Raw genomic sequence first — 105,501 nt, forward strand, 5'->3', positions numbered from 1 at the left:
AATGGTCAGTTTTCACAAGGGAGAGAGGTAGCTAGCAGTGTCCCCCAAGGATCTGTACTGGAACCAGTGTTGTTCAACATATTCAGAAAATATCTGGAAAAAGGGAGCAAATACTGAGGTGGCAAAATTTGCAAATGATACAAAATTACTCAAGATAGTTAAGTCCAAAGCTGACTGCAGAGAGCTACAAAGGGATCTCACAAAACTGGGTGACAGGGCAACACAATGGCAGATGAAATTCCCAGTATTGATAAATACAAAGTAAGGCACATTGGAAAACATAATCCCAACTATACATATAAAATGATGGGTCTACATTAGCTGTTATCACTCAGGAAAGAGATCATGGACAGTTCTCTGAGAACATCCACTCAATATGCAGGGGAGCTCAAAAAAGCTAACAAAGTTAGGAACCGTTAGGAAAGGGATAAAACTGGATTAAAGGATTAGAAAAGATGGTTTATAGTGATCGACTCAAAGAGCTCGATCTATTTAGCTTAACAAAGAGAAAGTTAAGGGGTGACTCAATTACAGCCTATCGGTACCTGTGTGGGGAACAAATATTTAATAATCGGTCCTTCAGTCTAGCAGAGAGAGGTCACATGATCCAAGGGCTGGATGTTGAAACTAGACAAAAGCAGACAGGAAATAAGGCACATGGAGTAATTATCCACTGGAACAATTGACCCTGGCTTGTGGTGGATTCAGTTTTGAAATCCAGATTGGATGTTTTTTCTACATGCTCTGCTCTGGGAATGATTCTGGGGCCAGTCTCTGGCCCGTGCAATTTAGGGGTCAGATGAGATGATCACAGTAGTCCCTTCTGGCTTTGGAATGGGTGAATGGAATGACTCATGCACGTACTCAGATACCACAGCTTTGGCTGCCGTATAAGAATGGAACTAGACTAGACCAGAGGTAGTTTAAAGGACCAGGACTGCGTGTCAGTGCTATATGCTGTTGTTATTGGCACCTAGGTACCAATAAGAGGTGTGAAGCAGGGCAGTCAGGAAGGGGACAGAGTATGGAGTAGGGCCAGTTTTACTCCCTGGAATGTGTAGTTTCCACGGGTATATTGTAGCAGTGTGATCACCTTCCCCCGTTTCATGGGGACTGGAAGGTGTAAATGTTTCCAAGGGCAATTTGCATTTACACAGCAATGCACTGAGTCAGGAAAGCTGTCCCTCGGCCGGTTAGCATGAGGTGAACATCGACAGAGAAATGGGCCGACTGCACGCATGGAACCAGACTCTGCAGCCTGGTTTGCACACACCTTTCCGGACACAAGCGGACTGATCCGCCACAAGCCCCGCACGTCAGCGGGTCAGTCACCCCCCTCCGCACACACTGCAAACTATCACAGCCAGGGGCACCGAGTTGCATGGGCCCGTGGTGCCCGGGCTCCAGCAATATTCAGGGCCCGGCTCCACCAATGTTTAGGGCCGGGTCTCTCCCCCAGCCCTGCCTGCGGGCCCCCCCCCCGCACCTCCCTCAAGTGTCCCCCCAGCCCCCACTTGCTGCCCCCGCACGCGGCCCCGGGCCCCAGAGTGTCCCTGCCTCTCCCCTGCAGCTCCACCCTGCAGGGTCCCAGCATCAACTGCCGCCGCTGGGTCCTAGTGCCTCCATCACAGATGGCAGGGCAGGCTGCCCTGACCCTGCCCTTCCACCGCGGAGCCTGACATTTTCCGGCAGGACCCGCCACCAGCACAGGGGCCCCCTGCCCACCGTCACCGCTCCTGCCCCGGGCCGGGCAAGGGGCAGCGCCATCCCTCGCCCCCAGGGAGGGGCGGCAGCAGCAGGGGAGGAGGGGCACATGTGATGGCAGCCCCCCAGCACCCACCAGAGGGGAGGCGAAAGGACCTGAGGGGGCCCTAGGAGCACGTGCAGGGACAGTGGTGCGGGGTGAGTGTGCTCCCGGGGGCGGAGAGGGGGGCCCCTCCCCCAGAGCTCACTGCTGCCGGCGGGGAGAGGGCTGGGGGGAGTCCGCCTCTCTCTCCGCCTCAGCCCCGGGGCAGCCTGCCTGCACCCCAAACTCCTCATCCCCAGTCCCGCCCTATCCCAGAGCCTGCACCCCCAGCCAGATCCCGCACCCCCCACACACCCCAACCCTCTGCCCTAGCCCTGAGCCCCCTCCCAAACCCCTGATCCCCAGCCACACCCCACAGCCCTCACCCCTGCACCAGCTGCGGAGCCTGCACCCGGGCCTCTCTCGCTCCGGGGGTCTTCGGCGGCACTGAAGGTCCCGCCGCCGAGGTGCCGCCGAAGACCCAGAGCGCCACTGGGTGAGTAAAAGCGCCTGCACCTGCCCTCCACACCCCCTCCCATCCCCAAACTCCCTCCCAGAGCCTGCACCCCTCACCCCCTCTTGCACCCCCACCCCCGAGCCTGCACCCAAACTCCCTCCCAGAGCCTGCACCCCCTACCCCCTTCCCCACACACCCTCTCCTGCCCCCAAACTCCCTCCCAAAGCCTGCACCCCAGCCCTCCGCACTCCCTCCCAGAGCCTGCACCCAAACTCCATCCTGGAGCCTGCACCCCTCAGCCCCTCCTGCACCTCCACTCCCTGCCCCAGCCCGGAGCCTGCACCCCTCAGCCCCTCCTGCACCTCCACTCCCTGCCCCAGCCCGGAGCCTGCACCCAGCACCCAAACTCCATCCCAGAGCCTGCACCCCAGACCCCATCCCCCACCCAAACTTCCAGAGCCCAACCTCTCACCCCTTTTGCACCCAAACTCTCTCCCAGAGCCTGCCCCCCAATCCCCTGTCCCAGCCCAGGGCCTGTACCCCAGACCTCCTCCCCCAACCCAAACTCCCTCCCAGAGCCTTAGGCAGGTGGGGGCAGAGTTTGGGGGCACGGGTTCTGGGCACCACCAAAATTTCTACAAACCTTCCACCCCTGATCACAGACCTTGTTTTGTCATGCGGGAGCCAGCCCATGCCAGCAGTGGGGAAGGTGGTGGGGGGGAAGAGTTAATGCAGGCTCTCTGCCCTGTGCTGGGGAAAGTGGGGTTCCAAAACGTGGCCGGCGAGCCCCAGGTGGGTTGCAGTTGCACACAGCGCAGCGTGGCGTTCCCTGCTCCCCTAAGCTCAGGGGGGTTTGATGGGAGGTCGCCAAGGGAAACCGGATTCCGTGGATTGTTCGTGATCTTCCCCCGGAGGCAGAACCCAGTGATGCTCCAGACTGGCGACCCAACGCCTCCTGCTGGTGCTAGAGGCCATGTTACTGCAAGAGGTCCCACCTACGGCCCTCAGCCATACATCATCATGAAAGATCCCAAGAGATTTCCCATTTCCCAGAACCCGCTGTCCTAGACAAATTCCAGCTCAGAGAACTACCCTCAGCCTAATTAAACTCCCTCGGCAGTGTCACCCGGATACAGCATTCCCTTCTCTTCCTGCCCCAACCTGTGGTGGTGTCATTCTAGCTGCCATGTTCTGCCCTGGGGGCAGCTGCATTTCGGTGGCAGGTGAAGTAAGCCCTAGATCTATGTTGTTTGGGACCCTGGCGGATGAAAGGTGCTATAGACATGCAAGTTACTGATATAGCTGGAACTGAGGAGTTGTGTAATTTTGTGACCAATACTAATAAATTGCGTAGTTATACTAAAATAATCAGGCCTCATGTTTCAGGGCACAAGCTAACTACTGACTGCAGGGGTCAAGAGGGAATCCACTCTTCCACCCTACTGCGTTCCCCAGCCTGGCCAGATCACTGTGGGGACACAGGAAGGGGGCCAGGCCCAGAGGGACCACGGATCAGATCCCACATAGTCAATCCCACTATCCAAAGGAACCCCCAGCTGGCTACGGATGGCTCTGCAACACTCTGCCTCACGTTCCCTACTTGCAGGAACGCTTAAGAACTCCACACAGCGCAAAGGCAACAAGAAAATCCCACTTCTGGATTTCTACTTCATTAAGTCCAAAAAAAAGTTGAAATAAAGTCTCTGGCCCCCAGCCTCCCCCTTCAGTTCAGGAGGGTGCACAGCCCTCCTCTCCTAGGGCCTGCATTTCTGGGCTCCTAGCTGCTTCCTTCATTTAAGCATCTCTGTGTAATTCTTTTGCTCACTTCCCTGAGTGGAGGTCTACATGTAAACATTCTTCCCCTGCTCTGTTTACCAGTCTTCTACTGGTTACTCAGGGTCTCCTTGTTTTCTACAGCATCCTCATCTCTCCAGGCTACAGAAAGTCAGTAAGCACCTTTCTCCCCTCCTGCTGCCCCAGCATAGGGCCCAGGTGTCTTCCCTTCAGGCCCAGCTGGGTAGCAGGTAATCAGTCACAGGTGCAGTGAACCCTGCTCCCTCTTAAAGGGGCCAGTCATTCTGGGACATCTATGCTCTTACAACTTGCTTTTGTAGCCAGAACATGGGATGACCCTTTAATTCTGCCCCAGATAATAATGGAGGTTTCCAGTTTAAATAATAACCAATTAATTCTCTGCTGAGGGACATGAATTACCTGAACCTGGGGTTGGAGCCCCACTGTACCCCCATCCTCTGAATTTAATCAGGCCTGAATCTCTAGCAGTAATGCAGAGAGCAGCGCTCCTGTTTCCTCGTCTCTCCGTTTGCCTTTCTCCTCCTATACTTGCAAAGACTGGTTCTCAAGGTCACAAATGGACAGGAAAGGGAAGGAGGGAGCTAGGGGGAGGCAAGGAGCAGTTGCAGTGACTGGCATGCCATCTGCACAAACAGCAATGCACCTGCTCTCAAAGCTGCCAAAATGAGCAAGGGGCTTTTAGCAAAGTGTCTAGTCAACACTTCTCTCTCTGCTGCTAGCCAGGTTCATGGCTGCGGCTTTCACAATTCCCTGCGTCTTATGGAGCCTGGCCTCCCTGCTGGGGCTCTGTGGGCCACAGGGACAATGCACTCACAAGAAACCACATGTCACTGGCCTGGGCTTTGCTGGGTGGCTGCAGGCCACCAGGGCATGGAGGCACCAGGGAGTCCCTGAGCCCACCAGAGGCAGGCAGCGTGGCAGAAGCAGCTCTGCTCCTTGGGCTGCATCCTGTCTCAGCATCTTGCTGATGCTGATTCAGCAGCTGAGAGAAAAGCTGCTCCTTGGATAATTGGTGAGGAACGTCAGAGACCAGGGAGAAAAGTGATGGCCAAGGCTAGAGGGCATGACAGATAGTCTGGCACGACATACGCTCTCCATCAGGGACTGCTTTCAGCTCAGCGTTCTGTGCTGCCTGCAGAGGCATCTGGCCGCTGTCAGGGGGAAGCTCCTGGCCAGGATGACTCCCTCGTATGACCCAGCCTGGCACTCCCTGCATGCCGAGCACATAGCCAGCCTGGTGCGTGTGTGTGCCCTGGGGTCCCACAGGCTTGCCCTGCCTGGCTTGAAGCAGGGTTTTCTGGGCCAGGCTCTGGCTCCAGCTCTGAGGGAGGCTGATTCCATTCACGTTGTTCTGAATGGAACTCACCCTCATCAAGATCATAACAACTAACCCCCGGCTACCCCCGGCCCTGCCGCACCAGGGGCCATTTCAAACCACAAGCCACGAACTGGCAGGGATCCTAAAGCCCAGCACCTTTGAGGGGTGTTGAACCATGGAGAGGGTGGCAGGGACAGGGACGGACAGTGCCGTGGGAAGCCTGACGGTGGGATCCGTACCAGGTGGGATCCGACACAGGTAACCACGGGGACAGCCTGGACCCTCACCACTCAGGGGGAGCCTAGGGCAGCCAGCAACCGCCTCGCAAAGGGGCCTAGGCTGGGCACGGGAGCAGCCTGCGTAGAACCACTCACTGGCAATGCCTGGCCCCACAGTGTGTGAGGGGAGCCAGGGAGGGTCACACCCCATGGAGCAGCCCTCACCGGGCACTGCCTGCACAAGGGAACAGGGAACTCCTTAGTGTCCGCCCAGCACACTTCACAGGCAATGGCTATCTCGGCGGGCGGGGCAGGCAGGCAGCAGCCATTCTGCAGCAAAGCCTGGCCCAGCAGCGGCGGGGGGGAGCAGGGGCAGCGCTGCTGTGTCTGAGCCGGCTGGATGCTGCACCCAGCCAGACAAGGGCCAGGGAGCGTGTTGCTGTCCTGCAGGGTAACGTGAGGGCTTTGGAGGTGAGCTCTTGAGAAACTGCTGCTGTGACGCAGGGAATCCACCCCAGGTGAGTGTGCCCTTTGGGTCCCCCAGCCCAGATGCAGGCGCCCGCACTGCTCCCCACAGCGCACCCCAGCCACCGTGCAGCGTCCCCGCCCTGCACTGGCACAACTGCAGCTGCCAGCAGGTGGGATGGCCTCCTGCATGGCAGGGGAGCGCCCAGGCCCTGTCAGCTACCACCCTGCCCTGGCTCACTCCCTGGCCGGTGGGACAGCAGGAGCTGGGAGCATCCTGGCAGTGTGGCTCTGTGGTGGAGGAAACCTGTGTCTGGCAGAGGCACAGGGGAGCATGGCATGCACACAGGCCTGGCTGGTCACAGGCCTGTGCTCTAATGCCTCTGGACTGTCAGCATATAAATCCCCTGCCCCCTCGCGGCATGAGAGGCTGAAATCAGGGCATTTGGGAAGGGTTTGTATCATGCCAACTTCAGGCATTAGCTACAAACCCCACTCCATGATATGCGCCCTATCGTGTGTGTGCACACGCCCTACCGTACCCACACACATATCATGTGCAAATGAACACACACACAAATTCATGCATGTACATACAATCATGCAACCCCACAGTGTCTCTCACACACACACACACACACTACCCCACATACGCATCGAGGTGCACGTGCACGTCTACCCAGGCCCACTCACGGGCTGCAGACACACAAGCACAGGCTTTGCCTGACACCTCCTGCCCAAGTGCTAACAAGCCCGGTGCGGCTGCACTGGCTGCCCCTGCAACTCAGCAGCCCAGCAGAAGGGCGCAGAGAGGAACAGACTGATTCCTGAGATCAGAATAGCGTGTGATATTTTTCTTCCTTCGGTGGCACTGTCCCGCCCAGTGGCTCTGCCTGTCGCTGCGCTTTTATCGATTAATGTATTTTAAGGCCCGGCAGAGGCTGCCTGTCTCCATTCCAAGGGGAGGGTCTGCCCTTCCCAGCAGCGCTGCAGCAGGTGGGCTAGCGCCCTTTTGCAAATGCCCCTTCCTGCCCCAGGCCCAGCTTGGGGGTGACCCTCCACCCAACTCACCCCCAACGGCGCTACGTGAGGGTTAAAAAACAAGTGACCCATTGTAAAACGGTAGCTCTTGCTGCGGCGGGGCGCTGAGCACCACCGCTATCAGTGGGCTGAGGGTGTGCAGCACCGCTCAGGTTTGGGCCCACTGCGAGGAGAGCGAAGCAGCAGGTGGTATCAGGGCTCTGTGTGGTCACATCCTGCCTCTCCTTATCAGTAACCCTGCTCAGCAAAGCCAAGGGGCCGTGTTTCCTTTCCAAAGGGGAGGAGGCAAGAGCAGGAGGGGGCTGGTGGGATTCTTACAAGCCCTCTGTCAGCACTGAAGCCAGACCACAGGCCCATGCGCCCTTCCGTCAGCGTGTCTCCACGCCTGGTCGATTGCAGACAAGCTTTGTTAGTGCTGACCGGAGCCAGCGGGATCCGGCACCTCCGGGACCTTCCCCCTGTCCCCCACCGGGCCAGGGACCCCCCCACCCCACAAGTAGGGCAGGACAGGAGGGGCTGGGACCCCCCCCAACTGGGATTCCCGCATCGGAGCCAGGTCCCAGAGATGTCCTGTCCCACCTGGCTTCCCCCCAAGCAGCTGAGCTCCTCGGGGTCTCCCGGCGTCTCGGTCTCGGCTCTGGCACTCGGCAAACCCCAGAAGGAATACGCCCCTGTTCCTGCACCCCCTCAGGAGCAGAACGGGGGGGGGGCACGAGCAGGACAGGCTACCAGCCAGCGGGCCCTGGCAGCCTCCCTTCCCGTCCCCTGCGTTCCAGCTTCGGCCCCCCGGCTGACTTGGAGAGTCAGCAGAGCTTGCCCTGGCCTAGCCAGGGAGGGCAATTCATCTCGTTCTGTCCCTCCGCTGCACCTGCTGGGTCTAGGCCCTGACTCAGCCAAGCACATAAGCCCATACTTACTTTAAGCACCTTCCTAATTCCCATTGATGTCGATGAGGTTCAAGGTCATGCTTAAAGACAAGCATATGAGCCCGCGCTTTGCTGAATAGTGATGGACCTAAGCACATGCTTAACGTTAGGCATGTGCTTAAGCACTTTGCTGAACTGAGGCCCTTGTGCCTCCAGGGACAAGACTTTGGGGCTTAGGATGAGGTTCACCCGTCATGCAGAGGGGCAGCCACAGGCCTAGGCACCAGTGAAATGCCATTTAAACCCCGACATGTGACTGTCAGATGGTGCAAGCAACTCCCTACATACGTCCCTCTCCATCCTGTCTCTGGGCCTTGGTCTTGTTAAGGAACTCCCAAGTGTAGACATATGAACTACCCAGTCCTCTCTCTTCCCTTGGCAACCCACATCCCACAGAAGGAGACCAGCCACACGCTGTCAGGAGACACGTGTGTATTTTGTTTTTATTCCTGTAGCCAGACAGTAATGTTGAAGGCTCAGGCTGAGCCGGTTCATCTGGGTCAAAGCATCATCAGAGACAGTGACAAACACACACCCCCACCCCCAGCCCCCAACAAACAGCAGCCAAAAATGTTCAGGGCAGAGTCTGATATTTGTGGGGTGGGGTTTATTTTGCTTTGAAATGTACAAAGAGCAATAGAAATGTTCTGCACGCAGGCCTTGGTGAGAACATCAGATCTGGCCAACTAGATCAGAAGATACAAAACCAAAATGAAGGACACACTACCTGTAACAATGCCTTCATGAGTATATATTTATACAGAGATAGACCTACACTGTGTATTCTGTACAAACTCATTGGCAAATTGCAATCCCAGGACAATGTGTGCAGGAAATAAAAGGCAGAAACAAGGTCAGTAGTGAGATGTTTTCCAAAGTCAAAGACCTTTGGCCACAAAAGAGTCACTCTCTGGCCCAGGAGGAGCCTCTCGTCCCAAATTTGGAGCAGGCGCCGGTCCTAAGAGAACCTGCCTTCCAGCTGGCTCTCCTCTCTGTGCCTTTTTAACTGGATGAGAGATTATGAGACTTGGGTGGTTGCGTGGCTGCGTGGCAGTGGAAGCCCCACAGAGATTGGGAAGCCACACAACAGTCTGGAGATAAATAGCGCATTCAGACTGTACACATAACTGATGATAATGCATAGCAAGGCAGAGCACGGGGACAGAGGGAGGAAATGCAAAATCCCCGCTGGAAAGCCATGAGGATTCAGAACCAGGAAATGGACACAGGCTTTTAGGAGGTGGCTTCCCCACTGCAAATACATCTCTGTCCCTTCATTTCCTGGGTGCGACAGCATCTCCTGCAGCACGAATACAGCACCCGCTCTGGCCAAGTCTAGGCTCCAGAGATGGGGGTGCCAGGAACGCTGGCGGAGGGCAAAGAGTCGAGGCCAAGGGCTATGTGGGTGGCACTGCAGAGCCCCCTAGAGGAGCTCTGAGCTCCCCCCAGCCCGTGCCCCAGGGAAGTGTAGTGACCATGGGTCCCAGTTCATGCAGCAGCGGCCCCAGGGGGTTCCATGCATTGCTACCACCCTGGCAGGGAGCAAGCGTGCGTGATGGGGACTGGCAGCTAGAGGGGAATAAACCTGGGTGGGCAAGGAGAAGGGGCCCCTCAAATGAAAAGACAGGTCCCCCCATGGTCTGAGCTGGCAGGGGGAGAGCTCCTGGGCCAGTTCCTCCCACCTGCGTCTAGCATCGCTAACAGCCTGGAGTTCCAATCTCCCGGTTCCGTTGTTATCCTCCGACAACTGCTCCAACGCTGCCGTTCTCTAGCCCCTCTCGTCGAGGGGCCCCAGGAGCTTCGCACACAATCAGGACACAGCTCCCAACTACCCCTGTGAGGCAGGCCTCCTAATCCCCCTTTGAGACCCACGGTACCTGGGAGAGCGGCAGAGCCAGACACAGAGCCCAGGAGTTCTGGTCCCCCCCAGCCCCTGCTCTAGCCCACATTACCTCCCGCAATCCAATGCACTGAGAATGGTGCACAGAAGGTTGGGACCCAGCCAGAGCCCCCTGTGGAAGTGAATCTGCCCATTCACAGCACCCGCGCTATCCCGGCCAGTGGGTACGTAAGGTCTTTAATAAACAAACAGCCCCCCTAGCAAACTCCCCCAGCTGGGCTGGGCTGCTGTGGAGCCACTGTGCACAGGGCAGGGAAGAGGAACAGGCTTCGTCCCAGCAAGCTGTAGAAATCCTGGGGGCTGAGACCGAGCACCCCCCACTTGCAGAAGTAGGCAGGGAAAGCAGAGCAGGGCAGGTTCCCAAGGGACCTGCAAGGATGCCGCCCCGCTGGGCTGACTGGCAGTGTATTGACTTGGCAGTGGCACGTTGTCCTTTGCTCCTAAGGAAGTTTGGAAGAGGCAGGTTTTACATCACATTGTTGCTCAAGGAAAGCAGAGGCCAGCCCCACCCTGGCCCCACTGTTGCCCTGGAAACCTTCCCAACAGCAGCCCACAGAGTCCCCCCGCCCCCACCCCACTCAGCAAGTTCAATTTTACAGGCATCAGCATGAGATTTTCCATCAGAAGTACCCCCCCCGGGAAATGTAACAAAGCCAGCAACTTTGGCTCAGCTGCCTGGGCCCAAATATGGACTCGGACGCACACGGCTACACACTTCCTCCACTATGCTGAGCAGGCCTTGCAGCAAGCCACTCCAAAGCAGCAGCGTTCAGCACCAGTGCACGGGCTGATGGGCATCATCTAGCTAGCAACGACTGGGGACAACACAGCCCCATAGCTACTGCAGCCCAGGGCCACCTCCCAGAAAGCCTCTGCTTCTCCTCGCACTGTATCTCCCTGCAGGAGAAGGCAAGGCAAAGGCACAGTCCATGGCAGTGTGTTCAGGTGACATTAACAAGAGGAGTAAATGTGTCGACAGCGTGAGCCCCGCGTTCCCCGCTTCGCAGCAGGGCGTAGTGACTGGGCCCCACAGCCCCCGGGGAGGCAGGGCTGTTACCCCATTGTAACAGACAGGAAAGCTGAGGGAGAGAGAGGGGAAGTAATGCCTGCCCCAGGTCTACAGAGGGCATCTGCCAGAGCCAGGGTTCCCATGCCGGAGTTCCAGGCTCCCTGGCCCATGCTCAGCCCATGCCAACCCCTGCACAGCCCTCTCCATGCACTGACTGCAAACAAAATGGGTCAGTATTTCCGCCTGGGAAACATAAACCCAGAGCCCGACAGCATCGTTTCCAGTCCTTGCGCAGGCAGAGAATCAGGCCCTTGGGATCCGGCCCATGGAAAATCAGTTGCAGGCTCAGGGGCCAGCCCTGGAATGCTGGATGGTCTGTGAAGGGCTGGTAACAAGCATGAACGCAGGCAAAGATATGGCTCCCCTCTTCTCCAAGGCCAAATGTTAACCCAGCCGCCCTGGGCATGGTTGCCTTTCTCCCTCTGCCAGAAACAGCCCCAGGCCAGCATGCTGCAGAGCCTCTGTGCTCAGAAGGGTCTGCGCATAAAGAGACTTCACTGGGGCTCCAGGTAGTCAGGTCTGTATCCCTGGGGTAAGCCCCCTGTGGCCAGCTCTGGCACTCACAGCCTGAGGGACCCAAGCCGGGCCCTCCCCTGCCTATCACATGAATGTTTAAAACACAAACCCCCTGCCAGTGCACAGCCTGGGGACACTAGTCTCCAATCACACCCCTAGCGCAATCCCACTCCCTCCCTGGGGGCAGCCCAGACGCTCTGTTCACCTACGAGGGAAGCCAGGAGCAGGCTTACATTTGCAATTCGGGAGGGGGGAGAGGGAGAGAGGAGGAGAAGGAAATGGACATCCCCCCCTCCCGGAGGTCCCTGTCTGTAATGCTTCCATGGCTCTGTTTAGCAGCAGAACGATCTCTCTGCAGGGGGCTTCTGCAGTTACTATATTCTTGGCAATTTGGCAGTGACTCTTCGCCCACCAGCGCATGGCACTGAAGGCAAGGCTTGCTCAGAATTCATTTCCTGGGGCACAAGAATCAGAGCTGGCATTTGCCCAGAGTTGCCCATTTGCTTCCAAGAGGGACTTGCTGGCTAAAAGGAGGCGGCAGCAAGGAGTCCCTGGGGGACAGGACTGACCCAATGCCAAGGCCTCATGGCAGTTAGCAAGAGGTGCCTGGGACCAGCCTGCAGTACCACATGCCGAACTGTCCCACGCCCACACTTCCCTGCTCTCCTTTACGTGGCTTGGCCAGGATGGAGACGAGGCAAGAAATTAGACTGTGTCAATCCCCGCCAAGGATGAGAAAATAACCAGCTAGAAAACACAGGCGCCTCCACTGAATTGTCAACGTCCCGTCCCCCTGCCCAACAGAGGGACTGCCCCCACCGCCTTCCCGCCTGACAGAGGCGCTATGCCCACCGCCCCCGATCCCCCTGCCCAACATCGGTGCTACGCCCTCTGCCCCGTGTCCCTGCCCGACAGAGGCGCTGCACCCCCTGCCTTCCCATAACGCTGGTGCCCTGTTAATGCCCATTACAAAGTTCGGATAGGAGCTGGGTGCCTTTGTGGATGGGAGCAGGTCAGAAGGGCCTGGGGAGGAGACTGGCCTGTGGTGACGGAGCTCGAGGGGTTCCAGGGAGATCGATCAGATTACTTGACATAGCAAAGCGTCCCCTGTGCTCGAGGTTCTGCCATGAATAGGAGGCACAGGAGAACCCTCTGGCCTTCACAGGAATCTCCCCCCTGGCCAGCACACTAACGTCTCAGACCAATGCCAGAGCCTAGGGCAGAAGGGCTTGCTGGCCCCCCCTTCCCAGCTCCATTGCCCATCACGCTGAGAAGCTGCAGGCCTCTCTCCCTCCCCAAAGCCACTGCTCACTTCCCACCCGCACGGTTCTCCGGGGAGGTCCTGCCTCCTTCTCCCCTAGCTCCATCTCCCTCCCTCTCAGCCACAGCCTCTGGATTGCTCCAGCCCCCACCCTGGCACTCAGGGCTCTTCCTGGCTCATAGGGAGAGGTGGGTGGGAGCAGGCGGCAGCCTGGTGCAGGAGACAGGTGCATTAGGCTCAGGTGATTCACCCACCTCCGCCCAGCCCTAGCCCAGGCCAGGTGTGCAGCAGTCTTCTCCCCGGGCCCCACTGAAGCCTGGATTCCTGGGGGTTGGGGCTGGTTACGTAGATGAGGGATGCTCAGTAATTCTGGGGAGTCTGAAATCCGTGCTCTGGAGAAGCACACGAGGGGTCACACTGTACAGGGGGAAAGGAGAGGGGGCCATTACTTGGTGCCCTCCTCAGGGTTCCCTTCACCGTCTGTCTTCCCTTCCTCCTCTGTTTTCTGGTCGTCTGTGTTCAGTTTCTGCTGCTTTTTCCTCCGCACGCACTTGACGATTACCAGCACCAGGATCACCACGGCCAGGAAGCCCCCGACCGAGGCCCCCACGATAACAGCCACCGTGGAGTCGCGCTCTGGGGGCACTGCAGAGACAGAACAGGGCAGATGAGGAGAGGGGCAAGGGAGGGACAAGGGAGTCTGAGCAGCAGGGAAACCAGACAGCTCCTGCCAGCACCAATGGGGCCACGTTGGCAAATCCAGGCCCTGCCCTACCTTATGTGGGGTCTGATGGGAGGAAACTTGTGCAGGGCCCCACACACAGACAGGCCATGGGTGGGAATCAGGGATGTGCTGAGAGGCATGGCCTGGAGATGGGAGGAGCAAGCCCCTATGTAGCCACATTAATCACACGGGCCACGGCTGGCACTGCCCCATGGCCTGTGAGGGGAGGGCACACTGGGACCAGCCCCACAGCCAGCTGATGCTAGGATGGGGGCGTTGGGTGGTTTCCTTGATTGGAGACCCTGAAGTAACTGTCTGAGGAGTGCATCAGCTGTAGCTCATGAAAGCTTATGCTCAAATAAATTTGTTAGTCTCTAAGGTGCCACAAGTCCTCCTTTTCTTTTTGCGAATACAGACTAACACGGCTGCTACTCTGAAACCTGTCTGAGGAGGGACAGCGCTCGGGTTCACTTCCTGGCCACCTTGGGGACAGTCACCAGCCAAACGAGCCCGAGTCCCCACTGAAACTTCCCATCAGCCTGGCGAGCTGGAGCCACTCTGGGATGCGGGCTGGGACGGAGGGGCAGGGCAGCGTGGGGCAGGGCAGCTGCTTACACTGTGCCAGCTCTGGCCTCTGCTGTCTCCACCATTGTTCAATATAAAACAGCAGCCCCCCCCCCGCCCCCCGCCCAGCGGCCCTCTCCTGTCGAGCCGGGCCAAGGCCAGCTGCGCACCCACCTTCGGTGATGACCTTGAGGAAGATGCGGGCATGGCCCCGGTGCCTGTCAGGCAGGTTCATCACGTAGCAGTTGTAGGTGCCCTCATCCTCCAGCTGCACCTGGTGGAGGGTGAAGGACACGTCGTTCTTGCTGGGGTTTCCGGTGAACTCCACCCTATTCCCGAAGCGATCCAGCCGCCAGTGCACAATCTTCATCCGGAACTGCAGGAACTGGGCAGAGACGGCGGCAGGGCAGTGAGAACGCAGAGGGTGCTACACCCATGCTGGTGCCCACAGAGCTCAGCTGGCCAGACCTGGGGGGCCAGTCGGAGACCACAGTACCTCTCCTCCTTTCCCTGAGGCACACGCCGCACAGAGCACGGCTCCCCTGGCGTCGCTGGGATCACCCTGCCCTGGGACAATCACACAGCTCTCCCAAGAGCTACAGGGTCCTGGGCCTGCCAGTGGGAACAGGAGGGATTCCTTTGGTATCACGGGCTGAGAGTGGCCACCCTGGGTCAGGGCACTGGGAGCTGCCAGCCGGGGCCAGGGCATTGGTCACTCATGGCTGTTTTCTGCCTGGGCTTTGCCTCAGCCATAGCAGGAAAGTTTAAGCAAACCAAGGGTCCAGCCAGCCACTCAGCACCTGGACAGAGTCCTTCATCTCTGCCCTCTTCTGCCTCGTTTCCAGCTAGTCCCACCCGCTCCCACTTACATGTGGCTGGCCTGAGCAGTGGCCACCTCCCGGGAAATGGGACATTCCCTCCAGACACAGAGGGCTTTAATATTCACACGGGAGTGGGATCTGGGTACCTGGATAGACCCAGTGCTGGGTCAGCAATCCCCATCCTCCCACACCTTTCCCCACTCAGTGTTTCCCTCCTTCCCCTTCATCCCCCGGGAACGCGCTCAGGACCAAAGCCTGGGGCCTTGCTCTCTTTCTATTCAGTCCTTACTCAGGCCTAGACTACACCAGGAACTGACATCAGCATAGCCACGTCTCTAAGCGGTGTGAAAATCTCCACCCCTCCCCCCACGAGAGACGTAGCTACATCGACCTGACCCTGGTGTAGACAGCACAAGGGCGACAGAAGAATTCTTCCATTAACCTGGCTGCTGCCTCTCAGGGAGAGCACCTCCCGTCAGCGCAGACAGTGTCTACACAGGACAGAGCTGCAGCGTTTTACCTGCAAAGTCACTGGAGCTTCCCCTGAGCACACATTGAGACACGGCCTCAGAGCGGGCCCCAGTCAGCAGTGGGACCTGCAAACAGGGTTGTGGGACTCGAATCTGTGTCGCCAGCTCTTGAAATTTTATAGCAAGCCAAGTGACATTTGGGGTTTCCCTTAAAGCCCACCTCCTGGAGTCGCCAGGGCAGGAGAATCTCAGCTTTCTTTTCCTTTTTTTAAGGCAGGAAGTTCCCAGCCCACCTGGTACAGAGAAAAGTTTGAAAACGAGACCCTGCCGGCTCCGAAAGCAGACGAGAGCCCCAAGTTAGTACTTTGGCTTAAAATCATCAGATTTACCAATGTCATGATTTTGGGGGGCCTGGCTCATGATGTTTGACGGTTCAGGGCTGGGCCCACAACCCCCTGCAGGAGGTACTTACCAGCTGCTCGCTGCACTTCTCACATCTCTGGTATGTCCAGTTCAGGGAGAACTGTTTGTTCTCCACTTTGTAGCAGGAGTTGAAGGTGCAGGGGAGACGCACGGATGTGCCATTCAAGGCACTGACGGTAGATTGTGCCATGATCTCCATGCCCAGCCCACAGGGTGCTGGGGAGAAGACAGGAACGAAACAGGAGGGAGGAGAAGAAAGGAAGAAGTGAACAAACACTGAAAATTGCAAGCACTAAAGTCTGTCCCACCCCTTGGGGGCTGTGGGCCTGGCCTGCTGGCAGAACTGCCTGGGGGGCGGAGAGACCGGCAGGTACCCAGAACACACAGTCATAGGAAAAGGGGCTTTTCCAAGGGACGCTAATCAGCCCACAGCATTGCGCTGACCTCTCAGCTCTCCCCTCGCCAGTGGCAGGGGTAATAACGGACCCGATGACTCGGACACAAAGGACAGACACAGCTTGATCCCAGACTGGCCTGTCTGCCCCATAGGGAGAGCTGACCTGAAAGGACCTGCCTGAGTCCTTGGCTAGAGAGAGGCTGTGTGTATGGGATAGTGGGATAACCCACCTACATGGGATTTGAACCCAAGCCTCTTGTCTGGTTTAGCAACCTGTCACAGCCCCATGCGCCACTGCCCTGCTGCCCCCCACTGCACTGCAGGCGTTGTGATCTCTCCTGGCCCTTCCCCACTCAGCACTGACTTCAGGTGAACTCTTTTCACGGCCCCTGAATGAGCTATGCAGAGGCCTGGATGCAGCACCAGTTATGCAGGGCTCAGCGCCGCATCCGCTGGGGAAATTTATGGCTACGCTCATCAGATTTAATTCCAGGCAGGACGCACAGGACGAGTGACCAGCCCTGCCAGCGCTGGCCTCTGGGGGCTGTGGGGAAAATGCAGATTCACTTCATTTCCCCCCTTAGCTGGTGTTTGAGCAACACTCTCAGGCTGGCAGTAAAGAGGCCGAGCTGCCAGATGTTCCTGCAGGCAAAGAGGGGACACAGCTGGTTTCTGCCGTGGAGCCCACACTGCAGTGCAGAAATGGAGAGATTAACACACACAGCTCAGGGGGCAGAAAACTAGCCCTGGGGCAGCACGGCATGGAGCTCCCTCTGCCTCCCGCTCCCTACACCCTTACACCTCCCCCTCTCCCTGCGCCCCCCACCCCAATCGCTTTGCCAAGCCCCATCCTGGCTCCCACCCACTCTGTTGGCCAAATCCAGGATTGGGGAGAGCAGAGACCACAGTGGCTCATGCTGCTCACAGCAGGGCCAGATCTGCGTGTCTCCCCTCTGCTCGCTCACTCCTCCTTTCTGACTCTCCCCGCCCGTCCTGCTCTAAGGCTCCCCCTGCCAGGCCTGTAAGGGCAGGATCCCCACTGAATTCCCCAGAACACCTGCAGGTCCAAGGCTGTGCTGGGAGCAACCAGGGGCTGATGCCATCTGATGGCTCTGGGACCAGGTGGATCCCCCTCTCTCTGCTCTCAGCTCTGGCTGGGGAGCGAGCCCGGCTGTGCTGTGGGGCAGAGCCCAGCTGGCAGCGTTCCCACCGGGACAAGCTACATGAACACTGAGAAGTTAAGCAGAGGGTAAGAGGCTGCAGGAAAGGGGCCAAGGAGCTAAAATGTGGGGGAGGGCATGGGCCTTTCCCACTGGGCAGCACAGCCCAGTGCAGTGCGCAATGGGCAGGGTTTGGTGTAATGAGCAGGTGGGTCGTGTTCAGCATCTGGGTCACAGAAACACACCCCCAACCCACTCAGCAGAGACCCAGGGCTGAACGGCCCTATGGAGACCGACACGCATGCCGGTCTCAAGCACTGCCGAGCCAGCACCAGATTCATATGCCCCCCCCCATTTGCAATGCTTGAGGCAGCCAGATCAGCACTCCATCATAGCTGGGGGGTTGGAGACCCTGTGCGAGAAGAAGCAGGGGCCCCTTCCCCCAGGACACAGCCCCAGCAGGAGGGTCTGACTCACGGCATTTCTGGCTGGTGCAGGACAGGAGCCGCTCAGCACCTGCAGCTTCAGGCTTTTGCCAGGAGTGTCTGCCAAGGCGCCTTGGCCCCCCTGGGCTGTGCTCAGCAGGGGGGTGCCCAGCTCAGCCACATGAAAAGCTGGGTCTCTGCAGCCTCCCCCATCAGCACCCCCCACGGGCTGCCACGGCCCACAGGGCTGGGGGCCCCACCTGACCTCACACGGGGCCAGGGCAGCGTCACTAAGAGTCGTCTTTGGAACCCAGAAACAGGCCAGGGTTCATGGGAGCGGGCTGCATGTGGGTAGCAGACAGCTGGCTTTCTGACAATGCGGGACCATCCCGGCTTCGGCTGCTGTTCTAAACGTTGCTGTCGCTGAACTCTCACAATGACACCTTGTGGCGGGAACTTGCTGACCGAGATATTGTTGTAGCTGAGCCAGCTAATTTGTTCCCTTCCAGTTAGTTTCTGGTGCTGGGGGGAGAGGCAGGCGCACAGCTGGGTTTGCAGCAGTGGCAGCTAGAAAACCTTTTGTTTTGTAAAATGAGCACATTTGATCACTATGAGATACCAAATCAGCAGCCCTGTAGCATCCTTCCAGGTTACTGCTCTGGGGAAGGCTGAGAAGCTCGTTCGAACAGAGTTTGGAAAAGCGAGATCCAAGCCTGAGCCCTGGCACCTCAATCTCACATGTGAAGAGAAGACCTAGAGCTGACGGATTGCAGCGAAAGGGAGATCTGAAAGAGCTGAGCGCCATGGGGCAGGCAGTCTCCTCTGAGCCAGTGCCTTTGGAAATGGTTCCTGCTTCTGCAGATGGCGCTTTTAAAGATTTAAAGGTGCCGTATGCAAAAACTGAAGCCATAGCAGTTCCGTAGCTAAATACCCTACAGCACACACCACGTACAAACCCAGCCCGGGCCAGTCCAAGTCAGGGCTGCTGCGACAAGCCGCGCTGCCAGAGGGATACTCAGAGAGCACCATGGTGAGTGCTGGGGAAAGCCAGCCCGGGCAGGAGATATGCCCTGGGGAGTGATTCCTGCTGGCTGATTGCCGGGCTGTGGGAAGAGCCTCAGCCCAGCCTCTTGGAGAGAGGGAGGGAGGAAAGAATCCCTCGCACCAGGCCCAGGGGATCCATGTGGACGGAGGGGGAAGCTGGAGATGGTAAGTACAGCACCTGAGCACAGAGCATCCTGCACTGCTCCAGTTACTACAGCAGCCACTCCAGCAGTTGTCAGACAGGCGTCTTCCCAACTCGGCTCTACGGGGCGCAGCGAGCTGACCTGCCCAGGGGCTTGGGCAGTGTTGCAACATGAGCTTAGGCCCAGTCAGAAAAAACCTTGCCAGGTGCATTCAGTGCTGCAGGCTCTGGCCAGGCCACGGCTGCAGACTCAGCACATGTGGGCCCAGCCTGACGCCCTGACCAGCCTGTGAACACCGTCACTCAGCGATGGGGACGAGAATCCTAAACTGAGGCTGCCTTTCCCTGTCCGATAACTCTGAGGGTGACCTGCCCTGCTGGGACATGGAGCCCTGCCCCATGCTTTGCTCCACAGGTCTCTGGGCACGTCAGGCCACGGGGTTCTCAGAGGCACGACCTCCAATGACCCCCCCACCCCCGGGACCGGGGGAGAGAGGACACCATACAGAGTCTCCTTTGGGGCTCTCTCGGTGAAGTCAGCAGAGGGGGTTGCGACATCCGCGCTAGTCACCTGGCTGAGGTCTGACAGTGTCACAGCTAAGGGCTCCTGGGAGAGGATACAGGGGACGACACACGTGGCACGTTCAGCTCCTCAGCGTAAACACTTGTATTCCTCTCCATGCAAACATCAGAGCATGGAACATGGGCTTCTTCCCCAGAGCTGGTGGGCACTGCCGGAAGCCCTGCTAATGCGGAGTCCATTGATTCCCTGCTGCTGATAGCTTTGGACTGCTTCCTTCCCGGATCTCCACACTGTCCCATATGCCCTGTCCCCTTACACCCCTTTCCCCCAGGCTTGGGAGGCAGCATTACACGCAGCCTCTCCAAAGCAAACGACAGGCAGGATTCCTAGTCGTTGAAGATGGGGAGTTGCTGTCATTTTTCTCCTCCATTTCCCAGTCTGTCTGAGAGCAAAGCCCCTGCTCCCCAGAACACTACTTATGTTTTAATCTGACAGTCTCCTGCTTGCAGGGAATCAATACAAACAAAAAGCTGCTGACACACATTCCTGGCTCTATGGCAGGGCAGAAAGGCAAGCAACGGAGACCAACAGCCCAGCACGCCACACACCCTGCTCCCCACCAGCATCCAACAAAATGAGGGCAGCCCCTCGAATGCATTGAAACACACACCACACACGTTAGACACTTTGCTTCTCAACCTGCCGGATCTGAGCAAAGGAGCAACAACCCCAGCCGTTCCACCTGCGCCAGGCACTACCCCACCTGCAGCAGGCGCACTTGGAGAGACTGCAGAAAGCTACGCAGGCTAGCTTAGAGATGCAGACGCAAGCCCGGAGCCGACTTTACAGACAGGTTACTGTCTTATCTGTAACATCAACAAAAACTGCACATTAGCCACTCTCTGTCCCCAGTTCCCACGTCAGCAGCAGCCAGACCCGCCGTCCCTCATGCTCCCACCGCGTCCCTTCCCCAGGATTATGCTCGGGGGGTGATGAAGCTGCATTAATGAGGATGGTGCTCCCCAGCTGTGGGCTGCTGGGTCCCTGTCGGATGCCTGCATGCAAGATGTGCAGTAGAAACTTACCCAGAGAGACAAGCAAGCTGAGCCCAGTGAGGCACAAGGTGGGCCGGAGAACCCAAGGCTCCTTGCTCATTTTCAGGCACCTTTGTGTATGGCGAAGATTTTGGTGTTTGTTGTGGCTGGTTTTTGTTGCTGCTGTTTGGCTTTGTCTTTTTCAGGTGCACTGGGTTATTTCCAAGACACACATAATTTTAGAGCTGCTTTATTTCCCAACCTCCAATATGGCCGGCTGGAGGGGTGCTGCTATCAAAAAAAAAAAAAGCAGTAAATTTTATGGTTGGTGGATTTCATCAAAGGACATGGGAGGGCCTCAAAATTTCCTCAGAAGCAAAGAAACATGCTCTCAGCTTCTCTCCTGCTCTGCACTCTGGGATGGGGTTCTGGTGCCTGATCCTGTTTAAAATTGCCACCTTATCAAAGAGCGGAGTGGGTTTCCTCTTGAGCCAGTTAGTGCCTCTGATGAGGGCAGGAAGGGCTGTATTATTGCAGACTGTTAGTCTCTCTTCACCTTCTGGACTAAGTAATACGCAGGGTTTATTTCTCCTACAGAGACTCCCGGGGTGCTCTGGGGACTATCACATTTTAGCTAAGCACATACCTGAGCGATGCAGCCTGTGTTCGGGCTCAGTTTAACCCCCAGCGGGCCTGCCCTCTATTCCTTATGTTGTGTGGGCTCTCAGTTACCTTCAGGTGTTATCTCGCAGCTTCCCAAGCCCTGCTTGGCTTCCCTACAGCTGAGAGTTACTTCCTGCCAGACCTCGTGCAGGTGTGTTGGGTTGGAGGCAGGAGAGCGGCAAGGGACTGATTGCCAATCACACTTTCCAGGGGAACCCCGGAGCTCTGGAATAACAGCTGCTTGGCAGTGGGGTGAGGAGAAGACCCTTGGTAGGGCAAACCTCTGACGGGGCTGGGTCAGGGCCAGGCTGGGGTTTCCCTTCTTTGTTTTCCCACAAAAGTTTTGGCTAAAAGCTGGAGAAGGAAACGTGCTCTTTGCTGAGCCAGCGGCTCCCCTTCCCCATTATAAGGCTGTGACATCCAGGCCCTAGGCTGCAAACCACCAAATGAGCTCCCACCGTCATTACCATTTCCACACCCAGCTGCTAACTCCCTGGGCACTGCTGTCCCAGGAGCCAATAAACCACTGGACACAGGCCCTAGCGGCCAGCAAAGGCAATGCAGCCATCTCCGGAGCAGAGCCATGCTATGGGCTCTTACTACGAGCGGGAGGCCCAGGGGAGTTTCCCTGGTGTGGGCAGAGGCAGGGGCAGGGGAAGCTTTCCTGGAAGAAAGTTCTGGGGCTAATGCAGTTCCCTTCGCTAAGGGCTGGAGAGGAACTTGAGCGCCGCGATCGCCACCCACTGGCATGAAGACCTGCCAGGAAAATCCCTCACCACCTAGTGGAGACTGAAGCACATGTGGGAACTCAGCTCTCCCGCAGCCAGGACCCAGCCTGGGCCTCAGAGCCCTGTTCTGCAGAGTGTTGGGGAAAACGCAGCCCGGCCAGAGAAACAACGCTGCCATCACCACGCAAGCTCGCCACACGCTGCTCTGCCCGTGCCCCAGTGCTGACTAGCACCCCCCTTGCTATTACAGTCCTGGGCCTCGCCTGCGTAGGGCTCCTGCTCTAACGGATCAGTTAGGTTCGTGCCACCTGCATCGCGCTTCCTGTGGCCCAAGCCCACATCTGAACTCTGTTCATCACCCACCCCGGGGACCATCAGCTACACCCGTCTGGGGCTGCCTCACTGACAGGCCACGCAGCAATGAGTCCCTCTCCTAGGCTCGGGGGGCAGAATTCTCCTCCAGCCAGCGTGGATGACGCTTGCCCACCTCTGGCCTTTCTCTCCGGCGCAGCACAGCCTGCTCTGGCTCTCCGCGTGCAGCAGACTCCGGGCAGAGCCGAGACCAGGCTCAGCCCGGACAGCGGTAATTCACAGCGCTGCGTGGCCTCTGAGAACGGCTCTGGCTGCAGCAAAGGATGTGCGCTCACCTTCCCCATCCCAGACAGCATGACACTCACTGCTGTTCTTCCCAGCCGGTGCAGAAGGGGCAGGTAGTGAGGGCTCAGGAACAGGGCAAGCATCCGACCCAAATGGCTGCAAGGTGTTCCCAGTGGCATGTCCCAGACTGACCATGCACCTCAACCTCAGCCAGGCTGACGGGCTCTCCAGGGTCTGGATGCTCCACTGAGACATTCGCTCCCTTGGCAGGGAGCAGCATAGGGACATTCACCCAGCATCTGCTCCCATCATACCTGGAACTAGCTCACCCTGCCAGCCCCTCGGTTTTTCACCAGCACTGAAGTCACTGTTGGGCGGGATGAGGGAATGGGATCTAATCTAACACCCAGGGGCAAATGAGTACAGATGGGGAGGGAATTGATGATGGGGAGCACAGGGTCCTGGTCCCCAGGATGGGGGATCCCTTATCCATGTGTTCCCTACTACACAGAGATCACCTCCTGAACCATGCTGTGTCAACAAGGGGAACAGGTTAAGGCCATCTGAGCAGAGGCCACCTTTACTGAGCAGGGTAGAGGTCAAACCACAGGAGCTCAGGAATAAAGAAGACAGGGAGCACGCGTGTCTGAGGAGCAGGCTCCTGTCAGGCTAACGAGGTGCACAGCTCCCTGTTCCCTCCTGCCAGGCAGGACTCGGTGGACTGCAGCACTCGTGCAGGATCAGGCTCCCAGCTTTGCTCAGTACCTCCTTCCTTGCCCTTATGCTGGAAACAGTCCATTGCTCAGCGCGGCAGGCAGGGAAACGGCCATGAACTGACACGCTGGCAACATCGGACAGCGGTGCCAGGCCCACGCAGTCAAAAGTCACAAATCGGGCCCCCAAAATCATGAGATTGGATTAGAAGTTGTGAGATTTGGGGTTGGGTTTTGTTTTCTTTGCCTTCGAGTGTCTGAGCCTTTAGGTTGCACTTGGGTCACATTTTCAAGCTTTTCTTTGCAACCATGAGGGCTAGAAGCTCTCTCTTGTTAAACGAGAGCTGAGAGTCTCACATAGTGACAGGACTCCCAGCGCCGGGGCTTCAAGACAAACACCAAATAGCATGAGACTCACCCTGAAATCAGGTTAGCAAAACGGTGAGACACGAACAGGGAAGTGTGCGTGCGCGCACACACACACACACACAAGGTGGGGGGCTGAACACCGTGTATAGTTTGTAAAGTGCCTCGTGACCCTGCCAGAGAGAATGCACCTGAAGTATCAGATTATTCATTAAAGTACAGGATTATTATATACTAAATCACGAAGTAGATCGATTGCTTGTGTAGCATGAAGTCTCCCAGCTACAGTGAATAACCCCAAGCATTCCTGTCTGGGGCACCGTTAGCTCTGACATAACAGGCCCTTAGTCATTACTTACAGCCTTATATTTGTTTCAACTTCAATAAAAATTTGTTGGCATATTTAAGCCCCTCGCTCCGGTTATTCTGCCTCAGCAACAGAAAACGAGTGGGGTGGCAATGTGAAACAAACGACTGCAGCATACAGCAACTTTTGCTGCATTGGCCCACGTGCCAGCGCCCAGGCTAAGCGCAGCGAGTGGTCCCCCTTTCTCTCCAGGAATGCAGCGAGCCCATCTCAGGTCACTGCACGTGGAGGCGTCAAACATCTATCGGAGGAGCCTGGAGGGAGAGCTGGCCCCAGCAGAGGCTGAGCCAGAGGCCTCTGGCAGTGCTCTGGGGGCAGGGTTCTAACCCCGCGCAAGGAAAGAGACCAGGACAGGGCAGGGAGCGGAGCTGACCCACTCAGAAATAAGGGGCTGAACCAGTCCCATTGTTTGCCAGCAACCTGGAACCTCACATGCAGATTTTGTCCAGGTAGAACAGAGTGAAGAATATTCCTAGTTATTGCAAGTGTAGAAGTGGAGACACAAACACGTGTAGGGGGTGGTGGTGCACATCTATTTACACATACAGAGCACTGGGTTTGCTACAGTTCAACTGAACTATTTCCCCCGGACGTCGGTTTGCTTGTTTCCCATGTGGCTCTGGTGGAAGGTGCCAGGCTGGCAGCCCAGAGCCCGCTAGGTGCCCAGGAAGCAGGCCAGCTCAGGCAGCTGCAGGGCACCCAACACCCGATCACCTCCTCCTCCTCGTCTGGAGGTGGGACTCTCCCTGGAGTTCTCTCTCGCTGAGTTTTGACGGCATTGACCAATATCCCAGCTGGAGAGTGGAAGCTCTGCCACAGGGCACTGTCCCGCCCGCAAAATGAGGGTGAAACCAGAGCAAAGTCCATTTATCTTCATCGCCCTCCTGTGCCCCACTCCTGGCCTGCCCCAGGTAGCAAGAAGTGCCCTCCCACTGCCCTGTGTGCAGGCCAGGCCGTGCTGGGCTCACGGCGCAGTCGCAAAAACAGCAGCAGCCCCATCAGAGCATGAAGTCACCCTTTCGAAAACATCCTCAAGGAGCAGCAAGTCTACACAGCACTGGGCACAATGGGGCCCGATCCTGGCTGGGGCTGGCAGGTGCTGTCACAGCACAAATAGATTATAACCTGGACAGCTAGAGTGATACGGCCCATACCCTGTACGGACAAACCAGCCCTGCGGCATGCTGACGGAGTGGGTAGAGTTTGTCCCTGGGAGAGGTCAATGTCCCTGGCTGTCGTGCCAGGCTGGGCTCAGAGGTGCTTTCCCCCAGTCCAGGGGGCAAGGGAATTCCTCTGCTGGACAGTTGGACTTTTCAGAGGTTTTCTTGCTTTCTTGGGCTCCTTCATTGCCCAGTCTCCCCTCATCCAGCCATTCCACTGGGATCTTCTTCCTCTGCAGCTGGATGTACACGTTGTTCTCCAGCAGTGCAGTGTCCGCCCCAGGGAAAGCGGCAGAGGGGTGCTGCAGGGGACAAAGTGCAAAGCCATCAGCGCTGTCAGAGCCAGGGGGCTGTGTTAGGCCTGAGCTATACTAAAAAGTTGGATCAACCCAACTACGTCAGTCAGGTCCCCATTTGCTTTGCCCTGCAGAGAGAACAGATCCTGCCTTACACAGTTCTATAGAGTTTGCATCCAGAAGCCACCCTTGGTATTACATCCCCAATTCCACATCACCGCCAAATAAATGGGCTAGAACCCCACAGCTCGCCTGGAGGCAAACTGCCCACCCTGTGCCCTCAGTTGATATCAGTGGGGTCATGCCAGTGCATGGCAGGCCCTGTGTTTTGGGGGGGGCCCTGGTCTCCTCTCCTGCCCCAGCTGCTTGGACCTCCTGACAGAGCTCACCATGGTCATGTAGGTCATGTCCTTTCTGCTCCACAGCTCTGCCTCCTGCCCAGCCTTGAGCGTCTCCGCACAGGATATGAGGGAGTAAATGCCTTCCTGCCAGGAAGATCAGAAAGAGACTCAGGCCCTGCGTGGCCTGTGACATGCCCGTTCCAGAGGGTATTTCCAGAGGCTCATTTCAGCTGGTGACTCTCCAGAGCAGGACCAGGCAGCCTCTGTTTTGAGAGTTCCCAGCATCTGGTGGGCAGGATGATAGACAAATGCTGAATAGCTCACCGGAGGGCCCAGCTCTGCTCCAAACTCCTTGGCCTGCTCCCCTCCCGACCCACTCAGGCATGCTGGGCGAGGGGGGGGGGGGTGTCACTTACCAACACAGCTGTATCGAAGCAACCATCAGGGTAATCTGCATTACAGTAAGTAAAGAGCATGCTGGCCAGCAGAGTCCCCAGCCTGGGCAGTCTGACGCCCACTAACTGGTGGCAGTCACCAACACCAGATGCTGCAGAGGGAGGTGTGTAAAGCCCCCTTAACACATCCAATGGGGCAGTCCTCTCCTGTGTGGGGAGACACCTTCCTGACCCTGGTGAGGAGCTCGTGCCCTGAAGCATGAGGATTGAGCGCATTGATCAGCTTATCCTAGCTAGTGTCACTGCAGAGGCGACTCTTGTGCTGGCGGGGACTCATACTAAACTCCCTGCCATCATAGTACCTTGTGTGAAAAAGACCCTTGCATCCTCTGATGAAAGCTGAACAAATAGATACAGTGTTAGACAAAGTAAAGGGCCTGTTTATTCCTAATGGGACAACAGATCCCCACAAATCCTGGGAATGCGAAGCCCCCACTTCCCACTGAAGTCTATTCACTGTGAGTGTTCAGGGCCTCTGTACCTTTAAGGCCACAACAACACTTTACCCTTCTCTTGTGCTTGTTATCTGAGGACATCAAAGCACTTTGCAGACATTCATTAATGAAGCCCCATGCATGTTAAGGCAGGATCATGATTCCCATTTTGAAGACAGGGAAACTGAGGCACAGAAGTGAAGTGACTTGCCAAGGTGGCTAACGTGGAACTAGAATCCAAGAGCCCTGGTTCCCATTGCCCCAGCCTAACCACTAGCTTACACTTCCTGCACTGCCCTTCGATTAGTTATATTGCACACCATCTGTCTGTTCTAGAACATAGCACCTCTTGTCCCACATCCCTCTGATATGACGATAAATCCTACACCAGTCCTGGGCTGCAACAGCAACAAAGTGGCTGGGACAGAACATTGTCACAGGCCCCACACCTCCTGCTTTGAACATAAAGATCTTGTCTCTGCCTGGGCATTTAGGTAGCAGCAGGAGCCCGTTAGCTCACTCTGCTCCACAGACATTATCTCACGAAAGCTTATGCTCAAATAAATTGGTTAGTCTCTAAGGTGCCACAAGTACTCCTTTTCTATCTCCTAATTAGGAGTCACGGCAGGATGGAATTATCTGGGGTTAATTCCAATCACCTCCTACACTAATGGCCAATGATACAGCAAAACAAATGCCAGGCTTTCCTTACTGGCCGTAGGCATGTGTGAACACACGCATTCAGTGCCTGGGGCAGGCTGGATAGCAGCTCGGCTGTCCCAAATCCTCCTTTTATTCCAGGAACTATCCCCTGGATTCTGGTGTTTCCCTGTTACAGGGTCTGGCAACATTAGCCCCACTCAGCTTGGTAAGCAGAGACTGAGTTCTCACCTCTGCTTCATCCCAACTGCCGCCATCCCGACTCCTCGACAGGGGCCCGTTCTCTGTACGTCTGGAAGGAACGTCAATTGCATGAAGCTGACTCCCACAGGAGCCGTCATCTCCACCCATCCCCTCCACACTTCAGTGGGTTAATTCCAGAACTAGTGCCTGGCTCTGTCTGCATTTCTCCCCGACACTCTGGCCTTCCTGTTGGTCAGGAACCCCTGGCGATGGAAAGGAGCAAGGAAAGGCCAAGTCCGCTGCTCAGCCATTCCATACCAGTGAGTCTGGGCCTCTCTGCCCATGCTCAGGTGTGGAGGGACCCTCACTCTTAGTGACTGGCCTTGCACCTACCCCATACGCCTTGGCCTCGCTGCAACCTGCTGTGCACAGGAGGGCTCCAGCCCCATATGCAATTGCTACAGCCAGGGATGCAGCTCCTCCCCATCCAGTGCAGGGGCACATGGGCCAGGATATTTTGGGACCCCAGCACTCTGCCTCCCCTCCCTACCAGACAAGAGATCTGTCTGTCGAACCAGGGCAGTGGGGGATCAGGCATGTCAAGAAGAGGACATCCCCTACCCTCCCTGCGAGGAGGAGAGCTCCCAGAACAGGCGGGTTCAGCAGGGACAGGGAAAGGAGCACATGTGGAACCCAAGGAGCAGCCCCTGCACTGACGAGAGAGGAGAGGGCAGGGCAGGGCAGACACAATTGAGCCACCAGGGGGCAGAGGAGGATAGTGTGTGCGGTCACCTCCAGCTGTCACAGGCCGGGATTCCCCAGGTGCTGAAATTCACTTGCATCCCACCAGCGTCCCCCTCTCCCGTGCTGGCCTGTGGCAGGAGGTAACCACCAGGCAGGATGATGCCACACCCACCCTGCAGCCGTGGGAGCCAGGGCCTGTTACCTCTGCCTCTGGAGAAACTTCTTCAGCCCATATCCCAACAAGAGGGCCAGGAAGGTGGTTGCACAGATGTAACCCAGGATAGCCCCCCAGCCACTGCTACTGGTGCTCTTGGAGTCCTGGGCCACTGCAAATCCGGACCCTTGGGGGTGAGAGAGACAGGCAGCAGGGTTAGCAATGTCTCTGCTCCAGCACACTAGCCATCAGGAGTCAGTCTCTGCCCAGCCCATGCTGGTGGATGCCCAAAACCTGGGGAGGGGCACATCACCCCCAAAGGCATCCAGGAGACGTGGCTGTCTCCTCCCCTTGGTAACAGATTGGTTGGTTCCCACAGGACTGGGGCAGAGATCCGTCTCCAGGGAGCACAGCACGGAGCCTGGGGGCTGCACAAACCTGGGGATTTCTGCCCCAGTTCTCACACTTGGTGGCAAACCTGCCCTGGTGAGCCAGCACCACACTCCTGCTTGCACATCCCTGTGACTGCATAGGGCTGCAGACAGCGTGACCCGGGGGCCCTTAAGCCAACACAGCCCCATCCTGAAGGGAGGCACTTGGCTCAGGGGAAGGGGAGACTGCCCTCAGCGAAAGGGTGAGCCGATGAGGCTGCTGTGAAATTGACCAGTAGCCAAGGGGAGGCATAAGCGAGCAATGGAGGGCGCGTACATCTCCGTCGGGCAGAGGCCACGTGCAGCACGGTGTAGTTTTTGAAGACGCTGCTCCGCCCAAACACCCGGATCTCGCAGGTGTACGTCCCGCTGTCGTCCGCCTGCACGTCCTGCATCCTCACAGAGCCGTCCTTGCGGGCCACATCCCCCCACCACTGCACTCGGTGCTGGAAGCGTCCCACGGGAATGCTGTGGTTACTGTAGTAGAAGAAGACCATCTCCTCCTGCAAGGGGATACGGCTCGTCACGTGAGTGGATGCCAATATACTCCCAAGTGTGAACTTAGTTCCTCTGAATATCCCCCCAGCTGCTGCTCCTCCCGGCACCCCCACGACACGCCTCTTCCTGCCCTGGCAGGCCGCTCTTCCGAGGCAAGCGGTATTGCAGCCTACGCCCCACTGGCTCTCTGTTGAAAGGCCCAACAAGGGTCAGTCAGTCCGAGTTGATATGGTGGATTCTGTGACTTGAGCACCTAGGAGCTGGGATGAGGTGCCTCCAAATCGCCTCACCCGGTGACCTCAGAACAGCTGTCGGCTAGGAACAGCCTCTCCCCCCAGGCGGAGTTGGATTTCCATCCCCCTTAGAAATTGCTGCTCTCTCTGAGCTGGGGGTGCTGAACAATATCTCTGCCCGCCCCCCCGGGGCCCTGCTATGCTCTGTGACCAGGCGTCCCGTTCTGCCTGGACCTGTGGTGCTACCCTGGGCCCTTCCTGGCAATTGGACTCACCGCCTGAGTATTGTTTTCTGGCACATGTATCCAGTCCACTTTGGTCACGTTCCAGTCCCCTGGCACCAGGCTTTGGAAGAAACATTCCAGCAGGACAGAGTCCCCTAAGCCAGCCTCCAGCTTGGGGCAAGTGATGACCAGGCCAGCCAACACCCCCCCACTCCCTGCAGGCACCAAGGAAGGAAGAGAGATGAGCCCAGAACTGCAGAATGCAGCATGGTGCAGAGAACAGCAGTGCTACCTAGATCAGCCTGGGCCTGCCAGGTGCCTGCTCACCCTCGAAACATCCCTTCCAACCCAAAGAGACCAAGACCCTCCCCGCACCCAGCCTGGCAGACCCTGCTCCCTTCACACAGGCAGAGTCCTCCCCCCCTCTCTGACTGCACAAAATGCTGCATCCCCTGAACCAGCTCCTTCACAAAACATCACCAGACATGGGGAGCCAGGGCAGCTCCTTCCCGCCAGAGGGAGGGTCCATGCAGCTGTTCGACTGCCGGAAACAGCCCTGGGGCCAAGTATCCCCAGGCTGCTGGTAGAGTCCTAGAGCCTCCTGACCGTGACACCAGAGCCAGCAGAATGGTCTTTCCTTCTCTGCCCTCCAGCAGCACCGGAGAGGGAGCCCTCTGACTGGGTCGGTGGAGGTGAGGGGCATTTGAAAGGACTGGAAGCAACGCCCCGTGCAGGCCCACTGCTTTGCACATGTCTCAGCTTGTTACGCCCAGGCTGAGGCCTTGTCCCTCCGCAGTCTGAAGCCAGGGTGATGCCGTGATGGGCTGCTGCTAACCTGGCCTCTGGGAGGTGGGCAGAGCTGAGGATGAAGTGCTAGGTCTGCTATTGCCCCCACTTATGGGCACGGCCTCCCCTAGGGCCATGCTTCCTATTCACGCCTCATACCCTCCAGGGCAGAGGCCCGTGGTGCAGCCAAGACACAAACTAAATGCTTCTGGCCCAGCCATTCCTCAGGACAGGGTCATTGCAGCGAGCCCCCAGCACTGCTGCCCTGGCACTATGTCCTGGGAAGATCCCTTTTACCAAGTCTTAGGGGTGGAGGGGTTGTCAAAAATTGCACCCCAGGATTCACACTGGGCTGGCGCAAGCTGTGACAGGACTAGGCCGCTTTGCTCTTCTCCACAGCGGCAGCCTTAGTGCTGCCAGTCCAGACATTCCGGCTAAGCCGGGCATTGCAGCCCCACGGTGCCGGTTCTCCCCGCAGGGGAATCCCGGCCTCACTTCCTGTCGGCAGAGGCACGTCTGCACGGAACAGGAAGTGGGAGAGCGCTCCACGCACAAGCCCCAGCCATGTTGCTCTTTTGAAGCAGAGGGCTGTGGCTCCTCATGAACTGTTCTCGTGTACCACTGCCTATCACCAGAGTATCGGAGCACTCACAGTCTAATGTAGATGCCCTCCCAGCACCCCTGGGAGGCAGGGCAGGGTTATAATCTCCATTGTGCAGATGGGAAACTGACACAGAGACTAAGTGACTGGCCCAAGGTCACCCAGGAAGTCTGTGGCAGAGCAGGGATTTGAACCCAGGTCCCCAAGTCTTAAACTAGTTCTCTGACCACGGGACTGGCCTTGCATCCTTGTGGCGAGGGTGATTCCAGCACCCTCAGCCTGGCATAGCACTGGTGCACGGGCTGCATTTAGTGTGTGAATGTCAGTTCTCTCAGCCCTTCCCTCTTTGCTTCCCCACCCATGGCCCTGAAGCTCTCAAACCCAGCTGGCTGTGTCCTCGGCTTGTTTGCACATGCAGTGACACAGCTATTGCTCAGGAGGCTGCTGGAGAGCCCTGGCAGAGGAAACAAACAGAGCCGCGTCAAACTGTCCTAGCCTTCGCTGGCACAAAGCGCAAGCTCTGCAGGGCAGGGGCTAGAGAATGGGGGCAAGGAAAGGACACTAGGGGGCAGAAAAGGCCCCAGAATCAGCAGCAGCCAAACTCTCAGTGTCCCAGAGACTGTGCAGTTTGAGTGATGACAGAGGGAGGTGGCTGGGTGAGCCACGCAGAGGGCAGGGGTAAGGTGGGAAGCAACAGGAAATTCCCAGGGGAGGGAAACCACAGGGAAATTACGGGCAGGGTCAAAATGAGCATTAACAGATCCCAGAAGGCAGGGGGCTGATTCTCCCATTCATGCTCCTTAAATACTGGGGATCTTCAGCTGAAGGCGTTAAATCAAAGCCGATCTGATCATGCAGCACAGACTCCTGCCTTTCCTGATGCGTTAGCCCTGTTCCCGAGTTCTGGGGGGAGCTGCGTCAGGGCAGAGCCCTTGCGAAGCACCAGGTGCACAGCTGGTGCTCTGTAAATAATAAATGCAAAGTGCTGCTCTTATAGCTGCTGTTTCGCAAACAGGCCTCCTCTGGGGCTGGCTGGGGAGTTTCAGTGAAGAACACTGGGCAAAGAAGGAGCTCAAGGCACCCAGATGCCTCTGCAGCTCCAAAAATCAATAGCTCGGAGACACTTCCCTGCAGCTGAAACTTGCTTTCCTCCCTTCTCTTCCTTCCCACCCTGCTTTATTGCTGGGGCCTGGCTGAGCAAGTGCAGATCCCAGGTCAACAGTACTGCTGCAGGCGGAGGCCGGTGCATGGGAGCCATGCTAGAAGGGTGGAGTGCCCAGCGTTCAGAGATCAGAGAAATCATGAGCGTTAATGAGGATGCTCAGCTCATGCCCCTGTATGCCTTCAAAGCACCACGCAAGCAGCTTATTAGCTTCCCTGCTGGAGACCTGAGGCACAGCAGAGGTACGTGACTCGCCCCAGGGCCAGGCCACACTGACTCAGCAGCAGGCCTAGAAGAAAGAGTTCCAGGCTCCCAGCCCCATGAGCTCCCTCACAGTGGATGGCCTGGGCTCTGAAATTCACTGTCATGAGTGAACACTTCAGTAATGTCTTGTGCGGGAGTTATGGTGGATCTCTAAGCAAAGGCAAGGGTGGGGAAAGCAGGCAGTGTTTCCAGGGGTGAAGGCAAGGGGGGCAAAAGCAGGATCTCTGCTTACCCAATGACAGCAGTATCCGCACGAGAGTGAGGGCAGGTACCATTCTCATTTCACTCTAAAAAGGGGAGAGACAAGTTAACACAGGCTGCATGGGCCCCTGCTGTCTCCAGGGGATGCACAGCACCTAAGTCACAGCCTTGGCCCAAGCTCCCTCCATTGCTTTAACAAGACGCACACCCAAACCATGGCAAAACAGGGGCCAGGTGGCAGGGGACTTTCTGGCAGTTTGAGTGATGACAGAGGGAGACCGTGCTATTGAGTTGGTACAAACTCCCTTCAGGTAACAGGCAAGGTTGGAGTCAACCCCAAAGAGCAGAGCTCCAACCTTCAGGGAGCAGTTCCCTCCATCGCTCTGTCCAGTGATTGTATCGCAACCACATCCCATTCTATTGCCAACAAGCAGGTGATTCAGAGATGGACGGGGTTGCTGGACTGACACTTCCTTTGCTTTCACTGAGATGGATTTGACCTATACTCCCCCTTCACTCATCCTCAGAGTCTCAGGGATTTAGTTTAATGAATCCACCAAGTCCCGCCATTACAACACTCTTTGAAAACCATGAGGCAACTGTCAGATATGTTTCTGGTTTGAGACAACTCTGAGCTACGTGAAGGGGAAGTTGACGAGAGCTTATGGTCTGGTTTTAAAATTTCCTTTTATGTAATGAATTTTCAGCTTGGCTTGAGGCCTAAAGTTTCTGCAGAAATGGGAGGTGGTTAGGTTGGGTTTGTTCACAGATGCTACGGCAGGTGATAGGAAGTGTTTATGCTGATACTAACAATCCAGATGCATTAATCTTCAGACAATCTCCCTGTTAGAGTGCTCTGGAAAAGTCTGAGCCCCTCTCAATGAGGTCGGATCACACAGTAACACCTTTAGTCACTAGCAACAAAGTGCTGGATTTCAAACGGTGGAAACCTCTATAAGGAGAACTTCTTTTGGGACACCTGAAATGTCCCATTTTTTACTAAATGAATAAAAAATGGTAATAACCACTGAAAGCTTGTTCCAGCAGCATTTCTGCACCAGACAGAATTAGCTCTGTGTTTACAGGAACAAATCAGTGGAAGAAGCATTCAGTGTGACACTTTGTGTTCCAAGCGAAGAGAAAAACCGAATGAATGCAGGCACACTCAGAGCTGTGCTTTTGCTCAGCATCTGATGATCAACTCTTTCAGAACAAGAAGTTCTTGGGAAACACACACGAGTGTCACGGTTGAATCCAAAGCTGGCAGTACCAAGAGTAGCAAACTATACACACACAACACATGCACAGTCTCTCGTATGAGAATTTTGTCTCTCTAAAAAGCACCACCACTAAATCAGCCTGTTTTTTATTTTGCAAATCTTCTCCCCTTCTGTCTGTCTCTCATTCCTGCAGCCCTGGACAAGCCAGTGCCCCTAAAACAAATTTCAATCCAATTTTGAGATGGGGTTTATCAATCCCCAAGAATCAGGGATGCTAACGAAAAGGAGCTAGAGTAAACCTGCCTCATGTAGTTGGTTTAAAGTAAAGTCGCATTCCGATCGTTCTCAGAGAACAAAGATCATTGCCTTCAGCACTGGCGCAGTAGGAAGCCATGAGTGACAAGTCTGGGGTATTTAGATGGCAGACTCCACGAGGCAGAGTCTCCTTTAAGCTGAACACCCAAACAACAGTAACCAGTGAAAATGAATGGCACACACCTGGGGATGTAAGACAGAGGGCGCTGGCTCTATGCATGTGCTCTGGAATGGTCTGAAATGATAAAATGCTGGGATAGTACAAAACCAATCGGGAAAGGAAAATTCTACACCAAATCTGGGGATCCTCACTACAAAGGATTTCACCTCTTCTCAGACAGACATCGCTGCAGATTTCTTTTCCTCATTCAATTGTAGTTGCACAGCCCCTTGGAAATTGGTAAAGCCCCTGCAGCTCCTGGAATGGAATCCAGAGCCATCACCAGCTGCCATGGATGCAGAACTGCTTTTGAGATTGAGAAATTAAGACTTTCCAAGTGGTTGGCTAAATACAATGGTATAAAATGGACCCTACCTTCCATTGCCCTCTGTGTGTTTGTAGAATCAAAGTCCAGCTAGCAGTATCAAGGACCTCTGTAATTCTCCTTGCTTGTGCCTATCAGTAAAGAAATGTTTGTAAAAAGAATTAAGTATTTAGAATCTGCCCATTACAGTTCTGCCCTGAGAGGTCTATCCTGCACTCAGGGCTTGCTTGAAGCATGTGTTGTTCGTAAGTACAATAAACAAAGCAAAGCTCCGTGCACACAGCTCCAAAATCCCTGGCTGCAGCATTCCCAGTGCAGGTTGGTCACACTCCTCCTAATTTTCATGTGGGGCTAGGTTGTCATAACAGCATCTCCAGTGAGGCACTTAAATAGGGGACAAGATTCCAGAAGTGCTCACTATCCAGCTGCTCCTATCGTGACGCTTATGGCCAGAGTTTCAAAACATCTCAGCACTTAACAGGCCCCTAACCATTAATCATTGGAGAATCTGACTCTTAGCATCACCAAATCCTCCATCTATTTATTACCTTATTACTCAGAATCCCATCACTGACTCAGTTTAAGTATTTCTGCACAGCAAATCTGGCAGCAGGTACTCTGTGTGTTGCAGCTGACAATGGAGTTAGCTCATTGGGGTTCTGTCAAGTACATTATGACACTAAGATATCACAATCCTTCCATGTGATAACTGTCCCTCAAGAGAACCTTAACACAATGGATTTGGAACCAACAGTGCCCTTCTGTTCTCCTGCTATTGAGCATTGGGAGCTTTCAGCTGCTAGGTAGCTGAGCTCAGAGCATTTAAACATTCCCGAGCTCTGCTCTCAGAAAGAAAATGAATAAAAATTATTCAGATACTCACCAGAGAGTTTGTAGCAGACCTCCAGCTTCTCACGCGAAGTGTTCTCCACTGACTAATTCAGAGACCTACCAGAGCCTCTACGATGGCCTAAGTGAATCAGATGCTTGAGGTTGCACGTGCGGGATTTACAACGTAGCTCAGTTTCAGATCTCTTATTTGTCCCATTTGCAGGGAGATGGTCGCTTTTAAGTTAAAAGGGGAAGGTGCTGCTAGTCAGAATGCAGAAAGGGTTTTGGTGATCAAAGGGGAAGAGGGTTGTAGACAGATGCTTGTAGATACACACAGCACTCACATTACCAGGGGAAAAGCGGCTATCCACAGACTTAGAATGTGCCTGAACCCCAAACTTTTAATCACAGCAGACAGCTCCAATCAAATCTACTATACAACATGTCCTCCTAAATGGGGCCACAGATTCTCAAAATTCAGCTCCCTGGCCTCCCCTTACTCTTAGCCTGAGCTCCTGGGACAAAGTAAGTTATAAAATAACCAGCTCAAGGAGGGACGAGGCTTAGAACCCCAATGCATACGGTTGCTGCATGGGTAGAATAGCCCAGCTTGTGTCTTTGTGTCAAGAAGCTGCTATTGAAATGCTAACTTTAGGAAGTCGTGTGTTTGATGTCATGCCACTAGCTTTACTGTTTAGATTCTGAATGGAAAGGCAGGATACTTGGCATACATGGTTATCTGCTCTGTTGACAATTACCTATTCCACCCTAACTCCCAATTTCAACAGCATTGCGATCGGGGTCCTAGTGGGGGAGCCAACGATGGTCACTCAATTAGGGTGACCTGCAAAGAATGGGGCAGACAATTCCCATAAAGCTGGTGGATATTCCGATACTTAGATTCACCACGCCAGCACAAAACAGCTTATTACCTTACTGGTTACTCAGAAGTTCAAACAACACAGTTCCCTCAGGCCTCCATCCAGGTACCCACATCAAATATGATGACCATTTCTGTAAATCTTATTTCCTCATATTAAAAAAGGGTTCTACCAATCCCAAAGGATCAGACACATTACCTCCCAGGTTAATGAATAGTCCAGATCTTACCCAAATACATGCTACAGCCTATTCTTATTAATTAAACTAAACTTTATTAAAAAACAAGAGGGTCTGGTTAAAAGTTCAATATGCATACAGACATTAGTTCAATTCATTGAGGTTCAGATTCATAGCAGAGATGGTGAGCTTTGTAGTTGCAAAGAGTTCTTTCAGAAATAGTTCACAGGTTATAGTCCAATGTCCAAATATCATATTCAGGGCACACCAGCATAACTGGGACCTCAGTCTTGTGACTCAAACTTCCCCTGATGAAGCCTAAGCAGATCTGAGATGACAGAATCAGGACCCAAAGATCTTTTATACAATTTCATGTCTTTTGACAAGTTGGAGTTCAAAAGGTAATAAGCATGAGTTTGAAGGAAGTCCATCACCAGTACTTAGCTGTAGAATTAACATAAGACCATTTGCTTGTTCCTCCACCATTCATGGATTATTTTCTATACATTTCAAAGAGAGATGAATACAGAGATATCCTGTGTTTACAATTTATTTAAATAATAGGATGTTCTTTTGACCTCTGAACCATCAGAATACAGCCTAGACAGGGACTGTTGATTACATCTTCACCCTACTCTTACATATGTAAATACACAAAAACACAAACATTATCTCCCCACATGTCTTTTGAGGGTTATTTATTTTGTGGGATGTTTAACCCTTTCTGGCCATGCGTCACAAGCATATATCCTGCTTCACTTCTTTTCTTACACAGGTGCTGTTCCACTGCTGGTGTGATCCATCCAGAGCTGGATTTCCATATAGCTGACAAAGCAAGAGCCAAATTTTGCTCTCACACACATTCTAAATTCAGAGCAAAGCCACGAACTTCAGGAAGTTAGTATCGCTTTGTACCAGCGTAATTGAGCGCAGGATCTGGCCATTGTTTGTAAATGCTTTGGCCTCCCTTGGACAGAAAAGTTCTGTAGAAACGTGAGGTTATTTCTGCAAAGCACTGAGCAGTTAGCTACTGCCCAGATCATAAAACCAGCTCCCTCTAGCCTGCCAGTGACTTTTGGTTTGGACAGTCACTGCATCACCAGTAAGTTCAAACTTATAAAAACGCTTTAGCTGTGGAAGGGGAAAATTCTTATTGTGCGTTGTGGTCAAGGCAGCTACCGGCCCTGAATACCATGTTGCTATGCTGCTTAGAGAGACAGCCTCTGGACTAGACAGTCAGATTCATATGGCATGACAGCTTACACCCCATTGATGGGATACATAGCACCACACTGACAATGAGACACCCAGGCCAGAGTTTGTGGCTAGGGATTGGAGTATGTGCTCTCTCTTCTATTTAAATCTGCTCCTAAGCGTATTTCCCATCATCACCATGACTCTTTCTTAAGCTCACAGCGATCAGTCAGGCCGGATAGCTTCACAAGCGCCTCTTCAAACTCAGCCATGTGTCGGCCTATTTCTAGCCAAATAAAGAAAAACGTGGCCTAGAATAAAACAAAATGATTTATTGGCCATGACACAGCAGTGCATCTACAGCAAAAGTGATCATCCAGCTAATGCCACATAGAGAAAGCAAGTGAGATAGCGGAGATGAAGGTCACTGCTTCCCCTGTCCTCTCTACTTCTTATTGGGCAGGGTTGGTGAAAGAAGATTCTCCACCCCTTGCACACCATGGGGCAGCAGTTACGTGCCCAGCCTTCTGGTAGCTTCATAATTCTCCATTCAACACTTGCACATGTAAAAGTTCAAACTCACTCCTGGAGTTACAGCAAGTTTTGAGCTGCAGAGGATTATGGCAACTCTGCCAGGCCACAGCCCAACAGGTCATAGCAAGTGGGACACGGCTCTTTACAATACTCTCATTTAAGGAGAGACTGGGATCTTTAAACCTGCCTGCTGTTGTGTAAATGCAGGCACCAAGTGCTTAGGCTTACAGGCAATCAGAGGCACAGGAGGCCTGCCAGAATGAGGCAAGGCACTTCCCAGTTGAACAGCAAAGAAAGGGCTAGGACAAGATACAACCCCAAGATACAACCCATCTAATTCAATGGTAACACTCCCAGACTTGCACAGAAACCCAAGAATTCCACAGGCAACATCAGAGTTGTGTTCCCCGGTGCAGTCCCTGCAGAGGGGAAGCACACAGGAAGACTTCTGCCTCTGTTGGTCAGTCTGGGAGCTGTACTGGGAATCCCATGCATCCCTCAATGGATGGAAGCTATAAAATGGACTTCCTGAGATGGCAATAAGTGGTAAGTATTGCTTAGCTTGTCCTAGAAACATAAGAATACAGAGCCTCATATGTTATCCCCACTGCTCCTTGTCTTGCAGGACTCACTACAGAGACAGATCAGCACTAAAACAGGAGACAATACTCTGAGCATAGCACCTCTGTCCTCACAATACTTATTGCTGGAGCTGGGGGTGGAAGAAAAGTCAGGAGAATTTTCTCCATTTCGTCTGTCCACCCATGAATTTCACACGGCTCACTAGACACCTCCCAGCCTGTCTATGATGAAGGCAGCTACATATGAAGGCAATTCACTTTATGGACCAGGGAAGCTCTCTGCACCATTCTCCCCCACTCTCAGCACCACAGCACTTGTAGAAGAGAAAATGAAATGTGACAGCTAACAACGTCCATCAATGTTCAGTTCATGCAAATGCTGACTGCCCTGCTCAGCACAGCAGAGTCAGCCACTGCACCATTATTAATGGTCACGTTTATTTTATTGGTCACAGCATTATTAATGGTCACTTTTGCCATTTTGAAGCCCACTCAGCAGAAGTTTGTTCAGCTGCTTTCTCATCGTCTGAGCCTATGAAAAGGGGAGGAGTATGGTGGTTTTTACAATAGAGCCCAAAGGGTTCTTCCCTTAGACATTGCCCTGAGATAATGGCCCAGACGGAAGGAGCTGGGGGCACCCTAGCCACCATTTGCCATTATTAGAGGGAAAATAGCTGCAAATTAGTCACACTTCATTTTTTACAAATAATTCTGTGCTTAGAATGAAGTTACCTGGTGCTGCAGATTGCTGGGTAATGAAGATTCAAAGCAAAGAATACCAGCGTTTCATTACAATGCAGCTGACAACTTTTTAAAACCTTAGCTGAAAGGATGGGAGGCATAAGATGGTTACCCCATCATTATAAGGCAGATGACACCAGGAAGCAATGAAAAAGCAGCAAGCTCCTTTCAGCCCACACTCAGATATGTCCTTTGCCCAATGGGCCAAATCCGGCCTTCAGTCATGCTGGTGTAACACTTCAGCAAGGATGCACCAGTGTAACACAAGACACTTTCGCTAGATGTATCTCAAGACCACCTGCTTAAGTCGCTACCTCTCACTCCTAAGTAGCCTGTGCTTTAGGCAATTTCAACTTAAGGAAACTGGAAGACAGACAGTCATGTGATATAGGGAACAATCCGACAGACACAAACTCTACACCAGAGAATGTGCTGAGTCAGATTGTTAGGAGAGAATGAGCTTGTTTAATTGGAAGCACTGTAGTTTCTTTAAATTGAAAGCTATATTTTAGGTTTATCTGCCTCTGCCTTAAGATATTGCCAAGTGGGTTTTGACTACAAAAGATTTACTTTTTTCAATAAATAACAAGATTTTAAAATCATCATTCCTATGGCTGAATAAAAGTTGGATTCTCCCATCTCAGAATTCTTCTCCCAACGTGCCAAGAGTCACTGGGTATCCAAGAGTCCTAGTGGCCTTCTGGATGGGGATTTTCAATACTGCACATTCTCCCTTCATCTGCAGCTTTGGCCTTCCATCAGTATGGTTCCTCCTCATCCGTGTCCTGGACAGAAAGTATTGAGAGCGCAAGATTAGGCACGAAGACATGAAACAATTCAGAAGTTCAGCACAGACATGAGTTGGGCCAGTTCAGACAAGAGATTAAGTGTTTCCCAGAAGCTGTTCATTTTTGAAAAAGCCAGCATTCCTGCAAAAACCTTAGGCCTAGTGTCTCTATACAAGTCTGCAGTCAAATCCTTCTGGCACGTCACTGAGGAGCCCAGTTAAACTGGCACTGCAAGAAATTCACGTGGAGCAGGTTTAAGAGGAGCAACAGCCAAACCTCAAGCACAAGGCACTGCCACACCAACCCCCAAATACTAGCTTCCTTTGAAAGCATCACCACTCCCTACGGAGAGCTGATCCAGAACAGCTCAAGCAGCCATTTCCTTCCTGCAAAATCTCCACCCAAGACTTGAGAGCCCCCAGCCTGATGCTTTAAAAGAAAAGCACATGCACTCAGAGTGTGTGCAAACAGGCTTGTGGCAGTCGCACAGCACTGTTAATGTGTCTAAATCCTACTACTAAAGTCTGCCTCTGCTCCTAGCAACCCCATGCCTTCAGATCCCCAACACTTTATGTTAGTGACCGTGATAATCTGGTGCTTTCTCGCTTCATGCTGACCTCAGGTCACTGCTCTGACACAACAGGATGCGCAATCGTACCTGCCTTATCAGAAAACACCTCCACTGTTTTCCCACCCCTTTCGTGATCCAAGTGCAAGCAGGTTCCTTGGTTTTGCTGTGTGCAACTGATTTTACCATTGAAAATATTTTTATACTGTATTAAAGATTAACAGAAAAACACGTCACAGCAGCACCCCGTGCTGCTACATCAGCATCACTGAGACAAGGAGACTCCTAGAGTGCTAAATATTCTATTGTCAGCTAAGACCAACGTCTCAAATGACTGATGAAACATTCAACATGAAATTTTTCAGGATTAAATCAAAACTAAACTAAACTTTACCGAGAGGTCAGAGGAAACTATCAGATTAATCCCTCCTTGTTTTAAAACTCCACACATTTGATCAAGCCTCTCTCATTGATTCCATCTGTCTTCATTCCTTTTTCTGCTGCCTCCAGCAAATACCACCTGTGTCAGTCCTGTCCCTAAACACAATCTCACCACTGTGTGCAAGGGAACCGTCTCTACTGCTTCACCCATCCTCTGCAATAGCCTCCATCTCCCACATCAACACCAGCTTTTTTCAAAACCAAAAACTTTCTGCTTTATCCCCATGTGCCCCTCGTCTGACCTATGGTAAATGGAGCAGATTAGGCGACTACATGAGACAGAGACATGGCAGTGAGGGTTGTAGGCTTATTCCCCGGCCCTGTAGGGAAGGACACGATGAGAATGCTCCCTCTAATCATGCACATCAGGGAGCGTGTACTGGGATATAACATGCCTTTGGCTGGGGTTGTTCAATGCAGCACGGAAAGCTTGGATATGCTTTCCAAAAAGGCAAGTGCAGAGAGTGGAAGGAGAGTTTAGAAGTTCCAGTACAATAAGTTTGACACCAAAGCAGGTGCTAGAAGAGGTTGGTGACGGGGTGATAGCGGGTGAACAGCAATAAAAGCACAGAAATCAGACAGTTTAAACAGGGTTCTGTTGTGACCAGAACAGCTTGAGTATGAAGATTTCTACTCAAAAAGACCCAAGCTAACCCAAGTCTGCATGCTACCACCTTTGGAAGAAAGTAAAATGCATGTATGCGTTTCTGCCTCCAGCCTCTCCATCTCCGCACTGCTTACCCAGTAGTCACAGCCTAATAGCCCTACTCCACCTATGGAGTAAAGAGACTCACCACGGTCTCTGCAGGAAAAGGGCAGCAGAGTGAGTTAAGAGGTTAAAGCACTGGGTTTTCACCACTGGAAACTTGCGGTTTGATCTGGATTAAATCTCACGTGAAATGAATTTGGTGGGTCTCAAGCTAATCACACGCACCCAGTAATGCAGCACTTTCTACCCAAAAAAGACCAGACATGGAAAGCACTGAGAGGCATCAGCTGAGCTGTGTGAGGAGCTCAAGCCAAGCTCTTGGGCACTATCCCTGGCTCTAGCTACTGCTCTCAGCCCTCACTCTTATGAGGGCTAACAATGATACTAACAATTACAAGAACGTTTACTTGCACTTACCACACACTGCAAACACCATGTCCCCATCCTCCCCAGGCAGGTGCCCTGCTCAGTGCGCTCAGGCCTGCAGAAAGAGCACAGTGTTAGGTCAATGTGTCTTCTGCTCACACCCCAATACAGCCCCGAGACAGATTGTTTTTTAACACATAGGTCACTTTCCCAGTCCTTTTGACTAATTCATCAGAAATGCCTGCTCTGTAATTATATTTTAACTAGCAAAGCAGAAGGCCAGAATGTTAGGCTCCTTATTTCAAAGGTTTGGCCATTCGATTTAGGTTTGCCATGCAATCACACTATTAACCACAGAAACTGCTGTTTGGCTGGAAAGTTTCAGCTGCCATTAACCAAAATATTATAGTTAAAAAGATTGTGAATTTAATTCTGACTTGACACCCCAGAAGAACAAAGTGGTGCATTTACAAGGGAGCCAGTTAGCATTACAGTAGTGGGTTTTTGTGATACAGACATTTGGACTGAGACCCTCCACACAGCTTACTGATCTGGACTGGATTAAGTCTGGTGATGAAGGTGAAAGGTTCTACATCTCAACAACAGTTTAGCTCAGCTGCCCCACAAAGAGGATGCACAGCACACATTTCACTCAGTTACATTTCCACAAGGTGTTTTCAGAGACTCTGACTACCAGCTGACTTGTGCCCATGGACAACGAAGTCTCACTGGCAGAACCCCAGATGTTGTGGGTTATGAGATGTAGGACGACAGAAAAAACCCACCCACAACCCCAGGCCAGAGGGGAAATGGGGATTAGGTTCAATGTAAAACTTACTCATCAGAGACTTCAATGGATGATTTCTTATAGCCAGATTTTTTTCTATGCTTTAGGACTCCAAATTTCCTTCCCATCCTCACCAGCAGCAGAATGACCACAATGGCAGAGGGGAGGAACACTAAGATGGATAGCAACACTGCTGAAGTTAGCTGGAAAGAAAAGCCTGCAGGAGAGAGGGAATAGCAGTAAAATATGCCTTTGTTTCATCTCTATGGCAAATATTAATCCCACACAGCATCCTGGCCTTTTTTTATAAAAAGCACAGGGCTTGCTGGGGTTAAAGGAACTTGTGACAAAGTCCTGTCAGTGAACTCAAATTCAGAACTAGACTCCCCCCATGGAGGGGAGGACAAAGATTAAATCTATCTGGCTGCAGTGAAGGAGCACAACTTAAGCTATGTCTACACTGGCAACTGAACACAAAACTTGTCTTTCAGAGGTGTTAAAAAAACAACACACCCATGAAAGACAAAAGTGTGAACAGCGCTTTGTCGGCAGGAGCACTCTCCTGCCAACAAAGCTAACCCCGCTCATTGGGGTTAGAAGTTTTTTCTCGGCAGGAGAGCCAACAAACAGCGGCTACACAGCACGATTTTTAGCAGTACAGCTGTAGCAACACAGCTGTGTCACTAAAAGCTGCGTAGCGTAGACATAGCCTGAGAGCAGCACATTCAAAGCCAAGTGAGAGGAGAGTCACATCAAACTGATGGACACACCCAATCTGCAAGCCCAGGGACAGCTCTCCCATACAGGGTAGATGAGGCATTTGCCTAAGGCAGCTATTCATTAATGTTTGCGAAATGTCAAGTCATTGTTAAGACATCAGCTCCCAGCAATGCTACCTGATTAATTCTGTGCCCTCTTAGGTGGGAATCCTGGACTGCCAATCTTGTGTACTCAGCCTCTGCTGAGGGACACCCATCACCTCCACTACCACCTCCTGTTCCACTGTACATGCGCTGACCCCCAGTGAAGTTTGGAATGATCTGAACTCCCAAGACAGACACCGAGGTAGATGCCTACTCTTAGGAAAATGCTGCTGGCATCTTCTGTCTCCATACAGGACAGACACAACCTTAAGTTTTCACCAAAAGAACACACACCAAACTGCATGGATCTCAAATTATCTATCCGGAAAGGAGAGGGGCTGAGCTGATGCCCTGGTGGCATTTAAACCTGTAGTTCCAGGGAAGCTAGACACCAGATCTGGTGCTTAGACTCCAAAGATTTCTGGCAAAACAGGAATGCACTCATGAGAAATAAATAGGGAGAATATTGCCATGCTACAGACTTACCTCTGTGTGTGACCGTCAGCTTGGTCTGGGGGATGTTGTGGTGCACATCCGGGGGATTCTTCACGGCGCAGGTGAACGTCCCATTGTCATTCATCGTCAGATTTCGGATAGCAATGGAGGCATCACCCTTGGCAATGTTCCCAACCCATAAAATCCTGTCTCTGAATGTTCCCACTACAGCTGGGTATGCAACAGACTGATAATGAAAAATCTGAAGAGGGAAGACAATCATTGTTCCAACAAGTCATTCTCCAAAAAGGAGAGAGAAAAAAACTCCTTTCGGAGAGTACAGGGTCAAAAAGAACAACCCTTTCACAGGCATCCCACCTCAGATACACCAGGGGCTCACAAACCCACAACGCTGGGCACCATTGCACCAGCTTTTCAGATCTTTTTTACATTTTTATCAAGGGAGAAGAGGGTGGAAATGCATGTCAGGGTCTTCCATATCCATGATACAGCCCCGAGGATCTCCCTCCTTGCCTACCAGTCTCCAGGGCTCGCATCAGAGTCACTATCATCTTTTTGGCCATGGAGGATCTAAGATGGAAGAGGATGCTCTGGTGCAGTGGTTCTCAACCTGTGGCCCACTTACAGCCCAATCAGCACACAGCTGTGGCCGATGTGACCTCCTCAGGGCCATACAAGTAATATACATTTTGTGTGGATGTGGCCCACATAACACACAGAAAGCTGCATATGCAGCCCACAGTAGTAAATAGGTTGAGAACCACTGCTCTGGAGGTTAGGGTGCTATCCTGCGATTTAGGAGACTCAGGGTCAATTCCCTGATCTACCAAACATTTTCTATGTGACCATGGGCAAGTCACTTAGTTATTCTCTGCCTCAGTTTCCCATCTGTCAAGTAGGGATAACAACACATCACTACCTCCCAGGGGGTGTTGTGGGGATAAATACATTAAGATTCTGAGACACTATGGTAATACCTTAGACAGACAGCTTTTCAAGATAATGAGTTACTTAAAGCAACAAGGGGGGTGAGGTAATCTTTTACTCAGTCAACTGTCGTTGGTGAGAGAGACAAGCCTTCGAGCCACACAAAGCTCTTCTTCAGGTCACGGCTACAACTACACCGCATGCAATCAGTTCCTTGGTCATCTGGCTGTGCCAGTCCGGAATTGTAGTGCTCCCTCCCCAGCTCCTTGTAAAGCACTGGAACCCTGTCACAGGCATGGCATGACTGAATGCTGCAACTCTGCAGATCTGATTTTAGTTCACAAAAAATAGTGCTAACTTCCCTTCAGTTCACTCCTGCTGGCTGGCAACAGGGGACTAACCAGAGACTACTTTACCCAGACACCACCACATCCTTCCAGCTGCAACATACCATTCCCAAGAGCTTAACCTCAGCTGAGCAGAGGAAATCACTGATGATTTACACAGAGAATGAGACATTTATGAATGGATTTTACATCTATGCACCTGTGACTGGATTTCATACCGCTGACAACAATAACTGGTAAGAGCCCATAAATCCTTTAGGACCACCTGTCATCATCAGTACCTGCAGAGTGGCTCTGCCCACACACCGCTGCCACTCCAAGATAAGTTATACCTGCATTCTGCCACATGGCAAAGCTGCCATGGTATGTTCTGCACGGGAGACTTTCCAGACCACGTGATCCCCACTGTATTTATATGGATGCCTAGTTTGCAATGGGACAGTCATCTCTTAAGGTTATAATACTTTGCATTTACATGGTACCGTTCAGCCCAAAGGATTTTAAAGAAATTCAACCTATGTATATACAGCAGCACTGAAATGCAACCACCTCTGGAGTGGAGGATGACAGCCAAAGAACCCACCACACAGCAGTGGAGAAGCACACTGAGACGAACACTGACTTTTTACACAAAATGCCGTGGGATCTTCAACCTTCCCACAGAGTTCTGCGCAGCTGCAAAAAAGATTCTTTGGGACACTAATCTGCAAGCACTTACTGTCTCCATATGACCACCTGTGAGGGGCTGGTAAGTCCAGTCTACAGTTAGCTTCTGAGTTATGGGAGAGAAGGATCTGAATGAGCATTTCAGGGTCACCTGTTCATCAACAAAAGCTTGTACTTCAGGATCCACTTTAATTTCCAACGAAAGAGCATTGCCGACACCTGATGAAACAAGCCCAAAGAGAAAGATTAGATGGGAATTTTTGTAAAGGACACAAGTGAGATAGCAAAGTCACTGCAGTGAAGAACTGATGGCTGTCTGAAACTACACATACCTCTATCCCATCCCCTGGCACCCACCCAATCCCGAGAAATGCAGGGAATTCCTCTAATGGTGGCAGGAATTCAGCACTGTTTCATGCTCAGCCAACAAACAGGGTATTTGTTTGGAGGTCACTGCCAAAGCCCTCCATGTACCCAGTTATGGGGATAAACTAGTCAAAGAGTAGGTAATCAAACACAACTGGACCAGAGAGAAGGTGCAAAGTGCCAACTTCAGGGCCCTTCTTCTCATTAATAAATCAACATACAATCCCTCTCCTGAAGTTCTGTTCTGCATTTGCTCATGCCGGTGGTCTTTACTTTGTAAGCTCTTTGGTGCTGAAAACACGCTTCTTTTTAAGTTTGTAAAGCACTATGTATGTTTATGGCATTACGTAAGTGTTGTGCAGTAATAAATACAAAATATAGAGACTTGAAAACAAATTATTTTTTCCATAAATGTAAGCAAGTCTTAGTCCAACTGCCTGCACTGTAGAGCTAAGGAAGCAAAGGGAGGTGGGAAAAAGTCACAACTGTCAAGAATTGTAGCCAGGGTCTCAGAAAGTATGATGGGGAGAAACCACTGGCAAGTTAGTTTATCAAAGGACTTCAAAAAGGGATTTGTTTCATCATCATAAAAACATAGTAAGATGATAAGAATGGCCATACTGGCTTAGATCGATGGTCCATGCAGCCCAGTATCCTGTCTTCTGACAGTGGCCAATGCCAGGTACTTCAGAGGGAATGAACAGAACAGGCAATCATCAAGTAATCCATCCCATCGTCCACTCCCAGCTTCTGGCATTCAGAGGCTAGGGACACTCAGAGAATGGGGTTGCATCCCTGACCATCCAGGCTAATAGCCATCGATGGACCTATCCTCCATGAATTTATCTAGTTCTTTTTTGAACCCTGTATACTTTTGGCCTTCACAACATTCCCAGCGATGAGTTCCACAGGTTAACTGTTTGTTGTGTGAAGTAACAAGTCATCAGAAAACACTAAAAATTAACACTTAGACCATATAGCACTTTTCACGCATACATCTCTAAGAGCTTTACAAAGGTGAGTGGGAATCACTCTGCCCAGTTTACAGATGAGGAAACTGAGGCCCAGACAGGTGAAGTGATTTGCTCAAACAAGTCATTGACAGAGCCAAGGACTGAACCCAGATGGCCTGACTCCCATTCTAGTGCTCCCCGACCCCATACCCATTTCTATTGCTACAAGTACCTCTAAATGATGGAGTGTCTAGAGCCAGGGCCCAAACACAGACATCAGGGGAGGCTCTGCTCCCTAGACAAAGCCTGGAAATTTTAACGGCACTTATGCACCATTTCAAATGCTATGGCTGCTCCTACTGCAAGGCCCTCATTCGCCCCCACCTACTGCTGATGGATCCAAACTGGGAACTGGTGTGGTCGGGTGACTCAGAAAAGCTTGCCGGGGTGCAGCTGGGTCACTGTTAATCACTTCTGGGACACCCCATCTGAAACTACATACGCTCCCCACCCCAAACATCTCCCTCTTCTCTTTAACTGCCCCCAAACCCCCTCTGCCCCTAAAACACTGGGGGGAGGGGTCTAGTCACACCCTCCACCAAAACATAACCCCCTAAAACAGCTCCCCTAAACGTACAAACCACAGACATACCCTCCATCAGGCTGCCCCTAAACATGCTGCCAACCCCACGCGTAATCCTTTTTCAATTAATCCCCCCGACACACCCCTCCCAAATTCCTGCATCCCTCAGCCAAACCCCCTTCTTCCTCTGTCCCACCAGTCCAGCCCCTGCCCCCCTGTCTGGCCTTTTCACCTCCAACCGGGACCACCAGACACACCCCCAGTTCCCCTGGGCCCCCACCCGGGCCCCAGCCCCGCTCCTCCAATCCCCCGCCCACAGACCCACCCCAGGCCCCCCGCCCACACCCCCAGCCGGAAGCGGAGGGCCCCGGCCCCGGCCCCGGCCCGCGCTCACCGTACAGAAGCAGGAGCCCCAGCCGGAGGAGGAGGCCGCCGGCCGCCCAGCCCCGCATCCCGGCAGCCGCTCGCTGTGTTTAGGGCGTAGCCAGCACGGGCCTACCTGGCGGAAGGCAGGGCAAGGCCCAGGTGAGGCCAGACCGGAAGTTCGGCGCCCCTAAGGGCCGGGCGTGCAGGCCCAAGATGGCCGCCCGGGATGTTTCCATGGCAACGGGGCCTAGCCCCAGCCCTGCCGTGTCCTTACCCAGCAGTGGCTCTTTGCGGAGGGGGCAACAGCACGACCCACGTGCAAGCCCCCCCCAGTCCTGGCCATGGGCTCCTCCACCACACCATGACATCGTCACGCCTCAGAGCACCAGGAATGTGCCCTGAGAACCCAGGGTTCTGGCCTGGTCCCCGGGGCCAGCTGCCTCCAGCCAAATGGCCTGAAGCCCGGGGGGTGGACCTTGCGTTCTGGTTCAGCACCCATCTCCAGACAGAGCACATCATTGTCCGGTGAGATGACGTTAAATCACCACCCCATGGCGTCATTGTGCTGTACACAATTATTCTGTTGCAACAAAAGCTTGTCGTTCAGTGACTTAGGTTATTAGTAAAAAGAAAAGGAGTACTTGTGGCACCTTAGAGACTAACCAATTTATTAGTCTCTACGGTGCCACAAGTACTCCTTTTCTTTTTGCGAATACAGACTAACACGGCTGCTACTCTGAAACCTAGGTTATTAGTGTGTCAAATACGCTTCTTTTATCCAAACGCTTTCTCACTGTCATGAGGTGGGGGCATTAACAGCATGGTGTCAAAAACCTCATTGCATAGTTTCATTAAATGAGATCACTGCATCAAAATGTCAACCCATTGTGTCAAAATGTCATTATCTGGCCATGTAGTGTCACAATATGATGTGTTTTTATAGGCCTCCCACGCTGATTTTTGAGCCTCTCACAAGCACAAGACAAGTGGCAACCGTGTACAATAAACAGTGCCTTTCCCTGTGCAGAAATATATTCTGAGGTGCAGCTGGTGTTCTCAAAACTAGGGACATAAAGCTATAAATTAGTTTGGGTCCTCAGCAGAGGAAATTATTATATGCTGGACACGGTGTAGCTATGATTCAAATGAGAGAGCATCTAGGATAAACCAGTTTGTAATGCAACTGGCAAGGTGGGTAGGAAAGTAAAGGAATGTTGGATTGAAATGGACACAGTGAGATGAAAGGCAAACAGTATTTCTTTAAAGATGACTCTGGATTTTACTTACTTCCATGAGATGGCAGTCACTGGAATGAATGCGCTCAGGTATCCCAATGAATGCGCTCAGGTATCCCTCTCAAGTAACAAGAAAGAAAAGGAGTACTTGTGGCACCTTAGAGACTAACCAATTTATTTGAGCATAAGCTTTCGAGAGCTACAGCTCACTTCATCGGATGCATACTGTGGAAACTGGCAGTTTCCACAGTATGCATCCGATGAAGTGAGCTGTAGCTCTCGAAAGCTTATGCTCAAATAAATTGGTTAGTCCCTAAGGTGCCACAAGTACTCCTTTTCTTTTTGCGAATACAGACTAACACGGCTGTTACTCTGAAACCTCTCAAGTAACCTAATCTTTGCAAACATTGGAGCTTGATTGATAGATTCTAGAGGAAGAGTTGCCAGGAGGCAGGGCATATGAGTAGGGAGGGAAGATAAGGAGAAATGTTGTATCTGTATCCTCTACCTTCCCCACTCAGCAAATAAAATAGCACTAGATGGATTCTGAGATTAAGCAAGGTAGGTAGATAGATTCTACACATATTGATAATCACTTAATTTGCCTAGGCATTACAATACTATTTTGAAAACCTGTTTGCCCTAGACCTGCACCACTTTTCCTTGGGAGTTCAATTTATTTAAGTATTTGTGGGTCAGTAGCTTTCTAATCTCATGCCTCAAGCCACCCTTCCTTCAGAACCATCCTGTTATACACTTGTTCTAGAGCCCAGTCCAAGAGTCTTAGTTTGTGCCTTTTTCAGCCCATCAATTGCAGGAAGAACTAATGAGTGCACTCTGGCAGGACGGGATATCAGCAGGAAGGCCCTGTGAAATAAGTGTATTATACAAAGGGATCTGAGGAAGGTTACTTCGTGGATAAGAAGCTGGTCCTGATAGAGGAGGCACCATGCATGTCAGCACATGGGAATAGACACAGGAAGTAGCTGAGAGATGTTCAAAGACCCTTGGCCACCAACTTTCTACTGAGCTCTGGAAAATTACTATACGGGAACTGCCCAGTCTGGTATGGTGGCCCCAGGTGACTATCACAATCACTACTTAAGAAAGGGATCATTACTGAGCAAAGCAAAGTGTTCCCTTCCAAAGGAAATGAATGCACTTTTGCCTCACAAGCAAGCAACTCAGTGCTCTGCACAGTTAACTAGTCCAGTCTCCCAAAGAAAATAATTTTAAGTTACATTTATGGTAGGGTCGTGTAAAAACTCTTCAGGCATTGTGGAAAGTTCATACTAAACATATGCACTATGCAGTGTAGTTGTAGCGTGTTGGTTCCAGGATATTAGAGAGACAAGTGGGTGAGGTAATATCTTTTATTGGACTCGTCTCTCTCACAAACAGAAGTTGGTCCAATAAAATATATTTATCTGACCTACCTTGTCTCTCTACTCTGTACTGTGACATCCATTGTTTTCTCACCATTATGAACTTGTGCAGTAAACCGCCTAGTTTTTCAATTAAAAACAGGCAAGTAGGACATGCTTTAATACTAAAAATGGTTTATTTACATACAATGACTTGAAAAGCTCATTTAAAATAAGTTACAGTACAAAAGAGTATCTGTCTACACAGATGGACACAGCCCCTTACTGTAGTTTCTCTGTGCTGAAACAAGTTTTACAGCAAAAAAAATGAAAATATCAAACTTGTCTAGAACTAAGCAGCTGTTTGACTAGTATAAAAATGCACATGCACATCGTCTAGATACTGCCCATGAGTCTTGATCCTACAAGTTGTTCCATGTGAGCAGACCCCTGCACCCAACCAGAGCCCTGTTGAAGTACATGGGTCTCCCCTCTATTGAAGGGGTCTGCCCAAGCAGAATCAGGGCCTTGAAATTGACAAGCAGAATTAGACAATTATGTTTGCAGAAGAGGAAGTAGAGAAACTATGAAACACAGAAGGAACGTAATACTGCTCTAAAAACTGCTACTAAAATGGGTAGCTGAATACAGATGGTATGTTAAACTATAGGATGTGCGTTTCCATAGCACAGCAGCGTCTGATAATTTAATTTAATCTGCAAGTCAGTCCATTTGAAGATCCAAAATAGTAACAGTACAGATTCCATGGCTGTGACTTGCAGTAGACCCTCTATATGATTTTGGGACTTGGAGGACAGAAACAAATTTTGGGTCAAGTGAAATTTGGAGAGTTTGGATAAAATGGGTTTACCTATATTAGCAAAAAGAAAAGGAGTACTTGTGGCACCTTACCTATATTAATGTCTTGCGTTCAATGTTTTGTTTTTAGTTTGAAGTGAGACTGGACACTGTACAAATATGCTCCTTCCCCAACTAACTGCTCCAATCCTTCTTTCATTGAAGTCAATGGAAGCTTTGCAGGACTGGAACCCTTTTAGCCCATGGTTTGGAATGTTCCTCCTTGGAATCCTGCTGTAATTGTATGCGAATCCCAGTTCCAAAGTTAGAGCTGTTCAATGAGGGCATGTGTGTCTGCACCTGAAAGGGCATAAGATCTGAGAGAAGAGCAGTAGCTACAGCAGGAAGAAGTTGTTGGCAATTCATTTCTGCATTGGTTGCTGCTCCTTATATGCATTCCAGTGCCCCAGCATTGTGCTGCATACAATCGTACTTACATTGCAACAAAATGTTATCATTCAGTCACTTAGGGGTGTGTGTTAAAACTCCTCTTTTATCCAAATAATCACTCATTGTCATGATATGGGGGCATCTATTCCATTGTGTCAAAAACAAAAACTCTGTTGAGAACAGGATGGTTTGCAGTATCACTGAGAGTTTCCCTAGGCTTACATTGTGGTAGTTACACTGTCATAGCTTCTGACTGTCCACAAAACAAATTTATTTCTGATACCCCGATAGGAAAAGAAAACAAATGAATTGAGATAATATAGCAAGCATTTCACAGGCAGGGCCATAAAAACAAAAATACTTGTTAAGCAAACAGGCTCATATTTTGATTTAATGCCAATTAAATACAGAAACAGCTCTGAGGTGTTGATTATTTGTTTTTTTTATTTTAAACTGAGATCTGCAGCAGCATTGAATCTGATGTGCTCACCACATATTTAGTAATAAGATGTGCTACTAGTAACCTGGAGCAGTAATTAGCATTGAGACAAATTCCTTGTGCAGCAATGTGCATATCTAAAAGGGAGCTGCTTGCATCACTGAGAGGACCTCCCAGAATCTTGATACAATGGAACCAAGCCATTGAACTTTGATATGAAATAAAACTTTACTGTGATTAGGCACAACTGGTAGTGTTTATTTAGGAGAGAGACTCTAGGCTGGAACAGAAGTGGCTGTTGCAAGCCAAAGTTGGAGGGCATCTGCAAACTGTGCATAGGTCCTGGGAAACAACAAGGGGTGCTGCAGGTCAGGACTGAGGTGAATCAATAGAAATGAGTGGGGGGGAACCAGGTCTGGAACAGCAGAGGGAAGTCAGGATTTTGGTGCATCAGTAGAATAGGAATGGGCAGAGACCGCCATAGTAATAGGCAGGGTTCTCAGTCTGTCACTTTCAGACACACTAAGTCACCTAAGATGTAAAACTAAAGTCAAACTGAAATATGCATCCACTTCTAAATACCATCCCAGCCAAAGAAACAGCACACGGTCCAAAACTGTAACACTTTTCCACTTCATGTAACAATGGGATCAAAACCCCGTTCTTGCAATAAGCTGTCCCTGTGATCAAACTGTCTCATCATTCTTTTTAGAAACATTTAAAGAGCTTCTTTGTGAGAGGAAAAATAGTTCAAACCAAATTTAAGAATTAAAGCGAGAACTAATAAGAGCGTGGCAAGTACAGACAGTTTGCAATGGGAATGGGTTAACCATTGCCCGTTTTCATTCAGAGTGACGATCATTCTTTTCCCCCCCATTTTCTTTTTTACACATATGGCAGGGGGTGGGGGTGTTGTTTTGTGGGGAGGGAGGGAGGGAAAAACAGGGAAAAAAAGTTTTAAAAAAATTAAAAGGCATTTTTCCAAAATTCTTCCACAGGCCAAGATGAGAATATTGAAAAATCTGTTCCTGGATCTTTGAATTTCTTATAGTTCTCTTGGGATTTTTTCTCTTCAACAGAGTGAATCAAATGCAATTCTGCAAAGGACATACACTTCTCCAAATGGCTACAGCTGGACTGACGACCAAAGACAACTTCACTGTTGATAGGACAAGTTTCCCCTGCGTTGTTTCAATGGAAGGAAATAAGATCTCACACATTATTTTAATCCCATTGTCTTGCCGTGGCACAAATTTTAAGGGGAACAAGGGTACCACAGTTGCGGCATCAGACATCTGTAATTCAGCTTTGTTCTAACATTTGAAATCAGAAGGATTAGCCACCTGCTTCTGAAACTTCTGCAGGGGAGAAGCTACAGGAAGGAAAAAAAGACAACATATTACTACAACATTCTTGAACTTAAAATAACGAAGGCAGCTGATGATATCAAAAAGTGGGAAGGTAAAATGATGTGTAAATGCACCACCAGAGCCTATTAGTAGCAGCAGGAATGTTTGTCCTGTAACGGCCTTAAAACAAGGAAGGCAAAGTGACTCTAAAAGTGGAGATGAAAATGGCACTCTTATTTATCCACAAAACAGCTATATACTGGGTAGCAACTGTTCAAGCTTCCCTACAAATGAGAATCAGCTCTGACCTGGAGACACCTCCTGTAGGGTTGAGAGGGAAGTTCTGTCTCCATGGCCCATTCAGTCCTTGTTCTGTCTCTGAGGGCTGCCAATGAGGAAGCCAGTCAGTATTAATGGTGACTATGGCAGGAGCAGTTTTTGTAATGTGGATACCATGACCTGTCCATTAGGAACTTACCCGAGACCTACCCACTCATTTCACACAGGTCATGGAACAGCCATGTAAAAAACACTCTTCAAAACCTGCAGCGGGTCAGAAAGCTGTTGGAAAGCACTTACCTGCACTATATGTACCCTTTAGTCGGAGAACTTTAGTCTTCTAATGGGACAGCTACCTTCTCTTCTGTACTCTTCAGCTTCTCCTTTTCTGTTCTAGAAAAGCCAAAAGCAGCCATCAGACCCCCTGCCCAACTGGCCTGGGTTCTGAGTCATAAGGAGGTAACAAGCAGGGATTCTAGAAATCCGTTTGCCTTGGAAAAACATGAAATTGGGGGGGAGGAGGGAGAGATTGGGGTTGTTGTTTTTTTAAACAAGCTTTAGTTTTTACATTTTTTGAAAAAAATAAAACCTATTACCTACATTTTAGTGTTAAGTACCAGTGTCACTTATTCAGTAAGTAACAGTGGGAGCCACGCCGCCCAGGGTGTTTCATTTTAAGCACAGAAAAACATGGATTTTTATATTTTTTTTAAATAGGAGAATTTGGGGGGGGGGGTTATCACTGAAAACTAGGCTCCCTGGCCATAAGCCTGTTAAGCGAAAGGTGCACAGACAGCTCGTGGGGTCTGCACTAGGGAGGAAAGGAGAATCTATCATTCGGATTTTAATTGGCTGTGACCCCTTCCCCAGAGGTATCCCTGCATAGGTGACACATCCGATGAAGTGAGCTGTAGCTCACGAAACCTCATGCTCAAATAAATTGGTTAGTCTCTAAGGTGCCACAAGTCCTCCTTTTCTTTTTACTCATCCCCCAGTCCACTGTCAGCACAGCAGCCCCCTTGATGTATACTTGACCCATTCACACTCTGCTAAACACCAGCTTGTGTTTGACTGGAAAAGAAAATACCAGTCATATCACTACATGACCCACCCAAAGGTCCAGAGGGATGGAGGTGAATAGCGGGGATGGAATCAACACCACCTGGAGATCCAGAACAGCACTAATCTCTACTGGTGCCCCAAATTTGTTCCCAACACATCTCCCCAGGTGCACCGGCTGGCGAGCCAGCCGGGAAGCACATGGGGTACAGTAACTCTATACACTAGAAGACATGGTATCCTGTAGGTTCCTTTATTTGCATGGCAAATTCATTAAATTAGTTGGTTACATGTGTTTAGGCTACAGCATAGCTGTATGTTCCTGCAAATTACACAGTAGCTCAAATCACAGCTGGTTAGACATGGTCCCAATTGTTAGGATATAGATATTCAGGCCTGTCTGTAAAGGTCTATACTATAAGCATTTAGGTGCACTCTTATCACTTGGCTAGTTATAGAGGTATAAAAGAAACAATCAAAATCACTGTCTGCCGGTGTAAGGGCCTTCTCTTACTGTGACAGTCTGAGGCCCTGTTCTTAGGCTAAGGCCTTTGGCTAAGCAGCCGAGGCAGCCATAAGCTGGGAAGCGAACGGTCACATCCTCACATTCCAAATTAGTCACATTGAAATCAGGTGCTATTGGGCTGTTAGGAATACAATCCTGTCCTGATAATGCCTATCGCCTCCAGAGAAAGGGAAGTGCCTAGAAGATGTAAAAGGAAACTTAGTTTGATAGCATCCTGTCTGGCAAGAACTCACTTATCAATAGCTGGGATGTGAAATCCTCACTTCTGTATTGTTTTGTCATTATAGTTCCCACTTTGCTATTGTTTATTTGCATGGTCTCTGTCTGGTTCTGTGATTGTTTCTGTCTGCTGTACGATTAATTTTGCTGGGTGTAAACTAATTAAGGTGGTGGGATATAATTGGTTACATAATCATGTTACAATATGTTAGGATTGGTTAGTTAAATTTCAGGATAATGATTGGTTAAAATATAGCTAAGCTGAACTCAAGTTTTACTATGTAGTCTGCAGTCAATCAGGAAGTAAGGGGGGGAAATGGGAACAGGGAATGGGGGTGGGGAATTGGAATCATGTTTTGCTAAGGGGGGGAATGGGAACAGGGACACAGGTAAGGCTCTGTGTGTCAGAGCTGGGAAGTGGGACACTAAGGAAGGAAACTGGAATCATGCTTGCTGGAAGTTCAACCCAATAAACATTGAATTGTTTGCACCTTTGGACTTCGGGCATTGTTGCTCTCTGTTCATGCGAGAAGGACCAGGGAAGTAAGTGGGTGAAGGAATAAGCCCCCCTAACACCAATCACTGCCCCACTTTCACCATCTAAACCTTTCAGACAATGGCTCCATTGTGATCAAGTCTTTTAATGCCACTGCCCATAACATTGTCTGTTCTGCATTCAGCCTTCACTCTGGTCCCCTTGCAAACTGCTCACCAAACCCCAACACATCACCAAGCTGCAGTGCCTTTAACTACAGAAACAACAAGGAGTCCTTGTGGCACCTTAGAGACTAACAAATTTATTTGGGCATAAGCTTTCGTGGGATAAAACCCACTTCACCAGATGCGTGGAGGGAAAAACACAGTAAGCAGAATATACATTATAGCACATGAAAAGGACTCCTCATTGTTTTTGCTGATTCAGACTAACACGGCTACCACTCTGAAATCTTTAACGACAGCGTATCTTGATAGCCATGAGACAAGCAAATGCTGTGGCCACCAGCTCCTTTTTACAGCGTTCTGATACTGACCCTTCCCATCAACCTGTAGATGTTCTGTTTTAAGTGGTTGTAAAGCTTTCCTGCTCCCTTCTAGCAAAGAAGCTAGTTACATCATTCAGAGCTGTAGTTACACTTGATCAGAAAGTAATGAGTATTTGATGTACCCCTTGGTTTAGCAAACAAGGGGTTTAAAAAAGCTAGTGTTTCTCCTAATCACACAGGACATATCTTCTGCATCAGCCACTACTCCATGGTGCTGTGTTTATCCTTAGAACAGGCAGAGCAAGCTTCCCCCACACAGACACCTCCACAGTTGGCTTCTACCTGACTTGATGGACCCCCTCCAGGGGTCAGAGGAGGAGCTCATTCACTCTGTGAGCACCCTGGTGTAACTACCAACAAAAGGGCCAATTACTGCCAGTTGACAGTAGGTTTTGCACTATCAACTCTTGGCTGCCGTGTGCTAGGCACTGGCCAAACCCCAATGAAGACATTTTGAGGTGTCCCAGAAGCCTCTGTCCTTACAGTTCTGTCTCCACCATCTCAATGCTCTTCTCTTGCCGTCTGTTCCGATAGTGTCGCCAGACAACTACCACTATCACCACAATGATCATCAGAGCACAGGCAGACCCTATGACCAGAGACAGGATGTGGATTTCCGAGAAATGCACTGCACAGAAGAGAAACAGGTGAATGAGAGAGGGCGGCTTGGTTGGGAGGGGACTTAGCAGAGGACTGGGAGTCCAGAACTCCCGGGTTCAGTCCTTCCTCGCCCACATCCCTTATTGCCTTCATTTATTTTCCTGATACCTCCCCTTGGTAATCCCTTTCCCTTCATGCAGTCCCCCACACACAGTAGGAGATCATCCACTTGTGCCACTTCCCTGTACCAGCTAACTTCATATTGACCAAGACAGTGCCCCGAGCCACGTACCTTGCTGCACAACACGGAGTTGGATTTCACCAATCGTGCCATCAACATCTGGTGGGTTCTTCACCTGGCAAGTGAACGTCCCATTGTCGGTGGGATTCAAGTTCCAGACGACGATGGAAGCATCGTTCCGGTCAATGTTCCCATCCCAAGTAACTCGCTCTTTAAACCGCCCACTGGTTGGGGGATAGGGCTTCTCATAGTAGTAGAGCATCTAGATGATCAGAGAGGAAGCTTCATCACTGCTGTGCAGTGTGTGACTGTGCTCTGCCCTGTGGAGGAGGAACCTGCCTGTCTGGAATTTGTGCTCAAGCCCATTCTGCAAATGTTCAAAGCATTTATAAAACAGGCAGGACAGAGATCCCAGTGTCTCCATCTCAGGTTGGGGGCCAGAGGCAAGAGAGGCAGCAGGGATGGAAAGCAGACATGCAAAGGAGCCTAGACAAGCACGGTGGGATGAGATTGAGGGGACACGTCCCCTTCAAATTCTCTCTCCCCTGTTGATGTCTCCTTCACAGTGGCTGCAGGTGCCCTGCACCCCGACTCCTGACCCCATTTTCTCACCTCTGAAAGCAGCTGCAACTTCACATCCACCTGGGGCCTGTAGGGAGCCAGCAAGGCCCCAAGATAGCACAGGCTGGAGAAGGTGAATGGCGAGGGCAGGAGGAGCTGTGCTGCGTCAGCCTCTTGCAGCAGAACTCAGAGACCATCTGACCCCTCGGGGGGGATCCCTCCTGGGGCACACCAGGTTCAGGCTGGCCCTCTCCTTACACCAGTGCTGAAGCTGTTACACCTGCATTGAACCATGGCCCTTGCTGGCGTACTTCCCCTCCCACCGTGGGCCAGGCAAAGTCACAAGCCAGAGCTGTGGCTTCAGTAGGGACACAGGACCAAATTAGGCTGCGATGTAAGCAGGTGCAGCTGCATTTGGCCCCCAGCATTTAACCATACACACGGAAACTACCTAAAAATGGTTCCTCTAGCCAGGTTCGATGGCCAGCAAAGATAGGACCTGAAACCAAAACTCACTGCAGAGGGGATTAGTCAGCTGAATCTTTTAATCAATTAAAGTCAGAGAGTCACCTACCAGATATGCCTCTGCTAATCTGTGGTCCCCACCCACACTCACACCCTCTATTGTTAGTTACACTCCCAAGTTCGACACAGCAGGAGAGGCTTGTATGAGCAATACCTTATCGCCCAACTGGAGCATAAAGGTCCCACTTTATTACCACTTACAGACTCAGCAGAGTTAATTCCCTGGGGCCGGAAGTTCCAGGTCACCGTCAGACGCTGGCCAACAGGGCTGGAGCTGGAAAAGGTGCATTTTAAGCGTACATTGGTCCCATTCAGAGCCTCTACTTCCCTGGAAGTGTGAATTTCCACAGCTGCCACAGGCCAGAGTACTGCAGGGAAAACAGGGGATGGAAATAAAAAAAGAAGCTACAGTCTAGAAGGAAGCACCTCACCCTTTTTTGTCTACACTTAGGGCTTCTGTTTTGGGGGGTTTATTAATTTCATTGGGGGGGTATTTTTAGCAATTTGAGTTTTATGTAGATGTCCAAAAATTGGGGGGGGGGGAGGTTTCAGGGCTCTCTCTATATATAGTGTGTGTATATACTATAATGAGTAATCTTTGTAATGTTCCCTAGTGCACTTTAATTTAATAGTTACAAACAGCACTACATTAAAGCACACTAGGAAACTTTTAGTGTGCCCTGGCAGGGTCTACACAGACCAACTGACGTGCAACATATTAACATTCTTTGGAAAGCACACCTGTGTAGAGCGCACTACCCTATTGTGTAGACGAGCCCTTAGATACAAGTAACCATTTCCAGTGTATTTCCATGTTTGTGAATAAACACCAATTTCATTCTGTGTGTGTCAGGAGTCTTTTATCAAAGTTTATCAGTTAAAACCAAAAATTAGAAGCCCTATCCACTCAATCTGGACTGGTGCCTGCCCTATCAGCTCCTGTTAATAAATTACACCACAAATCGCATAGCATCTGTTTGCAGAACAGCAATATACAGCACTGCAATTCCATGACAGACATGTTAGAAAAAGGTCTACAGAAGAATTCTTCCATTGACCTACCTACTCAAAGTAATTTTCCCTCTGTTGATATTCACCCCTTCTTGTCAACTGTTGGGAATAGGCCACTTCCACCTTGATTGAAGTGGCCTCGTTAGCACTGACCCCCCACTTGGTAAGGCAACTCCCATCTTTTCATGTGCTGTAATATATATACACACCTGCCTCCTGTATTTTTCACTCCATGCATCTGATGAAGTGGGTTTTATCCCATGAAAGCTTATGCCCAAATAAATTTGTTAGTCACTAAGGTACCAAAAGGATTCCTCGTTGTTTTAGTACCGTGACAGAAAACCCCTTCTGTTGCTGTAGCAAGTGTCTACACTACAGCAGCTGTGCCACTGTAACGTTTGTGGTGTCGACACAGCCTCAGTATCCTGGACACATTCCAGCTGGGGTGATTATATTCTGCTTCTCTCAGTTCCCCATGCAGTTCCAGTTGGAAAGAATATTCCTTCTCTCTTGTGTAGCACTGCTAAGTGCTGTTAAGCAGCTACTATGTCCTACTCCAGACAGGGTGGATGAAGTCACTTCTTTACACAGTTTGTATTATTACATTAAGCATTTCATGCACTGCAGGATGAATGGTGCTCAATGAAGGCAAGGTGTCCCTGGTTGGGAGCATGCACGGCTCCTGCTAATATTGTTCCACAGTTATTGCCCAGCTGCTTGGTGGTGGTTTTTGGGGTAGGTTCTGTATCTCATTCAGGACGAAAGGTAACCTTTGTTATCATAGAATCTCAGGGTTGGAAGGGACCTCAGGAGGTCATCTAGTCCAACCCCCTGCTCAAAGCAGGACCAATCCCCAATTTTTGCCCCACATCCCTAAACAGCCCCCTCAAGGATTGAACTCACAACCCTGGGTTTAGCAGGCCAATGCTCAAACCACTGAGCTCTCCCTCCCCCCTTTGTAAGGGTATGTCAAAGAAACATCCACACTTAACCAAGCCGCCCCGGCTGCAGTTTATGAAAACAGGATAAGTCTACTAGAACTACCAGGAAAGAGAGCAGAGAGAGAAGAACTTGTAGGGAGGCCTTCCAGCTTTGGAATCCTGATTCTGCTCTTGCTCACACTACTGTAACTGCAATGATAGAGGCCATGTCTACACTGCATGCACCACAGCCCCATAGCTACAGTGACATTGTGGGAGGCACCTCCTACAATGACAGAAGGGTTTTCCACCATTCTAGGACATCCACCTCTCCAGGCAGCAGTAGTTAAGTTAACGGAAGAATCCTTCTGCTTACCTAAGAACATAAGAATGGCCAAATTGGATCTGACCAATGGTCCATTTATCCTATTATCTGGTCTTCCAACAGTGGCCAGTGTCAGATGCTTCAAAGGGAATGAACAGAACAGGGCAATTATTGAGTGATCCAACCCCTGTTGTCCAGCCCCAGCTTCTGGCATTCAGAGGCTTAGGGACACCTGGAGTGTGGGGCTGTGACCCTGACCATCTTGGCTAATAGACATTGATAAAACTATCCTCCATGATATTATGAAATTTTTTTTGAACCCAGTTATATTTTTGGCCTTCACAACATCCCACAGCAAGGAGTTCCACAGGTTGACTGTGCATTGTGTGAAGTAGTACTTCCTTATGTTTGTTTTCAGCCTCCTGCTTATTAATTTCATAGCATAACCGCTGGTTCTTGTGTTATGTGAAGGGGTAAAGAACACTTTCCTATTCACTTTCTCCACCCCATTCATGACCTAGCCACATCTACACCGGGGTTAGGTCTGTATAGCACAATGCTCAGGAATGTGAATTTTTCCACAGCCTGGAGCACTGGAGCTATGTTGACCTAACCTTTAAGCGTAGACCAGGCCTAAATGACATTACTTCTAATTTACACCAGTGTGATATCAGAATCTAATCAAGTTAGTTGCTAGAATCAAGCTAAAAGGGTAAAGCTATGTCAATAGAGGTGTTAAGGGAGATTTCACTTGAGTTAAGGTAACCCAATTGAGCTAACAATTGAAAAAGCAAAAACCCACCTTTTTTTGGCCCATGGAGAGAGGGCTTTAATAACTGGTCACTCGGACACCTCCTGCATATTGCAGGCCGTGAACCTCGTCCACCCACTCCTGTTATAGACCCCTTCCCTAAATACACCTCCCTGACAGCAGGGTGGCACCAATGAAACCAATCAGGAAACTCTGTGTTAAGGCTGACATCAAACCCCACCCCACCCCACCCCCCTGATTTATCCCATCACTCTTGGACACACACAGCATTGGGGGAAAATGTGAGAGAGCTGTTCGACCATTGTTGTTACTCCCTTCTTAATTCATGAAGTGCCAACACTATGCTCTGCGCTGCACAGGGCACAAAGAACAGACCCTGAGCAGGCAGGACACAGTGCTGCCAATTCTTGAAATGTTATTTCAAGGCTCATTATAAGTGTTTTTTTCTGGAAAAGGCCCAACTGCTGGAATCAGGTTATTACCTGAAAATCTCAGCTTTCATTGACAAGAGAAAAGTTCCCAGCCTTTGTGGTTTCAGAGAGAAGCTTGACAAACATGATCCCTTCTGCCCCAGCATGAGAAGGCAGGTAAAAGCACCCCAAACTTCTGATCTTTACATCTCACCGTTCTCCCTAAGGCCTGACATGCATGTGGTTGGCAATGCTGTGACATACTGGGGAATCCAGATTTTTTTTTTTTTTTTGGGGGGGGGGGGGGCTTGATTTTACTTTTCGTAACAATTATAAACTCTTGTTGTGGGCACCTTGGAAGAAGAGGGTTTGAGGGAGGGCAGACAGTGGCTTGTGAGGAGGGACAGTGAGACTCTTCCCCACAAAGTGGGCAGCATGGGAAAATGCCCAGAGATGGCTCGAGGAGGGCTCTAGTCTCACCTGAGGGAAAGAGGTGTTACTCATCTGGATTGCCCATACAGTACAACACAGCGGATTTCACACAGCAACTGCCTTTGCCTTCGCTAGCTGCAAAACCCACGTAGCGTCCAGCTGATAGGGTGACCAGAAGTCCCAAAAATCAGGACTGTCCCTATAAAATTGGGTCTTTTTCTTATATAGACTCCTATTACCCCCCACCTCTTGTCCCGATTTTTCTCACTTGCTGTCTAGTCAACCTACCAGCTGATCACCCAGACTCACCTTGCCTTATGGGCTTTATTTCCTATTACCCTCTATGTTACTGTATTTGGCAGTATCTGGTGGGGCTCTGATATATCCAGAATGTAATTCAAAACCCTGGAATCTGTGCTCTTGGCATCCTCCTCACTCAGTTTTCTAAAAAAACGCCATGTCATTTCACAGATATGCTCATCTTCTTGAAACCAGGACCTCATGCAAAAGAGAAAACACCTCAAATATTTTTTCATAGTTTTGCATTTGAAAATCTCTTTTTGGCAAAGATCAACTTTTGCATCAAAGTGAAAACCACCATTTTGAAAAAAACACTTTAGTGCAAACTTGAGCTGTAATTGTAAATGTTTTTCACAACAGATCACAGAAAAGCCTGCATAATGACAGGTTTCAGAGTAGCAGCCGTGTTAGTCTGTATTCACAAAAAGAAAAGGAGTACTTGTGGCACCTGAGAGACTAACCAATTTATTTGAGCATAAGCTTTCAGCTGTAGCTCACAAAAGCTCATGCTCAAATAAATTGGTTAGTCTCTAAGGTGCCACAAGTACTCCTTTTCTTTTTTAGAAAAGCCTGTGTGTTCACGCACAGGTGCTGGAAGTGAAGTGAAGTGACCCAAGCATCCTAAAACCACATGGGGTCTATGGACCAAATTCTGGATCTCTTCTGTGAATGTAAACCCTGTAAAATTCCACTGAAGTTGGGGTATTTATTCCAGATTTACATTGCTGCAATGGATCTGAAACCTGACCTGTCTCTTTAATAGCAAGGCCGTTCAAAGAGTAAAGCCCTCCGTCCTGGCCGGAGCAGGGACTGAGAGGCCAGAGGAGAGGAAATAGCGTGTGACCCGACCTCCGAATGCTCAGGCCTCAGTCTCTAGCTGGAACACACCTGAACCTGTTTGTCCAAGACTTGTGTCCACACGCACAGTCACGCCAGGCAGCTCGCAGCGCAATCAGACCAAGAAGACTCTCCACCACGGAAAGACATGCCAGAATCCCACGGCACGACTTTAGGAGGGAGGGAACTGGAAGAACAGGAGGGTAAAAAAAGGAGGCAGCTGAGGCCAAGGGGGGAAACGCCCGAATAGTTCCTTACCTAGGAGCTGTCCCCCCAGGACGAGCACAGCCCCCACCCAGCTGGGGCCATGCACGGGGGGAGGCAAGTCCATAGTCCAGAGACCGAGCAGGGAGATAAGGGAACTTCTCCGAACTGGGGGAGAAGGGAGCTCCCCGGAGTCCTCCTGCCACACGCGCCCCTAGCGAGAACACCTTGCCCCCCTCCCTGCCAGGGCAGGCTCGCAGCACGGAGTGCGGGCTGCTTCTGCCCGAGTCACGCCCAGAGCGGCCCAGCTTGGGCACCAGCCGCGGAGCCAGCCCAGCTCTGTGCTCAGCCCAGGTGTTTGCCTGTCCCCTCTGTGTAGCAATCACCACTCCGCCCAGCTTCCCTCCTCCTCCCGCTGGGAACCGGCTCTCGGGGGTTCTGGTCTTCTTTTCCCCACGTTAAAAGAGCTTTAGTTTTTGGAAGTTCGCTTTTTGTTTCTTTAAACCGCATGATCTTTATCGCCACTGTCTCATGCTTCTGTCCTGTTTAAACATGCCAGATAGATTCTGAATAAATAAAGCGACAAAGCCCAAGTTCGCAGGGAGATTTGCTCCTAGAAAAAAGTCTGCCCCAGTGTATTTACATACAGCATAGAGCAGGATAGCGTGTCCCTGGCAAAGCAGAGTCGTATACGGGGCTGGGGTATATGTAGACAACGTACAGGGTGCAGTCTTCATAGCCGCAATACAGAGCCCAGCAAGACCTGCCACTGTTCCCTTTGCTCAGAGGGATCGTGTCCCTCTACAAAACGGGTCTACATGTAGCCATCCCACTAGGGCTGTCGTTCTCAAACTTTTGTACTAGGGGCTGTCAAGCTGAGCTCATTAATGTTGGTGAAGTGCTTTGAGATCCTTAGCCAAAAGTGTTCTCATTAAACCAGAGATTACACCATTTTCCAAACCACCTGAGCCCAGGGCTCACATGGACAGGGCTCTGGAATCCTTCCTGGTGCTCAACAAACACCACAAGGTAACAGGAAGAGATTTTTCCCCCCAGCAACATCCCAAGGAAGCATGACAGAAACACACACTCTGATTCCCCTCTTGTTAGTATTAGAGGAATGTAAATCACTTTCCAACTCACAGTGGTTGGGACCAGAAGTTGTTACTGTCTGATTATTATATATGGTATTATTATTATTTAGTTGGTGCTGGCCCTGCTCTGGGCAGGGGGTTGGGCTAGATACCTCCTGAGCTCCCTTCCCACCCTGATAGTCTGTGATATTCTACAGCCAGTGTGAAAACAATGGGATGTCTCAGTCCAGTTCCTAGTGCACAATCATCCATAGGGCAGGCGGAAATCTCAGTCACGACTGGCACTGACTTGCTGACAAGCACAGGACTGAATGGACCTTGAGACCAAACTCCCCTCTCACTCCAAGGGGGAGCCCCTTTAGCTCAGTGCTCAGGCACACTGCCAGAGGCAGCGCAAGGGAAACCTTGCCTGCCTGGTGCCTGTGCCATAGTGTACTCATTCCCCAAAAGGACAGAGCAAGAGGCAAGAGCCAGGAGACTAGGCAGGTTGATAAGGAGAGGACTGGAGCAGGGGCTCTCAGATTTTTCCATAGTAGGAACCACATCCTCATAAAGAGGTTCTCCTGGGGACACCCCGACCTCCTCATCACCATCCTCTAGCATCCTGGCTGGAAATGACTGAACCTTTTATGCAACTGAGCATCTGGAAACAAAGAGAGAATCCCAGCACCATGTGCCCAGCCCGCCCTCTGCAAACCAACAGCATAGCTGGTCTAGAGGGCCTCCGTCCTTTACCTCCCCCAAAGCACTGTACATTTCTAGTTCAAAGAGTAACCTGTCCCTGTCCAGTCCACGCTGCACTGCATGTCACCAGACTTCCCCTCAGTTGCTATTCTGAGAATAGTCTCTCCATTTCTTTCACCTCTACAAACCACATTTATTGTTGGGTTTTTTGGTTTGTTTGCATGATGGGACATTTGTTTCCTGCCACCATCCTTGTTGCAGTGCAAACACTCTTAGTTTAGGTTTCAGAGTAGCAGCCATGTTACTCCTTTTCTTTTTGTGAATATAGACTACTTGTGGCACCTTAGAGACTGACAAATTTATTTGAGCATAAGCTTTTGTGGAAAACACTGAATGCATCCAATGAAGTGAGCTGTAGCTCACAAAAGCTTATGTTCAAATAGATTTGTTAGTCTCTAAGGTGCCACAAATCCTCCTTTCTTTTTACTCTTAGTTTAGGTCACTGTCAGAAAATGTGCTGAAGATGGTTTGTGGCTGAATAGGTGCATCATGCACACAAGAGCTATGAGTCAAGTCCTGGGACAGAGCACACAGGAGTGTTTTGTGCAGAAGCAAGCTGGAAGGCAAAGGGTATGTGAAAATGGCCTGGCTCCTGTTTGCCATAGGAAGTGGAGAGGGAGCCCAAGTGAAGTACAGAGTAGTGATTTTATAATGAGCTGCAAAGCTTGGGAAAAGTTTCTGCAAGGCCTTGGAGAAGCTGAAATGAAAATGAGCATGAGTGGAAACAGGGCAGGAAAGAGGACAACCAGCAAAGGGGAAACCCTTTCCCTAGCTCTAATGTACTATGGAGAGCACATCTACTGGGTAGAGCAAGGGACCAGGCACTAGAACTCCTGGGTTCTATTCCCTGCACTGCAGCTGAGTGTATGAACTTGGGAAGTCACCCCCCTTCTCTGTGCCTCAGTTTCCCCTCTAAAAATGGAAAATCATGTTGACTTGCCTCTGAGGATTGTGGGAGTTGATTACTATTTGTGAAATGCTTGGAGATCCCTGGGAGGAAAGATGTTATATTAGTGCCAAAGGTTATTTATGACCCTAAACATGCTCCACTCACTGCTGGGTCAGGGAGGGCAGGCTGTGCCCCATCTACTGTTTAAGGCGCAGTCCCAAGGAGCCCTTCCAGGCCTGTGTCTGTCTAAAGTACATATATGGCTCTCCTCAGCAGCCATGCCATGCAGGGCCTCCCAGGTGTGCCCAGGGTGTTGTGCCAAAGGATGGAATTTGATAGGTGTTGCATAGCCCTCACTGGTGTGCGGAAGTGTGCGCCAGGGAAGAGGAAGAGGCCCAGCTTTACCCACATGCATGCAAGTTTGTTCTTGCAGACACAAGTCATCAATTCACAGCCTAGGCAGCAGCCGGGGAAACTGAACACAGCTGCTGCCATGTCCCAGCCTGGAGCAACCTGTCGAGTGGGTGAGCTGATTACGCGCAGGGACACCTCAGGGGATAGGACGGGCCAGAGGGGGCCAGTCGTTATCGTTCGTGTCTGTTCTGCAGAGCTACAGCACCTTGGCTCCTAACGCAGCTGCAGGTTGGTCTAGAATTACTGGGCAGAGGAACATGGCTTGAAGTCAGGCCTGAACTTGCAGCAGTTTGGCAACAGGCTTCTGTTTTTAACCCTTCACTTTTGCCAGGCAGAGGCAGGCAGTCCGCTCCCATTCCACAGTCTTGCTTCCCATTTTGAGGGGGGATCACAGGGTAGTGGTTTCAGTGTAGATGTTTGGGCTCACATAGGCAGGGAGGAGCACTGGGCAGGGCATGAACAGAACCATGGTGTGGACAGCATGAGATAATCTGTGACCCCTCTTAGAAGCCACACTCCTTTGGGAATTGATGCTTTTACACTATGTCCCTGGAAATGTAGCTTTTTCTAGTTGTTCCCAGAGAAAGAAAAACATACTAGTGCCTTGATTATCAGCGGTGGGTCAATATTTGTATAACACCTTACACCCAAGCACTTTACAAACCCCGTGAAGACAGCATCACAGAAATGCAGCCACCTCTGGGGTGTAGCATAGCAACTAGGAACACAGCAGTGGGAAGGATGGGATGTATAGACCTAGGATCCTGGAGCAAGACCCCTTCTCTTCTTATGAAAACTGCCCAGTGGGATCTTTAATGTCCATGCAGACAACCAATCAGCTCCTGCTCAAACAATTCAGCCTCACTGCCCTCCCACAGCTGGGAACAGAGCCCAGGAATCCTCATTCCTGGCTCCCTGCTCCTTCAAGCAACTGGACTCCACTACCTTTGACCGCAACATTAAAAGTCATTTAAATGAGAGTAGGGAAATCCTGGCACTGTGTCCAGGCAGGTCTCCAGCAGGCAGGGCATGTCCCACAGATCAAGAGTGCAAGGCAGATTAGGAGACAATGACTCGTCAAGAGACTGAATTTCAAACCAACAAAGAGCCTTTAGGGAAGGCTGGGCAATGGCAGATGATTAACCCACTCCTCACCCCCTCTCAGCTTCTGTCCCTGGGCAGCAGCCCTCATTGGGCAGCCCCGAAGTCTTTAATTCACACTTTGAAGGAAGAAGCACAAAAGCCCCAACATTAACCAACCTTTTCTGCAGACCATGAAAGCCAAGGCCCTGCTCTTCCTGTATTTTCTGAGAGGCGGGTGAGACTCAGCCATACATTTGCAGTGCTGGTGTCGGTCTCTTTGCTCACTTAGCAAGAGCAGGTCCCAGGAACTCCACATGGGATCAGCCACATGAATCATTTTCAAATGGGAGCAGGGTCTTGTGATGAAAGCAAGGAATTGTAAAGCAGGACACTGGGGTTCTCTTCCTCATTCTACTGTGAGTTGTTCTCCCCCCCCCCCCCCCCCGAGTTCAACAGGGCTCATTATTCCTTAATAGATGGCATCCATATAGCTCTTTCCATATTCCAAAGCAGCCCCTGGTTTGGGGTGCCACCAGTCAGAGGTGCTGAGCACCCATAGCTCTAGTTAAGATTAATGGGAGCTGTGGGTACTCAGCACCTCTGACAGTCAAGCCCAAGGAGGTCTCAAGCTGGGCTCCCAAGAATCAGTGACCTTTCTGACAACCTGGGCCTAATGATTGACAGTAGTATGTCCTCTCACTGCCAGCCTTTGACCCCATCAGCTGACAAACACACCCAGCCCACCCCTGTCTGTCAGAGACCATCAGTACAAGAACCGTAAAGGGGACAAGAGCAGTGGGTTGTGCTGAAAGGTGAATGTTCAGACTGGAGGGGGGTTAATAGGGCAGTTCCTCAAGGAACTGTGTAGGGGATCAAGCTGATTCAATATTTGTATTAATGATCCCAGCACAAGAAGTAGGCATGTGCTAACAAAGTTTGCTGATCAGACCAAGGTGGGAGGATCAGAATATTACACTGGAAAGTCTGGAGGGCCTGGGGTGGCAGAAACGGGATGCAATTCAGTAGTACAAAGCACAAGGTCAGGCACTTCGGGCCTAACTAAGAATCGCTGCTACAAGCTGGGGGCTCGTCAGCTGGAAGTGACAGAAGAGGGGTGTGGGTGTACAGGGGCTCACTCACCACCAGAGCATCTCCTTGGGACCAGGCACGGCATAGCTGCTGCCTCGCTGTATAGCTCCCCCTGCTGACGGTCACGCCATCATTGCAGTGGTCTCTCTTCCCACAACAAGAAAAGGAGGACTTGTGGCACCTTAGAGACTAACCAATTTATTTGAGCATAAGCTTTCGTGAGCTACAGCTCACTTCATTGGCTGCATCCAATGAAGTGAGCTGTAGCTCACGAAAGCTCATGCTCAAATAAATTGGTTAGTCTCTAAGGTGCCACAAGTCCTCCTTTTCTTTTTGCGAATACAGACTAACACGGCTGCTACTCTGAAATCCTCCCACAACTTGGCCCTTTGGCCAGATCACACTTCAGTCTAACAGAGTCCAAGCAAGCTACAGTCCAATGACCTTACAGCAAGTCCTGCCTCGGTCCCTGAGCTCCATGGTTCTCACACCCCATACCACCACGGGTTTCACCCCACATTCCTCACGGGCTATCAGGGGAACTCAGGCCCTCCCTCTATGCTGGGGTCCAGCCCTAGGACCCTATAGCTGGCAGTTAAAGTCTCCTCCCTCTGACTCCTTGGTGCCTCCCACCTCTTTTGCCCCCCACAGAGTGACTACAGACCCTTTCTTTTTATCTTTGGCTGATTTTTGGTGCAACAGCCTCATCACGCAGCTCCTTCCTATTGCAAACGTCCTGGCTTTATAATGACTATGACCCAGCCCCTCCCCAGCTGGGCTTCACATCAATTAACTGCTCTCTCCAAACAGGTATGTTAATTAGCCTCTCAGGCCCACAGTAACCCCTTCAGGGCTTGTGTGGGGTACACACCCCATCATGGGGTCAATCCCAGGATGACTATGAGCCACTAGTGTGATGGGGCTGTGAAAAAGGCAAATGCTATGCTAGGCTGTATCAGGTGAGGCATTTCCAGTAGAGCTAGAAAAGTATTCATACCATTGCACAAGGACTGGTGTGACCTCATCTGGAGTCCTGCACACAGTTCTCATCACCCATGCTCAAAAAAAGAAGAATTTAAACTGGAATAGGTGTGAAGAAGAGCTACGAGGATGATGGGGGGAATGGAGGGCCTGTCTTATAAGAGGAGCCTGGAAGAGCTTGGCCTGTTTAGCCTTGAAAAAAGAAGGCTCAGAGGGGATCTGATTGCTCTCTATAAATGCATCAGGGAGGTAAATACCAGAGAGACTGAGAGCTATTTAAGCTAAAGGACAGTGCTGGTACAGAAACAAATGGATATAAACTGGCCATGAACAAACTCAGGCTGGAAATTATAAGGTTTCTTACCATCAGAGAGGTGAGGTTCTGGACTGCCTCCCAATAGGGGTTGTTGGGGGCAAACAACGGATTAGTTTTAAGAAAGAGCTGGACAAATTTATGAGTGTGATTGTATGACAGGTTTGCTTGTGATGGTAGAGGTGGGGCTCAGCAGTCCTGTGGCTCACTTCCAGTTTGTGGCTCATGTGCCTAAAAGCTCATGCTTCAGGGCTTTAGCTGGCCACCTGCAAGGGTCAGGAAGGGATTTCTCCCCACCCACGCTATATTCTGGATATTGTTGTTTGATTTATCTCCTTCCTCTGAAGCATCAGGGATGGCCATGGCTGGAGATAGGATATAGAACAGGGAGGGCCCGGACTCTGAGGTGGCATTAAGCATCCTGTGTCAGGCACTCAGCTGGCTGGTTCCTGCTCACATGCTCAGGTCTAACTGATCCCCATAGCAGGGGTCAGGAAGGAATTTCCCCCTGGGTCAGATTGGCAAGCACCTTGGGAGGTTTCACCTTCCTCTGCAGAGCGTGGATGCGGGTCACTTGCCAGGATTATCTGCCATTTCCCTGCCATTGCAGAGACCTTGGGCGCTGGTGCACTTCAGTCCCTCCTGTTCTCTGCCTGTGGCATGTAATAATCTAGTTTCCTGAGGGCTGTGATACCTTGGTCTCATTTCAGTTGCTGGGTTCAGTGTGCAGGTGCTGGATGGTGCTGGTGGCCTGTGACGTACAGGAGGTCAGACTAGATGATCTGGTCGTCCCTTCTGGCCCTAAACTCTATCACTCTTGCAATACTTTTATTAACCTCCAACAGCCTGCACAGTGTCCAGTGGGGCTGAAAGCCAGGAGTTTAGCTTACCTGTCTGTACTCACAATAAAGGCAATTCACAGTGTTAATATCATGGACAGCTATCCTGGGCCAATGGGGGCGGCTGGGCCTGGCTGGAAGCTTATGGGAAGAGTCAGTTCTTAATCTGCAATGTCTCCTTTGCTGGCTCGGCATGTCTGAGCAGGATCACGCCCCAGGCACCGCTGGTTAAAGAGAAGCCCTGAGTGCTCTTTTGAAAGAAGATGGCATAAATAAAATTTCCACTAGCTACAAATAGCATCTCATTACATGTAATGCAAGCCCAATATAGTCATAGTTACCTGAAGCCTTTAAACAATGAATTTCCAGAAAAAAAGAATAACCTGAGCTGGATTCCCCCAGCCAGCTGGGGCTGGGCATGTCTGCTGGGAGGAGGAGCAAAACCAGGTACAGGAACGGGCTGTGAGAGGAGATGATGAACTGATACATCCCCAGGTCTGGCTTCTGTCGCCATTAGAGGAGTGTCTGCACTGGCCTTTTCCTTACAATCTCCTTGAACCCTCACAGCACCCATGCAGCGCCACCAGGGGGAGCCAGAGAGCGCGCTAATGTTTGAAGCCCTGTACCATGTAACTCTGTTCGGAGCAGGTCCCGGCGACAGCTGAAGATGTTGGCACCTTGCCCTCAGTAACACCCCCAACGGTGTAGCTGCACCGGTGTTAGCAAGGAGGGGAAACGTCAGGGTGACAAGCTCAGCGTAGAAGGCCTGGGCTTCACCTACAACTTAGGCCAACCTAGCCACATCACTCAGAGCTGTGAACAATTTCAACCTACTCTCCCCTATAGTCACAGCTCAGTCAAAGAAAGAATTCTTCAGTCGATCTAGCTACAGTGGATTTACCAGAGTGACGGAGAAACCCCCTCCTTCGCTGTAGGAAGCGTCTACACTGCTGTTGTAGTGTTGCATACCCTGAGGATCGGCCTCTCCCCAACCCTTGGAGGAGGAGAACTCTGCTCCCGTGGGATGTCCAAATTTGGAAAGAAAGTGAGTTCCCTGGGCCCTAGCATGCTACAGGGGAGAAGAGAGGATGTTGAAGAGGTAGGCGCCCCCCCTGGTGGAATTGTGTGGCTCTTACATGGATGATAAAACCCAGTATATCTGTTTAAATGCAGCTTCCACCTATAGGGATTTTTTTTCAAAAGACAATTCAAGCCATCCACCCACCTGCACATAGACATCTCAACTTCCCCAAAACCACAGCTTCCAATGCTGGCGTTGTTTGCTTGGCTCTATCCCTCCCAGGCAGACCATAAACTAGCTTCCAGGCTCTTTAATGTGTGGGGGTCTTTTGGACATGATTTTACAAACTAAGGTCCCAGCTGCCCTTGGCAACTTTTACAGGAGAAGGGGTTTATCCCAACACCCCCTTTCTGGTGCTGAGTGCTGTTTGGCCCTGTATACATGAAAAATGAATGTTACTGGAAATGGGCAAATATAAATTGAGGTTTGCAACAGAAGTATAAACACCAAATGAAAATACAGTATAGGCTTGCTTTGAAATCCCACACTGGGCTACTTGAGTGAAAGTGAGACAATGAGCAAAACAGTCAAACAATTTCCTGTTTGGAGTAGATTGGCAATTCCAGCCTTGACACTCCTGAGTCCTAGACTGTCACAGGGACCAAAGTTAGAACTGTCGCATATGGATACAAGTAACTTAGGCTTGAATAGAGACTGGGAGTGGATGTGTCATTACACAAAGTAAAACTATTTCCCCATGTTTATTTTTCCCACCCCCACTGCTCCTCCAACGTTCCTGTTAACTGCTGGAAATGGCCCACCTTGATTATCACTACAAAAGGTTTTCTCCCCCCCTTTCCTGCTGGTAATAGCTCATCTTAAGTGATCACTCTCCTTACAGTGTGTATGATAACACCCATTTTTTCATGTTCTGTGTGTATATAAATCTCCTCACTGTATTTTCCACTGAATGCATCCGATGAAGTGAGCTGTAGCTCATGAAAGCTTATGCTCAAATAAATTGGTTAGTCTCTAAGGTGCCACTAGTACTCCTTTTCTCTTTACAGTTAGAAAAATAACTGATGCATGTTAAATAACCCACTGGAATTCTTTCCTGAGGCTGAGCCCCTGAACCCGGCGTTAGGGACAATGTCTACTGGATGCAGCGTTCTCCTCTCCCTCTGTGTGCTCGTTCATCAATGATCATTTTATCAGCACCAGATATATGGATGCACTTTGGGGAAGCTTCATTTAAAGCATCAGCCAGGACATTTCACTTGTAGCTGGCTCAACGGTGTTCTCCAGTCTCACTTCTTTTGGAAGCGGGGGCAGTCCCTGCTTCCATGGACAGGGTTATTGGCAGCTGGAGTGAGGAGTCACTGAGGGTCTGATCTGATTAGGGTTGCCAAGTTTGGTTGGATGTATTCCTGGAGGTTTCAGCACCTGACATGATCTTTAATCAAAGATTAATCTTTAATTCCTGGAGACTCCCAGACAATCCTGGATGGTTGGCAACCCTAGATTGGATGTTTATCCCCTTCCCCTGCCCTGCCCCAGGCACCACAGGGCTGTCACTAGGAGATCCAGCTGAATCATATGCTTAGACAACAGGGAATTGAGGGAGCTAAAAACCAAAATTGATTTTGGGATTGCATTAGTAAATAAAGGAAACACTGTGTTTGGAACAGAAGTTTCTTTATCTCACTTTGTTAAAAATGAACAAAGTTAATCTGGTACAAAACTGCTCATTCGAGTGCTATTCAAGAGCTATTAGTATATTATTTTTTAACTCTAGCCCCAAAAATACAGAAGTTATCTACACCCCTGTGCATGACCAGGGCCCAAGTTTGTTGCTTTTCTGCTCCCAGCCAGGAGCTGCCACACTGTTAGTCACGAACTCCACCCCTAGAGGGAGAAGAGCCGCTATCCCCAGCTCATGCTGAACTTTCTGGTGTGACGAACAGGGTGCATCTTCTCATTCTGTAATCAGCCGGCAGGCCAGGAGCTGGGGAAATGGACAGAGCCCTGCCCCACCACATCACAGCTCAGCATTATAACTAGCTATTTATTTACTTCTGGCACAGGCCACCATACACGGGGTTCTTTAAAGGCAGAAACCTTGCTCCAAGGAGAGTGCTGTCTAAAGACAGACCGGCCGATAGACAGGCCTTGGGAAGGCATATATGGTTACGGTAGTCTCAGGTCATTCCTCCGGCTTGTCATTCCTAGCAGCAAATAGTGTGGAGGGTAGTAGTGGCCTCTCCAGTGCACACAGGGAGAATGTTCTACCCACAGGGGCAGTGTGGCAGGAAGCCCAGAGATGTCAGGGTGAGAAGCTGACACGGGCCGTGAGACAAAGATGGTTCCAAACCAGGCCTGCAGTGACTGAACACCACCACACGGCTCCCTGGTGTCTGGTGAGAAATAAAATTGGTAGGTGCAATCCAGTCCCTAGTGGCTTCCCTACCACAAAAGCACCATCACAGCTGGCACCCAGGCTGGCAGAGGGGCCTCGAGCAGAGTAAATCCAGCACCAAAGCCTCAGAATTAGTGAGTTACTCCATTTAATTTTGTTCTGATCTGTTTCTTGGTTCCAGGCGTGTTATTCAGCTCCCCTTTACTGAGGTTTCTCTGAGGCTCCATACCCCACTTGTCACCACAGCACTTGAACACCTGTTTCTTTGTATTATTGTCACTATTGTTGGTGTGTTTTTTTTTTGCAATAGCACCAAGGGGCGGGAATCAAAGTGCTAGGCACTGTACAAACCCATAGCTTAGGCAGAGGCAGCCCCTGCCCTGAAGAGCTTACAGGCTATTTTATGCTCGTTGCACAAGGTGTCTTTGTCTGCCGCTGGCTGTTGCATTTCTTGCAGCCTGTCTAGTGGTTATGTTTGTTGCCGTCACTTTGCTAAATTAACTGTAACATTTTGAACTTAACTCAGAAAATATTGTTTAAAAATGGTGGGATACTCTGAAAGCAAATCTGTTGGGGCCAGGTTGTGTGTGCTCCTCTCTCCAGAACACTCTCTGGGCTGGCCTGAGAGTCACCGAGGTGCTTGCAGCACCAGCAGCCCCCTCGTGTTCTCAGTGACACTCGGAAATGTAGGCATCTCGAGCCTCCGCACTTCCTGGCAGGTTTTTTTTTTTTTATCATAGACATCTGCTGTCTCTCTGAGCTGCTTGCATGTTATGCTGGAAACAGTGAGTCTCCTCCGTGCGCCGCTGAACTGATTGTTAGATCCAATTCTGGGAAACAATCCCAGGCCTCTTTCTCATAAACAGAAACTTGAAAGCGCCTGTGTTCTTTCTTTTTGCAGAGCCAGACTGGGTGATGCCAATCTGATTGGAAAGGACAGAAAAGAGAGGGAGTGCGGGGAACACCAGGATGAAGCTAGAGCTTGCTCTGCCTGTTTTGGGGCTCCTGCTCTGTGTGGGTGAGTACAGATGGCTAGAGACCACCAGGTATCAGAAAAGTGACCCCCAAGGGCTCAGGCAAGGAGGGTATTGGCGTGTGCCAGTGGACATCGAGGAGCACCAGCAACTAGGTGTTCTTACACAGCCACAAAGACTTACAGTAAAACTGAAGTTGCCATTTGCTGATGAGAAACGTACCCCCACTAGCAGTGACGTGAGGGGCAATGGAGCAAGGAATCACACCCTGCAGAATCAGAGCAGTCAAGAGAGGGAATTGAGGCATTTCATTCTATATTCTTTTTTAAAAGAGAAGTCAGTTGCTGAGAAGATCCTCGTTATTTATCAGCAGATTCAATAAACTCCCAAGCCCTCACCAATGGTCTGAACAGGCTGGTGAAGGGTACGGGAAGGGCAGTGCTTTGGGCAGCAGAGCGCTCTGGAATCTGGACTCCCCTGTCCTACTGCTTGCTGTTATATTAAATCGCCGTGTGCTCTTGGGCCCGTCGCTTCACTCTCTAGATCTCAGCTTCACAATGGGTAAAGCAGGGATTGTAGTATCCCCTGAATATTGTCAGGGTTAACTGATTAGCGTGTGTAAAGGTAACCAGATGAAAGGCAAAGCATGTGTAAGTGTTATCACTAGATCAATATGCTCATTGGGAAATGGGCAAAAGAAATTTAAAAATAAACTCTGCAGCCACTCTGCCCGTGAACGGCAAACGCCAGTTGCTGGCTTTGATGTGAACTGAAAGAGTTCGGGTTCTCTTTGGCCGTGATCAGTTTGTGTTACTGCACCTGTATTTATTCCCTCCGTCTAAAACAAAGTTCTGTGTGGGGATAAAGCAGCCGATCACCCTGGGGACTGTTACAGGACTGGAAATATCCCCTATGAATTTATTGGTGCTGTTTACACTGACTTGAAAAATCAGCTAAAATTAATTGTCAAGTAACCATTTTTAGTGCCATCCAAGCAGGATCGTGCGCCTGCAGTGACCAGAGAGGCACATGGAGAAACAGGATTGATCACTGGTGTATGGCCAGCTAAAATAAAGGGTGCCACACTGGTGTTCTGACACTGATTTGTGGTACAAAGGGAACAGTGTAGGAACCAAAGAGAGAAAGTTTCCGTTTTTGTTACAAAATCAAAGACTGGGGGGCAGCAAAGGACAGAAGGAATTACAGACCTGGAGGCAGGGGTGGGGGGATTAGAGCAAGTGCCCAGTCTTCTAAGTAGCTCCTTGGGTTTTGAAGGGTTTTTTAGCCTCCAACACCATTTCCTGCCTTCATCCCCATCCCATCTTTGTCTGTGTTTCTAGGATTGGGAAGTTTGATAACATGGATTTAAAACATGAATGCTGTTGGGACGGTTTTCCAATGTCTGCATGGCACCCAGGCGTTTGGCTTTCAAAGCAGCATTATTATTGATTAGTGTTTTGTGTTTACTCCCTAGAGGCAGACTGTTACTAATAAGGGAAAGGATATTTTTAAAGAGATGAGCCAAGGAGAGAGGCAGATTTGCTAACAGTGTTTGTTGTTTTCCTTTTGCAGCTGACACCGTGGCACAGGAGAAATGTAAGTTGATTTTACCATCAATGTTTTTAGCCAAAATAAACACCTCAAAAGCACTGCTGCTAATATTGACCCTCCATTTCTAACCGCTCGGAGGGAATCTAAAGAATGGGGCGTCTTTAACCACTAAACGCATATGCCCATTTGCCTAAGCGCCCATATGAGCGTGAGCATGCAAGTGTGGTCTGGGCCTAACCCAGAACCCACTGAAATCAAGGGGAGTCTTTCCATTGACTCCAGTGGGCCCTGAGCCAGCCCCTACCCGCGTGTCTGTCTCTCTGTGTGTCGGATCATAGAGAATATCTTTACTTCTTTTTAAAAATACAGATCCAGAAAACTTTATACCTGCACACTGGATTCCACCTGGCTCCTTTGCAGTCAGTCGGGGTGTCTTATTATTAAGAATAGTTACTGAGTTTCCCCACCTGTAACATGGGGATACTGATTCTGATCTGCGTAAAGCACTTTGAGAGCTACAGAGGAAAAAGCAAGGTATTATATTATATAATAGTGGCATTTGGGTGGCACCCAGGCCGTATTTAGGAGCAGGGTCGCAATCGGTTTGTGTTACTGCACCTGTATTTATTCCCCTTCTCTAAAACAACGTTCTGTGTGGGGATAAAGCAGCTGATCACCTTCCCCTCTAATCAATGCCTTTGTCTGTGGGATTTCACCTCTGTAGCTTTAGTGAGAGTGAGCTCCCAGCCTCTGTAAAGCAAGTGCTGGCTAAAACCATACACGAGGACAGGGTAATCACAGATGGGAACACGGATCTTTCTTTTATTGGCTTATGCACCTCTCTTTTGTCTAGTGTCTGGTACGCACTGTGGGTCTGATTCTGACCCGCTCCCTAGCACTGTTTTAACGTGGCTGTAGCTTCAGGATTTCAGTGGAGTTTCTCACACTCACAAATTGCTCTACAGAGTTAAACAAAACCATTTCTAACTTAAGGCCCTGATCCTGCAGCAGGCAAACCCATGCAACCACGCAGAGCCCTGCAGTTCTCATTACAAGCTCAGGGCCCAGACCCCCGGGAGCCTCTGTCTCTGCGCTGCACCGTCGCTGTGTCATTGCATGTACACCTTGCAATGAACCAGATCGTTTCTTTTCACAGCAAACAGGCACCTCATTTCCATTTTCCACTTTGAAAAGGGCAGCTGGGGGGACACAGCTTTGGTTTAAAATAATGTTGCCTCGCTAATCTGCTTTAGCCACCTCCGCATTTCTAAAGCATCCCACAAGCGTGGTGCAATTCAAAACCTCTCCCAAGGGAGGGCTAACCTCCAAGGAGACGCATTTCAGTTTGACTGTTATAGGACTGGAAATATCCCCTATCAGTTCATTGGTGCTGTTTACACTGACTTGAAAAAAATCAGCTAAAATTAATGGTTAAGTAATCATTTTTTAGTGCCATCCAAGCAGGATCATGCACCTGCAGAGACCAGAGAGGCACATGGAGAAATAGGATTGATCACTGGTGTATGTTGGGATGGTTTTCCAATGTCTGCATGGCACCCAGGCGTTTGGCTTTCAAAGCAGCATTATTATTGATTAGTGTTGTGTTTACTCCCTAGAGGCAGACTGTTACTAATAAGGGAAAGGATATTTTTAAAGAGATGAGCCAAGGAGAGAGGCAGATTTGTTAACAGTGTTTGTTGTTTTCCTTTTGCAGCTGACACTGTGGTGCAGGAGAACCTTAAGTTGATTTTATCATCAATGTTTTTAGCCAAAATAAACACCTCAAAAGCGCTGCTGCTAATATTGACCCTCCATTTCTAACCGCTCGGAGGGAATCTAAAGAATGGGGCGTCTTTAACCACTAAACGCATATGCCCATTTGCCTAAGCGCCCATATGAGCATGAGCATGCAAGTGTGGTCTGGGCCTAACCCAGAACCCACTGAAGTCAAGGGGAGTCTTTCCATTGACTCCAGTGGGCCCTGAGCCAGCCCCTACCCGCGTGTCTGTCTGTTTGTCGGATCATAGAGAATGTCTTTACTTCTTTTTAAAAATACAGATCCAGAAAACTCTATACCTGCACACTGGGTTCCACCTGGCTCCTTTGCAGTCAGTCGGGGTGTCTTATTATTAAGAACAGTTACTGAGTTTCCCCACCTGTAACATGGAGATACTGATTCTGATCTGCGTAAAGCACTTTGAGAGCTACAGAGGAAAGAGCTAGGTAGTATATTATATAATAGTGGCATTGGGGAGGCACCCAGGTCGTATTTGGAAGCAGGACCCTCTTGGGCTGTGCTCAGCACATATGCATAGGACACCAGTCTCTGCCCTGACTAGCTCACAGTCTAAGAACAGTGTCACAGCTGACTCAGATGGGTAGACAATGGGGTGAATTATTTCCCCTTTTTCCATTTGCATTTTTCCCCTGGGGCAGCAGTCTCACTCACTCTTTCCAACTTTAATTTTTCTCCATCTAATTCCGGTCCACGGGCAAACAATCTCTCCCCACCCCCATATACCTGTGCCCCGCCCACAGTCCATTTTCACTAATCAGAGCCATGCCACGCAGTGTGCATGCTTCTGAAATCTACATTCCGATTGGCCAGTGAGCTGGAAAAGGTGGTTTCTGGGATTGAGAAGGTTTACGTAAGAAAAGCCATACTGGGTCAGACCAAAGATCCATCTAGCCCAGCGTCCTGTCTTCCAACAGTGGCCAATGCCAGGTGCTTCAAAGGGAATTAACAGAACAGGGCAATTATCAAGCGATCCATCCCCTGTCGCCCACTCCCAACTTCTGGCAAACAGAGGCTCAGAATACCATTCCCTCCCATCCTGGCTAATAGCCATTGATGGACCTACCCTCCATGAACTTATCTAGCTCTCTTTTTGAGCCCTGTTATAGTCTTGGCCTTCACAACATCCTCTGGCAAGGAGTTCCACAGGTTGACTGTGCATTGTGTGAAAAAAATACTTCCTGTTTGTTTTAAACTTGCTGCCTCTTGATTTCATTTGGTGACCCCTAGTTCTTGTGTTATGAGAAGGAGTAAATCACACTTCCTTATTTACTTTCTCCACACCAGTCATGATTTTATAGACCTCTATCATATCCTCCCTTAGTCATCTTTTTTCCAAACTGAAGAGTCCCAGTCTTATTAATCTCTTCGTACAGAAGCTGTTCCATATCCATAATCATTTGTTGCCCTTTTCTGAACCTTTTTCCAATTCCAATATTCTTTTTTTGAGATATGGCGACCACATCTGCACACAGTATTCAAGATGTGGGCATACCATGGATTTATATAGAGGCAACATGAGATTTTCTGTCTTATCTATCCATTTCTTAATGATTCCCAATGTTCTGTTCGCTTTTTTGACTGCCACTGCACATTGAGTGGATGTTTTCAGAGAACAATCCATAATGACTCCTAGATCTCTTTCTTGAGTGGTAACAGCTAATTTAGACCCCATCATTTTATGCATATAGTTGGGATTATGTTTTCCAGTGTGCATTTATCAGTACTTTTCATTTATCAGCCTTGAATTTCATCTGCCATTTTATTGCCCAGTCACCCAGTTTTGAGAGATCCCCTCGTCCACATGCTTGTTGACCCCCTCAAACAATTCTAGTAGATTGGTGAGGCATGGTTTCCCTTTACAAAAGCCATGTTGACTATAGCCCAACAAATTATGTTCATTTATGTGTCTGACAATTTTGTTCTTTAGTATAGTTTCAACCAGTTTGCCCAGTACTGAAGTTAAGCTTACCAGCCTGTAATTGCCAGGGTCACCTCTGGAGCCCTTTTTAAAAATTGGCATCACATTAGCTATCCTCCAGTCATTTGGTACAGAAGCTGATTTAAATGATAGGCTACAGATGAGAGTTAGTAGTCCTGCAATTTCACCTTTGAGTTCCTTCAGATCTCTTGGGTGAATGCCATCTGGTCCTGGTGACTTATTACTGTTAATCAATTTGTTCCTCTAATACACCTCAATTTGGGACAGTTCCTCAGATTTGTCCCCTAAAAAGAATGGCTCAGGTTTAGGAATCTTCTTCACATCCTCAACCGTGAAAACCAATTAAAAGAATTAGTTTCTCTGCGATGACCTTATCATCCCTGAGTGCTCCTTTAGCATCTCGATCATCCAGTGGCCCCACAGGTTGTTTAGCAGGCTTCCTGCTCTTGATGTACTTAAAATTTTGTTTGCTATTACTTTGAGTCTTTGGCTACCTGTTCTTTAAATTCTTTTTTGGCCTTCCTAATTATATTTTTACACTTCATTTGCCAGAGTTTATGCTCCTTTCTATTTTCCTCAGTAGGCTTTAACTTCCACTTTTTAAAGGATGCCTTTCTGCCTCTCACTGCTTCTTTTGCTTTGTTGTTTAGCCATAGTGGCTCTTTTTTGGTTCTCTATGTTTTTTAATTTGGGGTATACATTTAAGTTGAGCCTCTCTTATGGTGTCTTTTTAAAAAGTTTCCATGCAGCTTGCAAGGATTGTACTTTTGGTGCTGTACTTTTTAATTTCTTTCAGAGTGGTAGCCATGTTAGTCTGTATCAGCAAAAAGAACAAGGAGTCCCTGTGGCACCTTAGAGGCTAACAAATTTATTTGGGTATAAGCTTTCATGGGCTAAAATCCACTTCATCAGATGCACACAGTGGAAAATACAGTAGGGAGATAGATATCTATCTATATATGCACACACACACACAGAACATGAAAAAATGGGAGTTGCCATACCGACTCTAACGAGACTAATCAATTAAGGAGGGCTATTACAGCAGGCGAAAAAAAATTTTGTAGTGATAGTCAGGGTGGCCCATTTCAAACTGTTGACAAGAAGGTGTGAGTAACAGTAGGGGGAAAATTAGCATGGGGAAGTAGTTTTTAGTTTGTATAATTTCTCTTTAACAAACCTCCTCATTTTTGTGTAGCTCCCCTTTCTGAAATTAAATGCTACAGTGTTGGGCCACTGTGGTGTTTCCCCAGCCAGAGGGATGTTAAATTTAATTATATTGTAGTCACTATCACCAAGTGGTCCAGCTATATTCACCTCTTGGACCTGATCCTGTGCTCCACTTAGGACTAAATCAAAAATTGCCTCTCCCTTGTAGGTTCCAGGACTAGCTGCTCCAAGAAGCAGTCATTTAAGGTGTCAAGAAACTTTCTCTTGATCCCATTCTGAGATTATATGTACTGTGGCAAGATCGCCAATGTTAGTATGGTGGGTCCTGCCCTTTTTTTGGCAGAGGAGCTAAGATACCACCCTTGGCCCCTGCTCTTGGGCCACTGAGGTCCCAGATAGTAGCCCAGGAAGGTGGTAGAGGAGGGAAGCGGGGGAGGGATCTGGGTTGCTTCTCACTCTGAGCCTGAGCCCCAGCAGGTTCTTACTCTCTTCCCCCTTGGGTGGAAAACTTTGGTCCTTAGATGTTGGGAGATGAAGTCTCCCTCCCCTACTGAGGTAGGGTCTGCCTTACCTCAGTTCTCTGTTTTTTCCAATCTTTCTTTTCTGCTCTGTTCCATTTTCCTTCCTCCTAGGACTACCTGAAGCAGGGAGTTTTATTAGGTTCCTGACAGGGCTTAATTGACTACAGGTGCTCCAATTAACCTGTAGCAACCCTCCCTAGTCTACAGGAAAGCACACCTTAATTAGCCTATGGCTTATATATTTCCTCTCTACCACTGCTCTCTGGTTCTTCTGTATCATAGTATCCAGTCAATATGGGGATAATTGAAATCCCCCATTATTATTTAGTTTTTTATTTTAATAGCTTCTCTAATCTTCCTGAGCATTTCAGTCACTATTACCATCCTGGTCAGGTGGTTGGTAATATATCCCTACTGCTATGTTCTTATTATTCGAGCATGGAATTACTATCCATAGAGATTCTATAGTACAGTTTGGTTATGTTCATCTATGTGTCTGACAATTTTGTTCTTTACTGTAGTTTCAGCCAGTTTTCCCGGTTCTGAAGTCAGGCTTACAGGCCTGTAATTGCTAGGGTCACCTCTGGAGCCCTTTTTAAAAATTGGTGTTACATGAGCTCTCCTCCTCCAGTCATTTGGTACAGAAGCTGATTCCAGCAAGGTTTATTCAGTGCTTAAAGTGGTCTGAGAAAAGATTGGGGCATCTATCCAATCCCAGACAAAATCAGCGTTCATGCGCAAGAGAGACAACTGATTACATAATAATGGTGATCAGTTTTTAGCTCATGAAGCCATTGCTTGTGAATGCAGAGAGTGTTATACACTACAACTTCCCCCGAACTGATAACTAGGTTAGAGGTTTTACATTTAACCTAACGATCCCATTCCCAAAGTCCCTCCGAGAGACAAGGCAGTGCTCAAAGTGAGCCCTCAGTGACGCAGCTCCATTGTTAATTATATTTTTGCTGCATCTGGGACCCCCTTGCCCTGCCCATTTTAAGCACTGGTTTTACTGAATACCTCTGTGTTTCTGTTGTTCTTTCTTCCCCTTTTGCAGCAATCACGGTGGTGATCTCTAAGACCAAGGTGACTCTCACCTGCCCCTTTGAAGGAAGTGTAAAATGGAAAAAAGGGGAAACCATAAAAAGTGAAGCTCAAACCTATGAGATTGAGAAGTACGAGAGTTCCGAGAACGACGGGGAGTATACATGTGAGGCCTCCGACGAATCTGTCAAACTTCACCTGAAGGCCAAAGGTAAATGGGAGAGAGCACCCCTTCCATGCGAATAAGCAGGCACATGAGATGTCATGGGAGGCTACAGAGGCTAGCGATTAACTCTGTGACCTTATTGCCCGAAAGATTCACATGCCATAACGTACTCAGAGGCCTGATTTTCAGGGGCGCTGCTGGGACTGACTTCGACACTCAGCTGCTCTGAGGTCCAGCCGGCCCCCCATGAACACTGCAATTCCATGGGGCACTGTTCAAAAGAGTATGTGTTTGCCATGGGATGTGTGGCTCAATTACCGCGCTCTGCACTGGTATGTGGTGTGCTTTGTCCTTGCTGTGTCCTCCATCCCAGAGGTGGCTGCATTTCAAAGGTGCTTTACACGCCTAGCTTGGGAGATGCTTTGGGATGGGAGAGGCTGTATAAATGTGAGACTATTATCTCTCCCCAAGACCAGTGACCTTTCATGGGCTTCAGAGAATCCTGAACCTTCAGGATCTTGGCAGGAGACTCCAGGTCTGGAGGCTTGGAGAGGGCACAGTTCGGTTTCCCCAGTCCCCCTTGGAAACTGAATCAATTCTCCTCCATTCTGACAAAGCCCCTTGCAGCCCATGCGCTGTCTCGGGTGTCTGGGGAGCTGCTCAGGGAACCCGAGAATCTCTGCGCTCTTTCCGGCACAGACAGAAAGGGCTGGGGGTGGGGGGAGCATGGAATGAGCTGTTACAACCCGGGGATGTTTGCACCCTGCTGCCAGGGGCCATGCAGAAAAACGAGGGGACATTTCAGTCACTGACCGCTCCAGCCACCCCAGAGGTGTTGGCGGAGTGAGGTGTGTGTAGGGGGGAACAGAAAGGTCTCTCCCTTCTCCCTTCACTTCTCCGCTTACTGTTCTTGCTCCCCTTGTGACGTGTGTGGTCTCCATCCACGCAAAGCAAGTGGGTGAGGTCTGGGCCGGCCAAACATTGGGCATTTGCCCAGCAGTGTCTCTGGGCTGGGACTTGTGACTCCCACCTCCCGCTGTCCCCCGCTCTGCCCTTCTCCCTCTCGCTGAGCTCCTGACCTGTCCCTTCCCACCGCAGTCTGCGAGAGCTGTGAGGAGCTGGATGTCTTGACAGTGGCCGGGGTCATCATCGCAGATCTCCTCATCACCCTCGGGGTGCTGATCCTGGTCTATTACTTCAGCAAGAACCGGAAGGGGCGAGTCGGTGGCAGTGCCGGAGTTCATCCGAGAGGTAAGAGCCGGTTCGAATCTCTCCTGTGAATAAGTCGCATGAGCACCCTCAACTGGGCTGGGCCCCACAGGGGGAGACGCTGGGGTCAAGCCCACCTCAGGCTCCTCCTGCTGCTCACCACACCCTGGGCTGCCCTTCGTGTGGGGAAGGTGCAGCTGCCATTTTGTGCTGAAAGTGCCCCAGCCACAGGACCCGTTGCACAGGCTGTGGTGAAGCCGCCACGAGAGAGGCAAAGGGAGGGTAGGGCAGGCTGGAAGGGCTGGCCTGCTCTAGCCGCCTCCCCGGCGGTATCACGGCACAGCCGCCCTCAAGCATTCACACCACAACTCAGGCCCTAACCTCAGGGAGTTGGCTTAAAAATCATGAGATTTTATTTAAATGAGAAATGTGGGGGGATTGTCTCTGCTCTCTGAGCCCATCGGTGGGGTCACATTTTTAGGCCTTTCTCTGCAACCAGGAGGGCTAGAAACTGCCTTGTTTTAAAATGGAAGCTGAGATTCTTGTGCAGTCTCTTGATTCCCGCAGTGGGGGCATTAAGACGTACACCACAAGTCACCGGCACACCCAAGAGCTGGCAGCGCTGCATTTTGCACCCCGGGCAGAGCGTCCTTTGATTCAGGGGCTGGAGGCCTGTGTCTCGGAGGACAGTCCTGCATTCTGGGTGTGACAAGGCCAGGTGCTCAGGGCCGAGGTGTCTCAATTGGGCCCTAAAAATCGGTGGACATTTTGTGCCCTGTTCCTGAAACACCCACGGAGCCGCGGGGATGAGTCACGCCTGCGAAGCTCTGTGTCTGCACTAAGAATCAGTAGTTTTCCATCTGAATGTTCTCCCTGCTTTGCCTTCCAGGCCAGAAGATGGTGCGCCCCCCACCTGTGCCAAACCCGGACTATGAGGTAACGGGAACCAAAGGGTGGGGTCCTTCTCTGCTCTTGGCCTTTCCAGAACTGTTGGGATTGGGGTCACAACCTTCTTGGTGGATGATGACAGCTGAGAAATTACAGCATTGGTCCAGCTCCAGGCTTCACCTGGGTGGAGGGGAAGGCGTGACTGAGAGCAGGGCCATGTGTCTTCCTAAGGGTAGTTATTTATCCGTACGACAAGGAGTCATCAACAGAAGGATCATCACAACATGCAGGGTACAGTGTGCATACCCAGAGCTGCACGCTCCCTGCACCCAAGTCACACCTGGTGGTAGCACTGAGGAGCCCCAGCCCTGGCACAGAGCCCAGTTGTAGAAGGTGCTGTCACTGTGCTATGTTAACGCAAGAGCCTGTTGCTCACATCTGCTCCTGTTCCCACAGCCCATCAGGAAGGGTCAGCGGGAAGTGTATGCCGGGCTGCAGTCCAGGGGCTTCTGAATCGCCCTGCAGATGGCAGGTTGGACGAGAGCAGCTAAGGGGCCCCCAGCTTCTGTCCCATGTGATACAGATTCTCTGCAGTCCGTGCTGGGCAGCCGTGCATTCTGGGGACCAGCCCAGCAGCTGCAACGGGAGACGCTGCCGCTCCTTGGACACCCTCCTTTCTGCCTTCGATTTGACCCCAGGGAACAGACGCTGACTAAAGAAACAAGAAGAAGAGGTTTTCCCCATTAAATAACCGTAGCTTTCTCCTCTTCGGGCTTCTCCTGGGACTGCTGGGCTCTCCTGATCACCCTTTCCAAACTGCTGGGGAAACCCTTTCACTCTTCAGTTTTATTTATTTCAGTCACATGCTTTGATTTTTCTCTCCAGTACCCTGCGCCATTGATCTCGTCCTGACACTCGGATGGCCTCTTTCCTGCCCAGGGCAAAGAGGGACACGGTCCAGTGTCCTGAGCACCAGCCCGGGAGCCAGGAACACCTGAGCTCTGACCCCAGCTCTGACACTGAGTCCCTCTGTGACTGTGGCTAAGTCCCTCCCCCTCAGCTTCCCCATCTGTATCACTTGGGCAGAGACTCACCCGCTTCCCAGAGATGCGTTAAGTAGTGCATGTAGACCCTCTCGAGTACTGGGGCTTGGCTGGCTCTCTCCTGGTCCTCTGGTTTTACATTAGTTCCCATTTCCCTTCCCAGGATAGTAACGATGCTGTCACCACATTCCCTGGGGCTCGAAAGGGAGATGCAATGGTCACTATGGTCCATAAGGCGTAGAAGTGGCTGTGTGCACATCCACCATATTCCTCCTTCAGCCCCGTCCCCATCTAGCTTGTGCTTTGCAGTGTTCTTCTGGCCACCGCTAGCGTTCGGGATGTAAGTCCCTGTGCTGCGATCCGTGGGCCCAGGTGCAGTCTGTCAGTCATGCTCACCTGGGCCTGTCTCAGCAGCGACAGAGCAGTTCATTGAAAACACAGCTCTGGCTGTCCTTTCCAGTCATGCTCAGCATGCCTGTCCTTGCTGTGGGGTCACAGACAGCCCCAACACCCCTTTCCGGAGCCCTGCCTAGGGGGAAACAGGGCTTGAGCCCTTTCTGGCATCTCTGGGATGGATAAAGTCGGCCTGGAAGGAGGGGATTTAATTATCAGCAGTGGACACCTGGCACCGCCTGGTTTTGCTGGAGGACCTGGTGGTTCTCTCAGGAAGGTGCCATGTATGGGGCCTAAATAGAAGGCGTGTGGACCCTTCAGCACATGCCCCTTCTCCCCCACAGCCTCCTCTAAACATTGTCACAAAGCAGGTCATCTGTAGGCCCCTCAGTAGGGTGCTTAAGTGGCTGATTGAGTCTTTAACCCTTATTAGTAAATTACAGTAGCACTTGGAAGCCCCAGTCAAGATCCGGGCCCCACCGGGCTGGGTTCTGCCGAGGAGCATTGTCCCTCCCCAGAGACATCACTGTCTCAGGGGGACGAGACGCGTGAGAGGGGACTGGCACCGTTTTCCAGTTCCAGGGGAACTGACCTCAGGGCTCCTGACCCCCCCAGTGCCTTAACCACAGGACGTTTTCCCTCTGGAGAAGTCCTATAGAATTTAAGAGCAGCAAAACCCATAGGGCTGTGTAGAAATTAGCCCAAACCATAGAGAACTCCAGACAGAATGAGACCCTTTCCATAGGTTTTTATTTTTACTCAGCCTGTGGAATTCTATAGCAGGGACCCCCATTCCTGTTTCAGTTCTATAGCGTGGGCCAAAACCACATCTAGAAATAGGAGCATTTTCTAGTAACTGTGTGAGGACTTTCCCGGCAGGGCTGTACAAACCCCGTGTTCTGAGTGAGTCTCCTCTGGCTCACCTCGCTCCAACCCCCTTCCTTGCTGCCTCCTCCCTCTTCTGTTCCAGCTCTGGCTCTCAGGCTGCGTCCTGGCTCAATGGTGTCTGTTACCAAGATGGCGAGTTTGTCTGTATTGAGAAAGGCCTGTTTGAACATTTATGATGCAAGTATTTCTAAAAGTGCATTATGCAGCCGATAAACTGGCAGAGCTCTGCCCCTGGATCTGCATGGAAGGGTGTTTCCAATTCATGCTTTAACAACACAGCCGTTGCTCAGAGGCCTCTGCGCAGGAAAGACCCGGGACTGCAAAAGCTGCTGGGGTCACCACTGAGGTGCACTGGCAGCAGTGTACAAAGGCGCCAGGGCTAGGCAGTGCGGTGAGGGGTAGACAGCAAACAGGGGAGTGAAATGGCCAGGCTAGAGGAGGGATGTCATCAGCAGAGCTGGGGGTAGGGCTGGAATAGCTGGGGGCTGCAGGTCAGGCCTGGGGCAACATAAACAAGGTTGTGGTCACTTACACTCAATTTAACAAACAATTTTCAAAAGCCAGTTAAAATGATCCGGTTTCATGAAGGTGGCAGGACAGATGTGGGGAGTGGGATTCAGACTTGTGTCCTTTTCCCGAGAGCCACATGGGCGGCTGGGAGCAGACATCAGTGTCTGGCTTAGCCCAGGGCTGAGCAGAGTCAGTTTTCTATTGCTCAGAGGGGAGACATCGCTCCGGAGAGGAAGCAGCAGTAACTGGGGTGGGCTGTGGTTTAGCCCTGGTGTCTCAGCACAGCGAGGAGTGAGCACCCAGCCAGCTTTGAGCCTCGAATCAGTGTGCTTGGCCTGGAGGATGTGGTTACAGAGGCAGGCACAGCTGGGTTTACGTTGCAAGCCCTACATGTCGAGAGGAGAGAGTTTGCAAGCAAGAGCCAAACAGAACTACCACCCCCACCCCACAGTCCTGAAAACCCCCAGGGCCAGGTTCGCTACTGGTATAAATGGATGTCACTCTACTGAAGTCAAGACAGTAGTGAAGTTATTGACCTCAGCCCCCTGGTGCAGCTGTATTGCCATGGCTGGGGTCAGAACAGGGATGTGATTCATTTCACAGCCCAGACAGGAACAGCTGCTCTGGATGTGCAGTGGGTCAGATCCTGCTCCCAGCCACACCCTTGTGATCAAACTGCCTTCCACAGGGCTGCCAGCATGAGTAACCATCATCTCACTGCAGTGTCTCTACACAGCAGCCTACAAACTGACACGTCCCTGTCTTCTCGCTTGGCTGCAGTTGTACCTACAAACATTGTCAGCATAATGCCTCCTTAGGCCAGAATTGCACAGAGAAAACCCCAGTGCCACATAAAGGAAAGAGGCGAATAAGGGAACTGACCCTTTCAGATTTGCACAGTTTCTCTATGCCCTGCAGTAGCAGGCTCACTCCTGGATGGAGTTACAGACACAGAGCAGGTCTGCAATGGGTGACCAAAGTCTCTTCCCAAAGCAAGGGATGGTCTCAAAAGCTGTGATTTTGCCTGGCCCATGATTGCTCCTTCTCTGGCACAAGTGGTGCAGCTGAATATGGCCCCAACTTAGGGACCAATAACATTTGAATCCTGCCACTTATTAGTAAATTACATCTACTTACCCCACAGCAATAGCACTGCACTCCTGGCATTTTGGTCTCATGTCTGTCTCTACACTAGCTCTAGTGTCTCCATATAATTACCCACCTATCACTATGTGGTGCCAGGTAATTACATGATCCTAGAACAGCTGAATTAATACAGGGGCATTTCCTCCATGTTAACACAGCTGGCAGCTCTCTGGTGCTCACTAAAATGTGTCACCCAAATTCTTAGAAAGCCAGGAGGAGACCACGACCCACAGGTGTCTGCGACCTGCACAGGGAGGGTGACCTGGTTTCTGAGGTTTTTAACTGCTTGCTGTTCCCACCTGTTACTTGCCTCCCATTCCGCCCAACAGTGAGAACTGTAATAACCTGTAAACAGACGGTTCAATTCAAGGGCAGGGAGGAGTGGGGACCTTTGGATGGAGAGGACCGCGAAGCACTGGAGCAGTCAAAGCTGTTGCTGAGCAGCTGTAGCCAATAGGAGAGATGGAAAAGGCTTCATAGGTTACATCTAATGCATCACATGGCGGAGGCATGTTTGTCAATCCAGACACTGTGTTCTATGGGCATGCAGAAAACTAACCTGTGACATTAAGGAGCCCTGCAGGCAGATCCTGAGACACAGGCCTCCCAGACTTTCCTAGGAGGGCCAAGGAATCTGTCTATCCCTGCTTCACACCCCATTGGGTGCTTTTGGGAAGGAGGAGAAAGGCACTTATGATCCCGTAGTGTTTCCCCAACCAGGCAGCATGATTCCCTCCCCTGCACATGTCCTTTCCACGCTGTAGGTGTGGCATGTGGGACAGGAACTGTGTGCCCTGATGGCTAAAGAGGCCCTGCTAACATGAGGCCTGTATGTTCCAGGCTGCTTTCCAAAGGCCAACACGTACAGACGTCGAGGCAGTGCAGGTGCTGGGACTCGGCTGCTTTTTGCTCCATCACTCGGTCCCTCTTGTTCTCTAGCCTCAGGCTCTCGACGCTTGGCCAGGCATCTGTAATCATGTATCACAAGAGCAAAGAACTTTCCCCAAGAATAAGCAACCAAGGGGTTAAAGAACTGCTCCTGGGATCCTAGAGAAATCCCCAGGACTCCGACTGGCTCCAACCTGGCAGGAGAGCTCTTACGGGGGCATGCTGCTCAGGAACCTAACTGCCACCTACAGCTGGGTCCCCAGAGGGTGCTGGGTGAGGATACGAACCAGCCAGGGGGTGGATCTAACAATGTACACACAGGACACTTGGACTCACTCGTACCTGGCCTGAGGCCAACCCTGCTTGTCTCCTGCTCCGAGGACGTGCTGCGGTGGGTTCGTGCTGCCCTGACCAGCCCATCATTCGCCTCCCCTCGCTGACCAAACAAACCCCAGCCAATTCCGCCCCTTCACCACAGCCCAGAAAGAACGTCGGGCCAGAGTGCAGGAAACAGGCTGCTGCTCAACTAGACAGGGCCCTGGGCAGATGCTGGGCAGGGATTTCCCTGTGACTGACACAGGGGAGACAAACACCTGGCTTCTGCTCTGACACACCACCTGGCCTTGGTGAAGAACCTGCTCCTCTCTACCCCTCAGTTTCCCCATCCATAGAATGGGGCTTCCATCCCTTGCCCACCTGAAGCACTGCACTATTATTTAGGGTCACAGAGGGCAGAGCTAGGCCCCAGCTCGGAAGAAATCCCCCATCCCAGACTGACAACTGGGCCACCAATTGTAATCACCCCGAGAGGCAGGGTTGGAGTGGGGCAACACCACGCCCTAAGACCTTTAGTCTGCTTTGTGGCTTGTCCCTTTAGCAGTGTCCCCTCTAGTCACAGAAACAAAAGGGCTAGGAGTTACCCTCTGTGGGCAATGGGAGGAGCAGGCTGACCAGCGGCATTCCCAGAGCCCCCTAAGGTGGAGGGGGGCTGAGCAGACTTGGCTCGCTTTGCACCATCATCCCTGCCTGTTGATGGAGAGTGCTCTGCCCTGCCCCCCTCGTGCACGAGCAGCTCCTCTGCAGCTTGTTTTGCTCCGAGCTCTTGCTGTTTCCATTTCCTCCTCGGTCACAGCACACCCATATCTGATCTTGGGGGGAGCCTGTGTCAGCCCCTTCTCCAGCAGCACACCCAACTCAAAGCACCTCCAGGTTTAGTGCTGATGGTTTGCCACCAAGCGATCAGGCCGGCTCGCAGCCTGGGTGTGTGCTGGGGAAGGCACTGGCCGTCGGGGCCTTGGCGGCTTCAGTCGGAAGTGGAAACTTGCACATGTAAAACCAAACTTATTTTGGTACAAACAACTCCCCCCAGCCCCAGCCAGATCACGGGGGCGGAGGGGCTGTCCTGCACTTTGCAGCCCTCTGATGGAAGACACTGCAGGAGGGCCCGGTGTTACTGACACTCTCAAGAACTGTGCCAGGGCACAAGCAGATCTAGGTGCACCATTAGGGGAGCAGTGTGGAACAAGCTGCTGCGGTGCAGTTGGTACCAGGGGGGTGACGATATTCTCCCCACTCAGAGCGATTCTCCCCTCCCCTCCCCTCCTCCCCAAGGATTTATAAAGATGAAACCCCCGCAAGGTGGGCCAATATCCTCAGCCCACAGGTACAGGGGGTGGATTGAGGCGCAGAAACGAAGGGTAAGTGACTTGTCCATGGTCTCCCAGCGCTAGGAATGGGAACCTGGGCCCTGGTGATGAGCCACAACACCCCCCTTCCTGCCACAGGCACTCGCAGACAGTTTATAGTTGCTAGGTGTCTCTCCCCTGCCCCCGCTCCCCGGCCTCAGTGTTTTTCTCCCACACAATGTTAACAACAACCAACCACTAGCCCAGCACAGCCAGTCTCCACACCCAGGCAGAAGCCCCCCACCAGTTCGGCTTGTTGCACTCGGGAAGGGCCCATTACTGATCAGATGGGGGTCCTGTCAGACAGGACACTCCATCAGCTGCAGGCCTGCCTGCAATGGCAACCTTGGAATGAGGACAGCTAGGTAGGATTCTGCTCCTCTCACCAGCCCGGGCAAAGCCTCTTTATTGCCAAAGCAAAAGCATCACAAAAAGCAGAGAGCTCTACGAGCCCCCTCTGCACTGCAGGGAGCCAGAGGGATTTCAGACAAGCAAGACCCAGGATCACCTGCGAGCAGAGATCATCTATTTCTTAGACACATTAGTGAGACACCCATCACCATGGTTTCTGGCCACCGAGCTGCAGAGTGAAGGCTTTGTCGGCCGCATCGAAGGCAGCAGGATTCCCCAATATTGTTGGCTCCCATGTGGAAAAGAGACAGGATAAAGGGCCAAGGGTCACAGTTGATGAGCCCCCAGGTGCTCTCCCTTCTCATTTGCGAGTCCTGGTAACTCCTAGGCGGCTGTACTGCTCATTGTCCCGCTCACCAAGGGGCTAGGAGGAAAGGAGAAGGTAAGGCTGCTTTTTAAAGTGTTTCTTTGCTATTCAGAGTCTTACACTGCGCCCACCACCGTGGTATTTGACCCCACGAGCTGGGAGCTTGGGATTCTGATAGGATAAATGGGCACAGACAGCACCTCCCATATCCTCTGCATTCAAAGCTTCAGTAGGAAACAGGCAGCCTCAGAACAGAGGAGATGTTGCCTGCACCCACATATCACAGCCCTGTCCCTGAGTTCCCAGTGAGCAGAGTTACTTATCTCAGAACCAGCTGGGAGGAGGAGGCCAGCCAGTGCTCATTTCCCACCAGTACCTGGTCGGCTCACTTCTCCATATGTTAGTTCATCTTACTGTTGCTGGCCTTTCCCTGCCCTCTCCTGCAATGCTGGGGCACAGTAGCTGGCACCAGTTTCGGGTGGTGGGGGAGCAAAAAAAATGATACACGCAAATGAATCAGCCTGTGCACATCTGGGTGTCTGTGCCTAACATATGTCTGGGGGGAGCCTGTGCCTGGATGTGTCTGTGATGCTCCCAGACAGGTACTTGGGAGCGTACTGCTGCTCTAGCCCTTCCTGCCCCCACTACTGCAGGCGCTCTGCACAGATCAGCCGGCTTCGGTGAGAAGGCAGGTATTTAATCTCAGCCTGAAAGTGTGAGAGGGAGGGAGGGGCACCTGGGGCTCAACCCTCAGGAGGCTGTCACTGTGCAAGGGCAAAGGGGTGGTACAATTGGCTTAAGCAGCCAGCTAGGCACTCCCCGGGCTTAAGCAGCCAGCCCTCTGCAGGGGTGCTGGACCTAGGGGTGCAGCAGCACCCGCGGCTTGATGGGGTTTCCCTCGCACACAGGTTCACAGTTTGATTCAATTGCTCTCAGCACCCGCACTGTAAAACCTGTTCCAACACCTCCGGCACCCTGTTCCAGCCGCAGGGCAGGAGGTGGGAAGGGGCACAGCCAAAGGGCGTCCCAGCTGCAGTGTGTGCACTGGGGCCGGCTGCTCCAGGACGATCGTTTACACCTGGCAAAGAGGGGGTGCATCACGACCAAGTCAGCCCCCCCCCCACTTCCATTCACCCTGGTGGGAGCATTCTACACCTGCTCTGTAGAAATCTAAATCACAAGCAAGGCCCGGGGCCTCTCCAGGCCCTGAGCGATCCCTCCATACACCAGTCCGGATTTCCAAGCACTAAGTGATGTGAAAGGCTGGCCCAGCAGCCACTCATCACTCACCTGGTAGAGCTGCTCATTGGCGATCAGGTTCTGTCGATCAGAAGCTAAAATAAATCAAGCAAAGGTCAGTGGGAAGCTCAGGGGGAGGGCAGCATTTTCAAATGACCCCAAGTGGTGCTTTTCTCTCCCCCACTCTGCACCTTGTACCACCACTTACACCTGCCCAGCACGGGGTCCAACGCCACCAGTCTGACTCACGGGCATTTCACACCCATTCCACACTTCCTGTGCATGGACGGTAACAGCGACACCAGGTGCAGGGAGGCGGGCCCAGGGCCCCCCTCTGCTCTCCATGGGCAGCTGGGAACATGTTGCTTTTGCTAAGCATAGAGTTTTGTTCACACTACGCCTGTTCTGCTAAAATTTCACTTATTGCTCCCACTAGTTCAGCCCCGCCAGTGCGGCGCTGTTGTCAAGAAGGAGCCAACATCTACTGGTGTCACTGGGTCAATAACATGGTGCTTAAAACGCTGAGAGCTACAGGAGCCCTATCTACACTAGGACTCCCACTGTCCCGTCTATTGGGAGAGGTAAGCTAGCAGTAGCAAAGGTGGGAAACTATTTGCACAAAAGCCAAATGTAGGCATTCCCTTGAGGTTTACGCTGATGTGTCTGCCCAAAATTTCACCTCTCCCCAACTGTGCTCTGTGTTGGCTGCTGCCCTCCATGCCAGGTATGGCTGCATTCCCACATGCTGACTACACAGTTTGTAAAGTACTCTGAAACCTGCAAAATACAGTGTCTCCTGCTGCTACCCCCTCGCTAAGGCAGATACGCACACTCACAAATGATAGTCTCCCATAGCAACATGCAGACACACAATTACACGCGCAGACACCCTCACACTCCCTCCCCATAGGCTGACATGCAGTCCTTGAGTCATGCATGTAGGTGTCATGTAGGGGCTCCAGGCACCAAGCCAGCATCATGTGGGTGAGTGTGATGGAAAGACCCCAGGGATACTGCGCAGCGAGTCCTGTCCGACCAGCCATCCTTCACCCTGGTGTTAGTGGAGATGACCAGACACTCCCTGTCCCTGCACTGGGCAGCAGAGACACCCCTCCCCCAAGCTGGACAGAGGGGACCCCCCATCTCACCTCGTAAGAGACGGCCACTGTCTTGGCCGGTGATGCAGTACACAGCGATTGCCAGGAGGACCGTGGCGATGATATCAGCTACCACGATCCCTGAGATGGTGGCTGCATCCAACTCGATGCAATTCTGGCACACTGCAAAGCCACAGACACAACACAGAGTACTGAGAACCGGGCACAACTCTCCATGCCCCACACCCACCCGCCACCTGCACAGCAGCACAGGGAGCAAGCCAGCAGGAGAGCCCCGGAGGATTTCTCTGTTCCCCCACAAGGCCTCTCTGCTGCCCAGTTAGAAAGAGAACACACACACACACACACACACTCCTCTGCTCTCCCACCTCCAAGCCCCACTCAGCCAAAGGTGACTGGACAGGACCTCCGAGGGAGCCTACCAGCACAATGCTGACCAAACAGAACAGTCACTGCTCAGCAACTCCCATTCTCTGACCAAGGCAGGGCTCGCAGCCAGCGGCAGGAGTGCAAAGTTGGGATAGGGAAGGGAGCAGGGTCTCTGGTGTGTCAGGCAGAGCACTAGCTCCACCTGAGACACAGGGCCGGTCCAGAATGAGCTGCAAAATGGGTGTGGAGTGAATCAGCTCAGCAATCATGCATGTGTGCATGGTGATCCAGGAACCACCCTTGCAAACAGGCACATGCCCAGGCACAAGTGCACATCTTAGTGCCTGCTGCCCAGGGGCCAGTTTTGAACACTGGGGCCCCAGGCCACCACAAGGCCCAGTCTGAGAAGTGCTGAGATTTCTGGCTGAGCACTGAAAGTTAGAGTTCAGAGGTGGAAGAGCCCAAGCAGATCATCCAGCCTCCTCCCTCCCCTACTGGGCCAATGCAGGATGGTTCCTTCCAAGACACACAGCCTGGGGGGAAATTTGGGGACAGAGAAACACACACATCTGCCACTCCTGCAGCTTTACAGAGAACTAATGGAGACATGGCAGGTGTGTTTCACAGAAAATTTTAAAAACTTTAGTTTCCAGAACAAGGCCATTCCTCATCCAAAAAAAAAAAAAAAAAAAAAAAGTTTGGAATTAAAAATTCCAGCTGTTTTTAGTTTTTTAGACCAGAGGCAAACTGACTGGTGAACGTACTTCGGAAATACACTTGTAGAGGACCTGAATTATGACATCTATAAATTCCTCTTGGGTCGTTCGCTTCTGCGCCCAAATTCAACTCTTCTCCCTTTCTCTCTATTTGAGTGTCATCTTTCATCCAGGTTACATTGGATGTCGAGCCTGAAGCCCCCTCGCACTTCAGGACCACGTCACGGCCACGCCTTTCCACCTTTATTTTTGCTGTAAAACAAAAACAAAGGCTGGGAAGTGATAGGTACAAAGCAGCCCAGGGGCTGAGTTGTCATCGGTAACCGAGGTTCAGAACTGAGGTCTCTCATACAAGCACTTAGAAAGGAGCCATTTCCCAGTGAGACAGAGATGGCGTCTCATAGAAACCCCTGAATAAAGGTGTTCTAATTGAGAAAATATCCCTGATAATACAGTGATAGCTATAATAGTCAGTTATAATTCAGGTATACAACTCAGCTTACAGCTAGATAAATATAGATATATAAACCATTGATTATATTAATAATTAATCATGTTGTTATATTGTGTCAATTATTCGCAATAAATAACAACTCTGGGCCCGATTCTGCCAACACAACTCCTGGGACAGTGCCTACTGTTGGGAGTAGTCCTACTCGCCCCTATTGAACTAGTGATGGTCGGAGTAAGCTATACATCCATAAGAAGTGTTTGTAGGATCAGGTCCTTAATTAGCAGCATCTAATATCGTTATGCAGTACTTATTATATTAATATAATATTGCAACTGACATTTTATCAGGGAGATTTTCACTCAGGCACAAAATAATTTGGCTCAGCATCCTTTGACCTGCAGTAAATTCTGGGTGTGGATGTGAGGCCCTGATCCTGCACACCCTTATACACAGGCTGAATGGTAAGTGAAAGGGTTTGCAGATTCCAGGCTATTAATAATTAGTGATGGCAGCTGGAATTTTTTAACAAGTTTTTAAAGTAAAAATGGTGCGGAGATCAGCCAAACCGGTTCGCAAAAGATAGTTCTGTGGTCAGCTCTGTAACTGGAGGGCAAATTTAACTGAAAACTGATTACAATGAAAACAGTGTAAGATTCACAAAATGTGTTTCCTGTGGGGGCAGGGTCGAGCCCATGGGGATCACTCCCCAGCCTTCAGAACACAAAATAAAGTTACTAGGATTGTTGTTGTTTGAGCACTGAAAATGAGAGCAGTGCAGCGCATACTGCAAGGGCTGCGGCAACACAGAAGCAGTTGAGAATTTGGATTACACCCCCTCCAACACACACACACACACACACACACACACACGTTTTTCAGTCACCTCCAGTCTAGGAGTCTAATTCCTGTACTTGTTTGTGTTTGTAAATCAGGTAGTTCTGTGTCTGCTACTTGCACACTCAACTGTCACCAGTTCAAAAACGCAGCCATAATTATTTGGAGGTTCAAAATCTTTGACTGCACAAAGATAGGCTGGCTTGAGGTCTGTCTCTATATTTATATATGTATTATTAATCGCTTATATTAAGGTTGCAATTATATTCTAAATTATTATGAGAGAAATACATTTTATTGCTAAAATAATTATTAATCAATAGCTTAATGGATATTAAACTGCCTGGTATGGGGACTTTGTTCACTCCCTTTTCTGTGCCATGCTTAAAAACAATAATCATAATTTCATTTTTAAAAGAGCTCAGAAAGAGGCTTTGAGGAACTACACAAACAATTAAATACTGAATAATAATAATTAATAAATAAATTGCTACTAACAAAGCAATATCAAAAGGTAACTGCAAACTAGACATTCAGTTAAAGAGACAGCTCCCAACTCAAAAATCTCACTTCTCTGTGGAGCTTTATTCACGTCAGATGACTGCAGCTGGAGAAGATAAAAACATGTTTTCTCTCTCTGTTTTTGAGTTTACAGTGTTTTAAGTCAATGAGGTCCTGTGTGAACGTAGTGCGCTCACTGCAGGGTCGGGGCCTTAATAGTCTGTTTCTCCTCTTCATGAGTCTTTCACGTGGCAACAGGGACAGAACTGGCCCAAACAGCTTCATTCTGTAGGCTCGTGCTTTTCCCCATTAATTGCACTGATTACCACAATGTTGGGCCTGATTCGGACTTCACTTGCATCAGTTTTGCCCTGGAGTAACTTTGGTGACTTCAGTGGTGCTATTACTGATCCGCACTGGGGTGATCAGGGATCAGAAGCGAGACCTTTACATTCGTTGTTGGACCAGTTGGGACAATTGTCAGTTCTTGGTTTCCCCACTGGACAGGACAGAGCGATTTGTCCATCAGCCCTTATGGTGACAATTCACATGCTGGACTGGATTCTGAGGCCTCATATCCCATGAGTGAGGAACTGGCTCTTTTCCGTTATTTGCTTTTCCTGCTCTAAGCTGCTGCCTAGTATTGCTCCGCACCCACCCTCAGGAAGGCAGTTCTGAGGGTCGTGGGCCCAATCCTGCTTCCAGCGACGTCAATAGGAGTGATGCCATCAACTGCACTGGGGGCAGGATAGGGCCTAATGTGAACCAGGGTGCAGTCTGTCCTACTGTAAGGCAGACTGGGCTTGTAACAGGCACTATACAAGCTAGTAAGTCACCATCATGGGCTTACCTTATTATATATGTCTCTTGTAATGTGCTTTCTTTCCTTGGGACATGAATCGATGCCCTGCTATTCAGAATGATTACTACAGAAGTGAGCATGCTGCACAGGTGAAAGGTATGACACTGACCGCCCTAGAGACTGAAGCCTTGTGTTTATCCCCAGAGCAAGCAGGGCATAAATAATGACCACCTGTGCCCCCTCCAAGTCCCCCTCCCTCCCCAATGAGCTCTAATACAAACACGGGATGCAGAGTCCTGGATGCCATGGTTATCTGTGAAATAGCCACCCTCTGTGACTTTCAAGAGCAAAATGTTTCCTCCATCCAACCCTGATCAAAAAGGGCTTTAAATGAGTTCTGTAGGTTTTTTTACCTCTCTCTGAAAGGTCTTGTGTGACCACACCTGAGGGGAAAAAGAAAAAATGTAATTTAGAAGTGTCACAAACCTTCCTGCTTCAGGAAATAACGACAGGACATAGGAAGAAACCAGCCAGTCTCAGCGAGAGGATACAGGGCTATCTGGGCCCCTGCTCAGACCAGGCCTGGCAATTCCTATGTTCCTGATTCCATTTAGTTATAAAGACCAACATTTTCAAAAGTGGCCACTGATTTTCAGTGTCTGGTTTGAGCTCTCCGGGGCCTGATTTTTAGCAGCGCTGAGTACCCACACTTCCAACTGAAATTAATGGGAGCTGTGGATACTAAATCAGGCCCAGGTTGGCTGAAACTGGGCACCCAAAAATTGAGTCACCCAAATGCATTGGCCATGTTTTAAAATGTAGGCTTTAGTGATTCTAGAACTCGCTACCCAATCGGCGCATTGGAGACCAACTCCTTCATCGTTGTGGCTTACGGCTCAGCAATCCACTCAAACTTTTTTCCAGGGCTGGGTTGACTGGAGGGAGCATGCCAAGGTTTTTTGGAGTAGGGGAAATCTATTTACATGGCAATAAGGAACTATTTGTTTTTAACCTTTGTATGTGCACTTAGAGCCTGTCAAACGTATGTATTCTATAAGTCAGATGAAATAAAATGCAGATGTCTCTTCAAACTCAAACATATAAACACACTTTGCACAAATCAAAGATACAAATATTAATCTAATCTAATTAATTTAAAATAACCTTTAATCTTTACCTGCACTCAGCAGAGGTGCTAAATGCTAAAATTTCACCATCATTTGGGGTGTGTTCAGCAATCACGTCCCACGTTTAGAGCCATGAACAAGAACAGATAACACAAAGGGGCAAAACATACCCAACGCATACTCTGTGCAATTCCTCTGATTGAAATAGTGTGTAACTTAGGGCACCATGTGGCCCAAAGTTCCACTAACACCAACAAAACACATCACAAACCTACTGACTACATCTGAAGAGAAGTGAGGCTGCATTAGGCAAAAAACACTTGGGGAAAAAGGGACTGCTTCCCTTTGTTATATGTATGCACTTTCCAGTGAACTCCACAAACTTTACACACTATATAATATTAAAAGAGATTAAAACATTGTATGGCTTATTTGCCTAAAATGATACAACTCAGTATGGTACAAGGCTGCTACAAACAATTATTCTTGGTCACAATATTTGAATTTGTCTCACAGAGTATTTAAAATGATCATGTTTTAGTTACTTGCCAAACTATATCACCACATGGTCTTTCTCCCCCTTGAACTTTGTGAGTGAGCTTAATGTTCATGGAAAGCACAAACAGCAGAGATGGAAAAGGCCCATTAGGTCTTATTGAGTCCATCTCCCAGCCAAAAAACAACCTCCAAAACCAAATCTATATAATACGGATAAGGATGTATTTCTTAAAAAGGAGCTAACAAGTTGTGTGCCAGCCCTAACTCTCACAGCTTTGCCTGCCCATCTATCTATCTGGCTGTACACCTTCCCCCTCCATTTATTTGTCTGTGTTCAGTCTTACAGATTGTTAGCTCTTCACGGCAGGGACTGTCTTCTTACAATGTCTTTACAACACTGAACACATTTGGGGCATTATGGTAGTAAAATAGTAATTAATTATTAATAATGCAGGATTGAAGATCTTACCTTTGATGATAAATCCGACCATTATTACGCTGACCAGATACCCTTGTTTCCCCATGGTCCTTCTCCTTAACACTAAAATGCAACTGCGGTTATTTCCTCACTAGTTTAGGAAAAATTACTTCACCCGGTTTAAAAATCTAATACAATCAAAGGTCTCTTTTCTAAACGGCAAAGAGATGTGAAACCAATATCAAGAGCCTTCTCAGATGTTGGCAACAGGAAGCCTAGGGGTGGAAGCCTCTGTCTTCTTTCCCCTAAGAACGTCAGCTTAAAGACGTCAGGGTTGTTACCGAAGTTGTTTCGCGGTCACCAAAGTTGCTACCAACGCAGATCAGAGTACAGTATTCAGTTGCAAATAAAAGATTCTCCCACTAAAAACAAAGAAGGAAAATTGTGCCTAACTTGGGCATCTCCACAAAGTAGTCATACTGCAGCTACCTTCTTTAGGTCCAAATCACACCCAATGGGCATTTTCTCAGGTATAGGATGAGCTGAATTACACAAGCGTACTGTAAAAATATCTGTGGCCACCTTGGACTTCAGGGTCAACACCCAGCCCTGCCACTCCAACTTTCTCAGCTGTAGCAGGGATAGAGTTCAGGTCCTGCTGCTCCAGAAGCACAGGCTAGAAGGGAGCTCAAGGAGAACTGATGTTAGAGGTATAAGCAGAGGTATAAGCTGTGACACATGAAGCAGTTCCTACTCTATCCAGCACATGAGAATAGTGCATATGCACACTAGCTAGCTCATACAATATTCTTGTGGTATCTAAGCATGATTAACTTTGTTCTTTGACTTTAGGATTAGTGCAGCCATTTCCCACCAAATGTGTTTGCTTTAATATTATTGTTGCCCACTTGTGTGTTCAGCAGTGATTCCCAAGAAAGCCCTTTGCAGGAATATCCATAGATTCATAGGCCAAATGGGATCACTGTGATCATCTACTCTGACCTCATGTGTAACAGGCCAGAGAACTTCCCACAAAATAATGACTGTTTGAACTAGAATATCTTTCAGAAAAATATCCAGTCTCGATTTTAAAATGGCCAGTGATGGAGAATCCACCACGATCCTTGGTAAGTTGCTCTAATGGTTAATTACCTTTACTATTAAAAATTTACATGTTATTTCCAGTCTGAATTTGTCTGGCTTCAACTTCCAACTGCTGGATCTTGTTATAATTTTGTCTCCTAGATCGAACAGCCCATTATAAATATTTGTTCCCCATGTAGGTACTTCCAGTCTGTGAGCAAGTCACCCCTCAACCTTCTCTTTGTTAAAATGAATAAACTGAGCTCTATCCATTAATATAAGGCATATTTTCTAATCTTTTCATCATTCCCGTGGTTTGTTACTGAACGCTCTCCAATTTATCAACATCCTTCTTGAATTGTTGACACCAGAACTGGACACAGTACTCCAGCAGTGGCCACACCAGTGCCAATACAGAGAAAATATTGTTTGTGACTAGCTTACCAAGAGATCACAACTACTATGTATCAGTGACCTGTCCTCTTCATTATTTACCACTCCCCCACTGTTGTGTCACCTGCAAACTTTATCGGTGATTTTATGTTTTTGTTCAGGTCACTGATAAGAAACGATCCCTGCGGGACACACACAGAAACACACAATATTGAAGTCCAGGTTCTTCTCACTGTGCTCCTGTGATTCCTGGCAGTCATGTCTGTGTCTGCAAATGAGCAGAATACCTACTTATTTGCAAACCAAGCCAGTGTTTTATTAGAAATGATTTGTGTTGAAACAGTTCCACCTCGTGGGGAATCATTTTTAAACCAGAGTGAGAACTCTGTGAAAGCATTGTACAGGACTTTCCCTCTGTTCCTTTTCAGCTGCTATACAATTATTAAAATAACCTAATCAGTTTGTGCGGGTGATCTTAGCTTTGACGAGCAAAAATGATCTGGGTGGGGTCAGTACTTTGAAGCAAGTCTGTTAAAGGAAAACCCACGCACTATAGAAAATCCAATTTCTGATTAGCTCTGTATGTGGTCCTTGAGTTAATAGAGAACCCACTGATCCACCACAGTACTAGGAGATGCTGGGTTGAGTTTCTTAATTGGGGTGAAATGTAAAAACTAAAGGACCAGATTTTCAAAGGTATTTAGGCACCTAAAGATGCAGCTAGGGACCTAGTGGGATTTTCAAAAGTGCCTAGGCACCTAATTTCCAATGGCTGCCTGAATACCTTTAAAAATCTAGCCCTAAGTGATAAAGACCTTACCACTTGAGATTATTAACGATACCTTGCCACACTGTAATGGTAACTGGTGTCCTTGTTGAATTACAACTCAGGATGCCTAATGGTGTGTATAAGGGGATCCATAGCCAGACAGATATACAGAGTTCACAAAGCCCTTTGGATGAAAAGTGATCTATAAATAGGGCCCTACCAAATTCATGGCCATGAAAAACGCATCACAGACCACGAAATCTGGTCTTTTGTGTGCTTTTACCCTATACTACACAGATTTCACAGGGGAGACCAGCATTTCTCAAATTGGGGGTCCTAACCCCAAAGGGCGTTGTAGGAGGTTATTTTAGGGGGGCATCATGGTATTGCCACCCTCACTCGTGCATGCCTTCAGAGCTGGGTGGCCAGAGAGCAGCGGCAGTTGTCCGGGCGCCCAGCTCTGAAGGCAGCACCCCACATAGCAACAGCACTCTTCCATCAACATAGCTGCATCTCCCTTAGGTTGACAAAGCTATGTTAATCAAGGGAGTGTTTTTCCACATCCTTAAACAGTATAGCTATTTCAACCGAACATTTAAGTGTAGCCCAAGTCCTAGGGTATGTCTACACTATGGAGCCTACAACAGCATAGCTATACCAACCTAGCCTCCTCCTGCAGGCAGCCTACACCCACAGGAATTTTTCTACAGTCAAGGTGGGTGAGGTGATGTTTTTTTGTTAGACCAGCTTCTGTTGGCGAGAGATACAAGCTTTCGAGATACACAGAGCTCTTCTTCAGGAACGTTTCTGTCATTGTGGGAACACCACCTCCCCCAACAACCCGTGCCATGCGGACACAGAGCACTCTCCCCCGATGCATGGACAGAAGGGTTTTGTCAGCACGCCTCTGTCGCTCAGGCGGGTGTTTTTCCACACCCGACTCTGGTAGCTAAGCCCAGGT

The 105,501-nt window shown here is 50.3% G+C and overlaps 6 protein-coding genes across 11 annotated transcripts; 1 reads left to right on the top strand and 5 right to left on the bottom strand.

The window, feature by feature from the left end:
- Positions 1-8,616: 8,616 nt before the first annotated feature.
- On the bottom strand, positions 8,617-20,793 carry SCN2B (sodium voltage-gated channel beta subunit 2). Of its 2 annotated transcripts, XR_012636019.1 has the most exons (5): positions 20,551-20,793; positions 15,824-15,990; positions 14,235-14,445; positions 13,027-13,417; positions 8,617-10,366 (listed from the first exon to the last, which is right to left on the bottom strand). XR_012636019.1 is itself a non-coding variant. In XM_074936600.1 (4 exons), the coding sequence occupies exons 1-4, from the start codon at positions 20,618-20,620 to the stop codon at positions 13,218-13,220; spliced, it is 648 nt and encodes a 215-aa protein (XP_074792701.1). In that variant the 5' UTR covers positions 20,621-20,793; the 3' UTR covers positions 8,617-13,217. The 2 variants fall into 2 exon arrangements, 1 of the variants encoding a protein (XP_074792701.1); XM_074936600.1 differs by having other exon boundaries at positions 8,617-13,417.
- Positions 20,794-25,152: 4,359 nt separating this feature from the next.
- Positions 25,153-38,136, bottom strand: JAML (junction adhesion molecule like). The gene is made up of 7 exons (XM_074936539.1): positions 38,085-38,136; positions 29,798-29,961; positions 29,069-29,294; positions 28,409-28,547; positions 27,511-27,571; positions 25,779-25,874; positions 25,153-25,395 (listed from the first exon to the last, which is right to left on the bottom strand). The coding sequence occupies exons 1-7, from the start codon at positions 38,134-38,136 to the stop codon at positions 25,153-25,155; spliced, it is 981 nt and encodes a 326-aa protein (XP_074792640.1).
- On the bottom strand, positions 36,787-49,157 carry MPZL3 (myelin protein zero like 3). 3 transcript variants are annotated; one of them, XM_074936549.1, is made up of 6 exons: positions 49,040-49,157; positions 46,691-46,857; positions 44,729-44,939; positions 43,431-43,596; positions 42,644-42,707; positions 36,787-40,505 (listed from the first exon to the last, which is right to left on the bottom strand). In XM_074936549.1, exons 1-6 carry the CDS (start codon positions 49,140-49,142, stop codon positions 40,479-40,481), a joined length of 738 nt encoding a protein of 245 aa, XP_074792650.1. In that variant the 5' UTR covers positions 49,143-49,157; the 3' UTR covers positions 36,787-40,478. The 3 variants fall into 3 exon arrangements, with proteins under 3 accessions (XP_074792650.1, XP_074792649.1, XP_074792648.1); XM_074936548.1 differs by having other exon boundaries at positions 46,790-46,857; positions 48,935-49,118; XM_074936547.1 differs by having other exon boundaries at positions 48,935-49,117.
- Positions 49,158-51,787: 2,630 nt separating this feature from the next.
- MPZL2 (myelin protein zero like 2) lies at positions 51,788-65,155 on the bottom strand. Its single transcript, XM_074936550.1, has 6 exons — positions 64,860-65,155; positions 59,796-59,962; positions 58,560-58,770; positions 58,151-58,295; positions 55,121-55,213; positions 51,788-54,564 (listed from the first exon to the last, which is right to left on the bottom strand). The coding sequence occupies exons 1-5, from the start codon at positions 64,930-64,932 to the stop codon at positions 55,153-55,155; spliced, it is 657 nt and encodes a 218-aa protein (XP_074792651.1). The 5' UTR covers positions 64,933-65,155; the 3' UTR covers positions 51,788-54,564; positions 55,121-55,152.
- Positions 65,156-75,634: 10,479 nt separating this feature from the next.
- On the top strand, positions 75,635-89,471 carry CD3E (CD3 epsilon subunit of T-cell receptor complex). Of its 3 annotated transcripts, none has more exons than XM_074936645.1 (7): positions 75,635-75,705; positions 76,590-76,706; positions 78,235-78,258; positions 84,699-84,896; positions 85,950-86,102; positions 86,950-86,996; positions 87,405-89,471. In XM_074936645.1, exons 2-7 carry the CDS (start codon positions 76,658-76,660, stop codon positions 87,459-87,461), a joined length of 528 nt encoding a protein of 175 aa, XP_074792746.1. In that variant the 5' UTR covers positions 75,635-75,705; positions 76,590-76,657; the 3' UTR covers positions 87,462-89,471. The 3 variants fall into 3 exon arrangements, with proteins under 3 accessions (XP_074792746.1, XP_074792745.1, XP_074792744.1); XM_074936644.1 differs by lacking the exon at positions 75,635-75,705 and adding an exon at positions 75,715-75,822; XM_074936643.1 differs by lacking the exon at positions 75,635-75,705 and adding an exon at positions 76,406-76,473.
- A 4,420-nt stretch (positions 89,472-93,891) lies between these two features.
- LOC141976104 (T-cell surface glycoprotein CD3 gamma chain-like) lies at positions 93,892-102,460 on the bottom strand. The gene is made up of 6 exons (XM_074936915.1): positions 102,347-102,460; positions 100,666-100,695; positions 97,710-97,913; positions 96,607-96,738; positions 95,510-95,553; positions 93,892-94,276 (listed from the first exon to the last, which is right to left on the bottom strand). The coding sequence occupies exons 1-6, from the start codon at positions 102,399-102,401 to the stop codon at positions 94,214-94,216; spliced, it is 528 nt and encodes a 175-aa protein (XP_074793016.1). The 5' UTR covers positions 102,402-102,460; the 3' UTR covers positions 93,892-94,213.
- Positions 102,461-105,501: the final 3,041 nt, after the last annotated feature.

This window comes from Natator depressus, chromosome 22 (genome assembly GCF_965152275.1).
Source record: "Natator depressus isolate rNatDep1 chromosome 22, rNatDep2.hap1, whole genome shotgun sequence".
In the NCBI taxonomy this organism is placed as follows: domain Eukaryota; kingdom Metazoa; phylum Chordata; order Testudines; family Cheloniidae; genus Natator; species Natator depressus.

Bases quoted from the DNA above. Each gene is read 5' to 3' on its own strand.
- LOC141976104 (XM_074936915.1), bottom strand. From the start codon at position 102,401: ATGGGGAAACAAGGGTATCTGGTCAGCGTAATAATGGTCGGATTTATC. The intron at 100,696-102,346 runs GTAAGATCTTCA...TTTTCCCCTCAG, and splicing joins GGTCGGATTTATCATCAAAG to GTGTGGTCACACAAGACCTT. The intron at 97,914-100,665 runs GTAAAAAAACCT...TTTGTTTTACAG, and splicing joins ACAAGACCTTTCAGAGAGAG to CAAAAATAAAGGTGGAAAGG.
- MPZL3 (XM_074936549.1), bottom strand. From the start codon at position 49,142: ATGGAAACATCCCGGGCGGCCATCTTGGGCCTGCACGCCCGGCCCTTA. The intron at 46,858-49,039 runs GTAGGCCCGTGC...TTGTTTCATCAG, and splicing joins CTTGCCCTGCCTTCCGCCAG to GTGTCGGCAATGCTCTTTCG. The intron at 42,708-43,430 runs GTAAGTTTTACA...CTCTTTCTGCAG, and splicing joins TCCATTGAAGTCTCTGATGA to GCCTGAGCGCACTGAGCAGG.
- CD3E (XM_074936645.1), top strand. From the start codon at position 76,658: ATGAAGCTAGAGCTTGCTCTGCCTGTTTTGGGGCTCCTGCTCTGTGTG. The intron at 78,259-84,698 runs GTAAGTTGATTT...CCCCTTTTGCAG, and splicing joins CACCGTGGCACAGGAGAAAT to CAATCACGGTGGTGATCTCT. The intron at 84,897-85,949 runs GTAAATGGGAGA...TTCCCACCGCAG, and splicing joins ACTTCACCTGAAGGCCAAAG to TCTGCGAGAGCTGTGAGGAG.
- MPZL2 (XM_074936550.1), bottom strand. From the start codon at position 64,932: ATGGACTTGCCTCCCCCCGTGCATGGCCCCAGCTGGGTGGGGGCTGTG. The intron at 59,963-64,859 runs GTAAGGAACTAT...TTTTCCCTGCAG, and splicing joins CCTGGGGGGACAGCTCCTAG to TACTCTGGCCTGTGGCAGCT. The intron at 58,296-58,559 runs GTACGTGGCTCG...TCTTCTGTGCAG, and splicing joins ACTCCGTGTTGTGCAGCAAG to TGCATTTCTCGGAAATCCAC.
- SCN2B (XM_074936600.1), bottom strand. From the start codon at position 20,620: ATGAGCAAGGAGCCTTGGGTTCTCCGGCCCACCTTGTGCCTCACTGGG. The intron at 15,991-20,550 runs GTAAGTTTCTAC...TCTTCTCCCCAG, and splicing joins CAGCTTGCTTGTCTCTCTGG to CACCCTGTGGGCTGGGCATG. The intron at 14,446-15,823 runs GTAAGTACCTCC...GTCTCTGCCCAG, and splicing joins AGAAGTGCAGCGAGCAGCTG to TTCCTGCAGTTCCGGATGAA.
- JAML (XM_074936539.1), bottom strand. From the start codon at position 38,136: ATGGCTGAGTTTGAAGAGGCGCTTGTGAAGCTATCCGGCCTGACTGAT. The intron at 27,572-28,408 runs GTAACAGGCCCT...CGTTCCTTCCAG, and splicing joins AAGTTTCTCCAGAGGCAGAG to ACGTACAGAGAACGGGCCCC. The intron at 25,875-27,510 runs GTGAGAACTCAG...TCTTCCTGGCAG, and splicing joins GCAGTTGGGATGAAGCAGAG to GAAGGCATTTACTCCCTCAT.